This window comes from Eumetopias jubatus, unplaced genomic scaffold, assembly GCF_037043125.1.
Source record: "Eumetopias jubatus isolate StellerSeaLion01/CBP00866 unplaced genomic scaffold, mEumJub1_p1.0 scaffold_7, whole genome shotgun sequence".
In the NCBI taxonomy this organism is placed as follows: Eukaryota; Metazoa; Chordata; class Mammalia; order Carnivora; family Otariidae; genus Eumetopias; species Eumetopias jubatus.
In genome coordinates this window covers 43,574,246-43,696,141 of record NW_028274813.1, presented here as the reverse complement: position 1 = coordinate 43,696,141, position 121,896 = coordinate 43,574,246, and the positions used below count along the sequence as shown (strand labels likewise).

Below are 121,896 nucleotides of genomic sequence, written 5' to 3'. Positions count from 1 at the left end.
GACGAAACCAGCTTTGGGGAAAGAAGGGAGAGAGAACGAGAGCAGGGCTAATGAATGAAGGGAATTCCGCTGAGCCGCCAAACCCTGTGCTCCCACCTCCCATCTAGCTTCGGGACGTTGCCTCGGGAGGAAAGCCCCGGAATCCCGAGCCAGCCCCACACTGGGGCTTACGGGAGCCCGCGGACGGGCGCGCGGGGGGCCGAGGCGGCGGGCGCCTGTCCCTTTAAGGGGCCGGTCCCCGGGCACCGCCGGCCCAGACGCCGGGACGTGCCGGGGGCCGCCCCGCCCCGAAGCCGCCCGTTTCCTGCCGGGCGGCGCGACGGCACCTGAGCAACTGCGGCGGCGGCGGCGGCGGCGGCGGCGGCGGCGGCGCCTCGGAGCGGGCGGCCCGGGCTGTAGTGCCCGTGCCGCCGCGTCCTCCCGGTCTCCTTCCCCGGCTGTGCAGGATAAGGGTGAGCAGGCTGCGCCGGGCCGGCCGCGGGGACCGCGGTGGGGGAGGACTGTGCCAGTCGCGGTGTCCCAGGGCGGGCGGGAGGGCCGCGCCGGACGGGGGGCGCGGCCCTGGGGCCCGGACATCGTCCGCTGGTTGTTGCCGCCCGCCGGCTAGGCCTCGGGCGCCGGGTCGCCACGGCGGGGCCCCCGCCTGAGCCGGGCCGCCGCGGCGGGCGGGCTCCTAGGGGCCGCTTGGCCTCGCCGCGCCGCCCAGGGCCCGACCCGGGCTTCGCCGCGACGCCTGCGAGCGCGTCCGGGGAGTTCCCTGGGGACGTCTCCCGGTGCGAGGTTGGCCGAAGAGGGCCCTGGGGTGACCGAGGCGCCTATTTTTAGCTGGGCCTGAAGGTCCCCAGGAGGAAGGCGGATTACCGCCTCCTCGGCCGATGGACAGAGGGAGCCCGTCTCCGGCGGCGTCCCTGGGCCGGAGCTGGGCCATGCTTACGCCATGCTGGAATTTCAGTTCTCGCTGTCCCTCCGGATACTTAGGGAACCGGCGCTGGCCCCCTTCCCAGTGCCCCCTCCCACCGCCGTGTGCGTGTCCCCGGGTCGCGGTGGGGGGCGGTTGGGGCTGGGAAAGCGGCGTGAGGGGAGTTTGGAAAAATGTGTGGACCGCCCTCGAGACGGGGGAAGTTATCCCTTCCTCTCCCCGAGGGGTGTGTCTTCCTTAGTGAGTCCCCCTCCCCCCTTCGGTTCCCAACAATGAGATTTTTGGCTTTGGGAAGCTCGGCCGAAAACCAAACCCGCAGACTAGAAAAGTCGTTCGGTAATCAGACACCTGGTGTGGGATGTGCAGCCCCGCACGTTTGTCGTGAAGGAGCATGTGTGCACCGGAGGAGCGGTATCCTAACCTCGTCCAGCTGCAGCTTGATGAGGTTAAAGAGCGGGCTGTTTAATTTTAGCCATTCCTTCTCCCGGAGGAAGGAGGAATCGAAATTCGTATTTGGGCCTGTATCAGAGAAGGATTCCTTAGCAGACATGTGAATATGCACTGCCCAAAGAGCTACCTGTTTAAGGTTGTGGGGTTTTTTGAGATGCTTTGTGGAAAGTCCTGAAAATTTTAGACCCCCGTACCCTGCTATAGATAAATACCTTGGTGTGTACGAAACACTTTGAATTGCCGTAGGAATTGATCAAAAGTTCGAGTTCTTGCTAAATTAGGTTGCACTTGTTCTCTCTACCTCACCTAGCCGGCAACTGGCAACACTGTCTCCAGCTTGGCTAAAAGGGTTGTTAACAAGACTGGGATGATCTTCCCAAGAATAACGTTGAGTACTCTGGAGTTGATTTGTATTTGGGGTGGACGGGCATTGTTATATAGACTTTCATATTTACTGTGTTCTTATAAACAAGCTGCCCCCCTCTACCTTCAGCTTACGACTAACAAGAAATAGCTGGGCTTATTGTTTGTAGGTTCTAAGAAAGATTCATTCCCCTCTGTAACACTGAATTAGAAATGACTTTTCTAATTTTGCAGCTTGAGCAGTCATAACAGTTATCTGTCAGGTATGCTTGGAGAATGAGGTGTTCTGTTTACCTTTCTGAGACTCATACTGAAACTTAAAATATAAGAAAGCCTAATGAAAAATTTTCTTAAATGCATTAAGCACTTTAAAGTTATAAAGGATATTGAGTATTAACCTTTTGATGACTCAGGGTCAACATTTTTTTTGTGGAGAACCGTGAATTTATGGTTTTGTTCCCAATTTAGTTTTTTCTGTATCATTCCTTAGCATCAGTGTCTCTTCTGCTTGATGATGTGTTTTCTTGGGTCTCACCCCAAGTCTCCTTCCAGTTTGTAGGCCTTAATCTACTTTCAGTAGGGAAAACATTTTAATAATTAGATGTTAAATAACAGTCAATATGGCTTTTCTAAAGGGCCAAAGAAGTGAAGGCTTTTTTGAGGCTTAACTTCTAAATGACTCATGTTAGATTGTTACTGTTATTGAAGTAAAAATTGAATTTTACTTGAAAAGATATGGAAGATGTATTTTTAATTGAATGGTTATTATAATTTTTGTATAGCAAAGAAAGTTTTAATCTAAAAGATCTCATAATACTTTGTAAAAATTTAAGTTGTTAGTAAACAATGTTTCCAGGGAAGGTTTTGGTTTTTTTTAGGGATCTGACCTCTAATATGTAATAAGAAATGTAGAGAGATCATGCTTTGCAGGAACATTCAAATATTTGAGGATAACATCTTATAAGCTGCTTGTTCTTGTACTGTTTATGTTTTTAATTATTTTGAAGGTAATTCCAGAGTATACTTAGAGGTTAGAAGCAAGTAACTGGTTCTTTATAAATAACATTGATTACTCTTATGCATAAGTAGAGTTGGGTTTTATTGCTTTCTCTTTCAGTTTTTGTGAACATGATTTTGGATGTTCTGATCTTAAAAATGTAGTTTATATGCAAATCAAAGGGAAAACATTGGTTTAGATAAGAGTATAAGCTACTTTTTCTATAAACAGAATTAAATGGGAAAAATTTTAGGTACTATGATCTGAAGAGTTTGATTAACTTAACCTGCTGTATCTGAGCTCTAGAAAAAGAAAAGTAATGACAATTTATAATTGCATGCTGGGCTGTTCACTTGCTGTTTAAATATTTTTTGGTGTTTGAAAGAAAGAGCAGTGCAAACCATTTAGGTTCCCCCCCCCCCCCCCGTAGTTTAGGCTTTAATGTTCGAAAGATAAAATAGGCAAAATGTACTTTTAGTACTAAGACTAGTTTTAGTAGAGACTCCGGTAGGAGATAGAGTATTCCTAGGAATTTAAGAACTGTTCCACTCCTTTTGAAAAAGTTGTGATTTAATATTTTACGTATCACCTTAACTACTACAAGTGGATTAAGAACTTTTAACTTAAATCTGGTTTCAGCAAAGTGATTTGTATACTAAGTAGAATTTAAATTAATTTGTTTATACTCCCCCCTCCTTCCAGGACATTGCTCTTTGGGTTTCACCCCTCACTAATTGCTTTGCTCTTTCTGCCTTATGATTCATCCTCTACTCTTGAAGTAGAAGTGCTCAGTTCTTGCTTCACTTTTCTTTTTATACTCCCCTGGTGATCTCATCCAATGTCATAAATACCTATATGCTCATGGCTTCCATATTTATATATCCAGCCCAGGCTTTCCTTCTGTACTCTATACAACCTGTTCTGCATTTCCATTTGTAGGTGAAGTAGTCAAAGTGAACTTCCATTTTTCTCCTTAAAACTGCCTCAGGTGCAGTCTACTCCATCTCATTTGATGGCAGCTCCATCCAACATTCAGGCAAAAGAAAAGTTGGAGTCAGTCCTGACTTCTCTCTTTTATCTTTTACACTTGGCATTCTTGGCTCTATCTTATCTTGGAAATATATCCAGAATCAAGTCACTTCTTACCACCTCTATTGCTCTCTAGGTGGGCCCAAGCCATCTTATCTTTAGCATAGATTTTTGCGATTAGCCTCCTGGCTGGCCTTCCTGCTTCTTCACTAGCTCCCTGTGGTCTTTTTCAACTCAGCAAACAGATCCTATCACTTCTCAAAACACTGCAGTGACTTCTCTTGTGCAGAGTAAAGGCCAAAGTCCCTATGGCCTGCAGTACCTTACAGAATCTACTCTTCCCATTCTCTTTTAACTCACAAGTTAGCTACTACTCTGCTCCCTGCTTATTTCTCTCCAGCCCCACTTGCTGTCTGAAGGCCTTTAAATGACTGCTGTCCCTCCTTGGATCACGTTTTCCCTAAGATATCAGCATGGCCAACTCTCTAGTCTCCTTCAAATCTTTGTCCTTCAAATGTTTTTCAAAAGGTCTGTCTTACCGCTTTACTTAAAGCTGCACTCCCTTGGGGTGCCTGGGTGGCTCAGTCGGTTAAGAGTTCAACTCTTGGGGCACCTGGGTGGCTCAGTCCCTTAGGCGGCTGTCTACGGCTCAGGTCATGATCCTGGGTCCTGGGATCAAGCCCCGCATCGGGCTCCCAGCTCAGCGGAGAGCCTGCTTCTCCCATTCCCTCTGCCTGCTGCTTGGCCTACTTGTGCTCTCTATCTCTCTGTCAAATAAATAAAATCTTTAAAAAAAAGTTCAACTCTTGGTTTTGGCTCAGGTCCTCATCTCAGGGTGGTGATGCAGCCCCTAGTAGGCTCCAAACTCAGCTGGGGAGTCTGCTCGAGATTCTCTCTCCCTCTCTCCCGCTCCCTTTCTCTCTCAAATAAATAAATAAATGAATTTTAAGAAAAACATAAAGCTGCACTGCCCTACTTAATGAGTCTTGTATCCTGCTCTGTTTTCTCCACGGCATTTGCCACCTTCCAACATACTATATAATTTCCTTGTTGATTGTGTTCATTGTCCCTCCTCTCTGCCGCCAACACACACTATAATGTAACCTCTTTGTAGGCAGGACTTTTTGTCTGTTTTGTTTATTGATGGATCCTAAGGGTCTCAGGCAGGTATTCAATAAAGATTTATTAAATATCTGTTCATTATAAGTGAATTAAATCCTTATCCTGCAGTTTCTTACTGTGATGGATACCTCATTCTTGAACATACGGAGTTTTCAGTTTGCTCCTTTCCTAGGAACAGAGAACAGAAGAAAAGTTGCAGGAGGCTTTTGGGAACCCCTTTTTGGGAGGTAGTGATGTTAGAGTGTTGTGGAGATCATCTGGACCTTTCCTGTGCGATTAGGACCATTGGTTGGGTAACTTAAAAAGTTGGTTAAAACAAGAACTCAAATATCTGTGTACCTTAAGTGTTTTGTTTTAACTTAAAACATTTATTATTGTCTGTCTTTTTATTTGGATCAATCTCTTGTCTTTGAGTAGGGGTTACTGATCTCTTTTCTATAAATTATACCCTACAAGCATTGCCTGTGGTTTCTAGTATGGGTTTCTTTAAAACAGAATGAAAATGTAGGCACTGGGAAACTTTCCAAGTTAAAAATCATTCTAGATTTTCCATTCATTCATTAAGACCTTCCAAAGGATGTAACTTAGTTTTTATAGAAATAATAGCTTCTGTTTTTATTCTCCTGTTTAATGAATTTATAGAAATAAGTGAGTATATAGGAGAGTAGACTGCTCGCCAGAAATATTTAGCTTTCTGTAGACACTAGCTCATGTATTTTTACCAAGGGGAGAAATGTCATTTACTCCAGTGAGAGAGGTCCTTTAAGATAGCTTCCATATTGAATAGGTTTCATGGGGGCCATAGGATCCTAGCTGCCTACCATTACTGGAGGAAAACGTCCTTTATCCACATTTCTTTATTTTGATTGGTTAGTAACAGTTATGATTAGTTATCAGAACTTACATGATTTTCAGTAATTGTCTATCAAGAGACCTGATGTTATGCTACATTCTCACTGGAAAATGTGGGACAGTTATTACTTATTTTTGCACCTGAGTCATTTAAGTTGCCAGGGAAACAGTCTGGCCTGGTGTAATAAGCTGGAAGTCAGTGCTTAGGAGACCTACAGGTTTTGAACTTTAATAACTCCAAGATTTTATGCAAGTTTCTTTTTTCTCAGTACTTTATATAATGTATAGTGTAATAGAAAAAGCATGGTAGGGACTCTGAAGAGCTTAAGTTTGGTCTTGCTAGTTAGTACCACTTACTGTATGTGTGAACTTAACTATCTTACTTAACCTTAACCTGCCTAAGGCTCATTTGCCTTGCTTGTATTATCTTACTAGTTGCTACATAAGTGATAGCTACTTATTAGAGTGCTTATTTGCTGTAAGTCTCTGTAAACACTTTATGTACAGTACCATATATAATCCTTTCAAACAGTTTTATGAGAGGTACTATTTGGTGGAAACTAGGGAGACAGGTTAAATAATTTGTCAAAGAGCAGCAAGTAAGAGGAGGAACCTGAATGTGAACTGAGGTATTCTGACTCTAGAGTCCATCCTCACTCATTGAGCTGTTTAAGTATGTTTTCTATAAGCAAATAAAGGGGTGCCTGGCTGGCTCAGATGGTAGAGTGTGCCACTTTTGATCTTGGGGACGTGAGTTCAAGCCTCATGTTGGGTATAGAGATTACTTAAAAAAAATAAAAATAAGGCACTGTCCATGTGCAATTATCTATTTAGGTGTTAGAAAGCTACATTAATGTTATACAGATTTTTTTCTCCCAGTTAGAGGATTGACTCTTAACGTTAGTGACTTAAATTTGAGAACTTGCAATTTTTTGAGTGGAGAAAATAGTAAAAGCAACTTAAAATCAAATGCTATAAAATGTTTTATGTAGAAAATAGGTAGACTATGATCTTTCTAGATTTTAAGAAGTTTTTTCAGTTTCAATTCCTGTGAATGTATTATGAGTTACTGCCATGTGATCTTGTAGGCATTGCTTACTGGCTATATCAGAAAGGCCAACCTTTATCACCCTGCCTTTTTACTCTATTCTTTGTCCCTAGCCTTATTTTTCTTCATTGGTCAGTTACTACTACCTATCATTATAGTATATGCTTTTTTATATTGTTTGATAGCTGTCTCACCTATAAGAATATAAGCACTATGAAGTGGCAACTTTGTCTTGTTTACCACTGAACTATATCTCTGGTAGGTGGTCATTTCAATGAATGAATGAGTTGCTTAACTGAACATGATTAGGACTCAACTGAGCCTTCTGCTTATCATTTGTGCCAGTCTTCTCTGTTAGCAAGGCTAGTTGCTTTACATGAAATGCCATGCAAAATGAGACTTCCAGAATAAGGGTTTCAGGGTTACTCTTGGGAGCAGAATGGAAAGCTATTTAATACACGAATTTCGGAATTTGTGTATTAAATACACAAAAATTTATCTGTGCATAGTACCAGTTAACTTTGTTCATCAGTAATGTAAGTGTACTGAGTAAAATGTGTACATAATTTAGTGATTACATGTGTTTAGATCTAGTCTTTGAAGTAAACTTGAACAAGCTGAACTGTACATTGAAAGCTCCCAAGTGTTCTGAATGCTATGTTGCTGAACATTTAAAATGTTTCCTTACATTTTTAATATCCACACACAGGTTCAATTCATTTATGTTGCTTCTGACCCATACTTACTTAGTTTATTGGGAAGTCATGTTTATTTGAAATTTGCTCTGTAATTCTTTTACAGTTTTCATAACCTGAATGTCTGAGGTTGACTGACGGTTACGATTTCTGTGATGCGAATTTCTCAAGCTTGTCATATCATTTGGTACTCTTCATTTCTGGGTACAGTTTCAGATATAATACTTGTGGTTGGTACACTGTTCTGATGAATGGGAGTAATTTCTTAAGTCATTTTAAGTTTGACCTAGATGTTAACTGTAATTTTAAGTTTAAATTGGATCCTTTGTAAAAGTGACTTAGTTCTTTTGTTCCTTTGGTGGTTGGGGGTAGGGGAGGGCCCAAAAATTGCATTTAGTTTTAACCTGAACAAAATCTTTCTGAACTTGAAATTTTTGGAGCACTTTTCAAGTAAAATACACATTTAAGATTAGCCTTGGAATTATGTAAAATATAACCCATGCATTTACCTTGTCTGATAGGGGTAGGGGAGAAAAGAAATACTTTATAAATATAAAATAAATGTAAAATGAGCAAGGCTGAATTCTTGTCTGCTTGTCTAGCATTATTTATCTGGCATAAGTTGAATAATTATATTCCATATTCTTTCAGTTTTATTTAAGCAAAACGTCCCAGTAGCATTTAAAATAACATACTACTTTTTAAAAAGATTTTATTTATTTATTTATTTGTTTGTTTGTTTAGTAATCTCCACACCCAACGTGGGGCTTGAACTCACAACCCCAAGATTAAAGAGTCAATCACTTCACCAACTGAGCCAGCCAGGTGCCCCTAAAATAACACACTATTTTTGTGGAAGGAGTTTTAGTTATTACTTTTGAGTTACTTTACCTGATTTCTTAAGGTAGCTTTCTGCTAGGTCAAGAAAATCCTGGGCATTTTTGGTAAAGATTTTAGAAATTTCTTATTTTATATTTTGAAGTATTTGCTTTTATTTTTGGGGGGCAGAATTTGTTTCAAAGTATAACTTTCTAGAGGTATTTAGCACTGTCATAATTATATTGTATAAATTTAAGAAGCGGGGAAGTATATGCCTGTTTGCTTGTTAGTTTTAAATTTACGTTTACCTCTTTGTACTTGTCATCTTTTTATTTTATTGAAAATTGAAACAAATATTGAGGGGCTCCTGGGTGGCTCAGTCAGTTGAGTGTCTGCCTTTAGCTCAGGTCATGATCCCAGCATTCTGGTTTTGAGCCCCGTATCTGGCTCCCTGCTCAGCAAGGAGTCCGCTTCTTTCCACCCCCCTTCCCTACCGCTCCTCCTACTTGTGCGGGCTCTCTCTCTCTCAGATAAAACAAATACTGAATGATTCATGTGTACAAGAGAATATAGAATGTGTCTGTACAATTTAAAGATTAAATGTAAAAGAAATACCCTTCTACCAATTACCTGTGTACCTTTCATTCAACTTTATTTAAAATTTTTTTCTTTTAAAATTAACTACATAAAAATAGTGTATAAGATACATGTAAGATAAAGAGTAAGGATATAGTGAACAGCCTTGTACCTAATCCCCAGTTCAAGAACATTATCCTAACTTTTAATTTTAATTTCTTTATGTGCTCTTCCCCCCCACAGAAGTAACCATTATATTTGCTTTTTTTGTAGTTTTGCCACATATATTTATATACCTAAAATATTTTTTTCTGTTTGTTTTTGAACTTTTTGTATTTTTTTTGAACTTTATAAATGAGATCCTTCTGTATGAGTTTATTTGCAACTTTTTACCCTCAGCTTTATGGTCCTGATATTCTTTCACCATGTTATATATAGCTCAAATTCATTCACTTTCACTGCTGCATGGAATTTCGTTGTATGAATATTTTTCACTTTATTACCTGTTCATGGGCATTTAGGTTGTTTCCACTTTTCTTTTGCTATTATAAAAAATGATGCTGTGAGCACCCTGCATAGGTCTATGGGTACACTTGCATACATAAGTGTCTCCAGGATAGTGTTTTAAAAAACATTTGTTACTACTTACTGTAGTAAGTTTTACATTATGAGACTCAGTACATTATCAGATGTGCCACATCTATAACAAAAAAAATTTGTTAAAAAAATACCTATGTGGTGCTAGTCCATTTCATTAAAAATAAGAATAGTGATTAAGACCCACTAAGTTGATTTTTGCTACCCACTAATGAGCTGAGATTTGCAGTTTGAGCATATTGTTTTGGAGCTCCTGTTCACACTAGGAGTGGGATTGCTGAATTGTAGGAGGGGTGCATTTTCAGCTTTATTAGGTAGTACCAAAACGTTTTCCAGTGTAGTTGTATCAGTTTATTCCCCTCACTAATATATACATGTGATGGCTCACATTCTTGCCTATACTTGATAATTGGCAAATACTAAAGTAAGATACCCTAATGAAATGATACCTTGTAGGTTTGCATTTCTGCTTTCTGAGAGGAAACATCTTTTCTAATGGTTGCTGGCCATTTTTTCCCCTTTTCTCTGGAATGATTGTTTATTTTTGTGTTGGGTTGTTTTTCTTTTTGATTAAGAGGAGTTCTGTATATGTTCTGAATATTCTTTGCTGATTAGTATCACAAATGTCTTCTCCCATCTTGTGGCTTCTTTTTTTGTGTGTGTTTGTCTTCTTATATATTGTCTTAGTAAAAGTTAAAAATTTTAATTTAATTGAATTTATCCCTATTTTCCTTTTACGATTTATACTTTGTGTCTTCAGGAATCCTTCCCTACTTCAAGGTTCTAAAGATACTCTTACATGTTCTTTTATGTTGCCTTTCAAATTCTTTGCCTGGAATTGACTTTTGTTTTTTCTCTTTTATGCTACTGTTTTCTTTTCCCTAAAATTTTACTGCTTAGTATTTGCTTGTTTTTTTAAGGCTAAAATGTGTGAATTTACTAGATGCTTTGAAATAAGTCTTTGAGTTACTAGTTTTTTTTTTAAAGATTTGATTTATTTGACAGAGAGAGAGCGCGAGAGAGGGAACACAAGCAGGGGGAGTAGGAGAGGGAGAAGCAGGCTTCCCACTGAGCAGGGAGCCCGTTGCGGGGCTCGATCCCAGGACTCTGGGATCATGACCTGAGCCCAAGGCAGATGCTTAACGACTGAGCTACCCAGGTGCCCAAGTTACTAGTTTTTATGCACTGTCCACAGCTTGCTTTTATAGAGTTGTAAGAAAATAATTATGTAAGAATGTTAAAGTATGGATAAAGTTTAAGGTGTAGCCAGCTTTGAAGTCTCCATTCATCCCATGTGACTTTTTAAGAGATTTGTAAACATTTTAGTGATGCCAGTGTTTGCATGTGGTTTCCTTAAGTTATGGACATTTGTTGTGAAGCAGTCTGGTTAATTACTTCCTTAAGTAGCAGCTCTTTGTGCTTGATATTTTGCAATTTCACCACAGTGCATTGTGTGGGCAAACTTCTGTATATCCGACTAGTACTAAGAGAATACATACACTGTGAGGAATCTGATCTTTCTTCAAGTTAGGAAAATTCTCAGCTCTTTAAATATGACTTCTATTATTTTCATTTTTCTTTTGAAAGACCTAAGTTGGGGTCTTTGTATCTTAATTGTTCTTTCAGTTTTTTTCTCTTTATTTTTCTATGCCTCATACTAGATTTCAGTACTGTGTAGCAGTTTACCAATACTACTCTACTCAGACTTTATTTTGTCTGCAGTTTTCATTTCTGAGATTTGGGAGTTGCTTTTTCATATAGACCTGTCTATTTCATTTCTTTCTGTTTTTGTTCTATAATCTTTTTGCTACTTTTTTTTCCCCAATAACAACGAATCAACTGTTTATTTACATTTATGTCTGCCCTAAAAGCCCAGGGAAGGTCTGACACCCAGGGCCCGTTCTTTCCTTCTCCCGTCTCTTCCTGCCCCCTCATCTCCTTTCATTCCCTCGCCTCTCTCTCCTCTTTGCCTCTCCTTCCCTCTCTAGTCTACCTACTTTCCTTCTCTTGCCTTCCCATGTTCTTCTCCATTTGCTCCCTACTCTTCCACCATCTACCTACCTCTAGCCCCTCCAAGTCCCACCTGCCGTTTCTCCCCTGCCCACCCACAGCCCTGCCTCCCTCAGGTTCAGCCTCCAGGCCTAGGGTCCTCAGCCGAGGGAGCACTTGCTGGTGTTGTTCTTGTCACAAGCTTTCAGGTCAGTGCCAGGGGGCTTGTGGCTGTTTCCCGGTCTCCGGCCTCCTGACTAGAGCAAGATGTCCTGGGCCAGGGAACTGAAAGCCTCATCCACATTTGTGCTGGATTTGGCACTTGTCTCAAAGAATCGGATCCCATGCTCCCGAGCCAGCTTGACAGCCTGCTCCTTCTGCACCTTCCTCTTAGCCTCCACGTCGCACTTGTTCCCCAGCAGCAGGCGTTCTACCCCAGCAGAGGCGTTCTCTTTGATGCTTTTCATCCAGTTCTGAATATTCTCGAAGGATTTCTCATCTGTGATGTCATATACTAGGATAATGCCCATGGCTCCACGGTAATAGGCAGTAGTTACCGTCTTGAATCGCTTTTGGCCGGCTGTATCCCAGACCTGCAATTTGATCTTCTTCCCCTCTACATCCACAGTGCGGATCATGAAGTCAATTCCAATGGTGGAGATGTAGGTGTTGTTGAAGCTGTCCTCTGCAAAGCGAATGATCAGACAAGTCTTGCCCACCCCCGAGTCCCCGATGAGCAGCAACTTGAAGAGGTGGTCGTAGGCTTTGGCCATGGCGGACACTGGGGAGCCAGGGAAGGCGTCGGTGGGCGGGACCGCAGGGCTGGCAGACGGAGCGGCCCGGAGCCCAGGCCCGGAAGTTTTCCTCCCTCTCCGCCCAGGCTCCGGGAAAGAAGGGAGGTGGCCTTGCCGTGGGCCCCACCCCCTGGCCGCCCGCCCCTGCCCCCGGGACGGCTGGGCACCTCCCGCTCGCTCGCAATCCGCGACAGGGTGGCTGTGGAGAAGGGGGAGCCGCTGCCAGCCACACGGCCCACCGACGGGGGCGCCTCAGAATCTGGGGGATGCAGGCTGAAGGCGGGGCTGGCACTGGGGGCTCACCACAACGGGGGCGCTGAGCCAAGGGACACCAGGTCCACTCAAGGGTGGACGCCTTTGGGGCATTTCTGGGCTCCGGGGTTCCCAGCCCTCAGATCCGGCCCAGCTCCCTGGGAACGCGGCCGGACCTCTTTTTGCTACTTTAAAAAAGGAGTCTCTTACCTCTCTGACATCTTCAACATATTCAAATTTAAAAATCTTTGTGAAGACTATTTTGTAAAACTAATATCATTTGGTGTTAATTTTTTTATTAGTTCCCCCCATCATTTCTTCCATTTTTGGTTTGTTAGGCTGAGTGGAGATTTTTTAAAACTTTTTTTCCATCACTGCTAACCCCTTGTGCCCCTCGTTCAAGTTACTTAGTTTCTACCAGGACCACTGTGCCTCTAGACACGGTAAAAAAAAAAAAAAACAAAGTGGATAGATGTTTTTAATATGCAATCGTGCTAAGAAGGAGATGTTTATATATATTGCTCTTTTTTTTAATTTTTAAATTTTTTTAAAGATTTTATTTATTTGACAGAGACACAGAGAGGGAGGGAACACAAGCAGGGGGAGTGGGAGAGGGAGAAGCAGGCTTCCCGCTGAGTGAAGCTTGATCCCAGGACCCTGGGATCATGACCTGAGCCAAAGGCAGACGCTTAACGACTGAGCCACCCAGGCACCCCTATATATTGCTCTTATTAAAAGTAGAATGAAGTCTGAAAAATGATGGCTCCTTATGGGGGAGAGAAGCATAGTGTAGAAAAGCACACGGGTATAATCTATGCTTTGAATTTTCCTTTTTCTGAAGACTTTAGAGCCATTTAAATATTTTACATAATTATTAAACAAAAATTTAAAAATCCCTAAGAATCAAAAGTAAAATGAAACCACTGAATCTTACTTGTATTCACTTGGTGGACACCAGAGTGACCTATGCCACGTGATTTTAAAACATGGTAACTTGACTGTATATCCCAATTAGAATATACCCTAGGAAGAGAGCGGAGGAGGGATGGCAAAAAAGGAAAACAAAGCTTCAACTATTATAATCATAAGTTTGGTAGTAATGTGTACATTGTTTTTTTTTTTCCCAAAGATTTTTATTTATTTATTGAGAGAGAATGGTAGAGAGCATGAGAGGGAAGAAGGTCAGAGGGAGAAACAGACTCCCCGCTGAGCAGGGAGCCCGATGGGGGACTCGATCCTGGGACTCCAGGATCATGACCTGAGCCGAAGGCAGTCTCTTAACCAACTGAGCCACCCAGGCACCCAATGTGTACATTGTTATTCCAGTACTGAGTAATGTGTGCATTGTGGGCCAAATGAAATGAGTAATTACGTTGGTATTATTGAAAACTGAGATTTTTAGCATTGTTGAAAACATGTAGTGTTAAGGTCAGTGAAATTAAGTAAAAATCCCATAGTACTAAATTTGTATGAGTCATGCCATAATTTAGCTTATTTAAAATGTATGTGAAAATTTTCTGGCGCAAAAGACCTAGAAACAATGATCAACCCAGTAGCAGAAAAACACTCCTGGTTCCTATATTGTGGTCTTTAAATACCTTTCACAGTAAAAGTAAACTAGTGCTTAGAATGAGCATTTTCTAAGACAGGAATTGTATGAGACAAACCTACAAATTAATGATTAATTTCTGTGTTACGATATTACTACAAGGTTAGAAACAACACACATTTAAAACAACACACATTTATTATACTATTGTTTCTGTGGGTCAGGAGTTTGCTTAACTGGGTCCTCTGCTTAACTGGGTTTACAGTGTTTAACAGAGCTGCTATTACCGTGTTGACCAAGGCTGGGGCCATCTGAAGCTTAGCTGGGGGAAAGAGCTGCTTCCAAGTTCATGTGGTTGTTGGTAGCTTTCGGATCCTTGAAGGTTGCTCAAGTGAAAGCCTCAGTTTCTTGCTGGTTGTTGTCTAGGACGCCGTTCTTACCTCCTTGCCATATGGCCCTCTCCATATGCAGCTTACAACATGGCAGCTTGCTTTTTCAAAGCCATTAAGGGAGAGAAAGCATGTCCTAGTAACATGGGTTACAGTCTTAGGTAATGTAACCATGTATATGTAATCACTTAGATCCTGTCACCTGTGCCCTACTTTATTGATTAGAAGCAAGTCACAGGTCTCACTCACACTTAATAGGAGGAGATTGCACAAGGGTGAGAACACCATGAGGCAGGGGCCAGGGGACCACTCTAGAATCTGTTTGCCACAGCCTAGAACATTTCTGAAGTATTAGGCCCAAAACTATGAGGGTAGTGTCAGAACAACCCAGGAGCCATCCTGAATAATATCCCATTGGCCAAAATGGGGAGAATTTGAACATCAATAGATAGTAATTAATGAATTGAGACTAATCAAATGTTTAACGTGTGAATTCAAGATACTAAAACATTAAAAAAAAAACCCTTTAATTAGTTGCTATTGGACCAGTTTATTATTTTGACAACTGGTGAATAAAGAAAAATAAACATTTGTCCTACTCGTATAATTTGTGTCTCAGGGTAACCAAGTAGGTCAGGAGAGAAATTTCTATAGATGTATTCTACCGAATCAAGAAAGAATAATAGTGGGGCGCCTGGGTGGCTCAGTCGTTAAGCATCTGCCTTCAGCTCAGGTCGTGATCCCAGGGTCCTGGGATCGAGTCCCACATCGGGCTCCCTGCTCAGCAGGAAGCCTGCTTCTCCCTCTCCCACTCCCCCTGCTTGTGTTCCCTCTCTCACTCTCTCTCTGTCAAATAAATAAATAAAATCTTTAAAAAAAAAAAGAAAGAATAATAGAATACCGCCATTTTGTATTTCTTAATAATGTCTAGGCAAAGATCACCAGTAACTGCTATTGTCACTACAAAGGGGGAGACATCTGGACAGTAGATACATACATTTAGGAGTATGCTGTGCTACCTGTGCCATAGTCATAATCCTGAATCTGATGTAGCCTTTATTTTTTTTAAAGATCTGTTTATTTGAGATAGAGCAGAGAAGAGAAGGAGCAGAGAGAGAGAGAAAATCAGACTCATACGCTGAGCACAGAGCCTGATGCGGGGCTCGAGCTCATGACCCTGAGATCAGGGCTTGAGCTGAAGCCAAGAGTCTGTCGCTTAACCAACTGCGCCACCCAAGTGCCCCCTGATGTAGCCTTTAAATTTACAAATTTATAGGAAATGAAAGGACAAAAAACTTGTTAAATACTTTGAAGATGCCATCAACAGAATTCATACTGGGAATCCCTACAGGACCAACTGGTTTTTCCAACCCCAAATTCTAAGAATGATAAACTGAATAATAAAAAGAAACCAAGATGATAAATGAATCAGTCAACAAAGAATAACTGAAAAGATATTTACAAAGCAGTTGGATTGATGTGAATACTGGCTTCATACTTGATACTAAGGAGTTGTTAATTTAAAATTTGCTGTAAGACTAGATGTTTTGTCCTTTTTCCTCTCCAGGTTCAGAGCTTTTATAAAGCTGTAACTCTAGGTAATAGGTTTGCAGCCTGATTATTTTTCATCTCCTTTCTCTTCCTCTCCTCTCCTCCCCACTTTCTCCTCCTCCTCCCTGTCCCCACAACCTGTGGAAATCCTATTCCCATTCCTACCCCTTGGTGCCAAGTAGTGAATCTGGTTCAGTTCTGTTACTGTTATCTGTAGGAGCTGAATTTCTGACCTTTTGCCTACTGTAGAGCCAGTATCTGGTCGTCATCTCCATTCTTTCTTTCCTACACTGCATTTAGGTATTGGTTACTGTTTTGAATTTTTACTGTTTCTGACTCAGGTAGAGGTTATTTTAGTTTTGAGTTCAGCCATATCTTTGTTAATCTCTTTTTATGTTTTATCTATCATTTTAAATGTTTGGAATAGAACCATCCTTATTGGAAATCTTCATCTTCATTTTTACCTATTATGATCCTAATTTTTTTGATGCTCAGTTCACAGTATCCTGACTGCTCTAGTTCTGTTATCTGTTCTCTTCCTTTGTGCAACTCTGCCTTTTTTTAATCTTGTTGGGTGTTTTTCAACTCTATAGAACAAATCTGATTTTAGTATCACACTAATTTGTTATGATTGCAATCAGTTAAAATCCATAAGCCTTGAAGTGTGTGATTCTTGTTCCTGCTAGTTGATACCACTCGTCCTGTGCTGCTTTAGTCTATTTTGGAGTGTAGGTATCCTTTGCTAGTCTAACTGAGGCTCTATAATTTTTTCTTTTTCAAGGTAGAACTGGTATCCCTTGCTGTCTAAACTCTTGTTTGTTGCCTCAAACTCAGAATCAAATGTATGTATCCTTTAATGTCTTGAATTCATTCTTGAAAACCCTGCTGTTAATAAGTGAAAAGCCATTACATGAAAACATATTTCCATTAATTAAAAAAAAATTTTTTTTAAAGATTTTGAGAGAGAGAGCACAAGTGGTGGGCAGAGGCAGAGCCAGAGAGGGGTGTTGGGGAGAGGGAGAGCTGGGGAGAGTAGGAGTGGGAGAGGGAGGGACAGCAGAGAGCCTATTGCAGGACTTGATCCCAGGACCCAGGATCCTGACCTGAGCTGAAGGTAGACACTTAACCGACTGAGCCACCTGGGCGCCTCTCCGTTAATTTTAATGGGAAATTATGCTGTTTTCTGTTGCAACTGACCAACTTCACACATAAGAAAATATTAATTTAGCAATGAAGATGAGTGTATGTAAATGTAAACAAATTGAAAATAAATATACTTTGAATGTGAAGTGTAATTGATAAAAGTATATTGTACTTGCCAAAAGTGGAAGAGAAAACTTGGTGGTGGTGGTTGGTGGGGTGTTTACTCTTTGGAAAGTTTATTCGTTTTGTACCATTTTCTTCACTTATGTCAGCCTTTTTGATGCTCAAGATTATCTTGCATTTTTTTTTAAGATTTTATTTATTTATTTGACAGAGACAGCGAGAGAGGGAACACAAGCAGCAGGCAGAGGGAGAGGGAGAAACAGGCTTCCTGCTGAGCAGGGAGCCCTGTGCTGGGCTCGATCTCAGGACCCTGAGATCATGACCTGAGCCTAAGGCAGATGCTTAACAAGGGTTATCTTGCATTTTATCTGCACTTAAAAGTCAAATTATGGCACAGATAAGCACCTTTGGGGGAAGAAAGGCCAAACAGAAGTCCTTTAAACTGTGGAAATAGAACACAGGCAGAAAAGACTGAAGAATTGTAGATGATAGCTCTGCATTCCTCTTGATATGTATACAAAGCAAAATGTTCTGGGTTCATCCAATTGTGTGTAGTACATGGATACCTATATATAACTGGAAATCATTATGTTGCATAAATTTTTGAGTGTGTCTTTAGCTGAAATCATAATGTTAAAATATCATTATAAAATGTGTGTGTTTTAGGTGAATAATCACTAATACCAAAAAAAAAAAAAAAAAGAAAAACCATTGTTAGAAAAGGAACTGAAAGTGTTTGGTGGCAAAGGATAAAAAGTTTTTTTTTAATTAAGATTTATTTATTTTAGAGAGAGAGCAAGTGAGCAGGGGGTGGGGGTGCAGAGGGGGAGAGAGAGAGAGAATCTCAAGCAGGCTTCCTGCTGAGCATGGAGCCTGATGCCAGCTGGACCAACCTCACCACGATGAGGTCATGACCTGAGCAGAAATCAAGAGTTGGATGCTTAACCAGCTGAGCCACCTAGGCATCCCTAAAAATCTTTTATGAAATATTATTTAGTTGGTTTATCCTTTGTTTTCCTCTTTTGAGATATTCTTATGTTCACATCATTATAAACTGGCAAGTCTTATTATCCAAGAAATTGATTATAATGTTAGTAAGTTCACACAAAGAACGGACTCTTTTGATACCTGATTAAGACACTTTCTAAACCATTAATTGGCAACTTTGGGATATGATCATTTAACCTTTTAACATTTAACTGATTTATACTACTATTCAGCCATGTTCAGTATTTATCTATTTTGTCTCCAAGGGTAGCTTGTCTACTTTATCAACTGTTCTGCTAAAATCAGACATTCTATAATGTGTATTGGGTTTTCCTGATTTAATAAGCATTTTGTGTATATAAAAAAAAGGGCATTGGAATGACTTGTTTATAGTGAATGACTTTTTATACATGTAAATTTTTTAGTGATACTGTCTGGATTTATCCACAATGAATTTACCAATTTTAGTTTCACTACTTCCTGCTATTTTCAGTACAAGACAGCTTTTACTTTTTTTTTTTTTAACTCTTCAGGTATCTTCTAATAAAACAAATCTTTCATGGATCTTGAAATGTAGGATTGTGGCAGCTGTGTACTGTCTTTGGAAGGCAGTATCTATCTTTGCATGGTTGTTGTGTAAACATGGTTTCTAAGCACAGTCTACAGAACAGGATAGCCATAGGATAGGAGTCTCTTCTTGTGGCTAGATTTTGTTTATTTTTTCCAGCATTATGGAGATATAATTGACATCATGTTATGTAAATTTAAGGTGTACAGTGTAATGATTGGATATATATATATATATTTTGTCAAATGGTTACCACAATAAGGTTAGTAAACATATCCATCACCTCATATAGTTTTTTTGTGTGTGTGTGGTGAGAACTTTTAAGATTTACTGTGTTAGCAACTTTCAAGTATGTAATAGAGTATTATTAACTCTAGTCACCATGTTGTATATTAGATCTCCAACTTGGAAGCTTCTATGCTTTGACCATCTTCACCAGTTCTCCCGCCCTCTCTTTGTAAACACCAATCTACTTTCTGTGTCTTCGAGTTTGGATTTTTTTTTTTTTTTTAGATTCCACATATAGGTGAGATGTTAATAGTATTTGTCTTTCTTTGTCTCCCTTATTTCACTTAGCGTAATGCCCTCAAGGTCTATCCATGTTGTTGCAAATGGTAGGATTTCCTTATGTTTTGTGGCTGAATAATATTCCTCTTTGTGTGTGTTTGTGTGTGTGTGTGTGTGTGTACATTTTCTCTATCCATTCATCTGTCAACAGACATTTAGGTTGTTTCCATATCTTGGCTATTGTAAATAATGCAGCAATGAACATGGCAGTGTAGATATCTCTTTGAGGTGGTGATTTCATTTCCATTGGATATACACCCAGAAGTGTTCGAGGAACTTCTGTATTTTCCACACTGGCTGTACCAGTTTACATTCCCACCAACAGTGCATGAAGTATTCTTTTCATGTCCTCGCCAGCACTTGTTATCTGGTCTTTTTGATAATAGCCATCCTGACAGGTGTAAGGTGATACACCATTGTGGTTTTGATTTTCATTTTCCTAATGAGTAGTGATATTGAGCACCTTTTCATGTGTCTGTTGGCCATTTGTATCTTCTTTGGAAAAATGTCCATTCAGATCCTTTGCCCATTTTTTAAATCATTTTTTTTGGTCATTGTTTTTTTTGTTTGTTTGTTTTTTTGCGCTACTGAGTTGTTATAAAGTGTGGATATTAACCCCTTACCTGATATATAGTTTACAAATATTTTTGTCCCATTCTGTAGGTGGCTTTTTCATTTTGCTGATGGTTTCTTTTTGCTGTGCAGAAGTTTTTTAGTTTGATGTAGTCATTGCGTTGGTTGCTTGTGCTTTTGGTGTCCTGTCCAAATATCACTGTCAACACCAATGTCAAGGAGCTTTGTCCTTATGTTTTTTTCTATGAGTTTTACATTTAAATCTTTAATTCATTAATTTTTGTGAGTGTTGTAATATCGGGGTTCAGTTTCATTCTTTTACATGTGAATATCCAGTTTTCTCTGCCCTATTTATTGAAGAGACCATCTTTTCCTGATTGAATATTCTTAGCGCCCTTGTCAAATACTAGGTGACCAGATATGTGTGAGCTCATATCTGGTGTCTTGATTCTGTGTCTGTTTTGCTTCATGTGTCTGTTTTTATTCTACTACCACACTGTTTTGATTACTGTAGATTTGGAGTATAGTTTGAATTCAGGAAGTATGATGCCTCCAGCTTTGTTCTTTCTCAAGATTGCTTTGGCTATTTAGGGTCTTTTGTGGTTCCATATGAAATTTAGGATTGTTTTTTTTTCTATTTTATAAGATGTGCCATTAGAATTTTGATAGAGATTACATTTAGTCTATAGCTGTAAGGCTTAGGGCAGTATGGACATTTTTTTTTAATTTTTTAAAAGATTTTATTTAACCGACCGAGCGAGCGCACACGTGCGCACAAGCAGGGAGAGCAGCAGGCAAAGGGAGAGGGAGAAGCAGCCTCCCTGCTGAGCAAGGAGCCCTATGCAGCTTGATCCCAGGACCTTAGGATCATGCCTGAGCTGAAGGCAGACGCTTAACTAACCAACTGAGCCACCCAGGCGCCCCCAGTATGGGCATTTTAATAATAGATATCTTTGCGTTTATCTGTATCTTTTTCAATTCTTTCGTTGTCTTACACCTTTCAGTGTACATATCTTTCAATTCCTGGTTATGTTTATTGAGTAGTGTTTCTGGTGCTATTATGAATGGGATTGTTTTCTTGTGGCTATATTTTAGATTTCTGATATCTGATCATCTTTGAAGTTCTTAAATATTTCTCTTGTCTGGAAGGAAGTCTTGGTAATCACAATTTTGAAGGTTCACTGTATTCAAAGCTTCGATTATGTTAACTAGATAACTTGTAAAGCAACTTTGAGTGTGGCAGTTCAGTTGGTGAAATCTCAGAGACTTGACTTTTTCTTGGAAATTGTTCTTAGTAAGGTAACTTTTCTCACTGTTTTTTGTGTAGGTTACTTATTGGGAGTCAAAAGAATAGCATCAACAGCAAAACAAAACAACAACAAAAAACCCCCCAAAAACAAAACTTGGGTTTTCTTTGGCTGTTGTAGGTTTAAATATGTGTTAAAATGTAAAAGTTGCACTTCCAGTTTATGGTAGTTTTAGCTGGACTTTTTAATTTTTAACTTTCTGTTATATATTCCTTTGCAGCTTCAAGAACATTATAATGAAGTCCATATTATAAAAGGTCCTTGATTTTTGTTTTTCAGAGTACTGTCCTGAACACAGGATTAATGTGTATTATATTTATGAAGGTTTATTTTGAAAGAAAATCCAAAGGGAGGGACTCATAAGGACTACCTGTATAAAGTTATTTATGTTTTGAAATTATTTGTGTCATGAAGTAAACCTTTTCTTTCCAGATTTATGCTGGTTGCCTTTTAGTCATTTACTGTTTGACAGTGCTATGCGTTGAGCACCATGTTGGGCTTACAAACACTAGGTGGGAGAGAACGCACAGATCAGTAGGAATGTCACTCATTTGGTGTGTTAAACTTTCAAAAATATAAAGTAAACCTTGTAGTAAGTAAGTAAAAATCTTAAGTGAATGTTTTTTTAAACTGTAGTTCTCAAGGTACAGTTTTAGAGAAAGGTGCCTATATAAGATTGTGAATGTAAAAGCAAATGCTGCTTCAGTTCAGTGAATTGGAATGGGAAAATATTCTTAATTTTTTAAAGATTGTTTAACTTCAGTGTAGGTTAATAATTATGTAAGTGATGTTCCAAAAAATATGAAAATGAAAACATATAAGTAGTTGCCTTGCCCTTTCTTAGTTCCATCAATTTATATGTGTTTGCAGTTTGGATATGTGTAAGATTTTGCTATTCACAGTTTTGCTGTTTGTGTAGACTTTATATCTTTACTTTCTCTTAAGCGGAAGAGGTAGGAATTTGTGGAGTGACATTAAAAAATTGAAATACAGACTGTGGAAGTATAGAAATTGAAATATAGACTGAAGAATAGATTATATTGTCTTAGAAAAAATAATCAGGCTTTTACTGTTTGGTGCACTTGGTTGTAAAATACTGTAAAGTTTTGTTCTAATTTTATATGGTTTTGTATTTGGAAGCTCTGAACACTTTAACTGAGGGGCCAGAAAGAGAAAGTTGTTTGCTAGCACTTTCTCCCTGGCTTCCTGAGAAGTCCCTGATTAATGTAATCCCTAATGTAATGAAAGAGTTTTGTAATATTCTCAATCATATTCTGATAGGAAGTATTGATCATTTTAAAAACTACCTTTTGGATTATTAAATTTCACATCAGGTATTTTTAATTGTTTGCTAACATTGCAGTCAGTTTTGTTTGTACACATAGTTGACAGTTTTTTCTGCTTCTGAAAAGTAGATACTCCATTGTTTAGCTGGATCTGGAATTCTGTGTTAATGGTAATTTTTTCTATGAAGATTTTAATCCATTATTCTTTGGCTTCTGTTGCCGAGTAATATGTAAGTGTAATTTAATCTCTTTATAGATTTAAGACCATTGCATCTTTTGTTATATTGTTTTCCTATGTCTATATTTAAATATATTTATTCTTTTAGATTTTATTGCCCTTCTAGAATTGGAAGGTTCTTTCAATAGTTTTTGAAAATTCTCAGTTATTATCTCATCAGATACTACCTTTCTTGGTTCTTTTCTCTCCTTGAATTCCCATTTGACCTTCTGAACCTTTTCTCATTCTTTCCTTCATGTCTGTTAGTTTCTCTTTCATGTTTTCTCTAATGTATTCTTTTGTGCTGCATTGTCAGTTTTGATCAGATCTTTCTGTTTTATAATTCTTTAGTTATCATTATCAGTCTATTTAGTTTTAAAAGTCTGTGTGTCTGTATGTGTATGTTTGTAAGGATGCTCACACACAATTTCTTCAATTCTTTCTAATCTCTCTGGTCTTTGTTAAGAGTTTTTAATTCTTTTTCTTGTATGTGATTTCTTTTATGCTTCTACCAAATGAAAGTTTTTTTTTTATACTTACATTATTCTATTTGGAATTCTTGGAGATATAATCCCTGTTTGTAAGTTCTCCTTCAGCAGGATGTGTAAATACTGTACTGTGCAGACTTGACTGGGTAGAAGGAATTTTTTTCCAGAGGATTTCAGGACGTTGGCACCATTTTTGTGTTATTTTTGATTGTGAAGGGGTGGGAGTGTGCTGGGCTGGCAGAGACTGTGGATCCAAATCTCAGAACCCATGGTTATAAAATCTTTATGAACTTTGTTCGCTTTTGAATGGTAGGAAAACTGGGACAAGCTTTCTCTTTTCCTTGTGTAAATATGGGAATTTCTTCCTCTTAATTTAGCCTTTGCTGACTGTGGAACCCTTGAAAGTCTCAGTTTTAATACCTATCTCACTTCCACTTCCCCAACTGCAGCTCAGTGTTTTCTGTCTTTGCCTCAAATGTCCATTAACACTTTCATTTCCTATTTGGTTTTCCCCCTTCCTTAAGATTTCCCTTAAGTACCAGAAGACTTGCCTGTTTTAGAGCAAAACAATTTTTTGTTATATTTAATTGGAAGAGTTTTCACTCATAATGCTAGACATGGATTCCTCAGTTTGGTTTTTAAGTCATAATTTAACTCATAATTTAAAAAACATAATTAAATTATGTTATAAAAGTAATGTGTGCATGATGGGAAAATGTAAACATTCTGGAGGATAAAAAGCGAAAAGTTAACAAGAAAAGTACCCACAAATTACCATAGAGTTAATGGTTTCTGATGTGTCCTAGGAGTTTTCTAAGCATGTATGAGCATGACTCTGTCAGGTAAAAGGTAATTTTCTCTCTATACCACTCTGCAACTTACTCTGTGTGTTTGATTTATGTACAATATTTGTACATAATTAATGTCTTACCATATTACATGTGAAACTTTACTACAGGCTTATTTAGTCATTTCCCTAATGCTGGACATACAGTTCTTTTTAGTTTTTACAGAGTTACATTGCTAAGTGAACACTCTTGGGTATATTTTCATACTTGTGTGATTGTATCTATAGAATATGGATATCTAGTAGTTTTTCTAGAGAAGGAATTTTCTCTGTCAAAGAGTATTTTCTATTTTTATACTGTATGATTTTTCCAAATTTCTCTCTAAGGAGATTGCACTATTTATAATCAAATTAACACTAAATGAGAATACTGGTTTTCATACTTCCTGGCCCATGCCTAATTTTTTTAGGCAGCTTTATCAAGGTATAACTCACACACAATAAACTGCAAATATTTAAAGTGTACAATATGATAAATTTTGACGTGTACATTCCTGAAACCACCACAGTCATGATAATGAACATATATGCATCACCTCCAAAATTTCCTTGTACCGCTTTGTGATTCCTCATTTTCACATTTTCCTGCCCTGCCAACTTAGGTAGAAATTTGCATTTCCTTACTGTGACTGAGGTTGCATTTTTATTTTTATATTTATTTATTTTTAAAGATTTTATTTATTTATTGGACAGAGACACAGCGAGAGAGGGAACGCAAGCAGGGGGAGTGGGAGAGGGAGAAGCAGGCTTCCTGCGGAGCAGGGAGCCCGATGCGGGGCTGGATCCCAGAACCCTGGGATTATGACCTGAGCTGAAGGCAGATGCCCAATGACTGAGCCACCCAGGTGCCCCGAGGTTGCATTTTTAAAAAATACATTTATTGTATATCTTTTTTTCCCTTGAGAACCTTCTAAACATGTCCTTTGGGTTTATCTTTTTCTCACATTTTAAGTGGTATTTGTAAGTGAAGGCAGTCAGACCTTGGTCATTTTTTGGGATTTAGTCACTTTTCTTTTGCTGTAAAAGTCTTTAATGTTTTCTAGTCCGATTTCTCAGTCTCCTCCTTTATGGTGCTTGGTTTTACTTGAGACAAAGAAAAGCCTTTTTCAAAACAGGATTTAATTTATTTGTGTATTTATGTATTTATAAAGATTTTATTTATTTGACAGAGAGAGAGAGAGACAGTGAGAGAGGGAACACAAGCAAGGGTGGGAGCGGGAGAGGGAGAAACAGGCTTCCCGTGGAGCAGGGAGCCCGATGTGGGGCTCGATCACAGGACCCTGGGATCATGACCAGAACAGAAGGCAGACGCTTAATGACCGAGCCACCCAGGTGCCCCCAAACAGGATTATTTTAAAATGCAAAGATACACACTTGTGTCTTCTAGTTCTTCATGGTTTAACTTTTTATCCTTTAAAACTTTGATCCATATATTATTGAGGTGTAGGGGTTTAGTTTCCCCTGAAAATGGCTGTCAGATTTGTCAGTATTGCTTATTAAATAACCTATATTTTCTGTGTATTGATTTGAAATGGCCCGTCGATTATATACTAAAGTTTTCATATGTATTTGGTCTGTTTCTTCTGTGTTTATTTGGCTGTTCTTGGGTAAGTTTTAAAAGTTCTTGTTTCCTAAGTGAAGCTTTTTCAATAGTTTCCTCAGTCTTTTTGGATAGTGGATAGTATTTGACATTCTTGTCTCATCATTTGCATTTCATGTTTGGTTTGTGAAATGATGTTTTTTAGTATTATGTCTTTCCTGGGAATAGGCAAGAATAAATATAACATTTTACCATTTTAGTATTTTCATTGTTGAGTGACCTAAAGTGGTGAACAAAACAGGCTGATAAAATAACTCTTAGGTGCAACTTTAACACTCTCGTCAGGCTTTCCTAAGGGATGACATGTTTTGAAGTAGGTTTTCTGTTTAGTGGTAAATTGAATTGATACCAGACATCAGTTATTAGAACTACTTTTTGGTAGTGGGATTGGATAACCTATATGGTGAGGTTAGGCAGGAGTAGGACCATGGGAAGACGTTATAGGGAGATAAGATTTTGGATCAAAACTAGGAAAAATGTTTTAGCAGCTTTCTAAAGCCATAAAAGGGGCTTATGGAAAGTGCTTATCCCAGGTTTTCAGAGACTCACCATTCAGCTGGGTCCAATCTGAATGGCTAACTAGATGGCTTTTTCTAACCCCAAAATCTTGTGAAAAAGTGAAGGTAGGTCTAGACTGTAGATGGTAGGGGAAGGAAGTCTTCTGTATATGGTATAGCTGTTTTACAGTTATATTATTGATATGAATTTTATGTCCTAATGTTAATTTTTGAGCAATTTTGATGATTTATGTTCTTGTCTTTGGAAACTGTATTGATTTTAAATACTGAGTATTTAGGGGCACCTGGGTGGCTCAGTTGGTTGAGTGTCTGACTCTTGATCTCAGCTCAAGTCTTGATCTTGGGGTTGTGAGTTCAATCCCTGCATTGGGTTCCATGCTGGGCGTGGAGCCTACTTGAAATACTGTGTATTTAAAGTGTGCTTTTGGCATTAAAATTTTTGGTTTATTTATCAAAAGTTAGATTTCTTTACAGAATAAACTTTTAACCAGATTACCACCTATGGAGGTGTTATGCAATGTTTCCTAAGAAAAAGAAGGACTAGTTTGGGCTTGATGGTTAAGCAGAAGTCTGAAAGATACTGGCTTAACGTTCAGCGCCTACCAGCTATGCAGATCCTTTTTATTTTCTTGAAGAAGCTGTTCAGACTGATTTATCTATTCTTGTATTAAAGAAAAAGAAGGAAGTTTGGCTAAATAAAATACAGAAGTTTCATCATATATTGTGACATGATACCTAATGGAGAAATTAACTGTTATTACTCATCTCTGGCATTAGTTGGATTTGTTTCAGATTGGAGTAGCAGTACTTTAGAATGGGAATTGCTTGAAATAAGAGGTGTGTTAATAAGGTCTGAGTCACAGAAATAACTGTGTGTTGCAGTTTAAAAGGAGAAATTGCACCACAGCTTTGAGATTTCAGTGTAGTCTATAAAGTTAATTTTAGAAAAGCTGTTGTAAATGGAATTCCCATGTCAGGCAACTCAGTGTTTCATTTATTAGATTATCTTTTAGTTACTTTGAATTTTTTTCCTCTTATTTTAAAAGATAAATTTATAGTTTTACTGTGGACTCTGGGGCCATTATGCTTTTGGTGTAGCAACTGACTAGAGAATGGAAATTTAGATGAGTTTTTATATTTTGATGGCCGTTTCAGGAAGTGGCTAATGGCTTCGGTTTTTCTCATTGGTGTCTTTTTCTTATTGATGTGTAGAATCAAGTTTTTAAAAATTCTTACTTCAGATGTAATACACTTGTAAACTTTAAACCATGTACAACTCTACAAAATAAGGTCTTTTTTTCTTAGTACTTTATACATTTTCTTAATGTTTAAAACTTTAATCTGATGTCTTCATTTGTTGTAAATGATCGAGCCTTTCCTTTATTGACTTGAAATAACATACAGTGAACTAAATATTTATCTGTTTGGTTCTGTTTTAGATTTTGAGTTCTGTTATTGTCCTTTTATCTATATCACACTGCAGTATATTGCTGCCTCCCTTTAATTGTTAGACTGTCTCTTATGTCATAGAATTCTGTGACTGTGTACATGGAGAGTTAGGAGAAGGGGGACTAGCTGTAGGAATGGTACTTGAGCTGGAAGAGTAGAACCACATGGAGACTCGGGTTTGGTTTTTATGCTCTGATTTATTGATACTGTGTGCTTAACTTCCTCAGCAAGATCATGAATTCATTTAAAGTCAGCAAATCAATTTGTGCAACACTGCTAAAGCATCCTGCATTCTCCATTCACATTTTAAAATTTAACTGGACAATTTATAAAGAATAAAAAATTAACAATATAATTATAGTGTGTTCAATAGGACCTCCAATACCATCATTTTTACCCTTACTCTGGACTAATAATTGTTTACCATTAAGAAAATGGTAGCATTGAGGAAGAGAGTTTTCACAAACTTCTATATCATACCTACCCCCTTGCTTGTGTCGGTGCCTATATACTCTTCCTTCTGTTTTTACAGAAGTCTGTGCTTCCACCTAAGGCCACTCTCTCTACTTGTACACCAAATCCTGTTCTTGCCCTTTGAAAACATTGCCCTTCATTCTCCTGCATCATCTATCTTTCCCTTTCTACTGCATCATCTTTGTCAGCATATTAACATGCTGTAATTTCTTCTATTTTTAAAAATCAAACTCTCAAGCTCATATTTCCTTCTAGCTTCCATTTCATTTTTCTCATCTCTTCATAGAAACTCCTCTGAAGAGTTGTTCACACTTGCTGGCATCCTTCTCACTTTTGGGTTCATTTCAGTCAGGTTTTGATCACTACTGTACTGCTTTAGCCAAAATCACCACTGATGTCTGTGTTGCTAAATCCAACAGTCACTTTCTAGTTTTCATGGTACTTTATTACCAACGCCATGTGATAAATTTGATCCATTTCTCCTTCTTCATACACTGTACATTTAGCCACCAGGGTAGCATGCTCTTCTTGATTTTCGTTAATTGGCTTTAGGTATAATTCATGTGCTGAATACTCCGAAATTCGTGTCTCCAGCTTGCATGTCTCACCTGTCACTCTTTTGTTTAACTGTCTCCTGGACATCTCCACCTATTTAAAACCTATCTCCTGTTCTCCAACTCCAATCATGTCCTTTCCACATTTCCCTCATCTCAGTAAAGGGCAATTCTGTTGTTTTTGGCGCAGTCTGAAATCTTTGGAGTTGACTTTATCTTTGCTTGTTCTCTCACACCCCACATTTTAGTCCTCAGCAAATCATCTTGTTTCTACCTTCAAAATGTATATAATTTGACAACTTCTTAATACCCCCCCCCATGCCACCAACTTGCTCTAATCAGTCATCTCTTGCTTTGGTTATTTCATTCGTCTCTTAACAGTTTCCCCTGTTTTTAGCTTCCCCTACATCTTTTTCTACTCAGAACCTTCCACAAGTTTCCTATATTACTCGGAGTCCAAGCCATAGTCCTTACAGTTGCCTTTAAGAAACTACATGATCTGTTCAGTGCCCCTGCCACCTTCAAATGATCTCTTTAACTTCCATCTTCTACTTTTATCTTGTTTATTATACTTGAATTACACTGTCCTTACTGTTCTTGCTCGAATATGCCATGTACTTTCCTGTCTCCTTCACTGTAAATTAATTGCTGGCCTGTCTTCCCTTTAGTATAATTAGATGGCCATAAAAGGGCAGGGATTGTGGCTTTTTTTTATTCAGAAAACCCTAGAAAACAGTGCTGACATATAATTGGTGCTGAGTAACTGTATGAATGAATGACAGCCTATTGTGGAAGACTGTAGTTAAAAAGATATTTTCATAGGTATGATTTGAACTGGGATTTGAAGGATAAGTGAAGATTTCATACAAAGGACAAGGCGAAGTTTTTTAGATTTGATAGTAGGGAGGAGGTGAGATAGAAATTTTTTTGAAAAATGACGTTTTGGTTTCTTGATTTAGAACCTGTGGTAGCTTCTTAACTGCTGATTTTGTCTCAATTGACTGCTGATCTTCTCTAGCTGGTTGTGCTTTATAAATTCTTCAAAATCATATCTAAAACTCCGAGACATGAATCTCGATCTTGGCAAGTGATTTTATCATTTATGGACTCTTCCAAGCTAGAAATGAAGAGTATGTTAGTCTCCTCCCTCACTTTCACTGTGCTTTAAGAGTTGCCTTGTCCCTGTTAGTTGTTCCACCCAAGTGTCCCTGTCTGCATTGACTTAATTTGGCTTAGTGAAATAGTAATTTTAATTGACTTCCTTGTATTTATGTTTTATGTATCTATTGGATTTAAAACTTTAATTATATTTTTATTTGTAGATGTTCTAGTTGATTCATATCTACCCAGTTACTTTTGATAGTTTCAGTTCTTTGCTTATTTTCCCAATTCCCTCTTATTTATGTGTATATGTTGTAATCTATTGGTTCCAGTATCTTACATTTTTAGGGATCTAATTCCTTACTTTGTTTTTGTTGCCTGTTCCTCAGGGTGGCTTATCTTGTGTTCTGTCATTTTGGATTATGAACTCTTATCTGGATGACGGTCTTTGGATATCTTGAGGAGCCTTGCTTGAGAGAGCATTCTACCAGAGAGGGTGTGCATTTACTTTTGGCCACAGGCACTGTGGGCACCACCATCTTGGGGCCACTTAAATTTTTTGGCTTGGTATTCCAAGATCATGCGGGTTTTTTGGACCTTAAGAGCTTTGTAAGAAAAGACCCCTGGAGCCAAGGCAGAATAGAGACCAAAAGTCAAGACTCTCAATTTCATTTTAGTGCTTTATTATACTGCTATTCATTGGTCTTAAAATTTATTTTGGCTTAGGATATATCTGGACCGTAACATGCATACTGTATTTGAAGGTTAGCAACAACACAATGCCTACTCTTAAATTTTAGCGCGAAGAGTTCAGAAAATATTATAGATACTTCTGTTGTAGAATGGAAATCTGATTAAATGATGCTTGTCCACCAATAATGGACTTTTTATCACTGTACTTTCCATAAGCCATTTTTCATAAAAAGATTAACTTGTTTATTATACTTGAATTTAAAAAACATAAGATGTTATCATGGATTTAAAGGAAGGGAAACATGGTCTGAGTAGTGGCATGTTTGGAATGCAGATTATTTAGATTCAGTGCGATTAGGTTACGGGTAGATCTCATTTTTTACATATGAACAGTATTTTTACAAAGAACTGTAATAAGAGCTTTCAGTTTAGGCTTCATAGCTACTTACAGAATTGTAGGTATGTTGTATATTGAATAAAGCTCCTGTAAGCTACTCTCAGTGTCTCTACATATTTTAAAGATGTGTTCATTTAGTTGTCCAGACAGTATTGATTTATATAGGAACTTTTATGAAATTTAGTATTCCTGGGTTGAAAACTACCTTTCCCTCAATTGATTGCTTTTTTACAAATATGCCTGTTTAGTAGTATGTTTGGTGTACATCAGTGGAAAAAAATTGACTTTCAGTTTGTTTGGATTTTAGTCTAAATTTTGTTATATTTTTCCTAATAGTTATTTTGTCTCAATTGAGTCATCCCAGTTAACATAATTTTATCAATTTTATCAACTTATCAACAGAAGAATTGATAAAATTAGGGTTTTTTTGCATGCTCTTTGCTTTAAATCTTTTTAGCTTAAAGAAAATGATGGCAGAAATGAGTAACTGAAATGCTATGGTAGGAAGAAATCTTAAATTTATTTGAAGTTCAATAGTATACTTATCAAATTATTTTAGTTTTCCCTTAGAACATGTAACCAGTTCCTTTTTATTTGTGTTTACTTAAACCTTTAAGAGTGTAGTGTGCATTCAGGATGGTTATTTAAATTTCTGTTTTAATGTAGCAGAATTTAAAAAGTTGAACAGTTATGAGGCCTTAGAGGCAGTTGAAAATCCACGTTTAACTTGACTGCTCCAAAATTTTAACTACTAATAGCCTATTGTTGACTGGGAGTCTTCCTGATAAGAGTTAACATATTTCGTGTAATATATGATTATATATTGTATTCTTACAGTAAAGTAAGCTGGAGAAAAGAAAATACTAAGATAATCATAAGGGAGAGAAAATACATTTACAGCACTGTGTTATATTTATCGATAGTGAAAGTTTATGTATTGAAAAATTGCTTGTAAGTGGACCTACACAGTTGAAACCTGTGTTGTTCGAGGGTCATCTGTACATTAAAAATATTTGTAATCTCACTCTAAAAAATGATTCTCATTTTTCTGTATAATCTCAGGTTATATCTATATGTATATAATTGTGCTCGACATAATTTTTAGCTTTTTGTTATTGTAATGTATTTTGCTGCATTACACTGTCTTAATTATTTTAAATGGTGTGATTTTTAAAAAAAGATTTATTTTAGAGAGAGTGAGGGCAAGAACGCTAGGGGGAGGGGCAGAGGGAGAGGAAGGGAGAGTCTCAAGCCGACTCCAAGCTCAGAGCCGGGCTCGATCTCACCACCCCGAGATCATGACCTGAGCAGAAACAAGAGTCTGATGCTCAATGGACTGTGCCACCCAGGCGTCCCAAACTGTGTGATGTTTAAATGTGTGATGTTTCTGTAGATGTCCCACACTTAGATAATTTCATTGCTTTACCATTATAAACAGTGAATCTATTATTATGTATATAGTTTTATCCTTTTTGATTAAGCGGTTTGGTTGAAATTGTAATAATTGCTCTTAGATTTTATTTTTATGTAATTTAAAATTTTAGGTTTTACATTATTAATATAAAAAGGTTGTTGGGTCTTCTGAGAAGTTTACAAGATTTAACTGAGTAAGCAGCTCAATTTTTGTATGAACAAATTAAGTTATAAGAAGACCAGTAAATGGAATCTTAAAATTATTTGATTAGCATTCATAATACATACACAGAATCATACATACGCAGATGAAACAGAATTTTATATATTACTTCTCCATTCTGTTAACTTTCTAAAAAAATTTTTAGGTTCTTTATTGGTACAGCTGGGATGAAAACTCTCATCTCTTTTTCTAGAGCAGGATTTTTAAATGTGGGATTCATGTATACCCTTTAGGGAGTCCAGAAACCTTCTGTACACTAGCATGTTATACTTTTCTTTTTTTTTTTTAGATTTTACTTATTTGTCAGAGAGAGAGAGAGCACACGCAGGGGGAGTGGCAGGCAGAGGGGGAAGCAGGCTCCCTGTGGAGCAAGAAGCCTGATGCAGAACTCGATCCCAGAACCCTGGGATCATGACCTGAGATGAAGGCAGACGCATAACCAACTGAGCCACCCAGATGTCTCTACATTTTTGTTTTGAGGAAGTGGATTGGTCTTTGATCAGTTTTTTTTGAAGGATTTAGGTCTGAATAAAATATTAAAGCCACTGGTATGGAATATGGTTTGAGAATAGTTTGAGCTCCATTTCTTATGATCCCATGGATATCTCATTCCTGGTTTACTTGTCCACCACTGGCTGTTAATTACATTCAGATTGGAATCTGTTAAGGCTAAGGTATGATTAGGTTCAAAGTTCATTAATATTACAAAGGGAATAATGGGAGAAATTATTAATGTTGGTGAATTTTGTTGTCATCTCAAAACCTGAGTTGCTACTTGTCTCTCCATGTTTTATCAACTCAACAAATGTTACATTGAGTTGCATATTGTGGACTGAGAAAATTTTAGCAACTTGATTCCTATCGTCCTGAGCTAGATTAACTTTGTCTCAACTTCTCCTACCCCTTCCTTTTATTTTTCCACTGTCTTCCCCTGCCCCCACCTAAAATCTCTTCCTGCCTTTGCTCTTTGTATTTTTCTGGATTTCATTCCCAGTGAAATGAAATATTGGCTCTTTTCTGTCCTTAAATTACTTTTTTTTTTAAAGATTTATTTATTTGAAAGAGAGAGTGTGTGGGTGCATGCACTTTAGGGAGGGGAGGGAGAGGATCTCATGCAGAGTCCCTGCTGAGCACAGAGCCCTGTGCTGCTTGATCTCATGACCCTGAGATCATGACCTGAGCCAAATCCAAGAGTCACTCAACTGAGTCACCCAGGCGCCCCTCTCCTTATATTACTCTTCTGCCCCTGTATATAATGTAAAGTTTCTTAATTATTTTTATTTTTTATTAGTTTATGATTGATATTATAGTACTCATTTGCCATTATTTATTTATTTATTTAGTAAAGATTTTATTTATTTGACAGAGAGAGACACAGGTAGAGAGGGAACACAAGCAGGGGGAGTGGGACAGGGAGAAGCAGGCTTCCCTCTGAGCAGGGAGCCCAATGTGGGGCTTGATCCCAGGATCTTGGGATCATGACCTGAGCTGAAGGCAGACGCTTAATGACTGAGCCACCCAGGCGCCCCTGCCATTTTTTTAAAAAAGCAAAGAATTAAACATTTTTATGAATTTCTTTTGAACAAAAAAGTATAAAACTATTAAAATAGTAAGGCAGGTGAGACTATACCCATGATTCTGGCACAACTCTTTAAAAAATCATCTTGATGTATCCTATTATACATAAAATGTCTTGATCATACAAGTAAAATTATGATTTTGACTATTTAGCTTTATTGAATTGAATTTGACAAAAATCTTGTTTTAAGTATTATAGTTTTAATAACAATATTTTATTGAGTTGATACTTGCTAATTGAACCCATTCTGATGTTGGATATTTTATGTCTCTCTCAGTTTTTCGTATTATGTGTAATGTTGCTGTGAACATCTTTATATGTGCTTTTCTTTGCAAATGTCTTGGGTTAAAGAATCAGGATTATTGGATTAAAGAAAGGCAAGCATTTTCTTGACTTCTAAATTTGTCTCAGTGTTCTGGTTAAGCTCCTGTAGATGTGGAAAGCAAGTTCAAGAGAAGGTGAATTGAATTGGCTGGAGGGAATCTACCGAAAATCCAAAATGGGAACCTTGATTCTTCCAGGCTTATATGGGACCTGGAAAAGGAAATCAGAAAATCATCAGAACATTTGAGGAATGTGTGTTTCAGAGTTCTTGTGGTCTCATGGCTTCTCTTTTCCTTGAACGTATGCTTCTTGCTCTGCTTGCTTTCCTAAGACCTAGGCTGCACGTGGCTGCAGTTTGCTGTTCATCAAGGCCATTCTGACTTTGACTTGACCTTTTTTGTTTCATCATCTATGGCTGCTGCTAAGTGCCTCTGCATCTTTTCTTCCCCAAATTAAAAATCGGAGTACTGACTTGTCCTTTTTCTCCCCTCAACTCCCCAGCTAAGTTGGACAGGCTGTGTGTAGCCTCTGGGTGGTAATGTTCAACAAGAAAAAAATAGAACATGGTCTCTGCTCCTTGAAAGCATTTCTGGTTGACCAGTAACACTTAGAGACACAGTAAAATATTTCTAATCAATTAAAGACCTGGAGAGTTCATGAATTATCAGGGAAGAACAATTCTGTATAAAGTTTCTTTTAGTATTTTGTTAGCGTGTGATTCCTGTTCCCCTTCAACTTGTTAAAACCTTGTCTAAGTAAGTCTAGGGTTGTGTTAATACCATTAAAAATTGCTTATGGAAGTATGCAATGTTAACAAATGCTATTTTTTTAATTGGATTTGGTTAGATTTGATTGTAGATTTGATTTATTTATTTAACAGAGCACACAAACAGGGGGAGCAGCAAGCAGAGGGAGAAGCAGGCTCCCCACTAAGCAAGGAGCCTGATGTGGGACTCGATCCCAGGACCCCGAGATCATGACCCGAGTCAAAGGCAGGGTCAGGCTTAACCAACTGAGCTACCCAGGCATCCCTACAAATGCTGTTTTAATCATAAAGATCAAGAGTGTGCCTAATAAACAGTTTTGTTTTCAGGTTCCATTTCTGGCTATTTTCAGACTTCCGGTCATTGCTGGTGTAACTTGAAAAAAGTATACCCCACATTTTAAAATAAGATATAAGCAAGTTGAAAGACAAACTAAATAATTTGCTTAAGTTTATTATGTTATCAATATAAGATTTCTAGGTCTGTCTTTCTTGGCAGTTAATGGAGACCACTGTGAATAGCTCTATTTTGTCTTGGAAAATTGGAGTCCTATTAAAATGGTTCTGGTGAAGTCTTATATTCATTAAACTCAGATTTATTCAATTTTAAAGCTGATGTTTTTTAGGGTCTCTAAAATAATTCTTAGAATGATTCCTCTGTTTAGGTAGAATTTTGTTTCTCTAATCATTAACTATTTTTGAGACTTCAGATGGATAATTTAAAAACTTAAAATTCTCAGATTCATTTATTTATACATTAAAAGTCCAATGCTGAATTTAAGTAGCTTTATCTTAAGCATGTCCATGAGCTTAATTTCATCTGCATTCAATACCTTGCCTTTTTCCACAATAAATTTGATAAGAGTTACAAGATTATAAACCATACTTATGTGGCTTATACATATTTATAGGAATAAGGATATCTAGAGTCCAAACATCAGAATCATTCTTCCTTTGAGGTTTAATTTTAGCTGTAATTACCCTTCAGATGAGGGATTGTAGTGTCTATATTCAAGGCAGATCTGGATAATCACAGCATACCTTTATTTTCTGTAACTTTTGGGTTAATCTAAAAGTAGAACTTACTCTATTGACGAGGCAAGGCCTCCTTTATCTTTTAGCATTTGGGAAAGATTAGGATGGCCAGCTTTGTTTTTTTCAGTATATACTTTGCAGTAAGGAGTACCATGAAAAAAAAAGAAAATCATCTAATTTATAATTTATATTGATACCAACTGATACAGCCTAACATTTTGATTTTGACTTTATTATATTTCTGTATTTGTGATGTATCCCATTATATCATGAGGCTGTTAGTCCCAGAAATGAATGTGCTAGGAGTTTGTGAATGGGCTTAAGGCTCTAAATGAAGGAATGAATCACCTTCCCCCCCCCAATTAAAAGTATGATACTTTTAATGAATACCCAGTGTTTCAGTAATAGTTAATGCCTCTATTTCCACATATAGTTCTATTAATTAACGTGTAGTACAAGGAAAAAAGCTAAATACTAATAAAATGTCAAAAGTTGATATTTGGGGAAAAAAGTAATGGATGTCTAGGTGTTTTCCTCCCATGAGGATCTTTTCACATGATTTAAAAATAGAAGGATGTGTTACACTCTTTTTAGTTATTGCCACACATTTCTCTTTCATAATGTATTTGAATTGTAGATGGCAAAATAATTGTGTGATTTAAGTGAATAACCTGCTTAGATTTGTACATCAAGTTAGATATGAAATACTACTTGAAAGAGCAGAAATTTGCGTGTTTAATTTTACAATACTGACTCAAGGTTTTCTCCCCCCCCCCCCCCCATTTAGGTTTTATAGGATCACATTAACAAAAGCACCATGGAGTTTTATGAGTCAACATATTTTATTGTCCTTATTCCTTCAGTAGTTATTACAGTAATTTTCCTCTTCTTCTGGCTTTTCATGAAAGAAACATTATATGATGAAGTTCTTGCAAAGCAGAAAAGAGAACAAAAGCTTATTCCTACCAAAACAGATAAAAAGAAGGCAGAAAAGAAAAAGAATAAAAAGAAAGAAATCCAGAATGGGAACCTTCATGAATCTGATTCTGAGAGTGTACCCCGGGACTTTAAATTATCTGATGCCTTGGCTGTAGAAGATGAGCAAGTTGTACCTGTTCCACTGAATGTGGTTGAAACTTCAAGTAGTGTCAGAGAAAGAAAGAAGAAAGAAAAGAAACACAAGCCTGTAGTAGAAGAACAGGTCACCAAAGAAAGTGATGTGTCAAAGATTCCAGGCAAAAAAGTGGAACCTGTCCCAGTTACTAAACAGCCCACCCCCCCCTCCGAAGCAGCTGCCTCAAAGAAGAAACCAGGACAGAAGAAGTCTAAAAATGGAAGCGGTATTGTAATCTATTCAACTATATTGTATGATTGTGTTTGCTTTAATAACTTTAGAGCTTAAAATTTAGATAGCTTGTTAGGTGTATACACTATATTAAATACTAAGTTAGAAACCAAGAACATTGTCATTTCTACTGTATGTTTGCTTTCATTAACGTTAATTGCTGATAAAATAATTAGTATTGATCATAAAACAGCATTTAAAACTAAACTTTATATTAGAAATATAGAAAAGACATTAAATGGAAATATATAAAATCCATCTGTTTTACTAAAACCACTACGGACGTGTAAATATTAACAGTTAGAAACTTAATTTATTTCAACCGATACTTTCTAATCAGTGTGACAGGAATTAAAGATGAAAAGATAAATTAGATACCATTTTTTGCCTTTGATTAATTTTGCAAACATTTATCATGTAGCTTTCTTTTTTTTACTAGGTATTATACTAGGTACTAGTACTACAAAGATGAAAATAGTGCATTTTTAAGCTGTAGACACATGAACATAGTTTTCATAAAATGTCTATTTCAATATATGTATATATATTTTTAATTAAGTAGTCTCCATGCCCATCATGGGGCTTGAAGTCAAGACCCTGAGGCCAAGAGTCGCAATTGAGCCACCAGGTGCCCCTCTTATAAGATGTTTAGAATGATGATCTTAGAATGTTTAAACCAATGTAGTAGTTCTAAGGTGGATCACTTAGAGGACGTAGTCCCTGAAATTAATCTTAGAGGCTACATAAATACTAGCTAGTTTTTTGGGTGGTAAGGGAGGGTGGGATAGGGTATTCCAGGGAGAGGGGTTAATAGATATAATGGAGGGATACCTGGGTGTCTCAGTGGGTTGAGCGTCTGACTCTTGATGTCAGCTCAGGTCTTGATCTCAGGGTTGTGAGTTTGAGTCCACACTGGGCTCCACGGCTGGCTGTGGAGCCTACTTAAAAAACAAGACAAAAGAAACAGATGTAATGGAAAGCACATAAGAAGTGGTGTCATGATGTGTGAAACTGCAAACAGTTTGTATGAAAGGACTTGTGTTTACCATTAGGTTGTTTGTGTGTCTTTTGGAGTGTTAAATTAGTTATCTTGGATCTTAGATATTTGTTTGCCAGCTATGATCAAGGCATGGTACTAGAGAAATAAGAGTAAGCACCTCTATTCTCCACCTTAGTGGGGGAGAAGGACATGTAAGCCAGTAATAAAATGTAACTTGCATAAGAGATGTATGAAGTATGGAAGAAATGCAAGAAGCCTAAATGACTATGGGGACCAGGGATGAAGAGCTTTACAGGGAGGCAGTGGCTGAGGTCTTCCAGAATGAATCACTTCACCCAAGCAACTAGTGGATCTCATTCCATACTGGCAGAATATCATGTGGAAAGGCACAAAGAAGAATATAGTGTATTGTTGAGCCATGAAATGTGAGGTTGGGAGTGGTAGGACATAAAGATGAAAAGATGTGCAGGGGCTAGATCATGATGGTTTTTGTATATAGTGTTAAGGAGTTGGGATGCTATAGTTTAGCCATTGTTGAAGATTTTCAAGCAGGTCAGTTTACATGGTCACATTTATATTTTTGAACTGTATCTTTGGCAGAACTTGAGGACAAGGTTTATGGGGCAATGTTTGATGTAGATAGACTAGTTAAGAGGTTATTTTTCAAAATTAAATTGGAGGATTGAACTATGGTGGTGGCAGAAGAAATAAAAAATAGATTAGAAGGTTGCCTGGCTGGCTCAGTCGGTAGAGCATCCAACTCCTGATCTCAGGGTCCTGCGTCCAAGCCCCACATTGGGTATGGAAACTACTTTGGGGAAAAAAAAAAAAAAAAAAGAAAGGTCTACAAAGTAAAAACGACATAACTAATCTTATTAGATAAGGTATGGTGGATTAGGAGAACGCAGGATCGAAGCTAATTACCGAGTTCTAAGTTTTTCAGGGTTGGCATACTAAAATCTTTGAGCCAAATCTGGCCTGCTTCCTGTTTTTTGTGGCCCATGAGCCAAGAATAGTTGTTATATTTTAAATGATTTGAAAAAAATTCAAAGAAGAATAATATTTTACTAAATGTAGAAATTATATGAAATTCAAACCTCTTTGTCCATAAATAACGTTTTTTTGAATGCAGCTACACTCATTCATTAACCTGTGTCTATGGCTGGCTTTCATACTGCCAACAACAGATGAATAGTTTTGACAGAGTCTGCGTGGTCTACAGAACCTAACCTATGTAATGTTTGGCCCTTTACAGAAAAAGTTTGCCAACCCCTGATTGGTAGATGGTTGGTAGCACTAAGATTGGGAATATTGGAGAGAGAGTGGATATATATGGAGAGGAGAATGCATTCAGGTTGTTTCAGGTTCCTATGGGGGGCCACTTATATAGGGAGCAATTTAGGATGCAATAGGATATGTAAGCGCAGAGAGGTAAGGCTAGAATATAAATTCAGAAGCCTTAAGCATGACAGTAGTAATTGAAGTTATGAGTGTAGATAAGAGCATCCAAGGAAATTATTTAAATTAAAGACTCTACCATGAGGAATGCCAGCATATGAGGTATTCTGTAGGAATAGCTCACAAAAGAGCCTGAAAAGGAATATTTCAAGTGTAAGAAAGAATTTTGGGAGCTGATAGAGAATTTTCAATTTTATTTATTTTATTGTAAAATAAACAATAACCACAATTTACCATTTTAACCGCTTTTAAGTATATAGTTCTGTGGCATTAAGTACATTTAGATTCTTGTGCGACCATCAACACCAAGTTGTCTCAATAACTTTTTCATCTTTCCCAACAGAAACTCTGTACCCATTAACCAGTAATTCCCCCTCCCCCAACCCCTAGCAAGCACGATTCTGCTTTCTGTTTCTATGAATTTGACTACTCTAGGTACTTCATATAAGTGAAATCATACATTATTTCTCCTTTTGTGACTGTCTTATTTCACTTATGAAGAGGAGAGAATTTTAGGAGGTAGAGATCCAGTAGTATGGAATGCAAAATAGAAGTTAAAGAAGAATTAAAGGATATTGGTAGAACATAGCATTTGGGACACTAGGTTGCTGTGTAAATCCTTTCATGAATATAATGGAGGAGATAAAAATCAGGTATCACTTAGTTGAGAAATGATTGGTAGAAAAGGAAGTACAGATCATTCTTTTGTCAATATAAGAAGGAAATGGGTGTAGGAAGCTAGGAATTACAGTGGTGGGAAGGGTTTTATTTTTTAAGATGGTAGAGATTTGAGAATTCCCATAGGCTATGTAGATTAAGAGTAGCTGAGAAATGGGATGTAAAAGAAGGAGCAAGTACTTAGAAATCTTGATGAAGTTAAAAACAGGTGTAACAGAGTAAGAAAGTGGAATGGTGCTTTTAGAGAGTTTAAAAATTTGAAGGTAAAGCATTCTGGGAATTATTCATTAGTAATTGAATCTTCTTTGTTTGATATGACTTTTCATTTATTTTCAATAAAGATGATCAGGATAAAAAGGTGGAAACTCTTCTGGCACCTTCAAAAAAGCAAGAATCATTACCCCTCCATCAAGAAACTAAACAAGAAAGTGGATCAGGAAAGAAGAAAATTTCTTCAAAGAAGCAAAAGGCAGAAAACGGTGAAATGTCTAGATACGTATTTTATAAATACTAATTCTAGATATGTATTTTAAACATACTAATACTAGGACAAGGGCCCTAGAGACCTCATATTCTTTAATTCCCAGCTTAATGTATACTATAACTGTAACAACTGTTAATGCTAATACAAGTCCAGGGATATCTTGAGCCTTGGGGTTTCGTAGTGCTTTGACAGATGGCCATGGTCTAAGTTTGTGATGAAGTTTATCTGAAATTTAAAAAGGACAAAGCATTTATTAAATATTCTCATTCTTAACTGAGTTTTGGAAGTAATGTAAATAGCACACAAATTATAGAAGAAAAGTATTCCTGAAACATTTGTACTTTTAAATATCACTTAAAGATTTTGTTGAAGGACATTGGCTAGATCTGTCATTATCCTATATTCCCAATTATTTCCTAAACATAGTTTGCGTGTATATATCAGAAGCATCCAGTTAACAGTGATGAGCAATTTTTATATGTTCAGAATTGTCTAGGGAAAGCAGTTATGAAATGAATGTAGATTAAATGGTGATATTCAAATAATATTGGGCTGTGGTATCAACTAGTGCTGGAAAATAGTACAATTGGAAAGGGAAAAGATGAAATTCTGTTATTTGTATTAAAATTATGACATATCAAGGAACTTAGTATAGAAAAATATTACCCACAAATATTTGATGATCTTAAATATTTATTAAAATTTTAAATAAAAAACTGTAAGTCCCCAAAAGTTTTTTTAAAAAGGAAGAGATTTCCGTATGTGTGTGGAAATTTATGTCTCGTCAGCAGACATCAGACTTTAGTGTTCAAACTCTTAAAGTTCTTCCAATTAAAATTGGGAACAAAGTGTAAGGAGGCTTCCTACCTCCACTCTTAATGTTGTTTTGCAAATTTTAACCATCTTAGTAAGATGTGCCATGGAAATTACAGGCATAACTTTTAGAAATGAGATGATATCTGCAAGGAACAAAGACTGATTTTTGTACCTAGAAAGTGACTCAATTAAAAACTAGCATTTGCAGTAAGAATTCAGTAAAGTACCAGCATAAATACAGATTAATAGTTTTTCTTGGGCACCAATTAAATGTGAATGGATTTTTAGTTAAAACAGGAAGAAAATGACTAAAATGTAAAGGATATAGAAGAAATCTTCAGATACTGTTAAAGAGGAGATAGGCCAACACACTTTTAAATGATTTACTGTAAAATACTATTGAACCTAGTACTGCTTTAATTAGAGTGGTTTGACTTGTTAAGTGATAAAATAGGAATTTAAAGCCAAGTTGGTGTTTGATATTTGAAAATAACTGCATTTATCATTAAATTTAAATGTGTGTGCTTGTTATTAATTACTCCATTATATAAAGCCCTGAGTAATTATAATTTTGTTGAATTTAAATTGCAGTCTTGGTAGATGAACCCCTTATTCATGCAACTACTTATATTCCTTTGATGGATAATGCTGATTCAAATCCTGTGTTGGATAAGAGAGAGGTTATTGATCTAATTAAACCTGACCAAGTAGAAGGAATCCAGAAAACGGGGGCTAAAAAATTGAAGACTGAAACTGACAAAGGTAACACATGGCATGCAACGGTTTGTTGTATTGAAGAAACACATTTTTGAGTTCTGGTGGAGACGAGTAAATTTTGTCAGAGAAACAATGAGTTGTAAAAGAATAATAGAATCTTTGTAGTGAAAGGTTTATTGGTAGTTTTCTAGTCCAGTCTTCTAAGTTCTGTAGAGCTGGACCCTTGAATTTGACTTGCCCAAGAGCTCACCGTTATTTTGCTGTCTGGTGATTTTTCTTTTTTTTCTCTTTGACTGCTGTCTCTTGTGAGGTTTCTATGCTAATTCACAACCACCTTTTATTATTACTTTTTTTTTTTAAGAGCAGCGGTAGCTTCACAGCATAATTGAGTGGGAAGTACAGAGAATTCCCATATACCCCTTGTCCTCATGCATGCACACATCTGATTTTTTAAACTGACATGTTACTGAACTGTTAGACTTCTTTGGGTCTATTGGATTGCAGTAACTTTTTAAGAAGAAGTTTGTGCTTGATATTAGGAAGCCCCCCCGGGGAAATTGGGTGAATCGGGATGCTTGATGCATGGATTTTTTAAATTTCTATTTATTTATTTATTTTTTAAAAGATTTTGTTTATTTGAGAGAGAGACACACAGCGAGAGAGGGAGCACAAGCAGGGGGAGTGGGAGAGGGAGAAGCAGGCTTCCCGCTGAGCAGGGAGCCCGATGCAGGGCTCCATTACAGGACCCTGGGATCATGACCTGAGCCGAAGGTAGACGCTTAATGACTGAGCCACCCAGGCACCCCGATGCATGGATTTTTTTTTGTGTCAAGATTGTATTTATTTGATATTTATGAAATCAGATTTCCTTTTTATAATTATCTTTTTGCTTATTTTTTCATCTGTAAAATTTGATTTATATGTCATGAGTATTAAGGTTAAATGAGAAGATTTGTGACCATATCTGGTATAGATACTAGCATTCTAGACATTTGAATGTTTTTAAAGTGAGGGCATACTGGCACTTTAAAGTATTCCACAATTTGACCAAATTTTTAGTTTATGTAATTATTCCATAATATATTAAAGATGATGAACACTTTTTCTCTCTTGACTGGAACATTTTTGTTGTTTGACCTGAAATGTAAATCTGTTTTCTCCTGGTTATTGACTTTCTGGGTCAAGAATTCTTTTTTAAAGATTTTATTTATTTATTTGACAGAGAGAGAGAGAGACAGTGAGAGGAAACACAAGCAGGGGGAGTGGGAGAGGGAGAAGCAGGCTTCCCGCGGAGCAAAGAGCCCGCTGTGGGGCTTGATCCCAGGACCCTGGGATCATGACCTGAGCCGAAGGCAGATGCTTAACGACTGAGCCACCCAGGCGCCCCTGGGTCAAGAATTCTTGATGCTTACCTTTGCTGAAGTTATTACTTGTGTTTCCTAAATGCCAACTCTTTATTTTTTTTTTAAAGAAAATGCTGAAGTGAAATTTAAAGATTTTCTTCTGTCCTTGAAGACTATGATATTTTCTGAAGATGAGGCCCTTTGTGTTGTAGACCTGCTAAAGGAGAAGTCTGGTGTGATACAGGATGCTTTAAAGAGGGTAAGCATGTTTTTGATTATGGGCATATTTGGGAACAGTGATTAAAAGTTCATCAAACAAGGAGCGCCTGAGTGTCTCAGCTGGTTAGGTGTCCAACTCTTGATTTTGGCTCAGGTCATGATCTTGGGGTTGTGAGATCAAGCCACATGTCAGGCCCCATGCTGGGCATGGAGCTTGCTTGAGAGTCTCTCTCCCTCTACCCCTCCTTCCCTGCCCGCACTCTCAAAAAAAAAAGAAAAAAGTTCACTGAACAAGATTTTTGCTAGAGGAATAAAATCACATTCCCATTATTCATACTCCAAAGTACATAGTCACATTTAATTCTGGAATGGCTTCAGAAGTTATTTCTTATATTCATACTAACCAGTACACTTATTTAGTCAGGTGTCTGAGTCATCTGATATTTTGAGAAAAGTGAAGTGCTTGTAATAAGTAAGATGATTTATAGGACATTGGGCACTTAACCTAGCTTTGCTCTGCTTGGAAGTATTGAAGGCAAAGTCAGGTGATTTCTGGATAGACCATATGGAATGTTTCTGTGACTCAATATAGCACACTTCAAAGAACCTGGGAATCTGTGTGTGTGTGTGTGTGTGTGTGTGTGTGTGTGTGTGTGTGAGTGAGAGAGAGAGAGAGAGATCATCCTTCTAAAATAAGTGATTTGGATGGTAGAGTTAATTGCTATGACTGACTAAAATTTGTAAAAAAAACCAAACAAAACAAAAAACTCAAAACAAAAACAAACAAAATACCACCCCCTCACCCCCAGAACAAAAGACAGTCCATGGAGTTAAAATGTAATTTCTCATGGGTCATGCTCACTATATAATCATGTGTAGTATGTCATACTGGGAAAAGTGACAAGTTTTCAGATGTTACTTGTGTGTGATAAGATGACATGGTATCTGGTATTCAATATTAGATGCTGGACTTAACTGTTGTTATTCTAAACACACACATATACACACTAACATGCACACACCTAACCACTTACCTGCTTTAAAACCGTGAGTGGCTTCCATTTTTTCTTTAGTCCAAGCCATCCCCCTCACCTGATTACCTTCAGTAGTCTCCTATTTGATGTGTCTGTATCATTTCCTCATATAAGGCTAATTGAATTCCCAGTCTAAAATGTTCATCTGCTATTCTTTCTCTTAACTATCTGGACTTTTTTGTCATAGCATTTATCATAGCATATTAAGTCTGTCTATACTTCTGAGGATCTATTGACAATGTGTTTTACAGCTCTGGCATTTTATAATGTAGTATGCTTGTTGGACGGTCTCCACATGGTGCCAGCAATGGCCCAGAGTAAACAGGGTATTCCAGGGTTAATCAGGGTACGTGTGGTAACTGCGTGTGACTTTGGATACAAAATCAGATTATTCTGTTGCAAGAAGCTTTCTTGAAATTCTTAATTGAAGAATTTGCCCTTTGGTTTACTTTAATTGGGTAAGTATATCTTAAAAGGGTTCTTAGTTATTTGTGGGGATAAGGGAAAAGCCTCCAGTTGAAGTTACTGTGCCTAATGTTTGAAATTACTGCTTTTTAAAATTGAAAACAATTGCTTTTAAGTATTCTCCTCTGAAGATGTTGGTGGTGATTTATGGGTGCAAGAGTAATTATTTTATTGTCTGAGGGATAGCTTTGAACTCTAGAGACTAGGTGGTAAATGAACCTCCCCTTGATAGCTGTTTTAGGCAGGCCAAGGAGGAAGTCGGGTACTCTTAAAGATAGTGTTTTGAAATAGAGTATTTTACAACTTCACATTTTTCCACATCTTTGGAACTGGGCTTTCTTTTAAGATTTTATTGTTCTGGGTTTCTCATGGAGTGGTTCTGTTCTCATCTGCAGGGACTCAGTACCTTTGGTAGGTCCTCTGTATCTGCAAAAGTAAGTTTAGTTTCCCCTTTTCCTGTCATAGAAACTGTCTTGGTCAGACCTTTTAATAGATGGCAAGGTTCCAGGTATAAATAAATCCCCACAGCTAATAAGGCTTGCTCCAGGTCAGGGTGAAGGTAAGTGCAGGAGCACCAGCACAGGCTGGAGATAGAGGCGTTAGAGGACTTGCTGACCAGTTAGATATGGTAGCTGGAGAAGAGTCTACAATGAATGCTTGTTTGTGCTCTTGAGTAACTGGATAGATTATGGTGACAGCAGTATTTATGAACACTTTGCTGAGGAGGAGAGAGTAGAGGATTGTGAAAATTTTTAGGAGGTTGTTTTAGGCATCCTTTGGATCATTTAAGTGGGTATGTTCATTTCACAATTGAATATATATTTCTCTGGAGTTGAAAACAGATCACTTAGGGTGTGACTTAGGAAAGTAATCTGCTATCACCAATAATACACGTGGTAAATGTGTATTAGACCAGAGAGGATGTAGGGAGTGCTAGGAAAGTTCAAGAATGAGCCCTGAGAAACACCAACATTTAAAGGGCGGGGAAAGCCACCACAAAAGGAGGTGAAATGAAAAGGAGGACCAACACCAGGAGACAGTGGAATCACAGAGGCTTAAGGAGGGTAGAGAGTTCACGGGTGAGGGGAAAAGGCAACAGTGACATGCTTTAGAGAGATCAAGGAGGATTAGGATGGAAAAATTGGATTTGATATCCCCAGTGAAAGCAGTTTCATTGGAGTATTGGACTGTAAGTAAGTATTGAATAAATAGGAAAGGTGACAGTGTGTCCAGTTTGAATAACCTTAGATGGGAAAAGGAGAATAAACGCTAAAGGGGTTGCGGACTTGAAGAGGAGATTTTATGTTGTGTGCATGTGTGCATGCATGTGCCTTTATCTTCAAACTACAAGCCATTTGTGTTTTATATTAGACCTAGGTTAATATACTGGGTTCTAGAGTCAGATTTCCTGGATTCAAATCTGAGTTCTGCCACATTGAGATTTATTTGGCCTTAGGTAAGTGACTTAACCCCGGTGCCTCAGTTTCCTTATTTCCCAAATGGGAATGATAATCAGGTTTTGAAAGTTAAATGAAATAATATATAGTAGGTGCTCAGAGTTCCCAGCATACAGTAATTGCTCAAAAATGTTAACTGTTAATGTAATTATTAGTAAGAATATATTTGATATTTTAGTTGATTATTAATTTCTTAGTGTTGGCCTTTAAATATACTTGCCTCAATTATATGATTTTTTTTCAACTTTAAATTATTAACTCGACTCTGTGCTATGTAACAGGAGGAAGTCTGCCTACTTAAATTTTTTCCTACACTTTCTCCTTTTTGCCTCTCAACTTTTGTTAATTATAGCATTTGTTTATCAGATACTTGGAATATTTAATATTTGTTTTGTGACTGTAATTTTCATGTTTGTTTTAGTCATAATTTTACAGGTTAATGGTGGGTTTAAAGCTTGATAACCATTCTTTTGCCATAGTCTCTGTATTCATCTCTTGGTTGGCTAAAGTTATTTTTCCTGGAATTTCTTCAAGAAGGGCTTATAGGAACTATATTTCCTTAAAATGCTTTTTTGTTGTCATTATATTTGAATGATAATTTGGTGGGGTATAATATTTCTGGGTTGCACTTTCTTGAGACTTTTTCATGCTTGCTTTACCATTCCCTACTCATATAGCTGGATAGAGGTTTGAGACCACACTGAATTTTGCACTCTTTTCATGTATTTTTGTCAGACTACACTCTCAGAATAAAAACATCCTTTGGGCAATCTACCCAAGTATTTATTATTTATTGGACTTTTCCAGTGTCCACCCTACTGTACAAACATCAAGGGATTCAGCTTCTTTTAAGTTCAGTAAATTTAATACGGTTTTGGCCTTGACTCCTGTGTCCTCCCTTAGTATTTCTTTGGATAAAGCATGTCTTTTCAATCATGAGATTTGTCCTTTAGCATAATTGAAATAATGGGTTTCGATTAAGCATATACTAAATCTTTGCCTATTGTCTTTATCTTTCACGTTTTAATCCTAAAAAAAAAAAAAAAGCTTTTGGTTTATTTCTCTTTCTTAATTACTTTTCTCCATCCTGGACTCTGTCTCTTACTGTAGTTCAGCAGTGTGTCTTTTTCTGTTCTCTGCTTCTAACTGGGTTGTATTTCTGAGGTGGTGTTACTTTTACTTCCACTTCAGGTTTTGCCAGCTCATATTTCATCTCCTTCTCTGATCTTTTCTTTGAGCTTATCTTTTCTCCTGAGTTCTGTTCTTTGCTCTTGTTTTTCCAGAAATGACTGCCGTAAGATTTTTAAAAATCATGGCGATATTTTTTAACAGTTTTGTCTGTTGTTTTACAATCCTTTTTTGGTGATTTTTCTTCGCTTGTCATTTATTTTTGTTATTTTCCTTCCTTTTTTCATGTGTCTTGCATAGACCCTGTTTTCTTTTTTTTTTCCCCCAAAGATTTTATTTATTTATTTGACAAAGAGGGAGTACAGAGGGAGAGGGAGAAGCAGGCCCCCTGCTGAGCAGGGAGCCCAATGTGGGGCTGGATCCCCGGACCCTGGGATCATGACCTGAGCTAAAGGCAGGTGCTTACCCGATAGAGCCACCCAGGGACCACGACCCTGTTTTCTCTTTAATCAGCACTCTTTTAGCGAGGGTGGTGTTCCTCTTGGATCAACTCTATGCCTGGAGATTGATAATGAAAGGATCAAGGCTAACTGCTGTTTCCCTCAAGCTGCGTGTGAGAAGTTCTTTTAGCCTTTCCATCTTCCCAGATAAAAGACTTCACTATTATGGGGCACCTGGGTGGCTCAGTCGGTTAAATGCCTGCGTTCAACTCAGGTCATGATCCCAGGGTCCTGGGATCAAGTCCTGAATCAGGCTCCCTGCTCAGTGGGGACTCTGCTTCTCGCTCTCCCTCTGCTGCTTCCCTTGCTTGTGCTCTCTCGCTCTCTCTCTCTCTGCCAAATAAATAAATAAGTAAAATCTTAAAAAAAAAAAAAGACTTCACTATGGAGTCTCACTATAGAGAATTTCTCTCGATTCTTCCTAACTAGTTGCTCTGTAAAGTTTGTATGATTTCTTCCTTCTTGGTTCTTGAGCTTTCCTTCCAAGAAGATTCCTACCTTCTGTCTTTGTTCTTGATGTCAAGTGGAAGATTGTTGGTTTTTCCTTTCAGGATATGCCGGTTAATTTCAGAGAACTAGGCACCAGGGTACTTCTATAGTCTAGTATATTTTGACAGGGTTGTCAAGCACTTGTATTTGATCTCCACTACTTTTGGCAGCCTTTTCTGATGTTATGTTTTGATATTACAGATGATTATTTCATTTTGGTTGTTTGCATTTTGGTTTCATATTCCTCTTTTGATCTTTTAGGAGGAGGAGAAGGAGATTGCTATCTTGACTCTGGGTTTAAAACTGGAGTCTTAGAATTCTTTGTAAATTTATTTATTGGTTGATTATGTATCCTATTGTATGCATCAGAATATAGAATGATACAGTGACTTTCACGAATGACATTTCACTGACTAGTACTTGGCCATGATTCTACTTTATATATATAATTGTGAACTCTGCATTGGTAAGAACACTTGATATTAGATATTTCATTTTCATAATTTTCATTAGCTCATGTTAACTCTTACTAATTCTGTATTGATTTCCCAATTGTAGTCAAGTAAAGGAGAATTGACTGCACTTGTACATCAGCTTCAAGAAAAAGACAAGTTACTTGCTGCTGTGAAGGAAGATGCTGCTGCTATTAAGGATCGGTGTAAGCAGTTAACTCAGGTGAAGACATTCTTGTATTTAAGGGATATGTGTTCTGAATCAGAAGCAGTGAAGGATTTCAGAAATTGTCTGTAATTACAGATTTAATTATTTGTATAGCAAATATATACCCAGTAAAAGTCACTCTCTTATAGAATTGTGGTGGTGGTGTCTCACTTTTTCATGTTATAGCCTACAGTTGAATTACAGTTGAATTTAAAATAACAGTGCTCCTAAATATATTAATTTCAAATAACAGAAGCATTTAGGCATTGGGGGCATGTTTCACTTGGATCTGACCTAGAATTAGTCTCTAAGGAAGCACAGAACTAGGTATGATCTTGTTAAATCCACTAAGATAAAGGTGGAACTCTTAATAGGTAATTTTATTTATAAAGGATCTTGTGATATTTATAATTTTTAATCAATGAAGTTCTTCAAACCCCAGAAATTTTACTCTGAGAGGTAAAAACAAACAAAAAACCTTTAAAAAATTATGTAAAAATCATGTTAAATGATAAAAATTTCTAATTAGAAAATAAATCAGTCCTGGGGATATAATGTACAGCATGGTAACTATAGTTAGTAATACTGTGTTATATATTTGAAAGTTGCTAAGATAGTATATCTTAAAAGTTCTCATCATGAGAAAAAAAAATTGTAACTATAGTGGTGATGTTAACTAGACTTATGGTGATCATTTTGCAATATATAGAAATATCCAGCCATGTTGTATACCTGAAACTTATATAATGTTCTGTGTCAATTATATCTCCAAAAAAAATTATGTAGACTGAGAACATAATTGAAATTCTATAGAAAATGTGGTCTTATTCCTTCTGAGGTACTTGTTTCTCCTTTTAGGAATTAAATACAGTAAATGAGGGTTTTTTTTTTTTATCATTCATGAAGCTACTTGATGACATTATGCGGATGGCCTCATTTGAATATAAAACCTTTTATGTGAATTTGAAGTAAAAGTTAATGGAAAAACTTGGTCAGATTAAGATTAATCAAAGTTGTTACTAAAATAAGCATGTTGCCTTACGATTACACATTTTAATATAGTTTTATGTGACTATGGTTTTCTGACTATAATTTTAAAAATTAAAAAGGTATCCACTACGTAGTAATTCATTGAGCTATATACTTAAGATGTGTGTACTTCTTCCTAAGTGTATTATATACATCAGTATAACACTTTGCAGATGGAAGTAAACTCTTATGGGAGGAAACCATCAAGTACATAAAAGTTATAAATTTGGGGGTACCTCGGTGGCTCATTCAGTTAAGCGTCTGACTCTTGATTTCGTCTCAGGTCATGATCTCAGAGTTGTGAGACTGAGTGTTGTGTCCCACGCTGGATGTGGAGCCTACTTAAGATTCTCTTTCTCCGTCTTGCTCTGCCCCATTCCCAGCCCCCAGCCCCCGCATGTGTGCATATACTCATTTAAAAAAAAAGTTTTAAGTTTTTTCAGTGTCTTAGATGAGGGGGTATAAACTGATCATGCCTGCAGATAACTTTAAAGTTGGTTGGCTCTCTTTTACTTCAATAATATTTGCTCTAGGAGTTCATGATAGTTGCAGTATAAAATGAAATCACCCTTTTAAGATTTGACTTGGGAAGATAATAAAACTTGGAGTTCTGATTTTTTACTTTCCTTATTCCAGTTTTCCATTCTGCTATGACATGTCTTTTTCTTTTCTCTCAGGGAAGAGACTTCTTTTTTTCTCTGTTAGGTTATTTTTTTAGGCCTTTTCTAAACCCTAAAAGAGAGCTAGTACCTGCAAATAATAGAAAACTAATTGTTTTGCCTTAAAACTATTCTTTCTTATAATCAAGTTAGACTGTAGGATTTATTCTAGGTTCAGCTCTTTAACTCAGACCAGAAAGTGCATTTGGAATAAGAATAAACAGAACAGCAAAGTGTTTATGAAAGTAATTGGTGCAGGTGGATGCAGGTAAGATGCAGGGACAATTTCTTTTTTAAACCTTTGACCTCAAGGATGTACTTATTTCAGAGTTCATGATTGTCTTACATCATTTTTACTGATGCTAAAAAATGTTTTTTTATTATAATCTTATGGTACTTTTTTTTTTAATAAGTTTTCATAATTTTTTTTCTGGTTTATTCTTCTAGGAAATGATGTCAGAGAAAGAAAGAAGCAACGTGGTTATAGCAAGGATGAAAGATCGGATTGGAACATTAGAAAAGGAACATAATGTATTTCAAAACAAAATCCATGTTAGTTATCAAGAGACTCAGCAGATGCAGATGAAGGTATCTTTTTATTTTTTGAAAACAAAATGAAATTTTGCATTCATTAATTAGCAGACTTTAAGTGCCTAATATGTGCAAGGCTGTGTGCTGGGCGACGGTACATTGGCTAAACTGGCTCCCTGTCTGTAAGTAAGCACCTTTTCGAGGGGGGGATGATGCAGAGCCTGGAAGCTGACAAGTAAAGACTCCATTACAATATAGTAGTCCTGCCTTATCCCCGTTTCACTTTCGGTGGTTTCAGTTATCCATGGTCAGCTGTGGCCTGGAAGCAGATGATTCTTCTGACATATTGTCAGAAGGTCAGTAGTACCCTAACACTGTGTCACAGTGCCTATGTCATTACCTCCCATCTCATCGCATAGGCATTTATTATCTCGCATCATCACAAGAAGGGTGAATTCAGTATAATACATTTAGAGAGAGAAATCACCTTCATGTAACTTTGATGACAGTATATTGTTATAGATTCTATTTTTAGTTATTAATCTCTTAACTGTGTCTAATTTTATAAATTAAATTTTGTGATATGTATGTATGTACGTATGTATAGGGAAAAGACATAGTATACCCATGGTTTAGTACTCTGCAGTTTCAGGCATCTACTTGGGGGTCTTCCAAGGTATTACTACCTGTGGATAAGGGGGGATTACTGTAGAGGTAACCAGTGGGTGCTTTGGAACCATTGGGTTGGGGAGTAGGGAAGATGAGGATTATAGGGAAGTCTTGTTAGAAATGATATGCGAGCTGTGTTGAATGTTTTAAAACAATTAGGCATTATCAGGTAAAAGAGTGAAGAAATGGGTACTGGGTTATTACTTGGTGTGATTCCTTAGTCCCATCCCTAGAGGTGATTATTGTTCAGTGGGTCTATTTTGGGGCCCAGGATATAGCTTTTCAGTGAGTGCATCCCAGGTGTTTCTGATAGAGATTGCCCAGTGAGACAGGAGTCCACTCCTATGGACTCAGGGCTAGAATGAGGAAAAGATCTAGAGATGTAAATAGAGGCCCTGTCTTAAAGGCCCTTATATACCTGAAGACTGGGGAGCCATTAAAGGAGTTAAGCAACTCAGCAGTGTGATTAGTGTTTTTAGTTGTTACTCTGGTAGCAGTGTGGAGAGTGGAACAAGATGATTGCAAGGCTTTTGCAGGAATCCAAGTCCAAGAACAAGGGCCTAAAATCAGATGTTGACAGTGAGGGGTTGAGTTTGAGTGATACAGAAGAGTTAGTAGATGGGGGTTGGTGATGGAGTGGAGGAGAGAGCAAGAGAGAGCTGACAATGAAGGATGACTTCTAAGGTTTTGGCCTAAGTGACCTGTCTCTTGGCTTACTTTTACCTCTCTTTCAGTGTTTCAGAAGGTTCAGTTCTTACTGTCTTTTCTACATACTACTTGTTTTCATGATTCCAGTTAAGTCTGAACCAGTGGTTGGTTGGTTTGTTCTCTTTCTCTAAGATTGAAATAGCATTTTTATCATTGATGAAGAGGCTGTTGAAGAACATGGTTTGGGACGGCTTACCTAGTGGGTGTCTAATATTCCCCCTATTTGAGCTTTCTGGGCCAGTGATTTTTGTTTTTATTTTATTTTTTATTATGTTAGCATATGTTACATTGTTAGTTTTTTTTAAATTTTTTATTGTTATGTTAATCACCATACATTACATCACTAGTTTTTGATGTAGTGTTCCATGATTCATTGTTTGTGCATAACACCCAGCGCTCCACGCAGAATGTGCCCTCTTTAATACCCATCACCAGGCTAACCCATCCCCCATCCCCCTCCCCTCTAGAACCCTCAGTTTGTTTTTCAGAGTCCATCGTCTCTCATGGTTCGTCTCCCCCTCCGACTTACTCCTCTTCATTCTTCCCCTCCTGCAATCTTCTTCTTTTTTTTTTTCTTAACATATATTGCATTATTTGTTTCAGAGGTACAGATTTGTGATTCAACAGTCTTGTTGAATTCACAGCGCTCACGATAGCACATACCCTCCCCAATGTCTATCACCCAGCCACTCCATCCCTCCCACCCCCCCACCACTCCAGCAACCCTCAGTTTGTTTCCTGAGATTAAGAATTCCTCATATCAGTGAGGCCATATGACACATGTCTTTCTCTGATTGACTTCTTTCACTCAGCATAACACCCTCCAGTTCCATCCACGTCGTTGCAAATGGCAAGATCTCATTCCTTTTGATGGCTGCATATATTCCATTGTGTATATATACCACTTCTTCTTTATCCATTCATCTGTCGATGGACATCTTGGCTCTTTCCACAGTTTGGCTATTGTGGATATTGCTGCTATAAACATTGGGGTGCACGTACCCCTTCGGATCCCTACATTTGTATCTTTGTGGTAAATACCCAGTAGTGCAATTGCTGGATCGTATGGTAGCTCTATTTTCAACTGTTTGAGGAACCTCCATACTGTTTTCCAGAGTGGCTGCACCAGCTTGCATTCCCACCGACAGTGTAGGAGGGTTCCCCTTTCTCCGCATCCCCGCCAACATCTGTCGTTTCCTGACTTGTTAATTTTAGCCATTCTGACTGGTGTGAGGTGGTATCTCATTGAGGTTTTGATTTGGATTTCCCTGATGCCGAGCGATGTTGAGCACTTTTTCATGTGTCTGTTGGCCATTTGGATGTCTTCTCTGGAAAAATGTCTGTTCATGTCTTCTGCCCATTTCTTGATTGGATTATTTGTTCTTTGGGTGTTGAGTTTGATAAGTTCTTTATAGATTTTGGATACTAGCCCTTTATCTGATATGTCATTTGCAAATATTTTCTCCCATTCTGTCAGTTATCTTTTGGTTTTGTGGACTGTTTCTTTTGCTGTGCAAAAGCTTTTTATTTTGATGAAATCCCAATAGTTCATTTTTGCCCTTGCTTCCCTTGCCTTTGGCGATGTTTCTAGGAAGAAGTTGCTGCGGCTGAGGTCGAAGAGGTTGCTGCCTGTGTTCTCCTTTAGGATTTTGATGGACTCCTGTCTCACGTTTAGGTCTTTCAACCATTTGGAGTCTATTTTTGTGTGTGGTGTAAGGAAATGGTCCCGTTTCATTCTTCTGCATGTCGCTGTCCAATTTTCCCAACACCATGTGTTGAAGAGACTGTCTTTTTTCCATTGGACATTCTTTCCTGCTTTGTCAAAGATGAGTTGACCATAGAGTTGAGGGTCCATTTCTGGGCTCTCTATTCTGTTCCATTGATCGATGTGTATGTTTTTGTGCCAGTACCATACTGTCTTGATGATGACAGCTTTGTAATAGAGCTGGAAGTCCAGAATTGTGATGCCACCAGCTTTGCTTTTCTTTTTCAATATTCCTCTGGCTATTTGGGGTCTCTTCTGGTTCCATACAAATTTTAGGATTATTTGTTCCATTTCTTTGAAAAAAGTGGATGGCATTTTGATGGGGATTGAATGTGTAGATTGCTCTAGGTAGCATTGACATCTTCACAATGTTTGTTCTTCCAGTCCATGAGCATGGAATGTTTTTCCATTTCTTTGTGTCTTCAATTTCTTTCATGAGTATTTTATAGTTTTCTGAGTACAGATCCTTTGCCTCTTTGGTTAAATTTATTCCTAGGTATCTTATAGTTTTGGGTGCAGTTGTAAATGGGATCGACTCCTTGATTTGTCTCTCCTCTGTCTTGTTGGTGTATAGGAATGCCACTGATTTCTGTGCATTGATTTTATATCCTGCTACTTTATTGAATTTCTGTATGAGTTCTAGCAGTTTTGGGGTGGAGTCTTTTGGGTTTTCCACATACAGTATCATATCATCTGCAAAGAGTGAGAGTTTGACTTCCTCTTTTCCGATTTGGATGCCTTTGATTTCTTTTTGTTGTCTGATTGCTGTGGCTAGGACCTCTAATACTATGTTGAATAGCAGTGGTGATAGTGGACATCCCTGCCGCGTTCCTGACCTTAGGGGAAAAGCTCTCAGCTTTTCCCCATTGAGAATGATATTCGCTGTAGGTTTTTCATAGATGGCTTTTATGATCTTGAGGTATGTACCTCCTATCCCTATACTCTGAAGAGTTTTCGGATTGTCAGATGCTTTTTCTGCATCTGTTGAGAGGATCATATGATTCTTGTTCTTTCTTTTGTTAATGTATTGTATCACGTTGATTGATTTGCGGATGTTGAACCAACCTTGCAGCCTGGGATAAATCCCACTTGGTCATGGTGAATAATCCTTTTAATGTACCGTTGGATCCTATTGGCTAGTATTTTGGTGAGAATTTTTGCATCCATGTTCATCAAGGATATTGGTCTGTAATTCTCCTTTTTGTTGGGGTCTTTGTCTGGTTTGGGGATCAAGGGAATGGTGGCCTCATAAAATGAGTTTGGAAGTTTTCCTTCCATTTCTATTTTTTGGAACAGTTTCAGGAGAATAGGTATTAATTCTTCTTGAAATGTTTGGTAGAATTCCCCTGGGAAGCCATCTGGCCCCGGGCTTTTGTTTGTTGGGAGATTTTTGATGACTGCTTCAATTTCCTTAGTGGTTATAGGTCTGTTCAGGTTTTCTATTTCTTCCTGGTTCAATTTTGGTAGTTGATACATCTCTAGCAATGCACGCATTTCTTCCAGGTTGTCTAATTGGTGGCATAGAGTTGCTCATAATATGTTCTTATAATTGTTTGTATTTCTTTGGTGTTGGTTGTGATCTCTGCTCTTTCATTCATGATTTTGTTGATTTGGGTCATTTCTCTTTTCTTTTGGATAAGTCTGGCCAGGGGTTTATCAATCTTGCTAATTCTTTCAAAAGAACCAGCTTCTAGTTTTGTTGATCTGTTCTACTGTTCTTTTGGTTTCTATTTCATTGATTTCTCCTCTTTATTATGTCTCTTCTCCTGCTGGGTTTAGGCTTTATTTGCTGTTCTTTCTCTAGCTTCTTTACATGTAGGGTTAGGTTGTGTATTTGAGACCTTTCTTGTTTGTTGAGAAAGGCTTGTATTGCTATATACTTTCCTCTCAGGACTGCCTTTGCTGCATCCCAAAGATTTTGAACAGTTGTGTTTTCATTTTCATTGGTTTCCATGAATTTTTTTAATTCTTCTTTAATTTCCTGGTTGACCCATTCATTCTTTAGTAGGATGCTCTTTAGCCTCCATGTATTTGAGTTCTTTCCGACTTTCCTCTTGGGATTGAGTTCTAGTTTCAAAGCATTGTGGTTTGAAAATATGCAGGGAATGATCCCAATCTTTTGGTACTGGTTGAGAACTGATTTGTGACCCTAGGATGTGATCTATTCTGGAGAATGTTTCATGGGCACTAGAGAAGAAAGTGTATTCCGTTGCTTTGGGATGGAATGTTCTGAATATGTCTGTGAAGTCCATTTGGTCCAGTGTGTCATTTAAAGTCTTTATTTCCTTGTTGATCTTTTGCTTAGATGATCTGTCCATTTCTGTGAGGGGGGTGTTAAAGTCCCCCACTATTACTGTATTGTTGTCAATGTGTTTCTTTGCTTTTGTTATTAATTGCCTTATATAATTGGCTGCTCCCATGTTAGGGGCATAGATATTTACAATTGTTAGATCTTCTTGTTGGATAGACCCTTTAAGTGGGATATAGTGTCCTTCCTCATCTCTTATTACAGTCTTTGTTTTAAAATCTAATTTGTCTGATATAAGGATTGCCACCCCAGCTTTCTTTTGGTGTCCATTAGCATGGTAAATGGTCTTCCACCCCCCCACTTTCAATCTGGGGGTGTCTTTGGGTCTAAAATGAGTCTCTTGCAGACAGCATATTAATGGGTCTTGTTTTTTAATCCAGTCTGATAGCCTGTGTCTTTTGATTGGGGCATTTAGCCCACTTACATTCAGGGTAACTATTGAAAGATATGAATTTAGTGCCATTGTATTGCCTGTAAGGTGACTGTGACTGTATATTGTCTGTTTTCCTTTCGATCTATGCTGCTTTTAGGCTCTCTCTTTGCTTAGAGGACCCCTTTCAATATTTCTTGGAGGGCTGGTTTTGTGTTTGCAAATTCCTTTAGTTTTTGTTTGTCGTGGAAGCTTTTTATCTCTCCTTCTATTTTCAGTGACAGCCTAGCTGGATATAGTATTCTTGGCTGCATATTTTTCTCGTTTAGTGCTCTGAAGATATCATGCCAGCCCTTTCTGGCCTGCCAGGTCTGTGTGGATAGGTCTGTTGCCAGTCTAATGTTTCTACCATTGTAGGTTACATATCTCTTCTCCCGAGCTGCTTTCAGGATTTTCTCTTTTTCTCTGAGACTCGTAAGTTTTACTATGAGATGTCGGGGTGTTGACCTATTTTTATTGATTTTGAGAGGGGTTCTCTGTGCCTCCTGGATTTTGATGCCTGTTTCCTTCCCCACATTAGGGAAGTTCTCTGCTATAATTTGCTCCAATATACCTTCTGCCCCCTCTCCCTTTCTTCTTCTTCTGGGACCCCAGTTATTCTAATGTTGTTTCGTCTTATGGTATCGCTTATCTCTCGAATTCTGCCCTTGTGATCCTGTAGTTGTTTATCTCTCTCTTTCTCAGCCTCTTTATTTTCCATCATTTGGTCTTCTGTATCACTGATTCTCTCTTCTGCCTCATTTATCCTAGCAGTTAGTGCCCCCATTTTTGGTTGCAGCTCATTAATAGCCTTTTTGATTTCGACTTGGTTAGATTTTAGTTCTTTTATTTCTCCAGAAAGGGTTTCTCTAATAACTTCCACGCTTTTTTCAAGCCCAGCTAGTATCTTTAAAGTCATGATTCTGAACTCTAGGTCCAACATCACACTAATGTCCGTATTGAGTAGGTACCTGGCAGAGGGTACTTCCTCTTGTTATTTTTGCTGAGGTGATTTCTTTCGTCTTGTCATTTTGTCCAGAGGAGAATAGATACGAATGAGAGAACAAAATGCTAACAGGGTAAAAACGTCCCCAGCAAATATACTCTATACAAATCAGAAAAGACCTGAAACCAGGGGAAAGGAAAGGGTAAGAAAGAAAAAAAAAAAAAAAGAAAAAGATAAAAACAAACAAAAACAGAACAACACAAAAACAGAATATGTTCAAATATGATCAGGCTAGTGCATAGATCAGTGCCACACACTAGATTTTGGGTATATTTTGGTCTGTTAGAAGAAAGTGCCTCCTAAAATTTTAAAGGAAGAAAGACTTATATATGTACAAAATAAGGGTTGATACAATGAAGGGATGGCAGATGACTGTAAAGATGAAAATTATAAAAGATTTTATAAAAGGACTTGATAAGATAAGAAGTTGTTTTTAAAAAGAAAGAAGAAGATTTTAAAAGGAAAAAGAAAAAAAAAGGGAGAGAATGTGATCAGGCAGGAGACTAGAACAAAGCCATACACTAGTGATTTAGGGTATATTTTGATCTATTAGAAGAAACTGTATCTCAAAATTTTAAAGAGAGAACAACTTATATATATATATCTGCCAAAAATAAGGGTAACTACTATGAAGGGATAAAATATGACTCTAAAAATGAAAAATAAAAAATGTTTTTCTTAAAAAAGGGATTGATAAGATGTTGGTTGAAAAAGGGAAAAAGAAAAATTCAAAAAAAAAAAGTTAAAAAAAAATTAACTTTGAAAAAGTAATGAGTCATGGTAAAAAAGCCATGAATTTTATGTGGAGTATTCCCCTAGCGCTGGAGTTCTCCCGTTCTCCTTGATCGGTAAACTTGGTCTTGGATGGCTGTTCGTGCTGATCTTCTGGGGCAGGGGCCTGTTGCCGGTTCCCAAATTTCTTTGCCGGAGGCAGAATTGCCCCGCCCTTGTCTGTCAGGGCTAAGCAAGCTGCTCGGGTTTGCTCTCAGGAGCTTTTGTTCCCTGCAAGCTCTTGGTACAGCTTTGGAGGACCAGAGTGAAAATGGCGGCCTCCCAATCTCCGCCTGGAGGAGCTGAGAACTCGGGGCCCTGCTCCTCAGTGCGCCCCCAGAGAAAAACAGTCACTCCCGTCTCCCCCGTCTCCTTCCACACTCTGTGCTCACCCGGCCTCTGACCGAGTGTTTATATCTCTGGCACCCGACCCTGTGTGGAGTCTCCAAACACAGCAGATCCCTGCGGTGCGCTCCCGCGCTGCTCCTCTCCAGGGAGGAAGGGGAGTCTCCCTGGATCTGCCGCTTGTTGGGTCCCTGCTGGAGGAGCAGTGGCCCGACTGGGCCGCGGATCACAGTTTATGGCAACCCCGAGCTGAGAGCCCGCGCCTTGGCTCCGTCTCTGCAGCCGGCTTCCCCGCTCCAATACCTGGGAGCTCTGCCGCACTCAGGCACCCCCAGTCTCTCTGTGACCCCGAGGGTCCTGAGACCACACTGTCCCGCGAGGGTTCCACCCCCTGCTTAGCCACTGGAGCAACATCCCTCAGCAGAGCCGACTTACTAAAAGTTCCGATTTTGTGCTCCACGGCTCTATCACTTGCCAGAAGCGGCCGACGGAGGCTCCCTCCCCCGCCTTCTGTCCTCCTGAATATCGCCTCGGGTTCACTTCTCTGCACGTCCTACCTTCCAGTAAGTGGTCGCTTTTCTGTTCAGAGAGTTGTTGCTATTCTTTTCTTAGATCTCCTGTTGAGTTCCTAGGTGTTCAGAATGGTTTGATCCCTATTCAGCTGAATTCCTGAGACCAGACGAAATCCAGGTCTCCTGCTCCTTCGCCATCTTGCTCCCAAGCTGTTACATCCTTAGTTTTTGATGTAGTGTTCCATCAGTCCTTGTTTGCATATAACACCCAGTGCTCCATTTTAGTACGTGCCCTCCTTAGTACCCATCACTGGGCTAACCCATTCCCCCAGCCCCTCCCCTCTAAAACCCTCAGTTTGTTCCTCAGAGTCCGTAGTCTCTCATGGTTTGTCTCCCCCTCCCATTTCCCCTCTTCATTTTTCCCTTTCTACTATCTTTTTTTTTTTTAAAAACATATATTATTTGTTTCAGAGGTACAGATCTGTGATTCAACAGTCTTGCACAATTCACAGCGCTCACCATAGCACATACCCTCCCCAAAGTCTATCACCCAGCCACCCCGTCCCTCCCACCCCCCACCACTCCAGCAACCCTCAGTTTGTTTCCTAAGATTAAGAATTCCTCATCAGTGAGATCATAGGATACTTGTCTTCCTCTGATTGACTTATTTCGCTTAGCATAATACCCTTTAGTTCCATCCACATCGTTGCAAATGGCAAGAGTTCCTTTTTTTGATGGCTGCATAATATTCCATTGTATATATACACCACCTCTTCTTTATCCATTCATCTGTTGATGGACATCTATGCTCTTTCCATAGTTTGGCTATTGTGGACATTGTTGTTATAAACATTGGGGTTCACGTATTCCTTTAGATCACTACATTTGTATCTTTGGCGTAAATACTCAGTAGTGCAATTGCTGGGCCGTAGGGTAGCTCTATTTTCAACTTTTTGAGGAACCTCCATACTGTTTTCCAGAGTGGCTGCACCAGCTTCATTCCCACCAACAGTGTAGGAGGGTTCACCTTTCTCCACATCCTTGCCAACATCTGTCGTTTCCTGACTTGTTACTTTTAGCCATTCTGACTGGTGTGAGGTGGTATCTTATTGGGGTTGGTTTGGATTTCCGTGATGCTGAGTGATGTTGAGCACTTTTTCATGTGTCTTTTGGCCATTTGGATGTCCTCTTTGGAAAAATGTCTGTTCATGTCTTCCTGGGCCAGTGATTTTTTGAATTATTTCCATTGCTAGCTGATGCTTTAATTTGGAAGCTCTCGTCATCACCTCGAATTTAACATATGTCTAAAATCAAACTCTTGCTTTTGATTAAGTTCTTATTTTCCTACATCTGAGGCATTATTATCCTTATGCTTGAATCCTTTGCCTTCTCTCTCTTGCTCAGTTTACAGTTTTTTTCTGAAATCTTTTAAGATATTTTATTTCAGGGTATTCTTGCATTCAGTTCTTAGACATCACCTTAGTTTATTATTTCATACTGGCATAATTATAGTGGTTTTTCAGTCTCTCATTTCCATTCTACCATGTTAATAGTATCAGATATTTGTTTCTAAGATATTATTTTGATCACATTGCTAGTCTCATGCTGAAAAATTTTAAATTCTTCTTCACTGCTATCAAAGTCCCAGTGTTTTCCACAGAAAAACACTAATAGCAAAGAAGAAGTGAATGAATCTGTTGTCAGGTTCTTACAGTTTCCACTGCTTTGTGCTTTCATTTGACCCAATCCTCTATCTTTCCAACCCCCAGCCATTTGATATATTTTTTCCCATTAATAAATGGATTATTGAAGAACTGATTTTCCTAGTCTCAAGTGATTTTTTTTTCTTTTCCTTAATTGCTACTTACTGTTAATTTGGAAATTAGTCAAGTATTTGTAGTACTCTTATTGAGGGTGGAAAGTGATTTATTTTTTCTTTTTCTTTTATAGAAGCCAGGATATAGGTTCTATGTGATTTGTTCTCTGAAAAATAGATATATATACTTTAATTTCTCTCAATTGAATAGGTTTCCTTAAAATTATTAAGCTTATTTCACATTCTAAAATAAGACCTATCCTTATGGGAATATGAGATTCAGTATTCTTTCTCTTGGTTCTGTAATTCTGAGATAAGAAATAAAAGGCCAGAATATTTTAGTGAGTAGGTTTTTGCGTGATGTATTTGCCATCTATTTGGTTATAGTTCAATTTGTAACATATTTTCAGTTTTTAAACTTTTGATTACTAAAATCTTTCATTGAAAACTGCTGACATGAAATTGATACAGGATCAAGATAGGGTTATTCTATAGGAGTCTGTTGGATAGGAAAGAATTTCTTTTATTTCTAAAACAGCATTTCTGTTTGTATTTATTTTACCTTTCCAGTATCATAGCAGCTAGTATCTACTTGCATTCTTGAATGTTGTGGCAGCTTGTATTTACTTTGCATTCACCACAATCAAAATGTAATTCATCCTTTAAATTTGTTTATATTTATTTGAGAAAGATGGTCCAAACTTCATTCTTTTCATTCTTTTTACATTCTCATTATAATAAAGTTTCTTTTAAGTTCGTTTTGGCAGTCTTTGTTTCTAAAAATCTTATGTTTGTAAAATACTTTTAGTTCCAGCAAGTTCGTGAGCAGATGGAGGCAGAGATAGCTCACTTGAAGCAGGAGAATGGCATACTGAGAGATGCTGTCAGCAACACTACAAACCAGCTAGAAAACAAGTATGTTTCCAAATGCTTTATTTTTAATTGAATGGCAGAATATTTTCATTGAATGGTGGAATATTTTCTTGGACCATCAAAATGGTGTTTGATAATGATTGGTTAGACTTCTGTGTTTTACATTTGTTTCTAAAAAACAATTTTCTTGCTATGTGAAGAACTCTTCAGCTAAACTCTGTGATAAATACTAGTGCCAGCAGTGCAACATTGTCTACACATCGATGAAACTGAATATTTAAGTTTTAAAACATCTATCCCCTTTAACAGTAGCTCTTAACTTCATTATTCTGAAGGGCATCTGGCATGTTCATTAAAAAAAGCATATTCTTGAGTCCTACCCATAAAAGATTATGATTCAGTGGCTTTGAGGTGGAACCCAGGAATCTGCATATTAATACATATTCCTTGTGATAGTGATGAAATTGACTCTGGGCTTTCCTTTGAGAAACTGCCTTAGAGAAGTGTTAGTCGCATGCTTACAAGAATAAACGCTCTGACTGATTTTAATAGATTTTCAGAACACCAGTTTGAGCGTGACACTGTTGACCTTTGCTCATGAGTGTGTGGCCATCCATTTTTCTTGATTATGGTGATTTTAGAATTTGTGTAATTGTTACCAAAATGATTCAGAGATTATAGTCAACCAGACTTCATTATTAGTAGTCACTTAAAACTTTTTTTTTTCGCTTGGCTGTAAGTGGAATTGCTCAGAAAAACAAATATCAAATATGTTTTGTTCTTTTTATGTGTTTGTAATAATAGAAGGTTCCTAATCCAGTTACTGTTTTCAGGCAGTCTGCTGAACTAAATAAACTACGCCAGGATTATGCTAGGTTGGTTAATGAGCTAACCGAGAAAACAGGAAAGCTACAGCAAGAGGAAGTCCAAAAGAAGAATGCTGAACAAGCAGTTACTCAGTTGAAGGTGATCTATTCCCATCTTTATTTATCATTTCATGAATAACGTAGATATTCAATTCAGGGACCTAAATATGTATGTAGGTTTGAGAAATGTAGTTTGAGGCTTAAAGGAATCTGTAGTCTAAGTGTTCTGCCTGTGTAGAAGCATGTGCAGTAATGAGAGAATTGAATATAGGCTTGAGTCTGAAGTTAAAGACTGAAGATAGGAAAAATGAAATTTGCTGATTGACAGATACAAACAGAATTTCTTCTTTGGGCGGTTAGGGTTCACGTGCATGAGGCAAAAATCAAGTGGTAAAAATTACCTTTAATATTATTAATCATCCATAACTTGGATTTTTTAGTAAGTTCAGTAGAGCATATTTTTCTTCCAGCATTGGAATAGATGATTTTCCTTTGCTTTAGCACAAGACCAGGAAATGCTCCAGTTGTTTTCACTTGAGCCGTAATATTAAAAAAATCAGTTTCTGTAGATACCAGAATGGTACTTAGTACCGTGAGAAGCTCCTGCTGAGAAGTGATGCATGGGATTGCTCAGGCTACAGAGGAATAGATTTGTTTCTTTTGTACCTTATAGCATATGCACATTGAGTAGAATGGTGAATAGAATTGTCCTTTTCTCCTTTTCCTGGGGAGAGGATTTATTGAACATATAGTTCAATTTGTGTAAGTCCAGTGTATTAGATTCCTTCCTGGGTCATTGGTAGAATCATACCTAATACCAGTTCCAGAGTGGTAGGGATTAAAAGGAGAAGGGATTAAAAGGACTTTGAGAATAATTGAATGTGGAAAATAGTGTAATTTGTTTCCTTGAAGTTTTTATGGGTCCCTGTGGGAGATTGATATAATTGTCCTTTTATTCAAAATTTATCTTGCTGGTGTGTTTATTGCTGGCACTTATAAATATGGAAGTTCCATATGGATATGGATAAACAGATAAATTATACTAAAGACCATAGTCATCATTGAAGTGTTGTGCTCTATCTCAAAATTTGAATTTTAGGTTCCTACTGGGATTTAGCAGTAAAGATACCATCCTGTCTTTTGAAAGCCTATCAGCTGAAGAAAATAAAAATGGAAAACAGATCATAACTAAATAGGTCAGATATATACATAGTAGTAGCTATAGTGATCTACCTGCACAAATACTTGGTTTTTGTAAATCCTGCATTTTGGAGGGTAGAATGACTGTGGCTGATATCTTTGTATAAGTCTGGGCATATATGCATATTTTATTAATGTAGGAGGCTGTTGGAATAAGCAGTTTTATGACAAGAGTAAAGAGGATGCCCTTTTTTTTTTTTTTTTCCTGAAATCCTGTGATTGTGCTGACTTAACCTTTTCCAGGTTCAACTACAAGAAGCAGAGAGAAGGTGGGAAGAAGTCCAGAGCTATATCAGGAAGAGAACAGCAGAGCATGAGGCAGCACAGCAGGGTAAGGGGAGAGGTATTCATGTAAATTTAGTATATAGTCCTGGGTTAAATTTTCTCCCCTCTCTATATATGAAGAAAGTATGATTTGACCTTTTTGTTTAGGCCAATAAAAATAGCTTTTGCACTTTCAGAGTACCTTTATTTTTTTAAGATTTCTTAGAATTTCTAAAATAAATTCTCTACTAGCTTTATCCTGAAGCATTAAGTTCCAGATAAAATTATAGTTTATAATAGGGTAATAGGAACCTAGTTTGTGTGTTTCATTTCTGTAGTTATTTCCTCTGGTTCCTTGATTACCTCTTTATTTTTTGTTTGTAAGGGAGGACTCACTTTCTGTATTGTGAAGAGAAAGTAAGAGCGATACCATTTCAAATAGTTGACTTAAAACAGTCTACTTAAATGCTAAGTTTCATTACTTATACTTAATTTGATGAATCCATCTGGGAGATAATGGAGCTTGTATTGTATGTATTATTTGTCTCCATTACTCCTTTTCTCTGTAAGAGTCAGTGTAGTAAATTATAGTTCCAAACAGGATAGATCATAAAATTTTGGCTTTTTAGACCCCATGCCTGCCATCCCTCCAGTCCTGTATTTCCTTTTGGTTCCATATTTAAATATACCCAAGATACTTAAAGGTCTTTTTCTTTATACATAAAGTTTATGTCTATGTTAAGATACATTAGCTTATTTTTTAAAGTTACATTTTTTATTTCATCAATGAAGCACATAAGAATTTTGACAAAAGAATTGAGCTATAAACTATATTTCTCTATAAACTATGTAACTGTAAACCATAAAACCTCACTCTCAACAGAAGCAGTCATTTTGCTTTTGGTATTCTCCATCATATTTCTAAATACACATACTATTTGTACACATATTGCTATCTCTTAATAGGTATCTGTTGACTTTTATTTCAGGAAATGAGGTCTTAACTCCCACACCATTCCTCCCACCTTCCCCTCATTCTACCAATATGGTTACGCATACTTCTTGATCATGTCAGTATTCGTTGTTGACATCATTATGACAGTGAAACTCAGTCCTGAGCCAAGAGAAATATTAAAACTGCAGTTCTTCTCATGAACAATGTTGTTTAATTTCTTGAGCTAATTACTGCTTTATGTTTTTAAGTTGTTTGATCCTTATTTTATGATTTAAAATTTTACCTGTGGTTAAACTCTTACCCTCTCTCCTCTGCCCACCTCTCAACATATGAGGTAATGGAGAATCTTTTCAGTTTTTCTTTCTGGAGTCTTCTGTCTTCCTGTTTCAGGACTTGTGTATTTTCTAGGTTGGCTCCATAGCTGTCTTCCTGAGACTACCAGTGTTCTGGATACCGTGTTACCACCATCTTTCTTGCTTTCCTCCCTCATTTAGTCACATATCTTTTAGTCCCATGAGAGTATGCCTTTAAGTACATTGGTTAAGGCTTTGCATATCTGAAAATGTTTTTATTTTTTCTACCTTCATGCTTGATTGGTAGTTTGGCTGGATGGAGAGTTCTAGGTTATAAATAATTTTTCCCACAGAAGTTTGAAGGCATTAATTCAGTGTTTTAACTTTCACTATTGCTGGTAAAGAAATAATTATGCTCTTCTGAGTTCTAACCCTGGATATGACCATTATGTTTAATTATAAGGAGTTCTTTTTTGAGTTGGGTTTCATTCTGTTATTAGTGTCTTGTTATGGCAGTAACATCTTAAAATATGCACACACACACATTTTCTCCTTTTCCCTATATTTGCCTCTCTTCCTTGGTGGTGGTGGTGTTGGTGGTGGACTTGTTTGTTTTATGGAGCCAAGAGGTAGCTCTCATGATACCTAGTATCTCCATTTCCTGAGCCTTTCCAGATTTCCTGAACACCTTCCCCTTCCAAGTTAGTGATTATCTATCTCTCCGTTCATTTTATCTTAATTTCTGGATTTGGAGTTAGTTTCTGATTGCATCAAAGATAGTTTGTGTTTGTTTCTCATTTTCTTTGTTGTTTTGGGGTCATTGGTAAGAAGAGAAGCAGACAGAAAAGTTGTACTTCATTCTACACCAGGACATTTGTCAGCCATCAGCATCTTTCTCTGTTTTCCAAGTAGGAAAGTATAGGGAATTTATAAGAGATTCACTCGATAACTCACTAAAGTGTCTTTGGGGAAATAAAGAATGCTTTCAAGAAATGATACAATAGTTTTAAACATTCATGTACCATTCACTTAACACATTTTTGAGTATGTACTGTGTACCAAGCCTTGGACACTGCTCTGGATATAGAGAAGAGGCAATTCTGTTTTCAGAAAGCTTACTTCCTGGGCGAAGAGAAGAATTAGTACAGTGTGGCAGGTTCTATGATAAAGGTAAGCCTAGAATACACAGGGGAGCCATGTGCAGGAGGGGAAGAAGAGGAGAGATTCAAGGAGTTTTTTTCTGGAGGAGATAATGCCTGTGCTAAAGATGAATGGTAGTAACCAGGCAAAGGAAGAGAACTTTGTAAAATGCTATGTTTTGTTACAGATTTACAGAGCAAATTTGTGGCCAAAGAAAATGAAGTACAGAGTCTGCATAGTAAGCTCACAGATACCTTGGTATCAAAACAACAGTTGGAGCAAAGACTAATGCAGTTAATGGAATCAGAGCAAAAAAGGGTGACCAAAGAAGAGTCTTTACAAATGCAAGTTCAGGTATCTAATTCTCTCTCCCTTTTTGAAAAATAAAAGCAGGCGGTGGCTGGATGTGTCTCTCTAGAAGAGAGCGGGTAGTCTACCTTATCTTAATTGTGGAGTGGTGATGAATAATTATAACTTAATTTTTGAGCAGTTGTCACAATATGGTGTGTTTGAATATGTGCTTAAAGATGTCCTCACAGTCTTAAATTCTTTGTGTTAGATTAGGGGCAACACAACTTACTCTTAATTTTTACCTTCTACAACAACTCTAAAAATAGAGTCCCTAGTCATTGTTGTTTAAATTATGGCTTTGGAATCTAAGAATGCCTTTTTAAAGATAAACAGAAGTTTGTACCTCATTTTGTTCATGTACATTGGTATATTTGTTAACAGCACACTTTCCCCCCCCCTCCTTTTTGGTTGTTACTTATGAAAGGATATTTTGGAGCAGAACGAGGCTTTGAAAGCTCAAATTCAACAATTCCATTCCCAGATAGCAGCCCAGGTAATTGTGCTTTCATATTGCTTGTCATTTCTAATATATATTATAATAATATAATATAAAATATATATAATTTAATAATGACATTATATAACATAATATAATATAATATAATTCCTAGCCATTAAATTAATCACCTGAATGCCTGTTGAATGCCAAGCACTGGATTAGTAGTTGGGAAACTGGTCCATGAATCAACAGTGATGATCCTGATAGCGGAGCACTCTGATAATTATGTATAGTGCTGTGGGAAAACACCAAGAAAAAAATCCAAATCCAACTAATGGCGAGTTTCTACCATAGAAGGAAGAAATGTGCATAATCTTGACACAGAACAGAAGAAATTGGCCAAATGGTGTTAGGAATAGTGGTTTATATATTAAAAATGCTTACTAAATACTGACTAACCATAAGGGAAAACTTTATATACACTCAGATGGTAGCAGTATGTTAATAATGTAATACTATATGTTAATACATAATCTCAGATTATGTAGGCAAAAAGATCATTTTAAAACTTCTGTTCAGTGAGTGGGGCACCTTCCAGAGTTTTCAAGTTGTATTGTTAGACCTGTTATTCTTTGGCAATATTGCTGTGCAACATAGATATAGTCTAAAGTGTATATATCTATAATACAACATTAAGAAAAAAGAAAAAAACCTTGTAAGTACTTATTTCTGTGATATACATACTGTTTGTTTCAATTTCAGCTCCTCAACTTTAAAATTCTAAAAATTGTAGAAAAAGTACCAGCTTTTTCTATGTTAAAAAGTAATTTTAACATTAACTTGTTTTTAAGGTTCAGGCAATTTCAAACTCCCAAAACTATGAGATTGCACATATTTTTTTCTAGTATGTTTTCTTTGTAGAAACTATAGTCTAAAATGAATTGTGTAAGAACTTTTTACTATAGAAGAGGATGTTTGTATGTCAGTGTACATATATATATGATCAACTCCAAAGTGAATTGAAATCTTAAGTTAGCTGAGAAGGTAGCTCTAGAAAATTTACCAGGAATTAAATACTTAGAGAATGCTATAAGTATGTTTTTGAAAAGTAAAGATGAGCATGGTTATTACCAAATGACTTAATTGTTATTGTACCCATGAACTGTATGATTTTATTATTGGAAGTTGTTCCTAAGATAAAGATGAAACATGGCCTTTGTAGGTGTTTTTCCTGTGTATTTGGTACTTGTTAGTTGTATAATTTCCAGGCCTGGTGATTTGTTTTCATTTGAACTGTCTTATGCTATGTAATTCCCTAATACTGGTTGTTGGTGATCAAAGTTGCTTTCAGAATAATAGCTACTATTTACTGAACAGTCATCACGGGCCAAATACTGCCTTAACAATTTTTTATACATTAATTTAATTTTTAAAGCTCTGTTTGATTATTGTACAACTTTTAGACTTTTTCTTAAATGCTTTTATGTTGACACTGTTTTTCTTTCTTAGACCTCTGCTTCAGTTCTAGCAGAAGAGTTACATAAAGTGTAAGCCTGCCTTTCTACACTTCTCTTGTAATTGCTTAGTCACCACTAAATGATACCTGTTCCATCAACACTTATGATTTACTTTATATTCTGACTTGTTCAGAAAATACTCTTAACTAGATCTGGAGCAACTTTTGCTCTCCTCCCTCCCTCAGTGAGTTGAGTTCCTAAACATTGCACATTTTGTGTTTTTATGTCTTCATCATAAAAAGAGTTGGGGAACCTTTTTGTATTTGGGGTTTAGTAGTGGAAGAGAGAATTGTAGTTTGAGATTAATGGAAGTAAGTTAGTTTTTGTGCCTAGTAAGTAGTTTTACCTACTTTGTATTTTAACTGTATGGTGGTATACCCAAAACAAGGTTCTGTTTTTAGTATATTTTTTAATTGGCATAGACAGGGCTCACTTGAGTTCAGAAGACCTAAAATCTGGCTTTGGCATTACCAGGTTTGTGAGCTTAAAATAATTACTTCTTTTTACCTCAAGTTTTAAAAAAGGGGTATGTATCTTAGGGAGTTGTAGTAATGTATGTGATAGATATTACTAAACTGAAAGGAGCTACAGAAATGGAGGGTGCAGATGCATGAGAAACTACTTAAGCATGAGCATATTTAAGGCTTTTAATCCTTTGATTTGTGACTTGACTTCAAAATGTTTATATGTAAAAATGTATTTCCTGTTAAAGGATTGCTGAAAAGGATAAGCAGATAAAACAGACTGAAGATTCTTTAGCAAATGAACATGATCACTTAACAAGTAAAGAGGAGGAACTTAAGGTACAGTAATCCTGATAAATGGCAACAGTATTTTATAAGCTTTGAATTACCCTAATATGGTAATCAGTATGACCATCTATGAAGAATGGAAAATACTCTAAAGTCATTTGAAAAGTGTCTACTCTTTATTAAACTATAAAATCCTCTTTAGCCTTCCAAGAAGAGAAGTTCAGAGGGCTTTTCTCACATGATGTAATTCACAGTAATTTGGGAAATATGTTAAATAACAGGAATTGATGATTTCCTTTTCCTATTTAAGAAATTGTGATTTGAGGCCTTCGCTTTGAGACCTTTACTTAGGTAGAAGAGATGCTTTACCAATTTTAAAGTCAGTTATATTAAATATTTTTAATATTTCCTTCTTATTCTAGGATATACAGAATATGAATTTCTTATTAAAAGCCGAAGTGCAAAAGTTACAGGCCCTGGCAAATGAACAGGTAGATCTTTATTGCTGTTGAGCATTTACTTTCAGAATTTGACCTTGTCTATACTTACTATTGCAAGCCCTAATTTCATTCATATACATAGTAAATATAATGGTTACTTGTGTTTGGCTGCATGGCATATTGTTGAAAGCCTCTTCTATTTCACCATAACACTCAAAACCCACCTACATGGTACTACTTTCATGTTGAAACTCATGTTTGATCAAATGAATTGATCACATTTAAGATCTCAGAAGAATCCATGAAAACATTGTTAATGTGCTGATTTGTTTTAGCCTTCTATTTAATCAAAAAAGGATATACTTTTATTTGGATAAAATTTGACCAGTGAGAAGTCCAAATTATTGGACAGCAAAATGTATTACGGAAATGTGTAGATATTGCTTTAACTTTTACTTCAAATATATGGAAATACAGCTTTTCGGTATATAAAAATAAGGGAAAGAATAGTTTGGAGTGCTTCCTAAGGAATGGTTTAATTCTCATCCCATTCCAAACACAGGCTGCTGCTGCACATGAACTGGAAAAGATGCAAAAAAGGTGAGTAAAGCATTGCTGTACATGGAGCCATTTGTACATTTATATTCAGGTATAATTGCAGAAGTTATTGGTACTCATAACTGATAGTTGTGCATATAATTTATGTGAACCTTTGAATATGAATTGTTTTAATTGATTTTTTTTCTCATAGTATTCATGTTAAGGATGATCAAATAAGATTGCTTGAAGAACAGCTACAGTGTGAAATTTCAAACAAAATGGAAGACTTTAAGGTTTGTGATTAAGCTTGTCAACTGAGCTTAGAACAACCTTCTATAGTTTTCAGTTGAAATGAGTCTAGAAATACTAGTTTTTTATATGAAATCACCCTGAAGCAATGTTTCTATAGTTTATTTGGGGCTTATACAGACAGTGAATGTTATCATAAACTTTTTGCCTAGATTATCTTATCTGTTCTTATAATAGACTTTTGATACTTGTTTTGCTTCAGTCTTTGCTCTGCTGTAGTTTCCAGTTGGTAGTTTGTGATGGTTTTAACTGCCTCCATTGTCGGTGCAGTGCTAGCTTCTGGTCACGGCTGCTCAGCTTGAGTATTGGAAAGCAGTCTTATTGCTGGGGTGCATCTTCTCATGTGTATGAGATTTGCATTCTTCTTCTTCTTCTTCTTTTTTTTGCTTTTATTTAATAAGAATCCTGTAAATATTCACTTAAGAAAACAGAATTTCCCAGAATTCATTGGCACAAGTGGTTTCAGTTCTTTGAAATACACGTGAAACACTATTTTGGGATAAAGCACATGACTGAATTGGGGGGCTTAGTCAAAACTTGTTTTAGAGGTCATTGTACATGTAGTTTATACTAGTACTGTATTTCTATATTTTGGAAATATATTCACTGAAAATGAAAAATGAAACCACATGAGATTAGCATTGTTATATCAGTATATAATTCACCTGTCACTTTAAGAATACTTAAAGGGATAATATGGGTTTGAATTGGGGGAATTTTTTTTTTTAACCTATTCAAATGATTGCTTTGTTATCTTTTCTTAATAAAACAGTAAATTGAGATTTCTTTTTTCAGATTCTAAATGACCAAAACAAAGCATTACAGTTAGAAGTTCAGAAGCTACAAACTCTTGTTTCTGAACAGGTAAGGCTTTTCATGCATTACAAGGCAGAAATATCTAATATTAAAAAGATCTGGTTCTTCTTAAATATTAACCAACTCATTCATTTTGAGGAGTTTTTCCGAAGTATGGATGTATCTTTTCATTGCATCTGTTCATCTTGTGCTTATCAAGTGTCTAAGGAAAATATTTTTTCTTCCCTGAGGGGAAGCTAATGCTAACTTCCTTTTTATAAGCACTTAAAAAAAAAGTGCAATAGAATACATAAAAAGCATTTAAGTCATTTTGATACATTTGGCTCTCAGGATAAAAATCTTTCACTTTTGGAGCCTTTTTTCTAAGGCAACATGGTTTCTTAAAAAAGAGTGGGTTTGAAACCTGCTACCAGCACTTAAAAGCAGAGTGATGTTGATCAGATTGCTTAACCTTTCTGAGACCTTTCATTCCAAATCTTTCACACTGAGATTTTATTTACATCATAAGCTTGTTAGATTTAAATGGGGAAGTTTATGTGTAGTGCTTAGCCTAGTGATTGGCATTAAGCAGGCATCTTAAACCTTAATTCCTTTCCCTTGAAATATTTATTTTTTCATCTCCTCTCTACCCCCTACTGTCATCGGACTCTTCTGTATTTATAGCAAGCCATCAAAACTATAGCAGCCTTAGTAAGCATGGCTTCATAAACTAGAGCCCCAGGCAGTGTACATCCTTTGGCTGTTCCTAAGAGTTGCCTTCAGACTTTTCTCCTACAGAGCTCTTCAGATTCCAGTGTTTAAAAATATTCTAGAAACTCTTGATATTAGATGACACATTAAAATAGAAGCTTTGAATGTTTTTCTAATAGTGTTAAATTTGGGAGCTTGTATTAGAAGCTGAAATGTAAATTACTGCAAATGATAGCACTTCTTTTCACAGATGCATGCTTTCTTTTTTATTTTAAAATTCACATTGTGCAGGTATTGAATTGGTGTAAAGTAGCTGTGCCAAATACTGTGGAAGTATTTGTTAACATCTGTTTAAGAAATGTACTTATTCTCCTTCCCCTCTTGAATATGTTAGTGCCTTGTGTATTCTTTATTACTTTGTATATAGTTTACCCGTGCAAACAAAAGGCACTAGAGGAGATAATGCTAAACTGATGATATTTAGTGCAGTGCGGGGACATGACTTCATGCCACTGTAATCCTAAAATAATTTTTTAAGTCTTATTCTCGTTTCTCTTTGTTGTGGTATGGCTTATAAAATACATTTCATCAATTGTAAGAATTCTCCCCCTCAATTTATCATCTCTGAAGTCTGGATGTGTCTTAGAGTCTCTGGTTACAGTTTAGCTGTATTTTAGTAGCTACATAAAATACCAGGCGTGAGGGCGCCTGGGTGGCTCAGTTGGTTGAGTAACTGCCTTCGGCTCAGGTCATGATCCTGGAGTCCCAGGATCGAGTCCCGCGTTGGGCTCCCTGCTCAGCAGTGAGTCTGCTTCTCCCCGGACCCTCCCCCCTCTCATGGTCTCTCTATCTCATTCTCTCTCTCAAATAAATAAATAGAATCTTTAAAAAAAAAATACCAGGTGTGAGATGCAACATTAATGACTTCAAAGAGGTAAAACGTGATTGATAATTTTTGGTTGTGTTATTTCTTACCCAGAAAAGCAGAATGTTAAGTTGTGAGTTGGTTATAGAGATTCTGGAACACTTATTTCCGTGTATAAGGTTTTAAATACTTCCTTAAATTAACTTCACGGGAGTTAAAACAAATGCCTAGAAATGTATGACTCTGTCCTGGAATTCCAGTGTTAAAGGTGCTGGTAACTCTTACATGTAAAGAAAACAGGAATCTTTGCAAATCTTTTAACTTTTAGAATCTTTTAATCTTTTAGTTCTGTACTAAAAATGTATTCTCCATCATTAGACAAGAACAAAACCACTAGCCTTACATTTTTCTTTTCCTTAAAGAGAATATGATGACTTAAGAATTGCCATTCTAATATCTTAGGTAAAATTCCCCATATGTGTGGAAGTTAATATTAAAAAGAAAATCCCCTAATTTCTACCTTAACTGAATCAGCCTTCTATCTACTACTAAGGTTTCCATGTACTTTTAGATATTCTGTTAAAATAACAACTTTTTTCATGAGATAGGTTTTGTTTTAATGAAGAATAGTTTTAGGAAGTTTAATGAACAGTCCACAAAACAAAATTTTATAGCCACATTTTTTAAATTTATTTAAAAGAATTTGATTAGGGAAAAGTTACTTTGTGGTACTAATTTAAGATTTGCTCTTTGGTAATTCTTAGAATTTTTCTTGTTCTTAAAGCTCTCTCTTTTAAAAATAGCTTAGAAAGCATGTAACTATGATGGTGTGTTTTGGTTATAGTTGTGACTTAGCTCTCTCGTCTTGGCCGACCAAAGAACCATCTCTTTGGCTTCTTCTCTGGTCATTTTTATTGCTATCACTAGTGAAAGAAGAGATGAAGATTAGTATAATCTTAATTTTTTCGATTTCCACCTTTCTTTAACCCCTTCCTATCCAGCAGTCAGAATTCTAAGTGACAGTTGAGACATGAACAGTTTAGTTACATAAAAAAAAAAAATCAGTCTTTTTGCTCCATGGATTTTTATCTGGGAGGAAAAGATTGAGCTTATTGAAACAGAAACCAGTGATGGTGCCAAGTTGTTGTTTCTTTAGGTGTAGGAAGCAGAAAGACAACAAATACCAGGTAAGATAACCTGTTTATACATTAAAGAAGGGAAGGCTCCATGTGGATATAAGCCTGTATGATAATCCCAATGATGCAAATAAATCAGTTACTAGTATCTCATTTATTCAAAATAAAATAAAACTTCTGGGGAGGCAGGGTTCTGAGTTATCCCCCCCCCTTTTTTTTTAATAGCAAAGTAGCAGCATTTTTATTCTTACTGTAGTAGATTTTTATTGAGTAAAAACTATAGGAGTAGGAAATTTTTTCTCTTTGCCCTGTTGCCTGTTTGCCTGTTTGTGTTTTATTGCAGAAGAATTTATTATTTATTATTGTATAAAATGTAGTTTTGGAAATTGGGGAGAACAAAATTGGATTGGGTTAGGCCAATATATAAAGTAAAAAAGGTTGGATGGATGCTCAGCTGGTCACTTTTCTGCAGTTGAGTATTTGATAAGCTGATGAGCAACAGTACATGTTAAACTAACTTTGTTAAAGGAAATTAATTTCATTACATGTTTACATGTTTATGAATTGAGTATATGCTAGATGCTGTGCTCCATGCTGAAGCTACAGAGATGAATGAGACTTGGTTCCTGCCTTCAGGAATATGGCTTCTAGTGTGAAGATAGATATGTAACACAGAAAAGTATGATGAATAAAATTTTTGAACTGTGGTACAGCATTAGAGGAAGAGATAATGAATTCTATCTGAAGGACAGTGAGGGTGAAGAGGTACCACAGAGAAGGGCCTGCCAAACTTGCCCAACAGCTAAAGGGAAATCCAGGCTGAGGGAATAGTGTTAAAAGTCATAGCGGTGTGTGGCCAGACTGGTGTATTCAGAGTTAGTTGGCATGTTGTAGAAGTGCAAAGTATGCAGTGTAAGGAGTAGAGAAAGATTGGCTAAGGCGTGATCATGAAGGACTTTTTGTATGCTGTGTATGGACCATGAACTTGATCTAGCATGTTGGTAAATCCCTGAAAGATATTGCAAGGATGAATAAGTGTTTTGTCAGCATTTTAGATCACTCTGGTAACAATGAGGTATTTGAATTTGTGTGAGGGAGAAGTGTGTAGGATTAAAGGTATAATACAATAAGTGATTAAGGTGCAGATAACTTGGACTTAATAGTGTTGTCTTTTTTTAATTGAGATGTAATTGACATAAAACATTAGTTTCAGATGGGCTTATATGTAGATAATGTGAAATGATCACAACAAGTCTAGTTAATAGTTAACATCACCATACACAGCCACAAATTTTTTTTAAATCTTTTTTTTTTTTTTTAAAGAGATAGTGTGTGTGTTAGCTGGGAGGGAGTGGGGAGAGGTGGTGGGGGAGGGACAGAGGGAGAGGGAGAATCCCAAGCAGGCTCCACACCCAGCGTGAAGCCGCGATGCAGGGCTCAGTCTCTCGACCGAGATCATGATCTCATCTGGAATTAAGAGTCCAATGCTTAACTGACTGAGCCACCCAACTGCGCCTGTTCAATCTTATGTGAGATGGCCATCATCAAAAATAAAGATGGACAAAAACCCATCTTGGTGAAAGATTTGTAAACTTCTTGCATGATTTATTTTCATAGTTTATAAACCTGACTTAATATACTTTTGACAACTCCGTCTCCTTTCTGGTGATAGGGAAATTTTTCCCATTGGGAAGTTCTTCCTGTATCCCTCACAGAATATTCCTTATAGGCAACAGTCAGAGAGAAGAATGGTGTGGTACTGTGATATTTGAGATGAATGAAGCTGAGGGCCTAACCTAAGGCATTGAAGAGAAGGGGGTTAATTTTAGAAATATGTAAGAAGTGGAGTCTTAGGACTTGGATTTGGCAATGGAAAAATTAATAGTATTTGTGAAAATGGTTATAATAAAATTGGGGGGAGAGTAAGAAACTAGCACAATCAGGAGTACAGGTAGGGAATGGGATGGGCAGAAAAAATGTTCAAAGCAAAACACCTGAAGCCTGTTTTGGTAGGCTGCTTAGCTGCCTGAAGGCTTGGGAATGCTAAGGAGGAAGCCCCTCTTCTGGATACAAAATAAATTATAGCAGTGGGGACTTTTGTGTTTCTGGGGAGATGCTAGAAGGGAAGTGGTTAGAAGTAGGGGTCAGCTTACATGTCATGTTTTAATGCCTTGTAAGGCATTAAATTCTCCTTGTAAGGAGAATATATTCATGTGTTGCTCCTGCAATTTATAATCAGTTTTAAAACATTCTATATATTGGTCTAGGTGGTGGTCACATAATATCTACATGTTAAAAATTAATTGCTTTGTATACAGGATTTTTGCACTTGCCCATATAAATGTTATACCTTAGTTTTTAAAAAGTCAAAAAATCAATTTAGAAGAAGAAAGAACAAAGTCTCCTTCCTCGTCTTCAAGGCTTTAGAGCCTTGGATTTTTCATATTTGAAGAATGGAATTGACATAGAATTAAGGCACATTCTCTTCTTTATTCTTAAGATTTTCTTTTATGGCAATTAAAAACTAACTCATTTTGCTAGCTCATAGTATACTTTGTCTTTTTTTGTGTCTTTTGTGTAGCTGCTTCTCTTCTGTCTTGTGTTTTCTGAATTAAATAATTCTTTAATTATTAGCAGTCTTCCAAGTGTAGAGCACCTTCTTAAATTTTGGATCTAATTTAAACAAGTTTCATAGAATTGTATTTTTAAACTAGTTTTGCCTCATGCAAACTTAGTAAAATTAAACTTTTTTCCTTTTTTGGGTGATTTTTATTTTAGCCTAATAAAGATGTTGTGGAACAAATGGAAAAATGGTAAGACTTTTTCTTATTATATTTTAATGACTCATTTCTACCAAATTTGAGGTAACAGAATTATTAACTATATTAATCTAGATTCTTAAAGTGCTCTTTGTACTTCATAATGGAAGAAGGTGGTATGCTGTTGATTGGTTTGATTTGGGATTACATTAGGTTTGTGGTGTTAGGTGTGGCAATGATTTTATTTATTTAGGCTAGCCTAAATAAGCATGTATTACTTGAACACATTTTACTTGTAAAGAAGTACATTTAGACCATGATCAGAGATCCTCAGAAACCTTCCTAGAATTAAGTTTATAAGAAATGAGGGACACAGGAGTTCATTGATAGAAAATATTTAGCAGTGATAGCATTTACCTTGAAAAATAGTTAATATGTTTTAAATTTATGATTTCAGTATTCAAGAAAAAGATGAGAAGTTGAAGACTGTAGAAGAACTACTTGAAACTGGACTTATTCAAGTGGCCACAAAAGAGGAGGAACTGAATGTAAAACATTTTTGTACATTTGTTTTCCTTGTGGTTTGTCAGTGAACATGAAGGGGATTACTGTAATTTAAGATTTTTCCCATAACTTTTTAAAACTTATCCACATTTAATGAATATATGATACCTTTTTTCCATTAAATTTAACATTTTATTAGGAATACAAAAATGCATAGTTGATTGTAGCATTCATTGTCTTAATGAAATACTTTTTTTTTTTTTGGTTTGTAAAAAGCTTCCGCACCTCCACCATGCCCAGATGATAACTAACAGACTTCATAAGTTCATGAAATAGTATTGGAGGTCAGGGAAAGGAGAGACTCCAGTTCTGTTTTGTGATTATCATTAGTCCTAACTAACTTGATTAGGACAGGGTTGCTGGCAGAAATGTTTAAAGATGTATTTGAGTTTAGGGGGAGAAATGACTTTACAAGTGGTATACTCTGTGCTCTTGAGGTTGTGGAAACATAAGTAAAAATACTTGGGATAAATGAATTAAATGGCTATCTCTAGAAGTTACAGAATTGTAGACGTGTGACAAGGGCCTTCCAGAGAGGGAAAGAAGCAGCTAAAGAAAAATGAGAAATTAGGATATTTTGAAGATAGCTAATTTTTTAGAAAGTAAAAGTGTATTGTGCTTCTGTATCTTTGAAAAAGGCAATAAGAACAGAAAATTCATCTCTGACGAAAGAAGTTCAAGACTTAAAGGCTAAGCAAAATGATCAGGTAATATATTCAGTAGATCCTGCAACTATTCTCTTTTAAACAATGCACAAACCTGTTATGTTCATATACAGCAGGTCTGTTGTTTATTTCCTTTCACCAGTGTGGAATTTGTCAATCATAGTTTTAATCTGTGAATGATCAGGGACTTGATTAACAGTACTAGAAGCTGCAATTTATTGAATGATAGCTGTATGCTAGCCACTGGGTAGAGTACTTTAGATAGGATGTCATTGCTGCTTACTGAAGTGATAAAAGTTTTGAGTGTACAAATATAAAGAAAGACTCTAAATAGCAGTAGAAAAAGCTATCTGAAATAGGCAATTTCCTAGTTGTATTTTCTTCTTATCTGGTTAGAATTATTAATTGTAACATGTATCTATTGATTTTTCTTTTGGCCTACACTTAACCATCAGTAGCCTTAAAGCTACTTTCAGAGTACTTTTAATTTTCATAATTATAGCATTAAAAAAAAACCTAGAAAGAATCAATTCCTGGGTTTACTGTTCTCATTTGGATTTTGGTATAGTGGAAAATTTAAGGATAATATACTCCTCTATTTCTGAATTCATTTATATTTTGAGCAAATTACTAAGTAGGATACTTTCCTATTTCCAGGTTTCTTTTGCATCTCTAGTTGAAGAACTTAAGAAAGTGTAAGTAATGACATTTTTAAACTGGTCTTTCTCTTTTGGTCCATTTTCTTAGTGCTCATAAATCTTGTTCTGTGCAATTTAGACAGCTGTATGTTAGTTTAACCTTCACTCTAGATTTTTTACTGATGGATTAAGGGAATTTAGCTGTGCTTTCCTAGTGCAGTGTGATTGCTAAAACATCTATTTCTATAATTGATTCCATTCATTTTCTTAACTTATGGCATCACGTTAATTTTGTTTCTGCAGTAAGAACTATTGAAAAAAACAACCAGGTTATACTGGATATAGAGAACATGTATCCTCTTCTTGAACTCTGTAAATTTGATGCCATAATTGTGTATACGTTCTGCCACTGCTTTCAGAACTCTGGAAGCCAGTATTGTTGAGAGAAACTTGATTCTTCCCAGTATTCTTCAGGGTGCAAGCCTTAACATTCTCTGTGCACTTTTGAAGCAGGTCACCTGCTTCTCTGTGTGTATTAGCCTTACCCATCTGGTATTTACTGATTAATTCTCATTTAGGAATACCCCCCTTTTTTTCTTAAAGAGGGGATGGGCAGGGGCAAAGGGAGAGGGAGGGAGAATCTTAAGCAGGCTCCACAGTTAGTGCTGAGCCCGACACTGGGCTTGATCTCAGCATACTGAGATCATGACCCGAACCAAAATCAAGAGTGGTATGCTCAACCGACTGAGCCACCCAGGCACCCCTCTAGGAAGACTTTAAGGATTTTTTTCCCTTCTTATCTGCAAGATATGTTGCTGTTTTACTTAAAATGGGAAGAGTTGATTTGGATGACCCCTGTTGGTGCTGTTTTTTTATGTCTTGGTGGATCTTGATGATTTCTGTTAAAGTTCAATACTGCATTTCTTCATCTAAGGATTCATGAAAAGGATGGAAAGATCAAGTCTGTGGAAGAGCTTCTGGAAGCAGAAGTTCTCAAAGTTGCTAATAAGGAGAAAACTATTCAGGTATTGGGAGAGAAAACTGTGTTGGGTGTTTTTTTTTGTTTTTTTTTGTTTGTTTATCAACTTTAGTGAATATCATTTAATTTCATGTGTTTGTCTGTACATTGCATTTTATGTCAATTTCTGTGTTTCCATTGTCCAATCCTGTCTGTTTTGTCATTGTCAAGGATTTGAAACAGGAAATAGAGGCTCTAAAAGAAGAAATAGGAAATATCCAGCTTGAAAAGGCTCAACAGGTAAAAATCCCAGAGCCATAGCATGACAGATTTCTTAGTGTATGTGTATTTATGAGCTTATTTGGTTTTTTTTCTTATTACTCAGAAAAAACTTTTAGTAGTATGCTGTAAGTATTTTGGGTTATGTACTTTTATTTATTTATTTATTTATTTATTTATTTATTTTTGCTTGATTTGAGAAAGTGTTCTTGATATTTTATTCAATATATTTTTTAACTTTTAAAAATTCTTTTCTAGAAAGTTTTCTGTATTAATGTTTCATTTTAGTTTGCCAACTTAAACACCAAACAGTTTGGTAAATCTTTTTTTAACCTTTTTTTTTAATTGCATGGATTAAAATGTTTTGTTATAGACTATGTATTGCCCAACCTTTGCTTAGAGAACAAAGTACAAACTTTGTTGGGGGATTTCAGAGGTAGCCGAGATTACTGGGCATAGATGGGTTTTGGTGAATTTAATCTGATAAAGCTTCACTGAAAAAGGAGTGAGATTGCATGGAAGTGAGGATTCATCCATTCATCCAAAGTTATTCAACAGTATTTCCTGAGTTCATTCTACTTGTGAAAGCACTGTGTTAATGATTTAAGATCATGTGTTGAAAGAAACAGTGTGGTATTATGAAAAGATCACAGTTCTCTAATATAGACTGAGAGGTTAGGAGAATCTGAGGAACTGACATTTAAGCCAAAATCTGAAGGAACTATGAGAAGACAGTGGTGGATAAAAGTTGCTGTTGAATTACTGTGTATGGTAAAAAAAAAAAAAGAGCACAATGTTGAGTACTGTTGAGTAGATAGATGGCTTTGAAGACTGGAAAGAAGAGCTCTGATACAGTAGAGAGGTATATGTACAGTTAATACTCTAATTTTCACAACTTTAGAATTATCACATTATTTAGACTTATTCATATTTTTGATTTGTTATTCTTACTGTCATTTGAATCAAGAGAAGGCAGAATCCAAACACCTCTCATTTTGGCATGAATAACTCAGCTAAGATCTTTGTAATTTGAAGTGTACACATTTTAAAGTTTATCATAAAGCTAAAGGTCAATTAAATGAATTATAAAATTGCTTTTTTTCTGCTTTTTTCTTTGTATTTCAGTTATCTATTACTTCTCAAATTCAGGAGCTTCAGAACTTGTAAGTACCATTTCTCTCGTTTCCCTTTAATATCTCTTTTCCACAAATTAAATACAAGTATGTACAAGTCAAATACAAATCAAGTACCGTTATAATGAAAACATAGTTTCTTTTTATTTAATTTCGAGTAGTATTTTTAGGAATATGAAATTGTATCTCAAAAAGTTATGGTTTTAAGTTTTTCATTAGAATTTAACTTAAGCTTTTTGATGGGAATGGGGATAGAGTGGAAAGTCTTATTTTTCATAATTTATAATCTGAATATGACCTCAGACTGAGATGTTGCTCTTTGCCCATTTTAATAGCCACTGTGAAACTGACTATATATTTCATAGCCAAACCAGAGGTAATAAGCGATCTAAATTTGCTGGTATTGATTTAAACAGGATGATATGGGGTGAGAGTAGGGCTACCCTAATTTATTCAATATCTGGATCTGCAGTGATAGATGGAACTCTTTTCTTTAATCATCCTATACCTTTTTTTTTTTTTTTTTTAAGATTTTATTTGAGAAAGAGCACACAGAAAGAGAAAACACAAGATGAGCAGGGGGAGGGGCAGAGGAAGAGAGAGAAGCAGACTCCCCGTGGGGCTAGATCCCAGGAGCCTGGGATCATGACCTGAGCTGAAGGCAGGCACTTATCTGACTGAGCCACCCAGGCACCCCAATCGTCCTATACTTCTTAATTTATTATCTGCAACCTAAAATCTACTTCTCCAGTCGCCAGTAATTTTGGTTGTATAGTTCTGTAATATTTTCACTGATAGTTCTTATTAACTTATTTTCAGATTAAAAGGAAAGGAGGAACGGTTGAATACCATGAAGACTGTTTTAGAAGAGAAGGAGAAAGACCTAGCTAATCGAGGGAGATGGTTACAGGTGAGAAGTTAAAAACAAAAGTAAACACCTTTTTTATACTTGAATATCAATTCAATTCATACCAATTCTTTTTCAGGATCTTCAAGAAGAAAATGAATCTTTAAAAGCTCATCTTCAGGAGGTAGCACAACGTAACTTGAAAGAGGTATAGTATAAACAGATTACCAGCATATTACATAAAAAATGAGGAGTTTCTTTTTTACCATGCTAGAAAATAAAGAAGTTAGTATCTTCTCTGAGTTTACTTGCCATAAAAATTATTGTACCATAGTTGTGTTGTTGATAAAATAAGTTAAATTTTATCTTTGTCAAGTCTTTTGCCTGATTTGTCAACCTAAGCCTAAAAACATTTCCTGTCCTTTTTCAGATTGACTCTTAAACTTAAGTATGTGTGTTTAAATGGTATATTAATCTGTAATCCTTTAAGAAATGGATATAAAAAATTCAGTTAAATAAAGTTCATTCTATCTTTGTTTTATAAATGGCCTAATTTTAACATATAATTATGTTTTTATTTTATTGGTGTTTTGTATATAGTATACGTACTTTGTAGTACCTGATCTTTTTGATGTTAGAATTAAAAATGTGAATCTGTTTCTTAGGCATGTTCTGCATCACGATTTGAAGAACTTGAGACTGTGTAAGTATAATTTTAGCTAGCATTTTAAAAGAGGAACTTCTCATTATTTTGCAGAATGTACTTGAATATCAGGATGAGTTTCTTCTTAGTCATTTCTTTTTTTTTTTTTTTTAAAGATTTTATTTATTTATTTGAGAGAGAGAGAGAATGAGAGATAGAAAGCATGAGAGGGAAGAGGGTCAGATGGAGAAGCAGACTCCCTGCTGAGCAGGGAGCCCGATGCGGGACTCGATCCCGGGACTCCAGGATCATGACCTGAGCCGAAGGCAGTCGCTTAACCAACTGAGCCACCCAGGCGCCCTCTTCTTAGTCATTTCTTATTAAATTAGGAAAAAGTCCAGAGGCAAATAAGCTAATAAGTTTCTTTTGGTATAATGAAAGAGTCTCTTTCAGTGCTTTCAGATACCTGGGGACTTTATCCTTTCCAAGCCGTTCAAACCCATCAACCAGAAGATAATCATAGTTATAACTTTGATGAAGATTATTGAATCTCTAAGAAAGTAACTTGATTATTGAGGAGAGTGCTATCTGTTGTCATACCAGTTACTGTGCTAACGAGTAAAAATAATTGAGTCTGATCAACATAGGAGGTATCGGTCTTAATAGATGTTCATCCTAGAAAATTTTTGTCTTAAAAAGTCTGTTCTCTTAATTTAAGCTAACTAAATCAGTTCACAGTGGTGAGAAGGATATCTGGACTTCATCTATTTGGCATGCTATAGAATTATTTTTCAGAGATTCTGCTGTGATACCATCAATCTTTATGGATGTTTAAGAAGTAATGCTTTGAAACTGTGTCTTTAAAAGTAAGACATTGAGTATATTAGGTCATTGTCTTTATGAAGACAAAGGAGATGTCTCTAGTCTTGACACTAAAATTCTCATTTGTACAGCTAATTGTTTACCATGGGGGCATTGTATAATTATCAAGGTATTTTGTTTCATTTACTATAGCTTAGAGACACATTTCTGGCCCATTTGTAGCAGGTATATAATTCATTAAAGTATGTTATTTTAAATCTATTTCTGCATCACAGTTTTCTTTTTTAAAAAAGGTAATAGGGGCCCCTGGGTGGCGCAGTGGATTAAGTGTCTGCCTTCAACTCAGGTCATGATCTCAGGGTCCTGGGTTGGAGCCCAGGCTTGACCCTCTCCCTCTCTCCCTCCCCCGCTGCTTGTGTGCTCTCTGTATCAAATAAATAAAATCTTTTGAAAAAAAAAAAAAAGAATTTGGTGCGGGGAGCAATTTTAGGTTTACAGAAAATTGAGAGAAAAGTACAGAGTTCCTGTTTTCCCCCACCCCCACCCTGTTTCTCTTGTTATTATCTTGCATTAGTATGGTACCTTTATTACAATTGATGAACCAGTGTCTAAATATTGTTAGTAACTAAAGTCCGTAGTTTCCATTAGGGTTCACTCTTCTGTGGGTTTTGAGGAATGTATAATAACATGTATCCATCATTACAGTATCATACAAAATAGTTTCACTGTCCTAAAAATCTCCTCGCTCTACCTATTCATCCCTTCCTTCTTCCAGCCGCCACCCCCACCACCCCCAATCTCCGGCTACCACTGATCTCCATAATTACTGTCTCCATAATTTTGTCTTTTCCAGAATGTCTTATAGTTGAAGTCCTACAGAATGTAGGTTTTCAGAATGGCTTCTTTCACTTAACAATATGTATTTAAGTTTTGCTGGGGTTTCCCCCCCAACTTGTGTGTGTGTGTGTGTGTGTGTGTGTGTGTATGCGTGTGTGTGTGTGTATGCATGCTTCTTTGTCATTTTTCATATAGACCTATAAACATTTTGAAGTTCTTTCTACATTAAGGTGGGATAAAAATAACTTTCAATTCAGCAGAGATACTGAGTATATCTGTTTTGTGCCCTGTGGCACGGCCATACTGAAATGGCTAATGCCTTGAGGAAATAGATAAACAGATCATTTTAATAATGTTGAGTGTTATGCTAAAGGTCTGTTGTTTAGGATGACAAGGGCATTGCGATTCACATGAGATAGATAAAGACTTAAATCTGTTGGGTAGGGAGAACCAGATTAATTTATATGTAGCATCGCTTTATAAAGGCTTGGGCATATTATAAGTTCTTGGGTCAACTAATTATGGCTTTTTTTTTTATTTTAGATTTTAGATTTTCTTCCTAGATAAAGCCATACTTAAGAAATGTTAACTATGAAATAAACCGCAGCAGTTTTATGATGTACTTTGAGTTGAGTGATTCTGGAAATAATGTTTTTTTTAAAACAAATTTATAAGTTGGTGTAATCTGGGAAGAAAGAGCTTTTAGACTTTGTTTCTGCTATCTGTTTTTCCTTGGGGGTGATATTGAAGTCTGGTTGTTTGTTCTTTTTTGTGTATAACTAAATATAAGGTCTTTATAAAAATTCTAGGTTGAAAGAAAAGGAAAATGAAATGAAGAGAATAGAAACTATACTAAAAGAGAGGGAGAGTGATCTTTCTAGCAAAACAAAGCTGTTACAGGTGAATATATTTAGTTAAAATTAATTATTGTGTGAATTATTGTCTTTGCATATTTTAAACAATTTTAACTACCACAAAAGAAAATAGGATAGAGACTCTTTCCTCCTAGCCAGATACTGGGTCTCATTCTTCAGAAAACTATCAATTATTTGTGTATCTTTTGAGGAAAGTGCCCATTCATAAAATATGTTGTGTGTATTTGTTTTAAACACACTGTATTTAACTATACACACGTTTGTATTTGCTTTTTCTCCCTCAATTATTAATGTTTTTTAGATCTTTCCACATAAGCACATTTCTGTCTTCAACTTTTAATGGCTTTGTGGTATTCTGTTGTAGCATCTACCATCATTTATATTAACCAGTCCTGGTTTATGGCTGCCTAGATTATTTAGAGTTGTGCTTCCTATTACAACAGTGAATATCCTTGTGTGTGCATTTTCAATACTTTTGCTAGTATATCTGTATTTAAAATTCCAGGAAGTGAAATTTTGGGTCAAAGCTTTATGCAGTTTCTTTTTCTTTTTGAAAAGAGGTAGTTAAAATTGAAAATCCATATCTCCTCATCTCCGTGTTGTTAATATTGAAAATACTTACAGAACATTAATTTGAAATGATAGCAAAATTTAGATAGCTGCAGTCTCCAACCACTCTTGCTCACATTTCTGGCTCCAGGTGTTAGTTCTGTTACATTCTCTTTCTCTGCCAAGTGGATTCATTTTTAATATTGTTAGATAATGTCAAATCACCCTCCAAAAGTGTTTTAACAAATTTACACCAGTAGAGGGCCATTTCCTTTTCTTTCTCTCCCAACACTGACAAAGATGAAAATATTTGGTATTATGATTGAAAGATGGTTGGATTGTTTTAATTTGCATTGATTGTGAGAGAAGTTAAGTACTTCATTTGTCTATTAATTGGCGTTTAATTTTTCCCACATTTTTTTTCTGGGTTGACTTTTTCTTACCAAATTATAATTTTTTTTTTTACATAATAAGAGAAATTAACCTTTTGTCACATAAGAAGTGACTTGTTTTCTTAAATTTTTCTTTTTATTTCATTTGTGTTTTTCCTTCCTGCTTTTGGAAGTTTGAAACTGTTATGTACTCAAATATAAGTAATTTCCTGAGAAGTCTTGGAATGAAAGGTATCTCTTACTCTATGATTATAAAAATATTTTCACGTTTTGATATGTTTATAATTTGCTTTTTTGTTTGATGTCTTATTCATATGTAATTTAGTAAGTTATGAGAATAACATTTTAACCTTGGGGGGGAAAAAGGTTATCCACATTATTAAAGAATCCATTACTACTTTACTGCAGTGGTTCTGCTCTCCAGGGGACAATGTCTGGAGACATATTTGGTTGTCACAGCAGGTGGAGGGGTGCTAGTGCATATAGAGGTTGGAGGCCATCGATACTACTAAACATGCTAGAGTGTACAGGACAGTCCTGTTAACAGAGAAATATTCAGCCCAAAATGTCACTTAGAACTTGCCCTGCTGAGCTGAAACCTCACCCTATACTAAATTCTTAGAGGTATTTGGATTTGTTTCTGGATTCTGTTTTCTTCCATTGAGACATACTCCCAGATTGGTACTGAATAATTTATTCTAATTTATTTATTTGTTTATATATATTTAACATATAATGTATTATTTGTTTCAGGGGTACAGGTCTGTGATTCATCAGTCTTAAACAATTCACAGTGCTGACGATAGCACATACCCTCCCCAGTGTCTATCACCCAGCCACCCCATCCCTCCCACGCCCCTCCACTCCAGCAACCCTCAGTTTGTTTCCTGAGGTTAAGAGTCTCTTATGGTTTGTCTCCCTCTCTGGTTTCATCTTGTTTGATTTTTCCCTCCCTTCCCCTGTGATCCTCTGTCTTGTTTCTCAGATTCCTCATATCAGTGAGATGATATGATAATTGTCTTTCTCTGATTGACTTATTTTGCTTAGCATAATACTCTCTAGTTCTATCTACCTCTCGTTGCAAATGACAAGATTAATTTACACTGTGTTTTAATATAGGGCTTATTACTTTTAAAATGATCACTTTAAAAAAACTATTTTAGAATTTCCCTGGTTTGTATGCTATATTTCAAAATTTATATGGAAAATAATCTCTGTGCAGGTATTCATGTTTAATTTTTGTTTAAATAGGAAGTACAGGATGAAAACAAAATGTTCAAATCTGAAATCGAGCAACTTAAGCAACAGAACTACCAACAGGTAAGTACTATTAGGTAGCTTGCCTTTCATTTATGTCGTAAAAGTTATATAACCCATGACTGTCTGTAAGTATTTTAACCATTTTGCCTTTTTCTGGAGACTAAAGTATCTTGTTTTATTTATAAGTATTTAGAAGATGTCCTTAAAAAAAAAAAAAGTAATTTGCTATGCCATATCCAAGATAAAGTAATCTATAATTTATAAGGTATATGCAAATAATATTACTATCTATATTCCAGCTCTTTTATATATCTGTGTTTTCACATCCTCCAGAATGCTTTTCTTATTAGCAAGTCAGTTAAAATCCTATAGAGGTCAGTTTAAATGTAGGTGTATACCATATTTCCCACCACACCCCCGCCTCAAATTTAGTAATTGGAGAGAAACTTGGAAATGTATAATGTTATGAATAATAGTTGACCACTATTTAAAATACTTTTTCAAGGTATAATTCTGCTTGGTAAAAATAGAATGGAAATGTATAATTTTTTTTTTAAGATGTTACCAAAATATGGTTTGATTTTTCTGAAAATATGTAAGCTAGAGAGTATTATGAGGGGCCAAAGAATGTGTTCTTCTCAACAAGAAGATTATAATATAGTAGTTCAGTTTGGGAGATTGTAGTCATTAAGGAATGTAAATACTATATGTGAAGGTCTGTGTACTTACACATATTATGTAAAATTTCTGTTTACATGCAAGTTAACTTTTCTTAGTCTTTTTTCTTTTGATTTCATCTTAATGGTATTTTTTTTGGCTTTTGGAAGCTTAATATAGTCAAATAAGAATTGTATAGTAGGAAGATTTAGGGCATTAACTCAGTGCTTTACACATAGTAGGAAATTGATAAAATACTTGTTTATGAAGAGTTTATGTAGTGGCAAGGAAGATTTGATTTAGTACTAAGTACATTTTATAAATTTATACATATTTTTATTAAAATTACTTGGTGACAGGCATACAGAATATGCAGTATTTTTACCTTTGTTAATTTATATCTGAGGAAGAGCTTAATTTTTTGTAGTCTTGTAGAAATAACTTTGTTTTGAAATTACATTTAACTCTTTTAATAGGCATCATCCTTTCCCTCACATGAAGAACTATTACAAGTGTAAGTAATAATTGTGATTCACAGTTTGGAAAGTGGTAATCGTTTTTATGTGCTAAACAGTTCTCAGATAAGAATTTAACTTCTAATGGCACCTAATTTTTCTAATTCTATATTGATTTCTTGAACTATAGGTCACTGGCATTTAGCTGTGCCCTTGGCCAAACTGCTGTACATTTTTATGGTATTTGGAGTTTGTTGAGGGAGATCTTGAGGTTTTTAGGACTTTAGAAAACAAAGTTAAAATATATATTTAAGGCTTTACTTATTTACCTTAAATTATCTGGTATCATTGTGGAATTGAATGATGCAAATAAGTTTCTGCTTCTGCATTAAAAAACAAATCTCAATCTTTCTGGTTGCTTTTTTAAAAAATTTTATTATCTTTTTGTTTTGTTTTTAAGAGAGAGCTGAGAAACAGGATAGGGACAGAGGGAGAGGGAGCGGGAATCCCAAGCAGTCTCCATGTCCAGCCCCATGCACAGTCTCACGGCCCTGAGATCGTGACCTCAGCTGAAATCAAGAGTCAGACGCTTAACTGACTGAGCCAACCAGGCGATCCTATGGTCGCTTTCTTTTAAAGAGACTTTTTAATTTTTTGGTGCAGATTTATTTATTTTAGAGAAAGCTCGAAAAAGAGGAGGGGCATAGAAGGAGAAAAGCAGAGACTCCCTGCTCAGCAGGGAGCCTGATGTGGGTCTCGATCTCATGACCCTGAGATTATGACCAGGGCCGAAACCCAGAGTTGGATGCTTAATTGACTGAGCCACCCAGGTGCCCCTTAAGGAGACATTTTTTTTACTGAAGCATTTTTCTTTCATTGTTGGCTTGTATTTTTCTCTAAGAGGGTGTATTTAAGGTCCTTTCAGCTAAGTTGGTTATGTTTGAACATTCTAGATGTCAACCACATTGAGTGTATTAGGTGATAAAAAGTAAATATTCTCGGGGCGCCTGGGTTGCTCAGTCGGTTAAGTGTCTGCCTTCGGCTCAGGTCATGATCCCAGGATCCTGGGATCGAGCCCCGCATCGGGCTCTCTGCTCGGCGGGGAGTCTGCTTCTCCCTCTGACCCTCTTCCCTCTCGTGCTCTCTATCTCTCATTCTCTCTCTCCAAATAAATAAATAAAATCTTTAAAAAAAAAAAAGTATTCCTTTATCTTGACTCGTTTACAAGGTTGTTGGTTTACTAGTTTAGAATTATTTACTGGTAAATTGAGTCTGGAGTTTGTACAGAGCAAAGGTCAGCAAACTTTTTCTGTAAATGGCCTGTAGTGAATATTTTAGGTTTTGTGGGCCAGAGAGTTCTGTTTTGTATCCCCCCGCTTCTTTCCCCCAGTTCTTTAAAAGCATAAAATCAACTCTTGGCTTGAGGGCCAGACCAAAAAAGACTGTGGTTTGGGCCCAGAGCGCTAATTTGCCAACCTCTTATATATAAGCCTTATTCTTAAGAGCTATTTGTAATTTAACTTTCTACCCAACCTGCTCTCAACTAGAACAGAATTGAATTGTGAATCTTTGCCATTGCTTTCTGCATTTCTGGGAATTAACTAATGCATTAGAATTAGAAAAACCTGAAACCTGAGAATGTTATGAAAATGATACCTTCCTCACATTAATATTATACTTTTGTTGTGGGTTAGCCATTTAAAGGAAGTCATAACTGATTTCATTACCTTTTGGGAAAAATATTGAAGGGAATATGTCTACATCCGTTTTCACTCTTCTGAAAGTAGCTACTTCCCTGCCACAGATAAAAATAGAAACAACTATAAACTGCAGCAGTTCATATATTCATGAACTGCTTCTTAAGGGGATGATTTCTCTTGAGCACAAATATCAGCATGCCATATTGTAAAAGTCATTTTTGAAAATAAGAATGCATCACAAAATAGATTTTCTGTGGTGACAGTTAATAGCTAAGCTTAAAAGAGTTTGCCTTTTAAGTTAATACATTTTGCAAAGCATCATCTACTTGCTGTTTTTATTTTGTAGTAATAAATACCATGTTCACTGTTTACCTAAAATGTTGCTATGTGTATTCATGTTCTGGTTTAGAATTTCAGAAAGAGAGAAAGAAATAACTGTTCTTCAGAATGAGTTAGATTCTTTGAAGGAGGCTGTTGAACACCAGAGGAAGAAAAACAATGTAAGCAAATCTTTGTCAGAATAAAGCTTTTCTTTTTATTACTTCACTGAAATGAAGTATGCTTCACCATTTTTAAAAAATTTACTTTTGTAGTTTTCTTAATATTTCTAAGAAAGTACTATTTTGTGTGTACCTTTTTTGAGAGAATTATTAGAGTAATTTTATTGGAGAACAGATATTAATGAATAAATGAAAAGACTAATTTGTATACTTCTATCATTTTAGATATTGAAACTATAATTATTAAAGGTTCAGATTTTTAATTTTTTTAAAATACAACTGACTTTCTGTTGAACTTTTATTTGAAAAAATTATTTTTTCATCTCAGTACTTTAAAATCAGTGGCATCTCCTTTTAATTTGACTGGGCTAGCCTTTTTGTAAATTAAAAGTAACCCACTATTGAAACCTAGTATTTTTAGTAATTAGTTTTTTCAGAGCCTTCTGGAACCTCTTTTAAACTAACAGATGGTTCAAATTTTTGGTAATTTAAGCATGTTAGGGACCTCAGAACATTTATACTAGAATGGGAAGAGATAGTGCCCTAAGAAATTTAAGTCCTAATACTTTTACTGAATAGACAGATCGTGAATTTAGGTGATTTCCTCGAATTCTCTCTGACCAGAGGGTGATACCTGTAAGTAGAATCCAAACATTCTTGTTAGAGAAGGAATTTTTGCACATAAAAGTATGATTGCTAAGACTTGAGCAAGGTAAAAATGTTACTGAAATCTCTTAAGGGTATATTGGTAGGAAATTGATATGTGTTTTCTAATGAAAGTTTAATTTTTCAAAGTTTGCATTAATTTGTTAATTTAACAAGTTGACATGTACTTGCACCCCTGAGTTTGTCAAAATTAGGTATGTGAATTGCCCTTTGTATGTTTGTGTAACGTTCCTAACAGCATCGCTTGGCACAAAACCCGAGGCAAACCTGCTAACATGTTCACTGTGTTTTATTACCTGGATTCTGAGATGTGGAGGCCATAGTGAAATGAGTCTAACACTGCAGCATTGCTGCAGGCACTGGAGTGTGTGAAAAGAGCCAGCCGATTGCGGCGTCAGTCCATTCTAGTTCGGCCCCTACCCTGGCTGTGTATATTTGGCCAGATTTCTTAACCTACCCCAGCTGTGGTTTCCCCATCTATAAAATGGGAGTAAACACCTCTTAGGGTTTTTGGGAAGATTAATGAGAATTTATGGGAAGCACCAAGTTCAGTGTTGGGCACATAAGTAGGCATTCAGGAAATGGTGATTATTGGCTTTTTATTTGTTTTTAATTTACTCTTTAGATTTCTAAATCTGAAGAAAGACAAATATAGCAGATTGTCCTTACTGGTATTTGCTAATGAAATGCTGTTAAAATAGATCTTTCAGTTTCCAATGACTTCTGTTTCTCTTCCAAGAGAATGTGGTTTTTAGCTTTCCAGCCTCCCTGTTTTCAGCCTCGATCAAGTAGCTCATACATTCATGTCAGGTTGCTTTATGGCATACACATTTGACCATGCCAAAAGAGATGGGCAGGCACAGGGAGTGACTCTGTTATTCCTAGGTAGACTCGAAATGCGTTAATTCCATAAAACCTATGTAGAGGAAAAAATGTGACGCTGCAGTGGAAAGTCTGAGTGATAATGGGCCTTGATTAAGAATCACATGTAAAGCTTTTTGCAGTACTTGTGTATTTGCCCTGTCCTTAATCCCCTAATATTTGGTGTACCTGAAATCATATTTTTATCTTGGTTTGTGTTTACTTTTGAATGCTTTCTTCTTTGTCACATGTGCACAGTAATTACTCTATAGCTGGCATATCTGGTGTGTATACTAAAACATGGGAAGTGGGCATCTTTATTTTCTCATTCAGACTTCTAAACATTGCTTTTTATTTTTTTGCTAATATACATATTTCCCATTGAAATAATTTTGCAGTAACCAGCATTTAAATGCAGTGCAAAATACTGATGAAGTAAAAAAGCAAAAATCTTTCAATAATGGATAAACTGAAATCATTCTTTCTAAAAATGATTAGGACCTTCGGGAGAAAAACTGGGAAGCAATGGAAGCATTGGCATCAACTGAAAAAATGCTGCAGGACAAAGTGAACAAGACTTCCAAGGTTGTAATGCTAACTCCTAGAAGCAATCCACTGAACAGAGAAAATCTGCAGCTTGTCTTAAAATCAGACTAAAGCATTTAATTTTACTGCAATTTAAATATAAAATCTCCTTATCATCCACATTTATCATCTCTGTCATCTCTGCTTTTTCATCTACTCTTTGAAGCTTTAATTTTGAACATGCAGTTTGTTATGATTACCTGATTGTTTGAGCTTTGGTGATTACTGCTTTAAGTTGAAGAATCTCAGGAGACCTATGCTACCCGTGTAAGCTCTTGTCACTGTACGCCTTGTGGGTTTGTTAAGGGCACTTTGGTAAAAACCCTGGCCCCCAAAAATCAACTGAATTAACAAATGCATTTGAATACCTAGATGTACACGAACTCCCCTAGGTTCTTTGGGGCACACCAAGATGACTCATACAAGGTAGAAAATGATCAAAGTGTTAAGTACAGGGAAGGAAAGGGATCAATTCTGGGTGGTTCCTTAGAAGAGGTAGAGTTAAAATTAAACTTTAGGTTTTGAAGTGGCTGGACAGTAATGAGGCCTGTGTTACGTTTAGTATGGAATATTAATAGAAGGGATAATTCTCTTGACCTGAGTATTGAGTATGTAAAGTACTCCTGAAACATACATATAGCTCCCTCTGTCTTCAAAACAATAGAAGATACTCTCCATGAGTTCAAGTTGTTCATGGGTTAGAAGACTTAATGACTTATAATTGAGAAGAGTTGTTTTTAAAGATGGAGACAAACGAATGTGCTGGTTCAGTCAAGCATTTTGAAAATTTCTACCAAGAATAAATGTGAATGGGAGTATTGAATTTTGTAGATGGGTTAATAAAGTTAATTATGTGATTTAGTTGAGCATTCTATAAGTATTTTGTGGACGATGGTAATCTGTTGAATTTTAAATGTAGGTCTTAATGACATTTGAAGGACTTTTTTAAGTAGAATAGTTTCTATAAGGTTTTTTTAATCAAATAAATGATTGTCATTATTTTTCCTCTAGTGTAATAGATTTATATTTACTTCTGAACCTATTCACCTGCCTTAATTTTCACTAAAACCTAAATTTGAGACAGGTGGCAGATATTGGGACTAGAGAAATCTAGGCCAGGGAAAAGAATAAATGAGGCCAGGTAGGTAGAACATTATTGTTTTATTGTGAGTGGTTGCAGTCAGTTCCATTAGCAGGGGGGTTCTGGTGTAGTTTCTGGTTGTTTCTGTTATCTTGTTTTTCACTGTTAACACCTGCCTTTGTAGCTTTTATTTTGTTCATGAGACTGCATTAAATGTGAATCCCTTACTTAATATCATGCCATTCTGGCAAGAAATTATAGGCACCTGTTCTAGGCATTCTTGCAAATTGTTTCCAAAAGAGAACTAGAATTTATCCATGTTTCATCATATGCTTGGCGATGAGTATAAAAATTGACCCTTATTTCAAAACTCAACACCAAGTGCATGGTGGCTTCTTGCATAGCTAATGATCTACAGAGAATTTACAGTCTTTCTCTATTTTAATGGAATTTAGACTGTTTTCAGATAGGCTAGGGGTAAAGTGATGTTGATAGACTCAGAACCGTAAGTTATGCTGGAAGGAGAAAGAACTATGTAGAACTCCTTTAGTGTTTTAGATGATAGAAATAAGTAACAATAACTTTATCTAAAATGTAAGAGAGTGTGATACACTGCTTTTTCAAGATTATCTTTAAAGTAGTAAGTACTCTTGAGCTACTATAAATGATAGGTTCACATGAAAGATACTTCATAAATATTACACTTAGATAAAAATAGCAGTTTTTAATATTAGATCTTTTCCAGGTATTAAAGTGGAATGGAAAGTGCTATCCACAACCAAACTACCAAACTAGATGGAAACTTTTTAGCAAAATTAGTACAAATCAAAATTAACTTCTCATTTTTCTGCCTCTTGTTATAAATTAGACACATTTCTTTTACTTAGATTCTTTTTCCCTTGGAAAGTTTCCAAAAAACTTCGTTGCACAGTGCTCTCTTCCTGTTTTTCTTTAGTGATTGTTCTACCACTTTCTATGGTCAGATGATAAAAATGACCTCTTAATTGTGAATTAATTCTGAATTAGCAGTTAATCATTTTCCTTGAATGAATGTATCTTATGCAGTTAGGTGTATTTCTGAAAAATAGTGGACTTCATTGAATCACTGAAAATACTCCATTAAAACATCTAGTAAAATACTGCCACTAATCTTGAATAAAGTTTTTTTTGTGTGTTCAGAATGTGATTAATCTCTAGCTTTTTATTGTGTAATTTTAGATTTTCATGTTTAGATTTTCTAAATTGATGTGTATGCATCTTAAATCAGTAATGGATTTCAAAGGTCACATTTAAATGGCGCGGGAAAGATAAGGTTGAGATGTTGCTAGCTCGCTTGCCTTCTTGTCACCTGTTGAACTTCACAAGTGTTTTTTTCTTGGCTTGGTTTAGATGTGCAGTTTTTGGGTGTCATTTTTTTTAATTTTGTAGAGGTAGTTGGACTATTAGATTTTTATTTTGCGTGTGATCAAGTCATTACCCTAATTTTGACAAACCATGATTTTGAGTTAATAATTGATATCCATTATAGTTGGTTTTAAAATCACCAAATTTAGACATGCATTTGTAATACCTTTAAATTTACAGCTGACAAGAGTCCCTATAAGTGTCAGAATTAGTCTTCTTGATGCTTGGTATTGGTGAATTAATTGCCATCAGTTTTTCCTCTTTCTTTCGTCTTTTTCTCATATGTACCACCCATCAAATTTTGATGGCCTTTTTATTTTTTTTCTTTGTAATGTCACTTGACCTTGAAGCTGGAAATGTGAAAGTTGCCATTTTAATCCCATGGTGTTACAGTCAATCAGTGATGCATTTTTTTTTATAGAGAGAGATTTGCCAGCCAGTAAGCTTCAGTTATGTTGCCTAGGTAGATGTTTTTTTGCATGTAGTTTAAGTTTTAGCTTAGGAAGTGTATTTTTAATTTTTTTGTTCTTGTTTGTTTTTTGCATTGTTTCTAGAAGGGCAAATCACTTGATTTCTAACAGCAAGGAAAATGTCTGTATTATCAGATACTGCCTTGGCTTAATTTCAGACATTATTTAGGATGCTTTAGAGATTTTGCAGATTTTTTCTTATGGAAGCATTTTAAGATTTTCAAAATAAGAAGTTTTAGCTTTTGTCAGTATTAAGATGAATTTTTAAAATACTGTGACTTTTTCCTCCCTTAGAGCTTGAAAGACTTTTTTTTTTTAATTCTACAATCTTGTAAGTTTGACTTGGTTCATCTTCTGCTTTAGGAAAGACAACAACATGTGGAAGCAATTGAATTAGAAGCTAAAGAAGTTCTCAAAAAATTATTTCCAAAGGTGTCTGTTCCTTCTAATTTGGTAAGATTGATTAATTATTTCTCTAAACAAGTCCTCTTTACCATTACTTAAGGAAGTTGTGAATAAGCATTTACGTTCTACACTTGGTTTAGAAGTACGTCTATTCCTTAATCTTTTCTATTAATATGGGGTGCTTTTGAGTAGGTAAGATAAATAACTTGGTTCAAAACTCATTTCTGTTTATTCAACTGATACTTTTGTTGTATGCTATAAATTTTACATAAATATATTTATATTTACATAACAATTTACATAATATAAATATAAAATTATTTAGAGGATCATAAACATTTGGGAAAGGAATATTAATGTTTAATAGACCAGTTATGTTTTTAATAGCTTTACTCAAAACAGTGTAATTTTGTTATTTTAATTTCATGTATTTATATATTTATTTTTAAGTGGGCTCCACACTGGGCATGGAGCCCAACATGGGGCTCGAACTCAACGATGGTGAGATCAAGACCTGAGCTGAGTTCAAGAGTTGGACACTTAACTGACTGAGCCACCCAGGCGCCCCAAATAAGAGCTTAATTTTTAAATGATTGCATCTAGTTTTAGGAACAGACACTTCATTTTTTAATTAAATGTGTTTAATACTTTGAACCAGGCTTCTTTCATTTCAAAGCTCAAGATTTTGGTCACCTGTTAACTTTAAGAAAAGCCTTGAAGATAATACAGAACAGCTTGCTTTACTTCAGGTTAAGTGAGAGAGAAAAGTTGCTTTGATTCAGAGAATTATTATAGTGAATATTTGAGGGCACAGAAAGCCAGTGAGAGTACATGTAGTTTCCTAAAATGGTGTTGTAGGGTCCTTCTTTAAAATTTTATTTTAATGGTAAATTGTATAAACACTCAGAAGTAGAGAGAATAGTATAATGAGCCTGCAGTACATAGTCTTGTTTTACCACTTCCTAGATTATTTTGAAGGAAGTCAAACATCAGAGCATTTCATCTGTAAATATTTTAGTATGTATTTTAAAAGATAAGGATTCCTTTAAAAATTACATTAAAAATCCTTAATTTCATACATTTTGTCAGTGCATTTCTCCCTTTTGTTATATAAATTTTCAGTTTTAATGAAATAACCACTTACTGTAGTTTGTTGTAATCAGGACCTAAGTAAGGTCAGTATGTGCTTGGTTTAAGCGGTCTCTTAGATCCTTTTGATTCCATGGCTCCCTCCTGTATGTCAGCAACACCCTCCTCTCCTCCCCCCCCTTTTTTTTGGAGAGGGAGAGAATGAATTTAAACAGTCTCCATACCCAGCGCAGAGCCCAGTGTGATGCTGAATCTCGTGACCCTGAGATCATGACCTGAGTTGAAATCAAGTCAGATGCTTAACCAACAGTGCCACCCAGCCTACCCCCCCTTTTTTAAACCTAATGGTTTCGTAAGAAATTTCCCAGTGTGGATTTAACTAACTGCATCCCTGTAGTGTCAGTGTGTTCTCTGTACCTTTTATATCCCATAAATTGGTAGTCAGTAGAGGCCTAATGAGATTCAGGTTCAGTACTTTAGAGGTAGGATGGAGTGGGGCAAGACTTTTTCGTGGCAGTGTTGTGCACTTCTATCATGAGGTCTGTAAATGTCTGCTTGTCTTTCTTTGGCCCATTGGAACTTATTTAGGCTGGCTATCAAATCCTTTTTGACACAGCACTGCTAAACTCTCCCAGCTTCTTTGCTTTGTGGTATAACAAGATGTTTTTGATTTATCATTTACGTTTTCTGCTCCAAACTTGGAATCAGCTGTTTCTCCAAGGAGCTCTTGGCCGTTCTTTCTATGGGTGCTAGGTGTGGTATAAGTAAACTTAATAGTCTGTTTTATGTGTAGTCTGAGTTTAGCTGTTGCTGTCAGACTGTATCTACATACAGTCTACATTTAACTTGTACAAGAAGCAACAATTCTTTTGTTTCCTTTGTAACTGTTGCAGATACATTCAGGTTTGATCGCTATAGTAAATATCTACCTCTATGGGTTCAACTGATGAGACAACTTGTACTGGACAGACTTAAGGATACACTGTGAGGTCTAGTGTGGTCTTACATGAAGCCTAGAAAAAGGGGTTGCTATTTATTTCATATTTTTTCTTTTGTGGCCATGACCTGTTTTTATTTCTTTATTCCTACTTTATAATTTTATTAATGGAAATAAAATTGGGGGATTTATCTATTTGGCAGTATTGAGCCGAAAGAGTTAGTGATTATAATATCTATTCTTTACAGATTGTGTAAAATCTGGGCACCTGGGTGGCTCAGTTGTTAAGCGTTTGCCTTTGGCTCAGGACCTTGGGATCGAGTCCTACATCGGGCTCCCTGCTGCCTCTCCCTCTCCCACTCCCCCTGTGTGTGTTCCCTCTCTCTCTGTGTCTCTCTCTAATAAATAAAATCTTTAAATAAAATTGTGTAAAATCACCAGCATGAAAAATTCTTCTTAATGTAACAGACTCATTTTTAATGGCAATATTACCCTCAACAGTCATATAGTTTTTGGCACTATAAATATTTATAGTCACCATAAGACTTGGATGATGATATTTGGCTTTTCATCCACTTGTTAAAAGTTGAATATTTCAAAAAAAAATTGAATATTTCTGCAGGTAGTCTGTTATTTGAGAAGTTTATTAACTCTACTAAAATGTAGCAATTTTAGATTTTTGAAAATGTGAAGGATAGGATAATCCATTTAATTTACAATAATAAAACAATGTTTGTTTTTAAGTTAATATAGTCAATAGATATAAAAGGAATTTTATACATGAAGTAAAATCTTTTTACTGTTTTCTTTTGCTTTTCTGCTAAGCAAATCAGTATAGGAGAGATCTAAACTATATGACCCAGAGGAATGTTTCCAAAATTTAAGCAACTAAATCATCTTTTCAGCTGACTTTTAACTTTTATTGAATTCCGGTATTTGAAGCTAAGTAGGATTTTAATAGTATACGTTTAGTCTTGGATCAAATTTATAATGTGAGAATGTAATTTTTTGGGGTGCCTGGGTGGGGCAGTCATTAGGTGTCTGACTCTTGGTTTGGGCTCAGGTCAGGATCTCAGGGACGTGAGAACAAGCGCTGCATTGGGCTCTGCACTGAGTGTGGAGTCTGCTTAAGACTCTCTCCCTCTGCTCTCCACACCCCACATGCTTGCTCGCTCACTGGCTCTCTCACTCTCTCAAAAATTAATTAATTTAAAAAAAATGGACTTTTTTGACCAATTGGTAGTATGGGGTATTATACTATGGGGTGATCTCAGCATCCAGCTGTATTTTTTATTCTTACTTGATGGAGTATAGAGAATCCTGATTCAGCCATATACTTAAAGCTTAAAGTTTGAGCAGTTAATAGAAATTTCATGTGTTCTTTTTTCTTGGAGTAAACTAAACCAAAGAGTTTAAATCAAATTTCCTCTTATTCTCTTTTAAGTATCTAACAAATACTCTATCAGAGTTTAAAATTTGGACAAGGAGCATCAAAAATGTAGCATAATTTATTCTAAAATCTAGAATGACTAAAACAAAAATATATATATGTATGCCTTGTGTTTGCATCAGCTAACCTGTCAGCACAAACAGTTTTTGTTGGTTTTATTTATTTATTATTTTTTTAAGATTTTATTTATTTGAGAGAGATAGCAAGAGAGAGCACGAGCAGGGGTAGGGGTGAGGAGAGGGAGAAGCAGACTCCCTGCCGAGCAGAGAGCCTGACGTGGGGCTCAATCTCAGGACCCCAGGATCATGACCTGAGCCAAAGACAGATGCTTAACTGACTGAGCCACCCAGGTGCCCCTTTGTTGGTTTTAAATAAGTAAATGTTTATATATTCTTACCACTTCTCATTATGATTTTAAAAACACTTCATTATATGTATTTCAAATTATTTTCGGAATCCCTGGAACACCTTTATAGTGTTCGAAATTCTCTGAATAAAGTATTTTCATTTGAACTTTTTAGTTTATGAACTCAGAATACTTAGTTTTTGAGAAATGGTTTACCTGAGAAAAGTTTTGAAATGAATTTATTTTCAGTTTTCTCTGTTTTAAAGATTAAATGTACTCGTTCTGGCACTAGTAAGTGGTAGAGGCTGGAATTAAGTGAGCCCAGATCTCTGTGTATAAGTCCAGAGTTCAATTGCAGATATCCTTGGTCAAGGTAAATAAGATGTGATTTTGGGGGTAATACAGAGGTGTATTTTCAGTGTATATTTTCAAGGCTGAGGTAGGTACAATATATGCAGCAGTTACGTTCTTTGAAATTTCCAGAGAGGTGATGTTTGTCTGTAGGCTTTTTTCATAGTCATCTAATTTGGTTGTTTCAGATGCTTTACCTATTTCATTTAGATATTTTTGGAAATTGGTTATTTTGACTTTTCTTTTTTACAGAGTTATAGTGAATGGTTGCGTGGATTTGAAAAGAAGGCAAAAGAATGTGTGGCTGAAACTTCAGGTTCAGAGGAGGTTAAGGTCAGTTCAAGAAATGAAGTATCTGTGTTGTAACCAGACATGGAAGAAAGAAGTAAATCAGAATTGTCTTTAAGAGCTTGGAAAGATAAAGTACATATTATGAGTAGAATAATAATGACCTTTTGAGAAAGTGTAAGAAGTTGATTTCATTTTGCATAAGTTTTGATAGAAATGTTACAAGTCTTCATTTCATTTGATAAGCATACAAAGCTAATGTTTGCTGTTTCTTTAACTCTGTATTGTAATCATTTCTAAAACTGTATATTTAACTATCTCTTACTCTCTTTTTAGCCTGGGTTTAAAAGGTAAAGATCAGTTGAGGTAGGTAGGTAGAAACTGACTGGTTTGCTAAAGTATCCCCAGATACCTCATTAAGAGTGTTCAGAATCTAGATGTGTTTTTATCTTTGCTGAAATTTGGAAGATTTTTTTGTATCTCAAGTGGCATGAATAAAATCCTCTTTTCCATGTGTGTGTAGCATAGGTGTTGTGACTTGACTTCACATGTGGTTCTGCTTTGATTTTACCATCCTGCTAAAGAGTAGTAAGCCTATTTATTATAAATTGTGTAATATATTTTGTAGTAATCAGACTCAGGAAGTTTTATTAGTAAAGACCAAAAGACCAAAAAGGTCATTGAACTTGATTGCTGCTTAAGAAGGTTGAAATGTAGTGTCTCACTATAAAACAGAAACCATTTGTCATAATATAGCATTAAATATTGCAACAAATTTGAAGCACAGAAAACTGGTAAAACTAGAGAATTTTTCTTTATTTCATTCTTCGTAGGTTCTAGAGCACAAGTTGAAAGAAGCTGATGAAATGCACACATTGTTACAGCTCGAGTGTGAAAAATATAAATCCGTCCTAGCAGAAACAGTAGGAAATGATTTTTAATCTACATTTTGGTTTTATTCTTAAATTATTAACTTATTCCTTAGTGGCTTAAATAGTTTATCTTGTCATTAGAACATGAATTTTTCAAAACAACTATACTTTTGCCCGTAGGAAGGAATTTTACAGAAGCTACAGAGAAGTGTGGAGCAAGAAGAAAATAAATGGAAAGTTAAGGTTGATGAATCACAGAAGACTATTAAACAGGTATCTAAAAAAGCATAGAGCAAGTAGTTCTCAAGAGTGTGGGCCCTGGATCCAGCAGCATCAGGAACCTGGAAACTTGTTAGAAATGCTCGTTCTTGGTCCCCACCCAAGATTTTCTGAATCTGAAACTCTGTGGGAACAGCAGTCTGTGTTTTAAAGAGCTTCCACAACTGATTCTAATGCCCACCCGAGTTTGAGAATCAGTAGTTTAGGGTGTGATTTAAGGTAGTGATCTAGAATGTAAAATGCTTTGGAAGTTGTAGAACTACTGTGTGATAAAATAAGGCAAAGAATTTGGGGTTCAGAGCAAGCTTTGCAATGTTGATATGTGACCCATGATATAGTATTCAAGAAAAAGTTAATGAGTCCTTCTGTTCATGTGATCTGAATGTTCTTGGGCAGTCCTAATTTTTCTCCCATTTACTTGGCTGTGGTAAAGAGTGTCATCTGTGTGGTAGTCATCTTTGTATGGTGACAAATGGTAACTAGACTTACTGTGGGGATCATTTTGTAATGTATGAAAGTATAGAATCACTATAATGTACGCCTGAAACTAACAGGATATGATATGCCAATTATACTTTAATAAAAATATAATAAAGGGAAAGTAAAGAGTGTCCTCTGTTGCTCGCTTGTTTTCCTGGGCCAACCTGTGCAGAATTTAGCATTGCTGGTGGTATTCTATGTTAATGCATTTGGGGATTAAATATAGCCAGTTAGTAGTTGGTGGTTAAGAAAAAAAAAAAAAAGCACTTCTAGCTGGGCCTTAATATAATATCATGCCAATGGGATAGGTTTTGACGACAATTTAAATCAAGTTAAATGTCTTGCTTTCATTTTCAGGGTCTTTTGAAACTCAGTGTGGTTTTAAAATGAGATGCATTTCAAAACCTCTGAAGAGTCTGATTAAAATTCTACAAGATAGAAGCTCTGTATTGATTTACTTGGTCATATAATTGTTTCACATTTCAGATGCAGTTGTCATTCACATCTTCAGAACAAGAGCTAGAGCAATTAAGAAGAGAAAATAAAGACATTGAAAATGTATGTTATTTCATTGCTTGACTTACAACCTGTGGACTCATTTTTAGCATTAAGCATTGTCTTAAGATCTGTGTTTTAAGATTTCTTTAATGATGCACTTGTTACGCTTATCTTCGGTAGTGTTTGAGACGATACTGTGTTATATTTTTAAGTGTAATAACTTTCCATTGTTGGGGAGCATCATGAAAGGAATTCTTAAATGTGTTAACTTTTCCTTCTTTGTTGCATTGCTAGCTGAGAAGAGAACGAGAGCATTTGGAAATGGAACTAGAGAAGGCAGAAATTGAACGATCTACCTATGTTACAGAAGTCAGAGAGGTACTTAGAATTTTTTTGACTTTGCTTCTCAGTTTAAATTAAGTTTATAATAATGATAAAATATTTCAGTACAAGTTGTTTGTGGCAGAGCTTCCAAGTAGCGTACAAAACATGGGATATCATAAGGAGATCAATCTTAAACTCTAAACTTCATTGCAGCTGAAAGATCTGTTGACTGAATTGCAGAAAAAACTTGATGATTCATATTCTGAAGCAGTAAGACAGAATGAAGAGCTAAATTTGGTAAGAAGCTTGTTCTCCACTGGGTATCAAGTAGGCTCTGAAAACACTTGTGTTGACATGTGGAGAAACCATCCAAACCTTTTCTCCTTGCTAACATCTTTAGCTTGGCATTTTTGTAAGTTTAAGATAATCTTTGTATTCTGATGACTCCTAAGATGATCTTTCTTTTCTTGACTAAGATGATCCTTCTTTTCTTAGCTCCTAACAATGGCATGTTTGGCTTGCAACTCTTTTCCAGAAAGAAATTCATGTTTTATAAAACCTAATTCCTTGGACAGCATTATTTTTAGTGAATAAAGAAGTGAAACAAATAGATAAAGATTGCCTAAATTGTGAAGACTCTCTTCTCAGAGTTATGATAGTTAACTGGACCTCTTATTTTCTAACCTGGAAGAAAATTATTGAAGGTTGAAGATACGTATTCCTCATTCAACAGCAATAATTCATTCCAGCTTCTTAATTTAACTGGTCTTTCTATAGATTATAGATAACAAAAAGCTTGTGAAATTCTTTCTCATCAGCATAACATTTAGAACATAGTAATTCTAAAACTTATAACTAAGGTTAGCTAAATGCCTTATAATGACATAGAGTACCCTGTATTCCCATTCTTAAAATTTCTGGAAATTTACACTCCTCCTGGCAAGTTTAGCTGTTAGATAAATATGACTAGCTCATTGTATGTTTCAAGCAATCATTTTGTCTTTCTATGACTGAAAAATTGTTACAACACATGACTAAATTGAAAGTATCTGAATAAACTCTAGGAAGATTATAGTTAGTTTTCTCCTTACCCCAAGTTAACCCTGCCTAGTTTGGAACTTTCTTAGTACTGCTGTGTGTACTAAGAAAGAAAACTTCTTAACTCATTCATTTGTAGTTGGTCTTCTGTATATTACGGCAGTGATTTATGGGAATGAGTTTTCAAGGTAGGGCTCTTTGAAAAGTACACATAGAGCCCCCCCTCTTATTTTTGAAATAAAATTTTGGTTTTACTTATCTTCATTTTATTTAACTGAATCATTGCCACTGCAATGTGTGACTAGTTTTATTATACGTATGCTTATATATTGCACACATCAGGACTGTGATTAGGCCGTAGCTATAAGCTATAAGCCTTACCCTGTAATGTGTTTTTAAAAAGTCATTTTTAACTCCATTTGTTGGAGATTTTACTTTTAACTTTGGTGCTTGGTCAAAGCTGACCCCAGTGGTAGCATCAGACCCATAGGATTATGGTTGAGTTCAGCCTAATGTTCTCTTGTATTTTTGCCTCTTTACTTCTGTTAAGGGGCCATTTTAAATGGTATTTGTTTCTTATTTTTGCCTTGAATTTGTAATCTTTGTTTTAGTCTTTCTGTTTGTTTGCTCAGGATAACTGTTGCCACATTTTAAGATAAAATAATTTTGTTTGCTTATATAATACATTGTATGTTTGGGGGTCAAAGGAATAATTCTCTGATGTACTAAAGAGAGTTAAGTGAAAGAACAAAAACTGAAGCATTTGGGTATTTAGATAGAGTTCCCCAAATAAAATTTCCAAATGGAATGTCCCTCACTAATTCCTTCTCCAGTTTGAAAGGTTAGTATCTTATATCTCTCCCTTTTGGATCTCCAGAAACTGTTTGGGATGGTATGCCTGTCGGTGTGAGGCAAAATCAATTAACTTGATGAATTTAATAAGAAAGTTATTGTCAGTGTAGTCCATTTCCCTCATTCATATTTAATTGGAGCATTTATCATGAGAAGAGGCATTATATATTGGCACTAGAGCTTATAGAACTTTATAACTGGACAAATTGGTTCTTGAGAATTGTATCTTAAGATATCGCTTTAACATAACATGATAAAATAAAAAAAACTGCTTTTTGTATAATTAGGCCCTTGTGGTCTTGCACTGATCTCTTTAGTGATGTTTTAAAGGATGATCAACATTTAAATTTTTGAAGTTTCATTTTACTGGATTGTAATCTTCCATTTAATGTCTTAAAATATTACACAATTGACTGTTAACTGTATAAGTCAGAAGACCTTAAAAAACTAAATAGTAAAATTTCTGGCTACTTGCCTTTTAATTTAAAATATGAATGAAGTACTTTATGAATAGTGAATAGTAATACTTTTAAAAGGCACTTTACTGGAATGTGATGGTTTTATTTTTACATTTACAGTTTTCTACTCTGAACCCTCGTTTGTTTCTGTAGCTTTTCTTATATTTAGCTTTCCAGATGGGAACCTCCATTGCTTAGCTTTTCTATACATCTGGTGCAGCATATTGGCTAATCCACTGTGCATAATAACTGTTAGCAATCCCATTCTTTCTCATTCATTCTTCTAGAGGTCTCAGCACAATCAAAGAAGGATGCAAATTAAGTTAATTGTGGTGTTCCTTTATTTTTACAGTTAAAGACACAGTTAAATGAAACACTCACAAAGCTTAGAACTGAACAAAGTGAAAGACAGAAGGTAGCTGGTGACTTGCATAAGGTAAGACACTGCTTGTCTTGAAGATGCCATATCATCATGCTATGTTGTGCCTTGAATCTTAAGTAAACATACTGCAAATTCTGGATTTTTTTTTTTTGCATATTAATGTGTTTATAAATTTAAGATGTTTGTTCTACAATTGCATTTTTTGAACTAAACTTTTTGGCTTGTTTTTCAATTGTTCTTAATTTGCTTCATTATTTCAACACATTTATATAAGTAATTGCTTTATAAAGTATAGATTAAGTTTTAAATGCAATTGAAGGTACTCTCTTTTAAAAATTTGGTTACATCCATGTATTGTTTTGTAGGGCTTTTCTTATGTAGTTGCTTACAAAGTATGTTTCTTTTGATTTTTATAGATTCAAAATGTGTAAACCTCTGATGTTTCAGAAATTTGTTCCTTTCATTTATTTCTTTGTGGAAATACACTTTCTTAATCTCATATATGGGGAGTTTTTAAGATTACATTTCTTACTCTCTACATTAGGATGGCAAGTTATTTGTAATTCTGTTTTTAGATAGTTTCAATAGTGCAAGTCACATATGCTTATCAAAGCTGCTTTAGAGCTATGATTGTGTTTGTGGGAGTCATTAGCAAAACAAATAGTCGCTTTTTTAAAAGTTGAAAGAAATATTTTTGTTTTGTATGATACAGCTTCTAATTGTTACGTAAAAGTCTAGGAATCCATTAAGAGTACGTTTAGCATGATGAAAAAATAAGTGTAGGAATCCAGAATTGCTTCAAATTATTTTGGCGTTACTGTTAACCAGTAGATAAAATGTGAACTCAGGATGTTTGTTTCAGAACTCAGGATGTTTGTTTCAGAAGTAGGTTCATGATACATTGTCAAGGATGAGCAATCTGACTTACTTTGATAGGTGATTTTAATTTTTGACCTCTTGATCAAAATATAAAACATGCAGTTCCATGTCTCAGGTATTAAGGATATTAAACAGGTGCTCAAAGATATGGATGTACCATGTTATTTATGATTGCTAATGCAACAGTAGAAGACAGTGACTGCCCCTTATCTGTAGACCAGAAATACTGTGCAACACTTGATTAGAAATGTACATAAATATTTATTGATATAAAAAGTTAACAAAATACTTTGTAAAACAAGCAAGTATAAAATAGGTATGTTAAAAGCCCATTTATATGAATTTTTCTGCCCAAATTTTCTGCTAGCACTTGTATGTATATAAGAGGGATCTGGACAAGAGGGTCAGAGCAAAGCCACTATTTAGGATTTGTGGGGCATATATGGTTTCTCTCACATACCCTTCTTTGTGTGTTTAACACAACCCTTTAAAAATGTAAAAACCCCTCTTAGCTTGTGAGCTATACAAAAACAGGCTGTGGCCACATTTGGCTGATGCGTGATCTAGACTAATGTTAACCTAAATATCAACTGTGGCTATTTCTTCTTTTAATTTCTTTATACGTTTTTCTCTGTTGTTTGAACTTTTTAAAACATCATATGTTTTTATAATCTGGTCAAGGAGGAAACTTTTAATTTTGGAGGAAAAAACTGAATAGATTGGCTTTCCATTGTATTTTGAGATGAGCTTTAATCTTGTAAAAAATATGTAAGAAAATCACTTTTTTTTTTTCCCTCGTAATACTCCATTGTAGTATTTAGAGGCTACCATGTTGCTTTCCTTACAGGCTCAACAGTCGCTGGATCTTATCCAGTCAAAAATCGTAAAAGCTGCTGGAGACACTACTGTTATTGAGAATAGTGATGTTTCCCCAGAAATGGTATGCATTTTCTTTTACCCCACATCTCTAGCTAATTACCTTGTAAATTACATGAAGAATAAAAATGTGCTAGATCTGTTTCTGACTAAAAAATAATGCCTTTGTAATGTACTTCCATCAGTTATGTTGCATTCTTACTGAAGGTCATCTTTTCTTCCAGATATTTTATCTCTGAAATGCACTGTTTTTATTAATGTTTGTTTTCACTTTAGCTTGTAAGATAGTACATTAATTGTAATGTTTGTGTTGGAAGTATTACGGTATATTGCTGAAGAATGTGGACTTTGTTAGACTGCCTGTGCTTGAATCCTGACTCTGCTACTTAGTAGCTGTGTGACTCTGGACAGCTTTCTGTAGCCTCTCTGTGCTTTGGTTGCCCCATCTGTGAAAGGCACTGATAATAGTACCAATCCTGTAAGGATTGTTGATGGGAATAAATGAGTTACTATCTAAAACACTTAGAATAGTGCGTAGCACTTAAAATAGTGCTGCCTAGCACTTCGGCCTCAAGATATGTGAACTTTTACTGTTACAAATGTGCTCTCCTTTGGTGTCTGGCAGATTTTTTTTTTTCTCAAAGGAGAAATGGATTTACAACTACTAAATCAGGGTCTAGATTTTTGCCTTTGTTGGCCTAGTGACATAATATAGCTTTCTTTGGTGCAACCTAATTTGCATCACTAGATAGCAAATACTGTTTCTGTATGTGGTTTTTGTTAATTTTTATGTCATTTTCAAGATTTTTCATGTTTGTATTTAAAACAATAAAATACTTTCTGTTTTAGGTTGCAAATGCCTTTTCCTCATGTTTGGAGTTTTTTTTATCGCTTTCCTCTTCTTTTTAGGAGTCTTCTGAGAAGGAGACAATGTCTGTAAGTCTAAATCAGACTGTCACCCAGTTACAGCAGTTGCTTCAGGCAGTAAACCAACAGCTCACAAAGGAGAAAGAACACTACCAGGTATTAGGTAAGAATAACTGAAGTACTGTTGTCTGTTTATGGCTGGTTGACAGAGTGTGTGTGAGTGTATTTGTAGTGGGGGTTTACCAGGACTATGGGAGCTCCCATTCCCCTCCTGGAAGTAGTCCCTCTTTCTTTCTCTCAGCACCTGCAGATGACAGCTTTAGCTTTCTTGGAGTTTTATTTCCATTTCTTTCATATTTTGGTCTTGCAGCTTGGAGGGGGGAAAACCTTTTGTTTTTGCCTCCTTTGACCTTCTTAAAAAACAGACTTTCTTGTGACTTGTTTACCTAGGTTTTGTTGCATAATATGGGCAACTACTTCTTTAGTTGATCCTGATCTTAGTTCGGGTAAAGTGTCTGTGTGATTTTTTCTTTTTTTTTTTTCGTAATGACTTGGCAAAATAAAATGACTGTAATGTTTTTACTGATGGTAGATGCTGAATTGAAAATCAAGTCATCACAATTTCTTTAAATTGGAAACTGAGTTTTTACTTAAGTCTGCTTATAAGGTAATCAAAGAAATCCTATTTTTTAACTCCTAAAGTGAGAGTCTTAATTGAAGATAAATAAACCTATCATTAACCAAACCATATTATGAAATTTTATTGCCCTCCAGATATATTAGGTGTCCTGGAAAAGTTGGATGGATTGCCATTTTGGTTATAGGGGCATTCTATCTCACTTTTATAGAATGATTGTCATCTCGTCTGCCTTAGCATAAACTCTCCTTTAAAATGCTATTCAGGTCAGTTAGCTCCACAAGATTTTGTAGACAAAGCCAGCTCATTCTATTAACCTGTCCGCAAAAATAATTATACCTTAATCTTTTATCCTTGGTAAGCTAACCTCTCCATTGCCTGTAGTTAAACTTCTGCCACATTACTTCCCTTCTCTAAATTAGAAAATAATCTGCTTCCTGCATCACTGGTAACTCTCTTTTCCATGTCTTCAGCCTTATTCTCTTCCCTGCACATGCTCCTTCTGTTCAGTCTTGAAAACCTGCTCTAATGTCTTATTTTAACCTTTCTTCAGGTTACCACCTTAATTTTTTTTTTCTTAAGATTTCATTTATTTATTTTGACAGAGAGATAACGAGAGAGGGAACACAAGCAGGGGGGGAATGGAAGAGGGAGAAGCAGGCTTCCTGATGAGCAGAGAGCCAGCCCGATGCGGGGCTCGATCCCAGGACCCTGGGATCATGACCTGAGCCGAAGGCAGACGCTTAACGACTGAGCCACCCAGGCACCCCTCACCTTAATTTTTTTTTACATCACTGTTTAACAGAGATTCTTAAAATAAACTATTCTCATAATATCTACTTCTTTAATTGCTATTAACAGCTCCATGTACTCTAGAATGCCATTCCAATGAAAACTTTTTTGCTGAGGTCATTAGTGATTTCCTGATACGGAAAGTATAAGAAAGTATAAATTTCCAGTATAAGAGACTGAAAGTAGTTATGAAATATGCTAAATAGGCTGAAGTCAGTCCATAGGCCTTGGTGTGATAAGGAAAGTGCTTCATTTCTGAGAGCCTAAAAAATTGTAAGATTACTTATTACCCCATGCCTTTCAACCTTGTCGGTAATATCTCTCCAGCATCTCATAGGTGTTCTTTAATAATTCTTTTTCTTCCCAAACACGTGTCTGCTCATATTAAGTCTTAGGAACCTATTTCCACATTGGTCGTTTTCCTATTAAATTTGAGACTTATACTGATTATTGGTAGTATAACACTTTTATTTTTCAGATTTTTTCTTCCTGATTTATGAAATTGTAGCAACTTGTTAAGTATGTATATCCTGGCAACACAGCTAAAACTGAACTGTTGTTTGGCAGGCAGCTCCCCTAAGTGATAACTCTTTGGTCAGCTAATGAATGTAAGTCCAAGTTTGGCAGGTGAAAAGGTGGTTGAGCATCAGCAGTGCAATGTGAAGGGCAGAATGGGTTGGATAGAATGGATTGTCTGAAGACAGGGTCTACTAGGCACTTGAGAACTCTTTCTTCTATAGGTTCTACCCGGCATTGGCAGTGGTAACCCCTCCCTACAGATTCCTTGGTTCCCGCAGCCTTCTTTGTTTTGTTTTGGCTTTTTTTTAAAGATTTTATTTATTTATTTGAGAGAGAGTGAGAGAGAGCATGAGAGGAGAGGGTCAGAAGGAGAAGCAGACTCCCTTCTGAGCAGGGAGCCCGATGTGGGACTTGATCCAGGGACTCTGGGATCATGACCTGAGCTGAAGGCAGTTACTTAACCAACTCAGCCACCCAGGTGCCCCCACAGCCTTCTTTGTACCCTTTAAATGTTTGTTACCCGGAGCCTGCTTCTCCCTCTCCCTCTGCCTGCCACTCCCCCTGCTTGTGCTCTCTGACAAAAAGTAAATAAAATCTTTAAAAAAAAAAAAAAATAGGGGCACCTGGGTGGCTCAGATGGTTAAGCAACTGCCTTCGGCTCAGGTCATGATCCCGGAGTCCTGGGATCGAGTCCCGCATCGGGCTCCCTGCTCAGCAGGGAGTCTGCTTCTCCCTCTGACCCTCTTCCCTCTCATGCTCTCTATCTCTCATTCTCTCTCTCTCAAATAAATAAAATCTTAAAATAAATTTTTGTTACCCAGTTTTGAACTTCAGCCATCATTTTTGCTTGATACATTCTCTGTCTTGTGAATTCATTTATTTATTTCTTTTTAGGGGGGTGGGGTGGTGGGAAGGGACAGAGCGGGGAGGGAGAGCAAGAATCTTAAGCAGGCCCAATGCCCATTGCGGAACCTGACACAGGGCTCCATCTCACGACCCTGAGATCACGACCTGAGCTGAAATCAAGAGTCTGATACTCAACAACCTGAGTCAACCAGGCACCCCTCTTGTGAATTCTTTTTTTTTTTTTAAAGATTTTATTTATTCATTTGAGAGAAAGAGAGAATGAGAGATAGAGAGCACGAGAGGGAAGAGGGTCAGAGGGAGAAGCAGACTCCCTGCTGAGCAGGGAGCCCGATGCGGGACTCGATCCCGGGACTCCGGGATCATGACCTGAGCTGAAGGCAGTCGCTTAACCAACTGAGCCACCCAGGCACCCTCTTGTGAATTCTTTTAAAACTAGTACCTGTATTGGATGAGAAAAACAAACAAACAAAAAAAACCTACTACTACCGAATGATTAAATTGGAAATATAGCTGGTTTAATCATCGAAATGTGGGTAATAGGCTAATATCTGATGTCAGGAAACTTACTTCTTTTTAGTATATACCACAAATACATATGAATTGCTTAAAATAATGCTATACATATTTGATAAGGGAAAAACAGTTTTTGAAAGGCAAAAATGGGATGATGATATGCAGTTATTTAGTTTTCTAAATCCTAATATTCATTACTTAGCATTTCTCTGAGCTGTAGGGGGTATATGTATTGATCTTATATCCTTAATTTGTAAGACCTTAACCTTTCTTTTCTTTTGGAAGTCTTCCTATCCATCTCTTATCTCTCCACCCCAAAAAAAGAAGATTGTCACCTCTTCCCTTCCTTTGTATGAATTAAGATACTTTTTTCTTTTTTTTAAGCTTTGGACTAACAACACTAGTACTTGATAGTATGCTTTTTTTTGTTCCCAGATATCTATTTTTCCTTACGTTTCTTTCATATTTGCTTGTCTTCTAAGTGTTCAAACTGTATGTCTGACCATATCAGAAGATTTCATTATTCCATTCTGTTTGGGCTGCTATAACAAAAATGCCATAGACTGGGTGGCTTAAATAACATTTATTTCTGACAGTCCGTGCATGGCAGAAGGGGCAAGGGAGCTCTCTGGGCTCCCTTTTAGAAGGACACTAGTCCCATTCATGATGGTGGAGTCTTCCAAAGGCCCCACTTCCAAATGCCATTACACTGAGGGGTTAGAATTTCAGTATATGAATTGGGGTGGGCACAAACATTCAGACCATAACACTCAGGTTCTCTTCCCTTGGAACCAGTTTATGGAATCCTGTGGAGGGAAGAGGTTTATTTTAACAGCACTTTATGAGTATCCCACTAAGCTTGAGCAGGCTTCTGACTTGTGGTCATTTGCTTAATCTTCACAACAACCCAGGGCAGTGGGTAGGTAGGTGGTATTATTTGGTTTTTTATTCCATTTTACAACAGACCCACAGAGGTTCTATAGTTTGCCCAAGGTCATGCAACTAGTAACTGGGTGGATTTAAATTGTGGTGGTCTTTGCCCAACGCCTGCACTCTTAATCAGTACTTTTGTTCTCTAATTCAGGCATTCTGTGCCCTGACCTCTTTTTCTTGCTTTTTTTTTCCTCCTCATTCTGTCTAATCCTTTGTTGCCAGCCTCTTAACCGTTTGTTTTGTCAAGTCTGACTGTGTCCTAAAGTTGGTATTTTGTCAGTAGTGAGTTGGAGAGGCTCTTAATGTTATCCAGAAAAAATTGAGGTGAAGTTTTGTGTATGTGTTTTGTATGTATTTGCTCTCCCTATTCCATGTGACCAATAGATTTTTTTTATGATGTTGTCCCTCGTTTCTGAAAGATGTTCTTTTATAGCGGTACTGAAGTATAAGGATTAGTGTTCCAGATAAAAACTAGCTTTTATTTCTACACTTTACACTTGGCTATCACGTAGCTCAGGCTTTCATTTTCGGTGGTGTGTTTACATAGCACTCAATAGCGTCCTGTACCAGTGGGCTGTGTACACTTTCTGATCCACCGTTAATCTTATTCTTAATTAGAGAACATGATAGCCAGTGATAACTTGGCTTTTTCCACTTTCTCATTCTTTTCTTCTCGACTTTTTATTTTGAAAAAGTTCACACATAAAAGTTGAAAGAATAGTGCAACACTCGCACATCCTTCACCTGCTTCATCTCTTTCCATGTATATATGTATTTGGTTAATGTCAAACCGTTTGAAAGTGACTTTCAGATACGACATTTTATCCTTAAGCACTTGGGAATGCATCTCTGAAGAACAAAAGCATTCTCTTACAAATCCATAGAACCACTATCACATCTAAACAAAACCAGTAGTTACATAAAATTATCTATTATTAAACCCATGTTCAAGTTCCCCAGGTATACCGCAAGTATTTTTTAGCTATTTTTCCAAACCAGGATCCAGTCAGAATTTATATGTTGCATTTGGTTAAGTCTTTTTTTAGTCTCTCTAATGACTTTTGAAGTTTAATTTCTTATAGTCATTTTATCTGACTTGGAAAGCTTCCCATGACCTCAGAAAATTTCTGTCTGAAACTTTATTCATGGGGGAGAGTTGTAAATTTCAGTGCTACTCACTTTATTAGCTTTATATTTTCTTGAGAAGAACTAATAAAAATGGATTCCCAATGTTCTCTTAAATTTTCTAATAGTATTTTTAAATCCCCACATTATTCTGTTTGGTTTGAGGTTTTCACTCATATTTTTAAATCCACCTCAAAAGCTTCTGAATCCTGTGATTTCTCTCTTGTTTTTGATTACCATTAGTATAATTGCTTTGATCCTGGTTGAAAGAGCCATGCTAGATCAAATAGAATATGTATTTTTGGTGTTTGACAAATGTCTTCTGATTGCCTTTTGTTTCTTGTTTTAAAATGAATTTCTTTCTTTCTGATCTTTTACAGAGTGAAGTAACTGGGAAACTGTTCATTCAAGGATAACAGAAGGCATTGTATTATATTTTGCCAAATTAAAGCCTTATTTATGTTTTCACCCTTTCTACTTTGTCAGAAACACTGAACAGAGTTTTGTCTTTTCTAATCCTTGTTAGACTACTGATTTAAAGAGAGAAAAAAAAAAGCCAACTCTGTAGACACCTTCAGAGTTTAGTTTTATAATAAAAACTGTTTGAATAATTAGACCTTTACATTCCTGAAGATAAAATAAACATGTAATCTTTTATCTTATTTTGCTCAATAAAATTGTTCAGAAGATCAAAAGTGGTAAAGACAATATAAAATTTAACATTTTAATACTGATGTTGTACACTGTTTTACTTAACATTTTGGGGAGTAACTGCCTCTGACTTCAAGAAAACACTTTTTTGTTGCTAATGTAATCCGTTTTTTGTAATGGCGTCAGCAAATAAAGGGATGCTTATTATTCAGACTTGCTCTAATTTTCATTGCGCTTTAACAGATCTCATTAGCCATACAGATCAACATAATTTAGAACACAGTGATTAATTGCAGCTCTTGGACAAGGTAAGATAGGCATTGTTGTTCTAGAGCTTCTGTAAGGGGGGTTCTGGGTCATGTGCTGTGCACTTTGTGCAGCAGTGCTGTGCGCCACAGAAAGGGGGAGGCAGGAATCCAGTATTCAGACCCACTACTCCAGCTTCAGGTGGAAGGGCTCTGCTTTTACACTTACTGTTCTTAACTAATGATAGTGTCCTTGTCAGGCACTGTGTTACACAGTTTGCACGTTATTTTTTGTTGAAGAGAGTTTTTTTCTTCATTTTATTTTTTTTTTAATTTTATTTTATTATGTTAATCACCATACATTACATCATTAGTTTTTGATGTAGTGATCCATGATTCATTGTTGCATGTAACACCCAGTGTTCCATGCAGTATGTGCCCTCTTTAATACCCATCACCAGGCTAACCCATCCCCCTAACCCCCTCCCCTCTAGAACCCTCAGTTTGTTTTTCAGAGTCCATTGTCTCTCATGGTTCGTCTCCCCCTCCGATTTCCCCCCCTTCATTCTTCCCCTCTTACTATCTTCTTCTTCTTTTTTTTTTTTTAACATATAATGTATTACTTGTTTCAGAGGTACAGGTCTGTGATTCAACAGTCTTGCACAATTCACAGCGCTCACCATAGCACATACCCTCCCCAATGTCCATCACCCAACCACCCCATCCCTCTCACCCCCCACCACTCCAGTAACTCTCAGATTGTTTCCTGAGATTAAGAATTCCTTTTAATAATTTGATTATTATTTAATTAACCACTGAAAGCTGTCTTGTGCCATTGAATATAAAAGTGCCTGTTAGGCCATAGTGTGGTCTCCTTGCTATTTCAGTAATGCTTCTGCTTAAAATAGCTCTCTTCTCTTGGATATCTATCCTGGCTTGCTTCTTCACCATCTTGAAATCTGTTAGAATGTCCTCTTTCTCATCAGGTCTTTCTTGACCATCCAGTATCCCCCTCTGCCTCCCTATCGACCTACCTATTTTTGTTATAATGTCTATAGCCTCCAGTATATACTTGGTCATACCTCTTCCTCCCACCAGAAAGTAGCTCCATGAGGGCAGGAATCCTCTCTTCTATTCTTTGCTTTTTCCCCAGTCCCGAGCAAGTGCCTGACACTTGTGCTCAGGTACTGAAAGGAATGAATGGATAAAATTCATTTTTGTAGTTTGAGAATTATCTGAAGTGGTGCCGTTTCATATCATCCCATGTACAACCAGATAGTATTTCTTATTTATTATTTTTTAAAGATTTTGAGCAGGGAGCCCAACGCGGGGCTCGATCCCAGGACCCTGGGATCATGACCTGAGCTGAAGGCAGATGCTTAACAACTGAGCTACCCAGGCGCCCCCACCAGATAGTATTTCTAAAGTATGTAGAGATAAACTGAAGAGGCTGCTCATGGCCACTGATGACTGGCTGAGGATTTGGACTACCCCAGGCCTTGCTGCTTTCAGCAAACCACTGGAAAATTGATCTGAAGGCCAGATACCGTATCATCATCATCATCATCATCATCTCTCAATCTTTTTCCTTGACTATTGCCTATAAAGATACCCATGTCTTTGCCATCTGAAAAAAGCAAACAGAAATCCCACCGTTCTTTTGCCATTCTCTTTCATAGCTTAGTTCCTCAGAAGAAATGTGTAATTGTATTATTTTTCAACCTCTTCGTATGTTTGAATTTTTAAGAAATTAATTTTTAAATTATTAAGAATTCAGTCCAATCTCTTATTGTGTCCCCCTCCCTCAATATCCCAACCAAATACACATTCATCTTTTTGCCTGTGATGTGGCAGGAAGCTCACAACATGGCCTATTCCAATTTGGGACAGTTTTAAAATTGTCTCTTCCATCCTCAACTGTCCACCTTTCCCTAGTGTGTTATAAGCAGATCGTTGAGAGAGGAAAGGGGCATCCAGAGAGAGTCCTGTGTTCTCTGTCTCTAGTGACTCCCCTCGCCACTACTGTAGCCAGTTGAGGCAGGAAGCCCTAAGAAAATTACTCAGGTTGAGGAGAACCAACAGGGAGGGGAGAATGACCAATGCACAATGTTCACAAAATCAGGCATGTGTTGTAACAAGATCTATTCTAATGGATTTCAGTGTAACAGTGCCAAAAGCTCGCTGATGGGGTTTCAGACTCCATGTGGCAATTAATCTGTAATTATAACATGTTGAGTTTTGCTCTTGTGTCTGAGAATATCCACAGTGGTCTGAAATGGATGCTGCTCTGTTTTCCAATAATGTATCTGGGTACAGAGGCCAGATTTTCTTTGTATACTTCAACCCAGACAGCATACCACAGCAGATTGCACGCAGAAGCAGTTGGCTTCCATTAGGCCAGATAGTAAAGAAATTTGCGAACATGTAAAGTAATGCAGTTTTCTCACTACATCCTTTTGGTTGGTTTTATTTTGGAAAATGACATTACATTTCACGAAAACATGTTTATTATGTTGTTTTAAAAGAAATGAACATTTAAATTTTTTCTTGGTTTGAATTTCTACTGCACTGAATATTATAGAAATAACAAAAGCTTTTGAAAGTGTAAAGGATTTCTGAGACCAAAAATTTTAGAGCTGCTGGTCTTAGCGTGTTGGTTTTTTCCCCCAACACTGGGGAACTCTGTCAGCACTTTCTTACTGTATTTTGTTTTATATTTAATTCATTTATTAATGAATTAAAAATGATAAAAAACATTTGTCTTTTTGTTTATTTTGTTGCACTTTGCCAATTTCTTGTTCCTAAATTTATTTTCATTTCTTGTTTTCTAATTCATTTTAGACTGTAAGTTCTCTGTACTTCTTTGCATCCCACAGATTTTGATATGTGGGGATTTTGTTGTCTTTCAGTTCTTAATTTTAAGAAATCGTAAGATTTTAAACATAGAGAAAATCATGGAAAATAATGGAAAAAAACCTATGTATCCTCTCAGTATCAAATATTAATGTTTTGTCCTACTTGAGGTTTTTTTAAATAAAACATAAGGTACAGTTTAAATAGCTGTGTACCCCTCCCTGGTCCCATTTCCCTCCCTCTCCGGAGGCATAGCCACTGCACCAAAGGGGATGTTTATCATTTAATTTCATGGTGTTATGCAATTAACATGTATAAGTGTACCAGAAACCATGAATTTCACGTTTTTGAACTTTATTTTATATAATCATTCTGCTATTTGCTTTATTTGCTCAATATTAGCTTTAAAATTTATACATGGAGCTTTTCTTCATTTTTAACTATGGATATGCCACAAGTTATTTGGTATATTCCTCTAAGGGACATTTAAAATACCACCAATTTATGAAAATTTTATGTAAATTTATTTTTATTTCCTTTAAGAGATTATTTTTTTGGAGTGTGTATTTTTCACATCATGGATTTCTTTTTTTCTTTTGAGAGAGAGTGAGAAGGGGAGGGGCGGAGGGAGAGAGAATCTTGAGCAGGCTCCGTGCCCATGCAGAGCCCAATGTGGGGCTTGACCTCACGACCCTGAGATCACGATCTGATCAGAAATCAAGAGTCAAGGATGCTTAACTGACTGAGCCATCCAGGCGGCCAACATCATGGATTTTTTAAGTGTTGTTTCCTAATACTGCATTTGGTCTGTGAATATGACTTGTATGACACCAATTTCCTGAATTTGTGGAGACTTTAGAAGAAAAATTAAAAACAAAAACAAAAAATCATTTAGCTTTGGTTTAGAATAAAAGGATCTATCAGCAAGAATGCTAAGCTTTGGCAGGAAATGATTTCATTAAATGAAGTAATTTGAAATCTCAAATTACTTTACCAGGCTAGTTCTTATCCTCTTCAGTTAGAAAATGAGAAAGAATTGGGTAATATTATTTTCTGGTGATCTCAGGAACACAGGAAACAGAGTCAAAGAGGTGGGTAAGATCTTATTTACATTTATGCATTCTCTTGCTATGAAGAAGTCACGAGTTTTTGAATTAAGAGCAGGTTCTTTCTGAGCTATTCAGTACAGAGTTCTTGGGATTTCATTCATTGCCAAAATACAGAGTTTCTGTTTATTCATTTCAAAATCTCTAAAACATGGTATTGTTGTAATCCATAGATGATAGTTGTAGGAAATGGAAATTCGTTCTTACTTACGTTGATGGATTGTGTTGATAAACATGGTTGATAACCATATCTCCATATCTAAATTGTGCAGGCTTTTCAGCCCTGGGCATCTAGTTTTTCTCCTTGCTTAGCTGTGCAAATAATAAAACAATATGGCTCTAGTAAATTCTAACAAATGGAACAATGAATTTTCTTCCAATTCCTTGGTTGCCAGTGGTCAATATTTTTAAATATTCCAAGCAAGTGAAGAGAATGGATATTTTCTTTCTTTTTTTTTTTAAGATTTTATTTGACAGAGACACAGCAAGAACACAAGCATGGGGAGCAGGAGAGGGAGAAGCAGGCTTCCTGCGGAGCAAGGAGCCCGACATGGGGCTCGATCCCAGGACCCTGGGATCACGACCTGAGCCGAAGGCAGACGCTTAACGACTGAGCCACCCAGGCGCCCCAGAGAATGGATATTTTCTATTTGTTAAATTGTTGATTGATACATTCCTGCCATGTTTCCGGTGTATTAGGTCTGAGATGGGGCTCAAGAATTTGCAGTTTGGAATGAGTTTCAAGTGATGCTGATGTGGGTTTGGTGACCACACTTGGAAATCATGCATTATGGTTTTTAATTTTCTTTTCGTTTGCAGTTTCTTGTCAAATGAGTGTTCTCATTTTTGAACATTGCTAAATATTAATTATTTTTTTTTAAAGATTTTATTTATTTGAGAGAGAGAGAGAACGAGAGATAGAAAGCACGAGAGGGAAGAGGGTCAGAGGGAGAAGCAGACTCCCTGCTGAGCAGGAAGCCCGATGTGGGACTCGATCCCGGGACTCCAGGATCATGACCTGAGCCGAAGGCAGTCGCTTAACCAACTGAGCCACCCAGGCGCCCAATATTAATTATTTTTATATCCTTTTTATAATTTCTACAAATTCGAGGAGCTGGAGAGAGATTGCAGCGTGTCAGCCTACTACATTGAAAACAGAATTCTCCCAAAACTTAAAAACGATGTAAAGTGGTAATTGGTGGTTTTCTTGGTGTTTCTTGATATTTCCAGGTTATGCCACACAAGGAGTATTTTTTTAAAAAACAAGTTTATCTGGTGAATTTCTCTATCCCCACTACTCCAAACCTGAATGTGCATGAATGTTATTCTTCATATTGACTGTTAGAATTTTTCTCTCCTTAAAGGAAGAATCAGTTGGAATAAAGATTGAGACCTTG

General features: G+C 36.4%; 1 protein-coding gene and 1 pseudogene across 9 annotated transcripts; one reads left to right on the top strand and one right to left on the bottom strand.

Annotated features, from left to right (window-relative positions):
* The first annotated feature begins 381 nt into the window (after positions 1 to 381).
* Positions 382 to 116,506, top strand: KTN1 (kinectin 1). 9 transcript variants are annotated; one of them, XM_028111157.2, is made up of 45 exons: positions 382 to 452; positions 37,008 to 37,560; positions 41,043 to 41,180; positions 42,593 to 42,763; positions 44,190 to 44,320; positions 49,912 to 50,028; positions 52,149 to 52,289; positions 63,350 to 63,456; positions 64,248 to 64,380; positions 65,724 to 65,811; positions 68,320 to 68,486; positions 68,908 to 68,976; positions 70,432 to 70,469; positions 71,152 to 71,242; positions 71,614 to 71,682; positions 72,194 to 72,231; positions 72,383 to 72,464; positions 73,276 to 73,344; positions 78,766 to 78,800; positions 79,204 to 79,294; positions 79,949 to 80,017; positions 80,633 to 80,670; positions 81,548 to 81,638; positions 81,803 to 81,871; positions 82,976 to 83,013; positions 83,803 to 83,893; positions 83,970 to 84,038; positions 84,496 to 84,533; positions 86,942 to 87,032; positions 89,200 to 89,268; positions 90,342 to 90,379; positions 92,430 to 92,520; positions 94,546 to 94,632; positions 97,951 to 98,040; positions 102,418 to 102,498; positions 103,287 to 103,376; positions 103,506 to 103,598; positions 104,571 to 104,642; positions 104,877 to 104,960; positions 105,120 to 105,203; positions 107,607 to 107,690; positions 109,363 to 109,455; positions 110,301 to 110,421; positions 110,851 to 110,925; positions 116,025 to 116,506. In XM_028111157.2, exons 2-44 carry the CDS (start codon positions 37,038 to 37,040, stop codon positions 110,886 to 110,888), a joined length of 4,107 nt encoding a protein of 1,368 aa, XP_027966958.2. In that variant the 5' UTR covers positions 382 to 452; positions 37,008 to 37,037; the 3' UTR covers positions 110,889 to 110,925; positions 116,025 to 116,506. The 9 variants fall into 9 exon arrangements, with proteins under 9 accessions (XP_027966958.2, XP_027967116.2, XP_027967248.2 ...); XM_028111315.2 differs by lacking the exon at positions 81,803 to 81,871; XM_028111447.2 differs by lacking the exon at positions 94,546 to 94,632.
* LOC114215686 (ras-related protein Rab-13 pseudogene) lies at positions 11,589 to 12,244 on the bottom strand (annotated as a pseudogene).
* Positions 116,507 to 121,896: the final 5,390 nt, after the last annotated feature.

Coding starts and splice junctions, on each gene's coding strand:
- KTN1 (XM_028111157.2), top strand. CDS start 37,038: ATGGAGTTTTATGAGTCAACATATTTTATTGTCCTTATTCCTTCAGTA. Junction 37,561..41,042: donor GAAGTCTAAAAATGGAAGCG/GTATTGTAATCT, acceptor TTTTCAATAAAG/ATGATCAGGATAAAAAGGTG. Junction 98,041..102,417: donor TGTCTGTTCCTTCTAATTTG/GTAAGATTGATT, acceptor TCTTTTTTACAG/AGTTATAGTGAATGGTTGCG.